This window comes from Anoplopoma fimbria, chromosome 19, assembly GCF_027596085.1.
Source record: "Anoplopoma fimbria isolate UVic2021 breed Golden Eagle Sablefish chromosome 19, Afim_UVic_2022, whole genome shotgun sequence".
Lineage (NCBI taxonomy): Eukaryota > Metazoa > Chordata > Actinopteri > Perciformes > Anoplopomatidae > Anoplopoma > Anoplopoma fimbria.
In genome coordinates, this window is record NC_072467.1 from 27,775,146 (window position 1) to 27,919,324 (window position 144,179).

The 144,179-nt window shown below is 37.8% G+C and overlaps 11 protein-coding genes across 14 annotated transcripts in view; 2 read left to right on the forward strand and 9 right to left on the reverse strand.

Moving 5' to 3' along the window:
- The first annotated feature begins 7,118 nt into the window (after positions 1-7,118).
- On the forward strand, positions 7,119-11,153 carry myod1 (myogenic differentiation 1). The gene is made up of 3 exons (XM_054619872.1): positions 7,119-7,751; positions 10,122-10,197; positions 10,924-11,153. The coding sequence occupies exons 1-3, from the start codon at positions 7,119-7,121 to the stop codon at positions 11,151-11,153; spliced, it is 939 nt and encodes a 312-aa protein (XP_054475847.1).
- A 3,954-nt stretch (positions 11,154-15,107) lies between these two features.
- On the reverse strand, positions 15,108-23,354 carry tnnt3a (troponin T type 3a (skeletal, fast)). The gene is made up of 11 exons (XM_054619888.1): positions 23,335-23,354; positions 19,916-19,926; positions 19,305-19,323; positions 19,125-19,170; positions 18,912-19,028; positions 18,389-18,466; positions 18,069-18,182; positions 16,970-17,082; positions 16,681-16,771; positions 16,197-16,237; positions 15,108-15,361 (listed from the first exon to the last, which is right to left on the reverse strand). The coding sequence occupies exons 1-11, from the start codon at positions 23,352-23,354 to the stop codon at positions 15,325-15,327; spliced, it is 687 nt and encodes a 228-aa protein (XP_054475863.1). The 3' UTR covers positions 15,108-15,324.
- A 10,260-nt stretch (positions 23,355-33,614) lies between these two features.
- lsp1a (lymphocyte specific protein 1 a) lies at positions 33,615-62,170 on the reverse strand. Of its 2 annotated transcripts, none has more exons than XM_054619887.1 (13): positions 61,801-62,170; positions 51,771-51,917; positions 48,693-49,095; positions 48,237-48,376; positions 47,875-48,112; positions 46,505-46,642; positions 44,339-44,382; positions 43,745-43,826; positions 42,004-42,141; positions 41,785-41,880; positions 40,417-40,503; positions 40,044-40,153; positions 33,615-34,395 (listed from the first exon to the last, which is right to left on the reverse strand). In XM_054619887.1, the coding sequence occupies exons 1-12, from the start codon at positions 61,857-61,859 to the stop codon at positions 40,088-40,090; spliced, it is 1,638 nt and encodes a 545-aa protein (XP_054475862.1). In that variant the 5' UTR covers positions 61,860-62,170; the 3' UTR covers positions 33,615-34,395; positions 40,044-40,087. The 2 variants fall into 2 exon arrangements, with proteins under 2 accessions (XP_054475862.1, XP_054475861.1); XM_054619886.1 differs by having other exon boundaries at positions 47,875-48,115; positions 61,801-62,169.
- On the forward strand, positions 34,936-38,211 carry prr33 (proline rich 33). Its single transcript, XM_054620520.1, has one exon. The coding sequence runs from the start codon at positions 35,089-35,091 to the stop codon at positions 38,209-38,211; it is 3,123 nt and encodes a 1,040-aa protein (XP_054476495.1). The 5' UTR covers positions 34,936-35,088.
- Positions 62,171-76,928: 14,758 nt separating the features above from the next.
- LOC129108602 (troponin I, fast skeletal muscle-like) lies at positions 76,929-81,469 on the reverse strand. Its single transcript, XM_054620475.1, has 6 exons — positions 81,462-81,469; positions 80,328-80,364; positions 79,716-79,844; positions 78,801-78,890; positions 77,994-78,167; positions 76,929-77,006 (listed from the first exon to the last, which is right to left on the reverse strand). Exons 1-6 carry the CDS (start codon positions 81,467-81,469, stop codon positions 76,929-76,931), a joined length of 516 nt encoding a protein of 171 aa, XP_054476450.1.
- A 3,094-nt stretch (positions 81,470-84,563) lies between these two features.
- Positions 84,564-89,414, reverse strand: LOC129108604 (troponin I, fast skeletal muscle-like). The gene is made up of 6 exons (XM_054620477.1): positions 89,407-89,414; positions 87,508-87,547; positions 87,272-87,400; positions 86,530-86,619; positions 85,469-85,642; positions 84,564-84,638 (listed from the first exon to the last, which is right to left on the reverse strand). The coding sequence occupies exons 1-6, from the start codon at positions 89,412-89,414 to the stop codon at positions 84,564-84,566; spliced, it is 516 nt and encodes a 171-aa protein (XP_054476452.1).
- Positions 89,415-93,189: 3,775 nt separating this feature from the next.
- On the reverse strand, positions 93,190-95,327 carry LOC129108603 (troponin I, fast skeletal muscle-like). Its single transcript, XM_054620476.1, has 6 exons — positions 95,320-95,327; positions 95,187-95,226; positions 94,223-94,351; positions 94,040-94,129; positions 93,344-93,517; positions 93,190-93,267 (listed from the first exon to the last, which is right to left on the reverse strand). The coding sequence occupies exons 1-6, from the start codon at positions 95,325-95,327 to the stop codon at positions 93,190-93,192; spliced, it is 519 nt and encodes a 172-aa protein (XP_054476451.1).
- A 4,700-nt stretch (positions 95,328-100,027) lies between these two features.
- On the reverse strand, positions 100,028-113,221 carry LOC129108601 (troponin I, fast skeletal muscle-like). Of its 3 annotated transcripts, none has more exons than XM_054620473.1 (8): positions 113,132-113,221; positions 112,828-112,915; positions 106,014-106,047; positions 104,721-104,757; positions 103,608-103,736; positions 102,404-102,493; positions 101,951-102,124; positions 100,028-100,525 (listed from the first exon to the last, which is right to left on the reverse strand). In XM_054620473.1, the coding sequence occupies exons 3-8, from the start codon at positions 106,019-106,021 to the stop codon at positions 100,448-100,450; spliced, it is 516 nt and encodes a 171-aa protein (XP_054476448.1). In that variant the 5' UTR covers positions 106,022-106,047; positions 112,828-112,915; positions 113,132-113,221; the 3' UTR covers positions 100,028-100,447. The 3 variants fall into 3 exon arrangements, with proteins under 3 accessions (XP_054476448.1, XP_054476447.1, XP_054476449.1); XM_054620472.1 differs by having other exon boundaries at positions 113,028-113,210; XM_054620474.1 differs by lacking the exons at positions 112,828-112,915; positions 113,132-113,221 and adding an exon at positions 107,286-107,516.
- A 2,674-nt stretch (positions 113,222-115,895) lies between these two features.
- LOC129108600 (troponin I, fast skeletal muscle-like) lies at positions 115,896-124,154 on the reverse strand. Its single transcript, XM_054620471.1, has 7 exons — positions 124,108-124,154; positions 119,064-119,099; positions 118,739-118,775; positions 118,505-118,633; positions 118,104-118,193; positions 117,423-117,599; positions 115,896-117,010 (listed from the first exon to the last, which is right to left on the reverse strand). The coding sequence occupies exons 2-7, from the start codon at positions 119,072-119,074 to the stop codon at positions 116,930-116,932; spliced, it is 525 nt and encodes a 174-aa protein (XP_054476446.1). The 5' UTR covers positions 119,075-119,099; positions 124,108-124,154; the 3' UTR covers positions 115,896-116,929.
- A 2,405-nt stretch (positions 124,155-126,559) lies between these two features.
- Positions 126,560-129,752, reverse strand: LOC129108599 (troponin I, fast skeletal muscle-like). The gene is made up of 6 exons (XM_054620469.1): positions 129,721-129,752; positions 129,278-129,314; positions 128,964-129,092; positions 127,920-128,009; positions 127,623-127,799; positions 126,560-126,807 (listed from the first exon to the last, which is right to left on the reverse strand). The coding sequence occupies exons 1-6, from the start codon at positions 129,726-129,728 to the stop codon at positions 126,712-126,714; spliced, it is 537 nt and encodes a 178-aa protein (XP_054476444.1). The 5' UTR covers positions 129,729-129,752; the 3' UTR covers positions 126,560-126,711.
- Positions 129,753-135,328: 5,576 nt separating this feature from the next.
- LOC129108191 (uncharacterized) overlaps positions 135,329-144,179 on the reverse strand; it is a 9,524-nt gene continuing 673 nt past the window's right edge. The window contains exons 3-4 of the mRNA XM_054619894.1: positions 142,158-142,342; positions 135,329-141,111 (exon numbers count right to left, since the gene is read on the reverse strand). Coding sequence (XP_054475869.1) covers positions 140,536-141,111; positions 142,158-142,342 — 761 coding nt within the window. The 3' untranslated portion in view covers positions 135,329-140,535. The remainder of the gene's footprint in view (positions 141,112-142,157; positions 142,343-144,179) is intronic.

The window sequence follows — 144,179 nt, forward strand, 5'->3', positions numbered from 1 at the left end:
CTGCTGTGGGCCGGGCAGTACCGGCTGGAGGCTCTGGTAGGTCTGCTCTGTGCATGGACACCTGTAGTCCATGGTACTTAGCTATTCTAATAAATACCAGGTACTTGGACTGTACTTTTCTGCTACTTTCTACTTCTCCTCCACCACATCTAAGATAAATACTTTACTTTTTACTGACATCTCAGAGGTCAATAAATTTACTGTACTTGAGATTTAAATAATTTGCTTTTTGTGTGACACATCTCAGAGGTACTTTACTTTTTACTGACTATCTAAGAGATAAATACTTTACTTTTTACTGACATCTCAGAGATAAATACTTTACTTTTTACTGCCATCTAAGAGATAAATACTTTACTTTTTACTGTACTTCATCTCAGAGATAAATATTGTACTTTTTACTGTACTCATCTAAGAGATAAATATTGTACTTTTTACTGACATCTCAGAGGTAAGAATGTACTTTTTACTGTACTACATCTAAGAGGGAAATACTTTACTTTTTACTGTACTACATCTCAGAGGTAAATATTGTACTATTTACTGTGTTACATTTGTCTGACAGCTTTAGTTAACTAAGGCCTTTACTTGTAGTGGAGTATCTTTAGAAGTAAATATTGTACATTTTACTGTACTAAATCTCAGAAGTAAATAACAGTTTTTTTTACTGTACTTTATCTCAGTTTTAAATTTGTACTTTTTACTGTACTACACCTCAGAGGTAAATATTGTTCTCTACTCCACTTCATCCTTCCAGATCACAGTTTTTCTTCCCTTACTGTCGCAAAAAGTATATAAAATAGTTAAAAACATCTACAGCAGTAAAATGCAAAAAACACAGTAATGCAAAGTTTATTAGAATTTAATAGGAATTTCTTAAAAGGCTCATAATACAAAAAGATAGAAAACTATTTTTTTATTCAAATGAATGTAATTTAGTATCCAACTGTTGTTTTACATTTCTAGTTTTTACTTACAAATAAACTTTCTTATTGAAATGTTGGGCCTTCATAACTCATCATGATGAGGAGTTTATAAGACAGTTTACTGTGATAGTCACTGACTGATGTCATCGGCTGTTGTTTTCTCTCCTGCAGGCCCGTGTGTTTGAGCGCGACGATGCCGCTCTGCCCCGCGTCGCTTCCTTCTTCCACCAGGAGGCGCTGAAGCAGCGGCAGGAGGCCGAGGCCATGCTGGGCTACCTGGCTGAGAGAGGAGGCAACTACTGCGGCAAAGACATACAGGTGAACTTCACTGCAGTAAAAGTGTTAATACCACACTGTAAGGATACTCTGTTAAAGTAAAAGTACATACAGCACAAAGTCAAATTACTGTGTTAAAGTAAAAGTACTTAAACAACACAGTAAGAATACTTTGTTACAGTAAAAGTAGTAATACAACACAGTAAAAAAAGTACTATAACTACACAATAAAAATACTCTGTACTGTAAAATTTACAAAAAGTACTTGTTATGCATCAAAAGTACACAGAATTATGCAGAATGTCCCTTTTTTGTAGTGTTTAATTATTGTCTACAGCTATATTTCATACATTGTAATATAAACATGTTTGTGTGCAAAATCTGAAACTGAAAAGTAATCTGAGATAAATGTAGTAGAGTAAAAACTGTGTAGTACTTCAGTAACTGTACTGAGTTACAGTGAGAGGTCAGAGGTCAAGAGCAATTCTTGCCCAAAGGCACTTCAGCATAGTGGGGGGAGGAGGGCTGTGGATTTAAAGAGTTGATTTAAAACTTAATTTACGATCTGAACTTTATCTGTGAGTTGAGAAGCTTCGGTTTGTTACAGAGTTCTCGTTTTACTCCCCAAAAAACATCCCGTCAGCACGATTTATTCTTCCTCCTGATCCGTCCTTCATCTTGTCAGAGTCGGCTGTTCTTCCTCCGAACGGCAGAGATCTCGTCTTCATTCAGGGGAAGGCGTTTAGAGACGGGACGGGGGGGAGTTACGACCCCACGAGGCTGGAGGAGGGAGGGAGGGGAGGTTAAACCCTGGAGACCTGAAACCCTGACTCTGGTCTAAAGCTGCTCAGGGTGTTCATTCCCCCCCCTCCCTTGAGTTCCGGAAAATTGGCGAGATTAATGCCGCGGCAGAGGGACAGTGGTGCTGATGGCGTTTCCAGATGGCCGAGCGGTATCGGGGCGGCAGCGGCGTTGGCGCGTCGCAGCGTGGCCTCCGAGTTTATGACTCGTGGAAAATCGTCCCCCCCCCCCCTCCTCATAGTCCAGTCAGCAGCAGTTTGGGACACCTCGTTATCCGTCTCTCTCTTAAAGTGGCGTGAACGTCAACGACACGACGACCGCCTCATGCTACATTTAAGTTCTATTAAAATAAAGTCTTATTTAAAGCCAAAACTTCTTTAGTTGTGAAACTTCCTCTGGTCACTGAGGTCGGCCGACTCAAGTATTTAGCTGGTTTAGGCAACAAAACCAACAGTTAGGTTTAGACAACAAAACCAACAGTTAGGTTTAGACAACAGAACCAACAGTTAGGTTTAGGTTAGGTTTAGGCAACAAAACCAACAGTTAGGTTTAGGCAACAAAACCAACAGTTAGGTTTAGACAACAAAACCAACAGTTAGGTTTAGGCAACAAAACCAACAGTTAGGTTTATAAACCAACAGTTAGGTTTAGGCAACAAAACCAACAAACCAACAGTTAGGTTTAGGCAACAAAACCAACAGTTAGGTTTAGACAACAAAACCAACAGTTAGGTTTAGACAACAAAACCAACAGTTAGGTTTAGGCAACAAAACCAACAGTTAGGTTTAGGCAACAAAACCAACAGTTAGGTTTAGACAACAAAACCAACAGTTAGGTTTAGACAACAAAACCAACAGTTAGGTTTAGGCAACAAAACCAACAGTTAGGTTTAGGCAACAAAACCAACAGTTAGGTTTAGGCAACAAAACCAACAGTTAGGTTTAGACAACAAAACCAACAGTTAGGTTTAGGCAACAAACCAACAGTTAGGTTTAGGCAACAAACCAACAGTTAGGTTTAGGTTTAGAACAAAACCAACAGTTAGGTTTAGACAAACCCAACAGTTAGGTTTAAACAACTAAACCAACAGTTAGGTTTAGACAAAACCAACAGTTAGGTTTAGGCGACAAAACCAACAGTTAGGTTTAGGCGACAGAACCAACAGTTTTCACCTGTCGCCATGATACTTTGCTGTTGACTCATACGAGATGTTTTGTTTTTCCAGAACCCGGCCTGTGAGGCCGTCTGCTCGGTGTTGCCGGCTCTGGAGCTGATGCTGCTCCAGCTGAAGGAGGAAGTCGGCGTCATGGTCGAGCTGAGCGAGCTCGCCCGTAACCACGGAGACCCACACACCGCCAGCGTGGTGAAGAGCCGCTTCCTGGCGCCGCGGGTGGAACGCCTCAAACTGCTGGGAGACCTGCTGACCAGCGCCCGGCAGGTGGGCTGCACCGCCGACCGGACGGGGGGGTTCGGGGAGTTCATCCTGAACGAGCTGCAGGAGGAGCTGACCAGATGATCGGTTGGATATAGAGAAAGGAAGTCTCCATTGATCAGAGATGATTGATTCCAAATAATATTATATATTTTTTTACGGCGAAAAAGGTTAAATTTCCTCTGTGAATGATAAAAATCAGATTTTCTCCAAAGGACAATGTGACATTTTGAGATTCAATTCAGAGCTGTCTGATTTACATTACATTTAAAGTTCTCAGAGAAATATTTTAATCTTTATTTTCTCTATAAATCACCTTAAAAAACACATATAATCCCGTTAGCTAACCCTATCCCTAGCCTAGCTTAGCACAAAGAATGAACGCTGGGCTAAAACGCTAGCTTAAACTCAACTTTAAACAACTCCAAAACTGTCTGATTTACATTATATAGAACATTTCTCGTCGAGTGCGGCTTCCTTAAAGAAACACTGCCGTACCCGTTAGCTAAACTAGCTCACGAGACTTTCATGTTGTATGTTTTGTCGTGTTTATGTTCCTTCTCTGTGATTTGATAAACACTTTTTAAAGAACAGGAAAATGATTTAAACCAATTGAGAAAGAGAAATACATTATCCAGGACTTGTTTAGCCTAGCTTAGCATAAAGACTGAAAGCTATGGGTAACTGCTAGTTTAGCACCATCAAAAGTGAATAAAAGAAGGGTGAGTGTGATGGAGAAACACTTAAAATAACAGGAAAGTAATTTAAACATATTGAGAAAGACGTTATTCATGACGTCTTTAGCCTAGCTTAGCACAAAGAATGAAAGCTGGTGGAAACTGCTAGCCTGCTCCAATTAGAGGAAAATAAAACCTTCACCAAATTGATTTGGTGAAGTACCCGTATGTGCCGTTCTGGTATTTTTAAGACATTTGTCAGAGGAATTTAAACTTGTTTTCAGTACAAATCTGAGCAGGTGATCAATGCAAATATTAAACTTTTTTATTGACACATTTTGAATGATACCAAAAAATTGTTGATGTTTGATAACCAGCTCTGTATAGATCTACAGAAAGTAACATTTGTAATCAGTCGTATTTATACATGTTTTACTGGTGCACTGCTACTCTTTGTCTGTTTGTGAACTTGTGTATTTCAACATAAACAAATATCTTTCTATTGTATTATTTGTTCACCATGTATTCAGTGTTTCATCATATATTCTTGTGTTGTGACTTTTATCGTTCAGATGCTGTGAAGGAGAACTCCATGTGTTAAATGAAAGTTTGTTTGATTCTATAAAACACAAGTTTTTTTTTCTTCTGCACAATAATTTTTTTTTATTTATAACAATTTATAGCAATTTGCATTTTTGTCACTCAAGTTTTATTGAAAAAATTGGGTTTGTCAAACATTATAAGGACGAACTTTAATACAAACACCATGTTAGATAAAGATACATAAAATATGTTATTTAAATAAAATAAATACATTTCAGCACATAAACATAACCCACGTAATCATTTAATGCTAAATACCGTGTCCTATATATCGCAACTATAAAGGATGTTGACTATAAATCAGAAAGGGATTTTAATTAAAAAATATATTTTTAGTGCCCTTTAAAGTCTGAAAGTCGTCAAGAAATCTGATCAATAAAGATCAAATTTTACAATTTAAAGTTACAATTTTTTTCTGCATCACACTGTTTCATGTTTAAAAAATAACTATACATATATATATGTATATATATCAAAATCAGTGAATTTAAAGGGTCATTCTGCATTTTCTAACTTTTTTTTCCTGACTTAACTAAAGGTTAATGTACATATACAGCACAGATTAGTTTAACTTGTGTTTAGAAACAATACACTTGTTCAAACAAACCTTTACTAGCAGCTTAAAACATGAACAGCGTGTATTAAGTTGTTGTCAGGGGTTCAGATCCCGTTTTAAAGACCCGTCAGTCATTGTTGTCCGGAGTGATAGTGATAATCCTCTGAGTGGAGGGTTTGAATATTTCCTCAAACACTTGAAGCATCCACAGAGTCCAGAGTCTGACCATCTGTCTCATGTGACCAAAGTGTTGGACTGGCTGCAGGACTGGAGCTCTGCAGCGCCCCCCAGCTGCAGAACCAGAGTACTGCAGCGACCAGAAACCTTTATTATAATCAATAATCTGCATTCTTAATGTTTCTGGATGGAGTTGGTGCAGTGATAAGGAGGATAAATGGTTTTTGACTCAGTAAAGACATGAAATTTGACTCATTTTGGATGTGACACGTCTTTGATTAGTTTTACTTCTATAAAAATGAGAAAAAGTAGATATATCATTCTCCTTTTGTCCTGTTTTTTTTTTACTTTTCTTTTAAAAATTACAAAACAGCCAGCAGAAACGAGTTAAAAAGCTCTGATGGGATAGGATCTGTTTGATTGGAACCTCACATTTACATTGTATTCATTAATGAATAGGAACAACTTTTAACTTTAAATAATTATATTGTTTTTTTTGCCCAAACTTTATTACTTTTCTAATATTCTAAGTGCTGAAATGAAATTCAGCCAGACTTTAAAACTTCCCTTTTAAATGTTTTTGATTTAGAAACTTCCACTTTTTTTATACATTTCTTTGTTACTTTCTTTACTTTTAATAGAATAAATGAGAGATTTCGATTTCTTACACATCAGAATGGCTTTTCTTTGAACTGTATTTCAACATATGATCTTTTTATATCATGCCTTTACTTTATTTAAACACATTTCTTTCCCTTTACATCATTATTTAACGTTCTTTAACTTATTTCCCATTCATTGGGTCTTTTCCAATAGATTAGGCCTCTGATGACATTTTTAATTTCTCTTTAATTCTTTGTTCACTCCATCACTTCAAGTTGCTTTATATTAAATACAACATCTCTCAAGGAATAAACTGTGTATTCCTTCACATTAAGTAAAGTGCATAAGAACACAATGAACACCAGATAAACATGTAATCCAGTCTGAAGCCTTCCTCTCTATCCCTCCCACATGTGAGTGCAGCAGTATATTACCCTGCTGTTACTGCTCTGTTAGGGGTAATTGTACACTAATTACCGTGCAGTTGTAAACCCCTCCTGCTGCCTGCTGATTGGTCGGACCTCAGGGTGCTGACCCCGCCCCCCCAGGGTGTCCCAGGTATAAGAGGCTCCAGGTCGGACAGCTGAGAGGACAGAGCAGAGCAGACAGGACTCTACATTCCCAGAAACATAACAGACCCAAAGCTCCTCATCCTCTCCTCCTCAGACCCAAAGCTCCTCATCCTCTCCTCCTCAGACCCAAAGCTCCTCATCCTCTCCTCCTCAGACCCAAAGCTCCTCATCCTCCTCCTCAGACCCAAAGCTCCTCATCCTCCTCCTCAGACCCAAAGCTCCTCATCCTCTCCTCCTCAGACCCAAAGCTCCTCATCCTCTCCTCCCCAAAGCTCCTCATCCCCAAAGCTCTCCTCCTCCTCAGACCCAAAGCTCCTCATCCTCTCCTCCTCAGACCCAAAGCTCCTCATCCTCTCCTCCTCAGACCCAAAGCTCCTCATCCTCTCCTCCTCAGACCCAAAGCTCCTCATCCTCCTCCTCAGACCCAAAGCTCCTCCTCCTCTCCTCCTCCTCCTCCTCTCTGGATTGTTCCTCCTCTGTGTTTTGATCCTCACCATGGAGCTGTCGGATATCTCTTTCCCCATCCCCGCCGCCGACGACTTCTACGACGACCCCTGCTTCAACACCAGCGACATGCACTTCTTCGAGGACCTGGACCCTCGGCTGGTCCACGTGGGCCTCCTGAAGCCGGACGAGTGCTCCTCCTCCTCCCCTTCCTCCCCGTCCTCCCCTTCCTCCTCCTCCACCTCCTCCTCCTCCCTGCTGCACCTCCATCACCGAGCAGAGGCTGTGGAGGACGAGGAGCACGTCCGGGCCCCCAGTGGACACCACCAGGCCGGTCGCTGCCTGCTGTGGGCCTGCAAAGCCTGCAAGAGGAAGACCACCAACGCGGACCGGAGGAAGGCGGCCACGATGCGTGAGCGCCGGCGGCTCGGGAAGGTCAACGACGCCTTCGAGACCCTGAAGCGGTGCACGTCGGCCAACCCCAACCAGAGGCTGCCCAAGGTGGAGATCCTGCGCAACGCCATCAGCTACATCGAGTCCCTGCAGTCTCTGCTGCGAGGAGGAGGAGGAGGAGGAGGAGGAGGAGGAGGAGGAGGGCAGGACGACGGCTTCTACCCGGTGCTGGAGCACTACAGCGGGGACTCCGACGCCTCCAGCCCGAGATCCAACTGCTCCGACGGCATGGTGAGTCCAGGGACCGGGGAGGACCGGAGGAGGACCGGAGGAGGACCGGAGGGTTAAAGCTCTCCATGCGTAAAGACGCACCGAGGAGAGGAGAGCTGTGGTTCAGGGTTATTCAGTGTGTTGGAGTCATTCTTTACGTTTTGATTGAACTATTGCACTCATGGAAATCCACTTTACATGTCCATAAACCTGGAACCAAACCTGGAACCTGGAGCCTCGTCTCCATGCGTCTTTACGCACCGAGGACAGGCCAGCTTTGGGTCCAGGTTTATGGTTCCAGGTTTATTCAGTGTGTTGGAGTCATTCTTTACGTTTTCATTGAACTATTGCACTCATGGAAATCCACTTTACATGTTCATAAACCTGGAACCCTTTGAACCCAACACACTGAATAAACCTGGAACCAAACCTGGAACCTGGAGCCTCTCCTCCGTGCGTAAAGACGCACTGGAGGAGAGGCTCCAGGTTTCAGGTTTGGTTCCAGGTTTATTCAGTGTGTTGGAGTCATTCTTTACGTTTTGATTGAACTATGATTTGATTTTTAAATGATTTGTTTAACAACAAGAATAACCTGATTAAAAAAAAACTAAAAATCTACCTAAAACATGAACACAACCAGAAAAAAAGAGTGGAGACGAGGAGAGGAGAGCTTATGGTTCCAGGTTTTATTCAGTGTGTTGGGTTCAAAGGGTTCCAGGTTTATGGACATGTGAAGTGGAGTTCCATGAGTGTAACTGTCGTGTGGGTTCATAGTTCAATCAAAATGTAAAGAATGACTCCAACACACTGAATAAACCTGGAACCAAAGCCGCACTGGAGACGAGGTTTCAGGTTTATGGTTCCAGGTTTGGTATGAACATGTAAAGTGGATTTCCATGAGTTCAATAGTTCAATCAAAACGTAAAATAATAACCTGGAACCATAATAACCTGAACCCAAAGCTCTCCTCTCCTCGTCTCTCTCCACTCTTTTTTTCTGGTTGTGTTCATGTTTTAGGTAGATTTTTAGGTTTTTTTAATCAGGTTATTCTTGTTGTTAAACAACTCATTTAAATGAGAACATTACTTTCATGATTATTAAATATTAACTGGCATGTTGTTTCGTGGTTCAGACGTCTCCAGCGCGTCTTTACGCACCGAGGAGAGGAGATTATTATTATTATTATTATTATTATTATTATTATTATTATTATTATTATTATTATTATCATTATTATTATTATTACACTCATGGAACTCCATTATTATTATTATTATTATTATTATTATTATTATTATTATTATTATTTATTATTATTATTATTATTATTATTATTATTATTATTCAGTGTGTTTGTTGGGTTCAAAGAAAATAGAATAAAATAAAAATCACAAGAAACCAAAGTGATTTCCATCTGTAGTAACAACAGTAATATAACCTACAAACCTCACAAACAAGATGAAGAAAAGCAATCACGTTTTTTGATTGAACTCATGGAACTCCACTTTACATGTTACATTTACATGTACATTACATTACACTACATTACATTACATTACATTACATTGTTCTATTCTATGTTCTGCTCTGTCTTTATGTAGTTGTATAGTATAGTATGTGTATTTATTGTCTGTGTCTGTGTAGTTGAGCTGCTGCAACACTTGAATTTCCCCCATGGGGATCAATAAAGGAATATAATAATAATAATAATAATAATAATAATAATAATAATAATAATAATTCATGTTTTAGGCAGATTTGATTGAAATGGATCCTGTTCTCCTCTTGTTTTGGTGGTCTGCATGTCGCCTGAACTGCTTTAAAATCCAATTTAAGAAAATCTGTAATTTAGTGTCAGAAGGAAAAATACAACCAAGTAGTTTAAATGCAAAGTTGAGTTTGTTTCCCTCAGTGCAGCCTTTACGTTTCTACTGAGACACGACAGCTCAGATCTCATTCATTCTGGTTTAAATAAGCAGTGGGCTGATTTATATAAATATAATTTATTAAATATACAAAGATGTACAAAGTCGCTGCATAATTTCCACTTCGTTTTTAATTATTTGATTCTGATTTTCTTTGTTTCTCAGTAATTCATAAACATAAAGAGAATAATCCTAAAACACTTTATATTAAAGGCTTCACCTCCATAAAGACAACAACTCACCAGTAATGTGTTGTGAATATTTAAACACTAATCTGCCTTTTCTACAGTTATTCTAAATTGTTTTCTGACTTTCTGTTTTTTTGAAACATTTCACTTCTTTCTCCACTTTCTCCTCTAACATTTAGTCTCTTTAGTTCAACATAAAGAACCCGGTTTTATGTGAATGGTTCCATAAGTTGTTCAACTCATTTCTTAATTCATTTCTCTTGTTTTTTTCTCTGCAGACGGATTTTAACCCGACCTGTCAATCAAACAGGAGAGGAAGTTATGACAGCTCTTATTTCTCTGAGACCCCAAACGGTAAGAAACCTAAAGGCACTTATAACAATATATTATAGGATGTTTAGAAATATTATCTTACGTGTGGTTATATTATAATATGTTTAATTATATTAGATTATAATAATGACAATAACGTTACCATCTAACATCTAAATGAGGCTTCTAATCAAAAGACAGACAGGACCAGTAATAAACCAGCAGCCTGATGAATAAAACAATAAAGAAAAGTCCAGAAAAACTGATGTTAAAAAAATGAATCTTAAATAAATAAATCTAATGTATGTATGTGTTTTACTGGCAAAACAATGTAGAAATTCAAAGATTTACTGAAAATAAAACGAGAAAAACATTAGTTTAATCTGAATTGAATTCATGTTGAATTTAACATAATTTAAAGTGTAACATGATGTAACATGAATACTTGACTTTCATTTGGACTTTTTTACTGAAATATTGTGTTAGATTAATCCAGAAACAGCTAGTTGTTTTTATTATTGTTATTTATTATTTACAGTAAAATAGGAATCAAACATAAAAAGTGGAAAATAATATTATTAATGATATTATGTTATACTTTGATGATTAAACTAATTTAAGATTCAGCTAATTAAACACCAACCGACAGATGAGACGTTCATGGTGTTTTTTAATCAGGTTATTGTTGTTGTTAAACAGATCATTTGAATGAGAACATTACTGTCATGATTATTAAATATGAACTGTGATGTTGTTAATGTGGTTCAGGCGGTCTGAAGAGTAACCGGAGCTCGGTGGTCTCCAGCCTGGACTGCCTGTCCAGCATCGTGGAGCGGATCTCCACCGACAACAGCAGCCTGCTGCCGGCCACCGACGGCCCCGGAGCCCCGCAGACCGACCCCAACACCACAGGCCCCGAGCCAGCGGCCCCGGGGCCCCTCCAGACCCCCTCCTCCACCGCCAACCAGGACCCCAACCTGATCTACCAAGTCCTATAGGCCCTCACAGCCGGGACGTCACCACCAAAACAAACAAGCAGTGGAAACATTTCACTTCATTTCATTTCATTTGAAAGCTACTGAACTGTTTTTAAGGAGGTTTTATCATTTAAAAACTAATGATCCATTCACACTTTATTTTTATTTGCTGTACCTGAAAAGTATGGAAGCTCATTCCTGGCAGGAAAATAATAATAATAATAATAATAATAATAATAATGTCAAAATATTACAAAAATATCTTAAATTGCTAATCTTCCACAGTCTTCATCAGTGGATGGAGTTTGATATTTTATATCAGATTTTATAGATTTTATAGTTACTGAACAAATTCCAGGAGCTGATGAAGATCGTGAGATACGGTCGAAATATCTGGAAATGGGCCTCAAGGTTAGAACAAAAACTTTATTTTGAAATATTAATCAGTCTTAATTCAACAGCTGTTAAATATGAAATGTTGAGAGTGAAAAAATATCAGTGTTTCAGCGACAAATAATCATTGTTCTTAATGATAATTAGATCAAATTAGAATTAAATGATACTAATTTATAATGTCGTTAATTTAACTTGTTACATTTTGAAAGATAAGATAAAAAGGGGGAATATAGAAAACGTGTCCAGTCAAAGTTGAGTTCATCATTCCAAAGTTTCCGTACATCAGATTTATTTTCCTGGCAGGAATGATCTTCCATAGTTCAACATATTTAAACCCCCATTCTAGTTCCTGCTGTTAAAATAAGAACATTTTATATTTACATTAAAAACCACTTGAATGCTGGGAATTGTAGTTTTTTTTCCAAACAAGTTTACTGATGAATACAAATCAGTTCAGTTCCTGCTGTTATTTTTTATTTAGTTTTAAGTTATGAGAAAACATTTTAAAGGCTCAGCTCGAGTCATTCATTTGGATTTTTCTTCCTTTCTGTAAAAGTCTATTTGATGAAGGACGGAGGCCAAAAAACTAAAAACATCCATTTACATTCCTCCACTTTCGTCCATCTGAAGTCATAAAAAAGCCCCAGCTGTTCATTTCCTTCAGGACAAAAAAACCACAAAACATCAGCAATAATCCTGTGATATTTAAGAAAGATGTCGTGCAAAAACTGCAGATTTCTGTAGAAAAACTGCAGGAATAAAATCTGTGGGAGTATTTTTTTATTCAGACCTCCTTCCTGTCGAAGTCAAACATTTATTTCATTCACTGCAGCGGAGGACCACTTTTCTGTTTCTGTACATATTATGTAAATAAGAGCTGATTTGTTCCAACTGAAAGTATTAATTATGTATTTAATGTTTCTGTCTGTATGTGCTTTTGTTTGTTGTGAAAATGTTAAACTTTATATTTATACATCTGAAAACTGAGTGACAGTCTAATGACAAATAAATGAACCTGCTTATTTATACAAAAAAAACCACGACTCTGCTTTTTAATTTCTTTGACAATTTTTTAATTTATGACTAATTATTTGCGATTTAGGCCTCGAGGATTTTTTTTTATTCAGGGAAATTAAAGTAATTTTTTTGTGTGAAGCTACAAAGGAAACATTCAAATATAAAGTATATTTAAGATATTTAATTTCTTAATATAACTTAATAAACATTTAACTTTTAACTGAAACTTTCTTTTTGACTTTACAACTCAGAAATATTCCTTGAACTGCTTTTAAATTTTTTCTTCAACCAGCCTTAAAAAGAACAACTCTACTTTTAATATTTATTCATAATTTAATTGTATTTTTTCATTAAAAGGTTATAAAGTTTATATATATATATATATTAAAGGTATATAACACTAAAGGTTATATACCTTTAATACAGCTTCAAAATTTTAAAATATTTGAGTTTTGTATCCATCATCAGAAAAGGTTTTAATTTAGAGTAAAGTGATGAATTTAAATAATAATTGTCACATTATATCATTAAAATACAATTAGCTTTTTGACATTTTTCTCGCTGTTTATTGAAGGAGCTGCTGAATAAACAGAGAAGATACTCAAAGAGCTGCAGCGCCACAATGTGGTCAAATGAAGAACCGCAGGTGTTTCTGCATCAATCAATCTTTCACTCTCACTGTATGTTACATTTATTTTAATCCACATATAAACTCTGTCAAAACACGTCAAATGTTTTATAGGAACTGATTCTTTAAATCCTTCCTAGAATCTTTTTGTTGGATCGCAAAGATGAGCGGTTGAACATTTATTTAACATGCTAAGATCATTTATCATCTTCCATTGGAATCCTTTATAATGAAATCGTATATCGGAACATTGTTTTTCACAATTTTCTCATCAAAATTGTATTCATTTGCAATGATAATCTTATAAATATGATCCTTTTGACTCGACTACATTTATCTGACAGCTGTAGTTACTTTACAGATTTAGAATATTAAAACAAAACATAATCAATTAATGAATGATGATTTATTATCATTATTATAGATTAAACTATTAGCTGTATATAAAGTCATTAAAATGGCCTGAAATATTAAAGTGATAAACACTTTAAGGCATCAATTATTATAATAAAATAATATCCCTACAGGTACTTTAAGTATATATTTGTTGTGCTGATACTTATAGTTATTCTGGTTTAATGTTTCCTCACTGGAGAATAACGCCGTTGATAGAAACTTGGATCATTTGTTTTCATTTAAAAGTTGCACTATATTTAAATGGAAACTCTGATAATGTGACAGTCAGTGAAAAACAGCCGTTCCTGTTGTTTCTCTTACTTTGACATGACAAAATGTCTGCCGGAGAAAAAGGAGAACTGAAGCTGTTCTGGAGAACCACGATGGAACAAAGCCGGTTCTTTGGCCTCCTTAGTCGTGGATTTGTGCCTCTTCTGAGTTGTTTTAGTCTTATGATGGTATTGTTTCTTTATGCGGTCATTTTCAATCTTCTTCTAGTTTCTTTGTGTCATTTTGTTGTCGTTTAAAGTCTCTTTGTAGTCGTTTAAAGTCTCTTAGTAGCCGTTTGGCCCTTTGACATAGTAGTTGTGAGTCTTTTTGTGTCACTTTGAAGATGTTTTGCATCTTTCTTTAGTTGTTTTCGGTGTCTTTGTGGCTCCTCATAGTCATCTTATGTTTCTTTGTGGTCATTAAGAGTCTCTTCCTGGTTGGAAGAGACTCTAACCAGGAAGAGACTCAATGACAATGTACGTCTCTTTGTGGTTGTTTCAGTCTCTGTAGTCATTTTGTGTCTCTTTGTGGATATTCTGCCCTTTCTTAGTCGTTGTGAATCTATTTGTGTCACTTTTAAGCTGTTTTGAATCTCGTTCTAGTTGTTTTTGAGTCTTTGTGTCTCTACGTAGGCGTTTTATGTTTCTTTGTGCTCATTTTGAGTCTCTTCCTGGTTGGTCTTGAGATTCCATCAAAACCTTCTTTCTAAATTGTCTTAAGTCTTTCTCAAATCGGTTCCCAACTAAAATCATCACATCAACCAAACTGATGTGAAAACCAGCTCAATGTTCAGATGTTTGCATCCCTCTGACGCTCTGCTGGGCTTTATAGACTTTCACCTGAACAGGCGTTCACAGTCAGCAATCACACACCTGTTTCCTGTTGTCACAATCAAGCCTCTAAATAATGCATCTAATAAAGAATAATGATGAAATCTTATTAATGAGTCCATGAAGTTTAATGACCAAAATCTGATGGAAACTTTTCAGTTGAGTTGCTTTTATGTGTCTGTATGTTTTAAAACTGAAAATAAGAATAAAAAGCCGTTAAAACATTCCTTTACTTTTACTGTTGAGAGCATTTGTGGTATTTATTAAATGCAGAGCCTCCATTTATCCTGCAGCCAAGTTCAATTCAACTCTGCAGTTAGAAAACAGTGTTGAACAAACGACTGTCTGAAAAATACTAAACTTTATTGATTTCTGAATGACAACAGCTCTACAGACATGGCTTGAAGTGTCACACTTTATTTACAAAAATTCCGAGAACCAAACAGCTGAGGGCGAGGAAGCGTGATGGCCAAACAAGTTTTTCTTTAATTCCTATTTGAACAGCAGCTAAAGGCTCCTGGTTGCATCTATGAGGACGTGGGTTGGAGTCCACCTCAGCGTTACGGGCTTCTTCTGAGCTACGACCTTCGCCGCCTCAAGAGTTGTTTCATCAGGCGTGTGTCCGACACGATCGCAGTTTGCTTTCTGAGACGATCTACTTTCTGCGGCGGGCGGCGGCTCCCTTCTTGCTGCTGTAATACGGAAAAAACAAAATATAGAAAACTTGTCAGAAATCTGGGGTGCTCTTAACAATTTTTACATGTTTGTTAAACAGCAAACAGTTGTCGGCTGTGCAGGCGGATATTTTGCACACAGTTGTTTAGCATGTATGCTAGCAAGTTGTCCAAAATCCTTTCAGAAAGTATACTTTTACATATAAATAATAAATCCACCAGAGATAATCATGATTTAGTTTGCGGGGTCAAAAACAAGCAATTTTACATCTCTTAGTAAGTGATGCAAAATTGACATTTTTGGCCGCGGCACACCTAAAGTTGGAAAATTGTCAATAAGCTACATAAATATAAAACATGTGCCCTTCAAAGTGGATCCGTCGACGTAATGTCGGATGCCAAGCCTGGAATAGTAAAATGAAGTCAAGAGAGAGTGAAGTTTAATGAAAAATTAAGTTAAATGGATAATTAAGGGTCAATAAAGGGAAACTGTCAGAGAGAAAAATAAATCTATATGCTGATGATGCACCGTTTTACTATAACACATTAACTATTCAAAACAAACGTTGTCACCGTCATTGATGCCAGTAACAAACATAATCCTGCTACCTACAGCAGAGATAACATCAACGGGGCTCATGTTAGCTCACATGTCCGACACCGTTTGCTAACGGAATGCTAACTGATCAAGAACGCAGCTACAGCACTGTGACTCCCTCTTGTTCCCATATATTTAGTTTTCTGAAGCTGTTGTCTCCTCTCTCAGCCAGCGGGGGGCGCTCTGGTTCTTATTGACCTTCATGCCAACATGCAGCGAGCCTGAAAAACATCTCTGCTGCTCATCTCTACTTACAATTTACTGAGCTCCTCCACTCTCTTACGCAGGGTTGTAACCTGGAGGGAAACAAAGAGCACATCGAGGGTTCAAACATGGAAGGTTCGCTCAGCTGGACGCTCAGCATCATCATCATCATCATCATCATCATCAACAACAACAACAACAACAACAACAACAACAACAAATAGCTGGTACGGTCTGAGAAAAGTGTGGATTTATGTTTTTTTGTGTGCATTGATGTGTATAAAATACTATAAGTTTTTTTGCATCGTTAGAAAATTGTTCCTTTAAGAAAAACAAGATTGCTGTACTAACATAGACTGCATTAAACAATAACCTGCAATGAAAATATTCTTAAAAATAGTGAAATATCGAAACCTGAATTGAAATGTATCATTTGCAGCATTAACTCATCGATAAGATTTTTTGTTTTACTAAATATATATAATGAGGAAGTTAAAAGTGCAAGACAAAAAAAAGCAGTTACTAATAACCTCACCTCGTATTTCTGCCTCTTCAGTCTTTCCATGTGGTCGAACTTCTCAGACTCCAGCTGGGTCATCCATTCATGCAGCTCGTTGATCTTATCCCTGCAGGAAACACAAGAACGTAAGATGAAAAAAAACACACAAAGTCTTTTAAGTTCAAAGAAAGTTCGTTTCGGCGCCTGGTGCTGCTCTAAAATGATGTTTTTACAAACTTTATATCACCCCGATGAGAATGAAACTTAAATACTGAGTGTATTTGACTCAGTATGAGTGTTTGGAGTCAAAGTGTTTCAGTCGTACTTCAGCTTGTCTTCGTTCAGATGGTCGATGTTGAGTTGCTTGCGTCTGGCGGCCAGGATCTTCTTCTTCTTCTCTCTCTCAGTCTCTTTCTTTCCTCCTCTCTTCTGGTCGGCCTGTTCACAGTTATTGTACACGTTAACGGCAGTACTTTATCTTAAGGAAAGTACTGAAAGTATTTAAGTAAAATATAGACATACTTGGATTTGAGTATTTCCATTTTATGCTACATTATACTTCACTACATTTATTTGACACTTTTTTACATACACGCTTACATGACATGATGCAGTATTAATAGTATACAAAGTATTTTACATTGGTTTGTGTATTTACTTGTGATAAAAACTGAAGAATAATATTGCATTCTATATAATTAATTAGCTTATTCTGCATAATGAGTACTTTCACGTTTGATACTTCAGCTAAATTTAGTTGATAATACTTGAATTCAGGACTTTTGCTTGCAATAGAGTATTTAAAAATGGTATTTCAACTTTTACTTAAGTAAAGGACCTGTTAGTAAGTAGTAATACCACAATTTAAAAATACAGTAACAAGTAAAAGTCTTTTACATTCCAAACCTTACTTAAATAAAAGTATGTAAGTATTATGGGCAAAATGTACTTTTTACATTTTATACTATTGTAAATATGCAGCCGAATGAGGTTGAGTTAGTTTTCCTCATTTTTTTATACTGTCTAGGATCATTATATATGTTTTAATATTCTAATCTGAAAGTAACTAAAGCTGTCAGATATATGTAATGCAGTAAAAAGTACAATATTTTGCTCAGCAATATTGGAATGAAAGTATAAAGTAAGATAAGTATGGAAGCCCTAAACGGACATGATTCAACGTGAGAAAACAAGCTTTGTCGGATAACAAATATAACCATATAACTAACTTGTGATCTTAAGAAAATGGAAAAAAGGGCTTTTATTTTGAAATAATGTCTGTTTTGAGCTTCCGTACTTGACGCTAAAATACTCAAGTACTTTGTAAATGTACTTAGTGACTGTACACCACTGCTGTCAGATAAGAAGTTACTACTCCTACTACTAGCAGGCAGTATTGCTACAGTATCACTGTGTGTACTGACTCTCTGCAGGTGGCTGCTGTAGTTGGAGCCCATGCTGGTCAGAGCCGACTTCTTCTTTGCATCCTCATCTGCCTTCTTCTTGATGTCACTCTCCTCCCTGATCCGCCTCTCTTCCTGTTTCACACAAAATAAAACAACAAAAACAAGTCAGAGTGAGACCTCCGAGTCCGACTCCACCTTTCCATCACCCTCCAGGAACAAAGGACACATTTAAGATCAAGTCATGGAGGAACTTTGAATGTGCTAATGCATACGAAAAAATAATAGAAATAAGCCTTGAGGGTTTAATGGTTGAAGGAGGATAAAGAGAGATCACTGACCTCACGTCTGGCCTGACGCTCCTTCTCCTTCTCAGCACGGACTCTCTGCTGCTCAGCTCTCTCAGCACGACGCTTCTCCTGCAGGACGGAAGCAAAACAAAATGTGTTAATATAATTCTATTTAGTTATGTTGTTTGGAGAAAAATTAGGACTTTTTTTATTATTTAAGTTACAGACGTGAATAATAATAAGTCAACATTGACTTTTGGGGTCACCAACAGTTAGGTTTAGGCAACAAAACCACGTAATAACATCTCGTGGATGCATTTAATCTGTGTTTAAAGCATGAATAAGGCTCCTGATTGCCTTTACCATTAGCATCATTTTTGTCCTAAGCGACATAAAAAAACCTGACGTTTGTCAGGAAACCAGAAGATTGCATTTCAAGACTATTTCACCAGCTGCCATGATACTGGGCTGAAATACGTTTCCCTCGAAACATAATGGACAATGCAGTTCTGTTATTCTGGGATGTCATTCTCAGGACAGCAGGCTGTATTAATGGCTCTTGCTGAAGACTCACAATCCTGTCCTTGAGGCCGATCAGCTCCTCCTCCTCCTTCTTCCTGCACTCAAAGTGAGCATCGATCAGGCCCTGGAGCTCGACCAGGTCCTTGTTCTGACGTTTCTTCTGGATGTCCTGTGTTTCACAAGTACAGAAAACAAAACCTTCAGCCAAACAGAAACAATCAACGCGGACAGAAATCCTTCACGCCGTCACTTCAGGTCCACTTACATCAAAGTCCACTTTCTCACCATCTGGGATTTTAGGAGCGCTGGGCCTAAAGGAGGGGAAGTTTTGACCTTAAATGCACTGATTTTAATATCATTTTAATGCTTTTTTTTCTTTTCAGCCAAACGTCTCGGACGGAAATGTCTGCAGAAATCATTTGAAGTGCACAAGAAGGAAACTTACTTGAACTTTGGCTTCTCCTCTGAAGGTTAGGAAATGAAGAGGGGACAAGTACATGTCATGGGGTTAGAAACGAAGCCGATTATTTCACTTTCTCTCAGGCATTACATGGATTAAACTGCATGGGTTTTTTTTACTCTACATGACAGATTAAGGTTTTAAAAAATGGAAATTGCAGCCTCTGTGTTTAAACTAGGGTTAGAACGACAGGTAAACACTGTAAGAGCAAACAAATGAAAACTTCACATATCAGAAAAAAACATTATGAAGCTTTCTGGATATCAAAGAACCATCTCGCTGTGAGTGAAGTTACGGTAACACAGTGCTTAATTAATACAAAAATTAGCACCAGATTCCATATAAAGCTTCATTTGTCTAAATACGTTGTGACATTTATGTACCGTACAATATGTGTCATGTTTTTATTTGGCTTGACCCCAAAACCATTTTACACAAGCAAGACAAAGACATCCCCTCCCCCAACGTTTCATTCTCATCTCAACGGCCAGATTCTGGCGGCTCCATGCCATGCAGAAGACGAGTGGCATAGCAAAGAGAGTAACAGCTGGGTCGCTGCGCAGTAAAGCACGTGTTAGCATCTCATATTCTTTCACCCTTTTCTCCACTAGCAGCTTTTATCTCAAAAACTTTTTGAGGCTTTTTAAAATTGTTTTTGTTGTTCAGAATTTCAAACTCCTACTGCCAATTGGGCAGCGCTCCTGAATTTCTTTGACAGACATTTTGTGAACAGCAGGCGTTCCCCCGAGGTACAGACGTCAGACCTGGACACTGTGGTCCTCCCAAAACCAGAATGACAGATTTCAGATTCAACAGAAGTTTTGTTTTTTTTGCAAATCAACATACCTTCCTCTTCCAAGGTCTCTGCATGCAGCAAGCATCCAAAATGAAAAAGCAGAAGACAAAAAGCATTAACAAGAGCTCTTAGAGCAGCAAATCAGTTTAACACAGAGAAATTACAAAATGTAATAACTGTAAATTCTCAAATAATAGCCGGTATTAAGAGACCAGCGTCAACAAATAACAGCTTTAAAAGGAAGTTGTCTATAATTTGCATTATGTAAATTTTCATGGAGCTCTTTCCATCTGTAGAACAACAGTCACGTAATATTACCACAGTTGCTTTTTCATGTTCGCTTAACAGTGATTAAAAATTAAACTGGAAACAACTGGGAAACAACTGGGAAACATAGGGAGGCTAAAACATGTCAAAATATACGTATAAAGAAGGGAAGGTTTTAGTTTAAAATAAAGGTCTTGCTGCAGTTAAATAAAAGGCCAATATTTGAGAATTTACAAAACATATATTTTTAACGTTTTGTTGAAGCCACAGTTTCACTTTCAAACAGCTTCTACAAAGTAGAATTTCTTTAACATTCGTACCTGAATTCACATGCTTTTTCAGAAATTTCAATGTAAAACTGGAAAGTCGGAGTAGACATGTAGGATGCAGTCATCATCAACGGCATCAAATCACAGCCTATAGGTGTCAAGCTTTGAGTTTGGCATTAAACCATAGATTTAAATGTGATCAAATCGTTTCTTTTTAATGCCATTTTTCAACAAACAAAGTGGGAATACAACACAACTTTCCACTAGCATGTGAGCTTAATATAAGATGGTGTGACAGTAGTAAATTTAGAAAAGGTTGAAATCTGAGACACCATCTTATAAGAAGCAGCTTAAGACATAGTATGTATTTAATCTGATGTTAAACTTCATTAGAATTCTAAAATGATGATTAAAGCAACCATGTACGCTAAATAAAAGTACTTAGTAGAAGTGTGGTTAGACTGATAAAAGAGGCCAATATTTGTCCTTTTTAAGAATTTAAGCCCTCAAATATACCCGGTGTTTGCGAACAAATGTAAAATTTACAAAAAATGTCTTTTCTTTCTAGATGCAACAGACAGATGCAGTTGTAGACGCTAATTCAACTACAAATGAATACGCCGACAACATATTGAATGAATGAATTAATGAATTTTCACATTTTGTGAACAGGAAGCTCGTGGAAAAAAAGCTAATGGAACATAAGCTAATGGAACAAGATGGAACATAAGCTAATGGAACATAAGCTAATGGACCAAGAGCTAGTGGAACAATAGCTAACGGTACTAAAGGTACATACGCTAACGTAGATATGGAGCAGGACATTGGCTCTTTTTATCAGCCTAAAACACTAGCTTTAGTGCAAAAAATATGGACTTTCAAATATTAGTCATACACTAATTGTAAAATGCTTTGGGTGTGGTCATCTCGACACAATGTTCATATCGATATAAGACGTCGTTACATCCCAAATTGGGCCCTTTTGAGCACTGCCTAGACGGGCTGTCTATGACTTTGTCAAGAGGTGAAAGCAAGGTAGCGTTAGCATTAGCAGACATGGTGAACATGTGTGCGGAGTGAGGATTAGTGGGGTCTGTCTGTCTGGCTGGCTGCAGCCTTTGGAGCGCACCTGTCGCCTGGGAAAGGATGATAGAATACCCCCTTCCCCAATTCCATACCACATACCTTCATACTCAGGCTCAGGCTCTGGTTCTGGTTCTACCACTGGTTCTGGTTCTGGCTCTGGCTGTGGTTCTGCCTCTGGCTCTGGCTCAGGGGCCGCCTCAGGGGCCACCTCTACTTCCTCTACTACCTCCTCTTGTACAGCTACACCACATGCAGCAAGTCACCAGGGGAGAGGAAGGGCGGTGAAAGGGTTAATAGAAGCCATGAGAGAAAAGGAAGGTAAACAGGGAGATAGGTGGAGGTGGTTTGGAAAGGGAGTGAGTAGATGAAAAAGAGGGGGAGATATGAGGAGGTTCATGGCGTGGCAGTTTTTGGGGAAAACTGCCACCGGATGGCGCTAAAGCATGTGAGACAGCAAGCAGTTACAGGAGGGAAAAAGGTCAGTCAATGATGGAGGAAATGTGATTCCTGAACACAACCCGGTTTGATCGAAGGCAACAAGAGACAAATCCTACCCTGATGCAATCGACTTTTCATTTATCTCAGTTAGTGTTAACCAGCATGCCACATTAAGGTTCGAGTGAAAAGTAGGCTACGAAAAACACACGTTTCTTTACAAAAAAAATGGCCGATTTATTAGTATCATCGACATTAGATTTACGTCTTACCATCGTATTCTTCACGTCCGTCCGAGAAAGAAAGGAACAGAAGAACATTATCAAAAGATCCCATTTGTACCCATTTTTTGACATAATGTAGATTCAAAAATGTGGGTACACTGGGGATCCATGCTAAGCAAACACAACACAGTCCTCCTGAGATGATCAGAGCTTCAAAGAGGCTTTTCCAACGTCACAAATGTCCTTTTAATCCGAGACGCTGGTCAGCTCAGGAGGACTGTACATTTGCAGATGGTCATGCAGAGCTGCAGGACTCATTGTCCAAACAGGTCAGTGCAGTTTTTTTATCTTTTATTTTATCAATTCTGATCCGTTTTTACACTGTCCTGATGGCCAGCATTGGTGCCTGCAACCATGCAACAGCGGAGAAGATAATATCTGAGCAGATTTGCTTTAAAAAAAGGAGAGAGAGCATTGGTGCACAACTTGAATCTGGAGGGAGTCAAGCCAAACCTGTAAAACATACGGATTTGTCCAGTGCAAATACTTCTCTACAGGGAATGGAACATCAGTTAGGCAAGATTCATTTAGCATGGAACTCCGGACTGTACCTGAAACCTAATTTGTGGGGGATTTTTAAATATCTTTTTTCTTTTAAAACAAGAGTAAAATGATGCTACTTACCCTCGGTGTGATCACTGCAAGAGAGAAGGCAAAGAAATTCTGATTAAAATCAAATATTAGCGTAAGAATTCATGCTTGACAATGTGCAAAGTAGTTTGACAAAATAATCTTTAACCCAAGGTCCTGCTTTTTAGCTATTTTCCCAGAGTTTTCAACCGCAAGGAGATGCCATTGAAATATCTCTGTGGACCTTGAGCTGTCAAACTACTTGCCAAGAGGTGAACATTGGTGAATGTAAATGTGAATGGACTTACACTTCCTCGGTGTCGGACATGGTGACAGTGGACTTTGCAACCTGGAGGCCAAAAGAGAAGAGAGGAAACTTAAAGTGAGCGAGCAGCCCTGCTGTATTTATAGCTCGGGATTAAGTTGCAGATGTCTTAAATATCTGCTGCCAACCCCACCCTGCTGCCCTGCACATATTTTAACCCCCCACCCAAACCCCCCCAAAAAAACCTATAAAAATTCTTTATTAATATCCAAAATGTTTTTGTTCCTCATCATTTAGAGGATGTTGTATTGGAAAACCCTTAAAAAGTTGTCAAATCCCAAAAATCGGTTTATAATTAGCGTTAAAGCTTTGAGGCTGAAACTGGAGCCTCAGTCCTGAATCTGCTTCTCTGACGATAAGTGAGAAGGAGCCAAACATAGATTTATGCCAACGGTCTGTTTTCAACTGCTGATGTAAGAGTTTAATGTTAAATTGGAGTTGGGGGGGGGGGGGGGGGCGTGGTAAAGGTCGACATCCCATCACTCTGCATCAAAGGCGTTAAATACTTTTTTTATCTTTAGAAACACTATTCTGGCAAATTCTGACCTATCTATTATCCTTCTGTTGTCAAAATGCAGACTGGTATCTGATCATTGATCCACACAGATGACCTGAATGTCTTCATTATTTAATCTATCAGCGATTAGATATCGGATTAGTTGCTCCTTTAGTCAAATTAGTTTGAGGCCACCATGAATGCGTCCCGACATCACAACTATTTCCAACTGACAGCTGCGCGGTTTCCCCAGATCTGGTTTCAACTGGGGGTGGGGGGGACCCGAAAGATTGGGTTCCTTCCCCTGGACCACGACCCATAATTCCACCTTCATCTCCTTATCTGGCCGTCTCGCTCTCTCACATGGTTCCTTCAATCATGTTCCTTGAGGCTCCCTGCTGACTGGGGCCACTTTTGCTCTGGAATTAAAATAAACCCTGAAAGGCAGCCCTGAAAGGTTAAAGGGTAAATGCTGAAGGCCTTCTCGCATTTGCTCTTTTGGATCTCCTAAATTCCAAATTTGTGTTTCCACCGCGATGCAATATTGGAAGTTTTTTGGCTCCTGTTCAAGATGTTAAAGTGTTTATCCTCCAGCTATGTGCGGCTTAAATGTACACGCATGCCACGCCTAATTTACAGCTTCATCAATGGACACTGCAACAATGTTAAATGCATCAGCCAGCAAAGCACAACACAGTGACCCTCCAAATTTAAATGTCAGAGATAACAACACCATTCACCGCCGCACGATATTGCATAACTCATTTAGTATCGTCTTCTGTCTCCTGAAGCGGAAAGCTGCTTCAAAGGCTTTAAGCCATCTGTAAATCCTTCAGGTATGAACCTCTGCTGGGTCACTGGACTCGGACCAAAACCGGCACGGAAACAACAACAGAAGCCAACCTAAGATAAAAGCGGATGTCCAGCAATAAAGTCACAACTTTTTAAGCCCAATGAATTTCTTTTAATTTTAACAATTTTACAAGTTTAAAATCTCCCAAAAAATAATAAAAGGTCTCATTTTGGAGATACAAAAATACTACAAAGTGTAAAAAAAAGCACACGCTTCTCAAGCACACTATTGCAATCAAACACCAAACAGGATTTCATCGCCGCTGAAGCATCAAACTCTCTGGGTTTTAGAGGAAAGGCCCGTTCCATTCACCTCCTGACCTCGGCAGCAGCCTTTACTACTAATTGCGGTGATTTTAACACATATGGACTCAGCTGTCCTCAGCTTGGGTGGACATTTTTAAGGGGGGGACATTGCACTTGAGCTTCTTCTTCCAACACACACTCACTCACTCACTCACTCACTCACTCACTCTCTTACCTCAGAAAAGCTGAAAGAAGTGAGCTCCCTGCTGGCCTAGACTGGCTGTAAGGTTCTGCAAACTTACCGCGCTGATTATGTCCTTCTGTTATAGTGACACACGATCCGCTCGGCCTCCCCATTGGATGGAGAGACGTCCTGGAGGCGAGGCCGGGCAGGGTCGGCGACTCTAGGGGCCCCCCTCCTCCCACCGCTGGCACTCAATAAGGAGATGGAAGGGTCGAATGCTAAGGTGGGAGGCTCAAGTTGGGAGAAGAGGTGGGGGGCAGCCAAGATGCCCCTAAGGTTGCTATTCTGGGGGCAGCTGCATTTTAAGGCAAGCAAATTTCATGTGGGAGCGAGAGGCCGACGTCAGGGCAGCGAGGCAGGTGGTGATCCTGAACGTCTCACAGAAGTCTGAGGACACATAAACATTATGTACAGTCAAAGGAGGGCAAGCACCTGAGGAATGTGTCCATCCAAGATGTAAATGCGTCATGTTGATCCATCTGATAAACGTGTTTTCTTTGACTCCCTGGTTTTCCAAGAATTGATCAGAAGTGCAGAAGTGTCCGCCCACCCCTAAGAAATAACTGGATGTTCTTCAGACAGTTTTACTCCACCTAGGTGTTAAAAACAAAGCAAAAACAACATTAAATGACAACTGGGATTCAACACAACCGTTCACCACCCAGATTAGGACAAATTAAATGAAAAAATACGCTCCAGTGAGTTGAAATCAAACTCTTAAATAAGAATATTTGGTATAAATGTGTGCTGTATGTGTTTGACACCTTGACTCTCCACACATTTTATTCTCTAATAGTAAAAATATTAACGTATCCTTGTCTTTTAGTCATTTAACATGTGAAATCTTTGCTAATGAATGTTTGCAGCTAATTTTTGTCCTTAAAAATGCCCCAGTTAAGATTGTATTTAACTGGATTGAACTCTGATAGAAAAGTTTCAATCTGTAATCAAGCACCTATCTGATAGAGGATCAGTTAGATCTGTTACTAATGTCTTCTAGTTTAGCTGTAAGTCTAAACAAGCTGCAGGATGAATCACCCCCCATCAACTCCTCGTCTTGATTTACAATCTGGAGGGTTGGTCTTGAACGTCTCAGGGATCCTGAATGATCCTCTGATTTTCCAGCAGGGGGCGCTGCAATGACAGAGTAAAAAACAGAGTGTCAAATGTGTTCAAACACAAACAGACAAAGAGCTCCTGTTGGATTGAGTTGTTGCTGATTTAAAGCTACCCTCCAGAGACAAACTCCTGAAACAGTTACATACTGCACTGCATGTACTCGCTCAAACTGCACAAGGAGTTCCCCACAAAGGAATCTACAATATTTTCAAGGACCTCAAGGATCCTTACACCTCATCAAGCACAGTTGGAGCCCAATTAAGGACAGACCTGTTCCAGACCTGCCATTAGAAACCCCACGGACGACCCCTTAAATCCTCTTGAGGACACCTGGAACTCACACAAGGCCTCCTAAAAGCTCTCCAAGCACCCCAGAAACCATCGAAATGACTCTTTGGACCTCCGGAAATACCTGCGAAACCCAATAAAGCACAAGCAATATTCAATGGCCTCATAAAGGACCAATAGGAACCCTCAAAGATCTTTGCAACCCCATAAAGAATCCCTAAATCCTGTTAGAGTAGTGGGACATCTCAAGGACTAGACCTTTAGAACAAAAGGATTATTTGTCAAAGAATCCAGGAACCCCCTCAGTGGATCGATCCAATCAATCCAATCTTTCGTCACATCCATAGAGGTTCATACATGAAACTTGACTCCAACTCATCCTAATAAATTCGGGGCAGTAGGATGCTAAAGACGCCCAGGGAACAACCTGCGGTTCAGTGTCTCGCTAAAGGACACTTCGACATGTGGACCATAGGAATCCGGATCAAATCGCCAACCTTGAGGATAAAGGACGACTCGCTCCACTGAGCCAAACCCCTCCAACCCCTTGAGGTTTCTCTTTGTAGGGTCAAATAAACCCCCTAAAGGACCAAGATGCATAGGAAATATTTTGCGCCCTCAAATCCATTGTTGTCACGTAGTGCAGAAGGTTGTTCAGACGCTTTTTCGATGCAATGGCCTGTTTTTCCAGGCACGTCCACGTCACACAGAGATAAAAATAATTGTAACTTTTCCAAATGCAGCAAGCGCACCACATGTCATCTGACAAGAATCAACCAATTAGTGCCACAGGATTTGCTCCATCCGTTTGTATCCAAGGATGCCAAAACATCCGGTTGTAAGGTCAGCCAAGCTGACAAATGGAGCAGTAAAGCAACTGTGAGGGGTTTATGGTGCTGGAAATCCATTTATCTTTGTTTTGACTGTAGTTTAGACGGTGAGGATTACTACTAAAATACCGCAACTTCCTCATCATCACCACCGCCATCACAGCGTGAAGGTTGTGGTCACTTAGTACCGGCAGGCATGACTGGATCGCAACCTCCCAAGCCCGTTGGATAAAAAAGGATGACGGATGGCTTTTAGATGCAATGTGTAAACGGTCCCTTAGGATGCCCTGGAACTCTCTCAAGGCCTCCTGGATCCACAACATAACAGACCCATGAATGTCTCCTGGAACACCTTCAAGGATTCCTAGACCTTGGATCCCTGGGTGTCATAGACTCACTTCAAATAGGGATGGGTTCTAGTGGATTAAAAGATTTGAGCCTGAAAGCCCCCTTAAAGAACTCTACAACCTCCTGAAGAACCCATAAAGTCCCCTTAAAAGTCCCCTGATCCTTTTCATAAAGAGATGGGTGGAAGAGATTTCAATGAGTTCACAAAATCAAGACGGTGGTTTGATTACAGAGTTGGTTTTGTGAGGATTAAAATATTGCGCATTGAAATTGCAAAAAAAGGAGAGAATAATAGATTTGTAAATCAGGCCAGAAAAACTAAGAGCAGAGCCACTCAAGTTGTAAAAAGTGTTCATTACCTTGCAATAATAAATGATGTATAGAAATTATAGTCTTCTATGCTTAAAATAAAATAATATGTAATCTTTCTGGACCTTGAAGGTTCCATAATTACATTGGTCCCCTGCTGGTAATATTTATGTGCTTTTACTTAAATAGAATGTCAAATGCAGGACTTTTACCTATGATGATGAGTATTTTTACTATGTATAGTTACAGATTTAATGAAAATGGTGTTATATTTTCAATGTGATGTATTTTAATCCACAAAGCCAACTCTAACCTTCCATCCCACAGGACGTGAACACAACACTCAGAGCCCCGTTAGAACCTTTAGAATCAAATCAGTGAAACCTGACATTCAAATAGGACTCAATAAATCCTAAAAATCCCATCCAGTTCCCCTCAAAAGAACCCTCAGATTTCCCCCAAAAATGCCTAGAACCCACTCAAATATTATTGGTACCCCTGAAGGACCCCTAACCACCATCATGAGCCCCTGAACCCCCACCAAACCCCCACCAACCTCAAAAATCAAGATTCAACACAGTCTCACGGTAGTTTGTGAAATAGTCACCAAATGCAAACTATTGGTTTTGTGTTCAGTTTTTATTTTCGAGACGACATCAATTTAAAAATGAAAGTTAGGTTAAAGTAGCAAAACCACTTAGTTAGGTTTAGGAAAAACATCATGGTTGAGCTTAAAATAACTATGTACAGTTAGGATTAGGCAACAAACTATGAACAGTTAGGTTTAGACAACTAAACCAACAGTTAGGTTTAGACAACAAAACCAACAGTTAGGTTTAGACAACAAAACCAACAGTTAGGTTTAGGCAACAAAACCAAACCACAACACAAAGCCGAACACTGGTCTCGTGGTTGAAAGTCCCTCGTTTTCTGGACCCATCCAGCTCCAACCCCCTAACCTGGTGTCTTGGGATATTATAAAGTGAGTCACTTGTTCTGACTGTTTCTTGGTCACGTGGATGCATTTCATTTGTGGGTACACCTTTAATAAGGATTGTAAGTGACTCTCCATTGGCGTTATTTACGTCCTGAGCGACACAAATAAACCAGACAATTGGCTGTAAGATCCACTATTTCTACAGAATGAGAACATCCTCTCTGGACCCCTGGGTGGCCCTGGGACCTCTACTTATAGAGCCCTGAGGTGGTGAACCTAAGGTCCAGTGGCCTGTCCATGCTGCGTCTCGCCTCGACTCTACTGTCACTCCGAGCAGGTCCCAGGGCTCAGGATTTATTTTTGGACTGCCATGGCGTCCGTTCCTTCCATTTGTAGGAAGGGGGGTCGAGTTGGGCTCAACATGAACCTGCCGCTCTGACACTCCGGGCTGGGACAAGCAGGCAGCAGCCGGGCCGGCCGCCCCCGAGCAAGAGTCGCACAGGTAAACACGCCGTTATATCAACCTTTTATTCACCAGATAGAGAGCATGAAAGCTGTTAGCAACGTTAGGGAGGCAGCTGCCGTCGAATGCAGACCCCCCCCCCCCCCTCCCCTCCCCCCGACCTCTGCAGCCAGAGATCTGACATGCATTGGGTAGTCTTTCTGAGCTAAGTGTTAGCCTCGCAATCTTTCTCCTCCCTGTGGCTTCACAACACACTCTGTCATTTATCTGGAATGAGGCATGACATTGTAGCTCTGAGTTGTAATCTTCCTGCTGTGTAATTATGAAGAATAAAGTTTTATATTGAACATCAATCAATGTTCTCTCCTGTTCTGTCAAGGGGAACCTGCCTGGAGTGCTTTGAACACCGCCAACAAGTTTTTACCTGGTAGGTTCCTTCTTTTTCCATCTAAAACTCTGCTTGCTGTGTTTGTGTGTTGTGACGCCTCATAACGTTTTGGGGTGGATTCATTCACTAAACGAGGCCTTTGTGGACCAGCTTGGTTTTTTCTTACACGGCTATTATTACCCTTTCCTCTTTTGAACTTTGCATCCTGAAGGCGCTCCAAATACCGAGCCTACCAGATCCTTAAAAGGAGGGCTGGGCTCTCATGTGTCAGATGGCAGCAGGTTCAGGGAGGAGGTGGGGGGGGTGAGGCTTAAAAACACAACCAGCTCTGGACTAGATTTCACTGAGGTGACACATAATAAACTGAGGATATTAAACAGTTGTTTTCGTACAGACTGCATGCTCAGCTATTACCATAAACGTATCTGAATCCTGACTGCACCGATGTTATTTTTACAGAAAGGACATTTTCAGAGGGGTTAGAGATGAAAACAAAAAACAGAACAGCTCCACCAGATTTCTCTAAATGTTTCTCCTCTCGTGTGATTGGGTATTTCTCAATGTTTCTGACCCATCAAGTGTCGTCGAGGCTGTGATGTCATGAGGTCACATGCTCTGCATTCACTTTCACCCCTCAGCAGATAAATATACACACACATCTATATGAGTGTATTTATGTGGGATGAGACGCGAGAGAGTCCTGACAAAGCAGAACGCCAGCCGTGAAAATAAACCTCACAGAGAATCCATTAAATTCTGATTTATCCAATATTATCTCTTTTTAAAACAAATAAAACAACACTAGCATAAGTAGAATCTAAAGTTTAGGAATTTGAGGCGAAGGATGGAGATACCCTACCAACTACTAGCCAGATGAAATATTCATGAATTATTCCTTTCCTCTAGTGCCGGATTAACAATCTAGATTTGGATGTTCACTGTCCCCAGAGGATTAATCCTAATGTATTGTTTAATCCCTTTTCTCTGGCGCCATCATTAGGACACATTTTCCACTTAAAAAAACCCCAAAAAAAACAAGGCAGATTGCCTTTAAATTCTCGAATCATATTTCAGCTCCCCAGATGATGGACCATTATGATTTTAATTCAATTTTCCTCTAGCCCCACCATGAAAAAACATACATACATTTGGATGTTAATGGTTAATTTTCCATTTAAATAATTTTTTTCTATTGCCCCTTTATCAAGATCTAGATTGGGATGTTCATGGTCTGCAGAGGAGGAATACTAATGATTTTGTTAACTTCTCTTTTTTTGGCGCGTTATCATCGGGACACATTTTCCACTCTAACACAAAATATCATAAAAATGTAAAACTTTTAAATTATATTCCAGTTACCCAGAGGATAAACCTTTCTGATTTGAATTACTTTTCCTCTTGCCCCAACATCAAAACCAATATTTGGATGTTCATGGTCCGAGAGGATGAATCCTAATGATTTTGCTGAGCTCCAGTCTTTCCTCGAGCACCATCATCAGGACAAATTTTCCACTTTAAGTTGAGAAATAATAAAAAATTGCAGATTTAAATGACTTTTCCTTCAGCCCCACCAGAAGAATCTAGCTTTGGATGTTCATGGTTTGCAGAAGATGAATCTTAATATTTCTTTGGAAAATTAAACTTTGTAATTATATTCCAGTTACAAACCATTATGATTGAATTACTTTTTCTCTTGCTCCACCATCAGACTTAAACAAACATCAAAATAAAAATGGGAAGATTGCCTTTAAACTTTTTTATCGTATTTCCAGCTCCCCAGAGGATGATTCATTTGATCTTATTGACGTTTCTTTTTGCACCTGCTTAAGTGCAAACTTTAAGTTTTTAGCTCCACTACTGGTGAGGTTCCAAGAATAGATAAATAACCATCATTGTTGTTCCGTTAAATCTTTATATGGGCGTAACTTAGAAATATATAAGTCAGTTGTATTGTATGGAAAAGGAAAACTTTAGTTAAGGTCACAAAATTCAATTTTTTTTACCATTTGTTTGACATGTGTCACCCAAAACTAAACCTTAAACCTTCATTTTTTTATCAATTTTGAGCATGGATCAAAACTCTGGTGTTGCTGCACATGTTGGAACCAAAACCTCAAAGACATTTGTCTACATGAAAACATACCAAACAACACAAGTATTGACCTGAAGGAAGATGCTGCACTCATCAATAAATGTTATCCAACTGCATTAAATGCATAAATATGATGTCAGTTGTTTTATCCTCATCTTACACAGAGCTTGTTTCTGATGCATTGGCTCCATCTGATCCACTTCACAGCACTCTGATTTAATGTTTTCAGGGAAAGTGATGCAGCCTGTAAAAAGCCAGGAGTCTTAATAAAGCGAAGCAGGTGATTGGCTGCGACTCCTCTCTGCCTTCACACTAAAATTAGGCCGAGTGCAAAGCTTCTCAGGATCAGCTGTGAGGCGGTAACATCATCCAGTGAGAGCACGGCTCGATTCTCTTATAAACAAGACTCAAACAAACATGAGTCATCCTCAGAGCACCTGTGGGAGTTTATAGGACAGATGTTTTGTAACTACATTAAACCCTAATAACTGATTTTTGTTGAAGGATTTACGTCTCCTTTGCAGGCAGAGAACATTTCTTATTTTCCTCAGACTCTGAAGTATTAACTTAAAATCTAGGATAATATTATTTAAGATTAGAATTTTCTTAATTTGTATTTATTCTTTGCTTTTACTGCATTTGTTTACTTAAAAACTGCATTTTAATTAATCTTGTTTATATTCTACTTAACTCAGATTTATACATGCTCACTTTTTTTGTAAAACCCTTACGAACTTGTTTTTGTAGAAATAAAGTCTTTATATTAATAGATTTTAGTTGTATGCTGAATTAGTTTCAAAATACAGAAGCAGAGAACATCTGTGCTTGCTGTTATTTTAATGCCATTATCTCATTTCAATTCTCTATAAAACAAATAGCTGATTTCTCAAGATAAATAGTCATCGCAGTTGGATGTGGAGGAAAAGGAAAACAACCCAGAATAAAGTCAATGCAATGATTAAAATGATTAATACTTCTTAATCACTCGACATTTTCAGCTTAAATCAATGGCTGCAGTTCTCCTGAGCTCTGATAAACATTTGAACTAATAAGAGGAAACAACCATTTGTTTTCTTGGGATGACTGGTTGATTAGCTCATGATATCAAGATAACGGCATAACAAATTGTTTTAAGAGATTCTATAATCTCTGTTTCCGTAACAAAGGTTTTTCTTTACTTAGCAACAGAAATCCCGTCATGATCTAAATGTTTTCACTTCTCAACCTGTGAAACTATTAAAAATATTCAAGTAGTGCATGACTAATAAAGATTCTGCTATTCTTAAAGTTTGTACAGCTGCAGAGCTAAAATATAATGTTTATCCTGCGATCACAGACTCATTAAACATTAAGGGTTCATCCTCGGTGGAGCACGAGTGTGATCAGGAAACTTTATTTTGATATTTTTATTGCGTAGTAAAGGAAATTTTGGTCAGATGGTGATGCTACGAAAAAGTTCAGGGGTCGACAAAATAATTAGAAAGCATCCTCTGGGGACCATGAATCTCCACCATTGATTTACTGGAAATCAGACAGTTGTCGAGGTATTTTTCTCTATGCAAAACTTCAGATGTGCAATTATATAATGTGTTGAGGCTGCAGTAGTTTTATAGTTAACACTTATACAAAAACAACAAAGTGGAGGGCAACATTAGAAAATCATGTTAATTTATTTAAGTAAAAGGATTAAAAACATACAATCAGAAATCTCAGTACTTGGATATTAAAAGTTAGAAACGTCTGCAGTAGTACGGAGACAAAGTTGATAAAAACAAACAGGAAATAGTTGGATTGTATGGATCAGGTAATAAATGTTGTTGAAATGTAACAGATACCAAATCAATGTCATCTATTTTTGGCGCCGCAACAAGTGAGCCAAGACATTCAAATCTCAGTTTTCATACTTTCAGTGTCATCATATCATCAGTATTTACTCTGCGGTAACAGTTTTTGACAAAGTATGTCCCTCCTGAAATCAACAGGTCAGATTGTTCTTTAGCCAAAAGTTTAAGTGCAGATCAGATAATATAACAATTATATGTAATTGTTATCCATCAATTACATGATTGGAAAATGTAAACTTTTTTCTATTCGAGAGACATTTAGGTTTCCCTACACACCATAATACAAGTATCAACCAGATATTAAGATTCATCTAAAACACTATAGAAGGGAAGAATACCGAAACATTAAAGCTCAGTCAGATATATACATAATAATAAAAACTGAATATCAGAAAATACAAAGAGGAAATTGAACAAATATAGACATTTGACGATCAAATCTTTTGCGCTTGAGCTGCTGGTTTGTAGTCGTCCAACTGAGAGAGTCAGAAAAAGTGAATTATTTGATATAAATGAGATATTGAGTCTTGCTGCTTCTGACAGACCTGAAGAGACGACACCTTCTTCAGTAGTCATCATGATATAAATCTGAAAAACACACAAAAAGTTTTAGGTTTTAATACTTGAACAAACAGATCATAAAAGGGGTCATCAACTTATGTTTGAGTTTTTTTGCATTTCCTTTTAACACATTATGGGACGTTTCCAAATGGGGGTATCGGTTAAGGACAGATGTTTGATTGGATAGATTAGAGGTGGCAGGATTTTAGAAATGCTGATGATTTCATTGGCTGACATTTTTATTTTGGCTTCTTGTTCATGATGTTTTCACTGCTGAAGAGTCACAATTATAGGAAGTTAAAGCGTCCATTCAATGGAGTCTTTATTATGAATCAGAATTGACCATTTTTATATTTAAAAAAAACCCTCTGGAGATAGAAAAGCAATTATCAACCAACTAAAAGGCTGCAAGACTAGTTTAGTATTGTGCCAGAGGAAAAGTTCACAAAGACATTGTAAAACCTTTTGACACTTAAAACTTTTAAACTGAATATAATACTGAAAAAAAAAGAATGTAACATGCAAATAATATAAATATAAATAATATAAATAAGTACAGGTGCAAAAATCTTGGAAATGAATAACAGGTCGAGAGATTTAGTGTTTAGAGAATTTGGTATGAACTTATATTCTTTATAGGAATGCTTTTGTCATGACTTGCTATGAGGCTCCTTTTTCTGACAGTTGTTGTTTTTTTGTCCACAGGGTGCTGAAGCGCTCATGGCTGTCGCATATGGTGCTCTCGCCCAGCAGGGCCTGCTTTCCCAGCAGTACCCCCCACCCCTGCTGCCAAAGCCTGGAAAGGACAACGTTCGGCTTCAGAAGCTCCTCAAGAGATCTGCCAAGAAAAAGTCCTCCACTCAGGCATTGCAGCCTGCTGCGCTTTTCCGCTCCAACCTGTCGCCCGTGAACGAAGCGAGCCCTGACCTCGAGCACAGCGACCACTCCACTCCGCCCAAGACTCCAGAGGCATCGTTCAGCCTCTACGGCGTCCAGCAGCCTCCACGGTTCACCGTCAGGCCGCTGTATCAACACGTGGCGTCCCCTTACCCGCAGCGTGCAGCGAGGTTCTCGCCTCAGACGGTGGCGTTCCCGTCGTACTCTTACTCGCAGCATGTTACCACGGTTTCCTCATATTCTGCATCGACCCACCTTCCTGGAAATGCACCAGCTCCGGGGCCAGTTGCAGAGTTGGCGGTGCCCAAAATATCTCTGCCAGCCTCTTTTGTTCCTGAGGCAACAGTACCAGCTGCTGAAGTGAAGAAGCCAGCTTTTAGCACGTTTGATGAAACTCATGCTGATGTGAGAGCTGCTGCAGCTGGAGAAACCCCAAAGACAAAAAGTCCAGGTCTGACTCCTTATTCAGCAACAGCTGTGATTCGTCCGCTCACTGTGTTGACCCTGCACGGCAGATCTAAAAGTCCACGTCCAACGTTCAAAGCAACCGAACATTCGAGAGCGCCCAAACCGATGTTTGATGTCCCTAAAATTAGGATGTACACAGCGAGCACATCGTACTACGAGTCGTGCAGGACCCCACCAGTGTACGACACAGTTGGATTAACCGCTATTGGCAGCACAGTACCTCAAAGTAAAACTCCAACAGAAATAAAACTAGATTTGACTCCAGTATCTGAGGTCAGAAGAGGTACGACGCCGACGACTCAGCTTCCTGTACTGGGTACGGATCCCCAGAGGAAAACTCCAACTTCAGAATCTAAAAAAGGCACTACACCAACAGCGGAGATTAATACAATCATAACTCCTACACCTGAAATCAAAATAGCAACCCCAACATCTGAAATCAAAAGAGCAACCCCAACATCTGAAATCAAAAGAGCAACCCCAACATCTGAAATCAAAAGAGCAACCCCAACATCTGAAATCAAAAGAGTTAATCCATCAGCTGAAATCAGAGTTAAAACACCAACTTTTGAGTTTCAAACATTAAGAACTTCAGCAGGACGCCCTCGAACCCCGGCATTCCACACGACTCGGGCTACAACGCCTGTCTTTGAAGTCTCACGGCCCAATCCTCTCTTGTTTGCAGTGTCACCAATCACAGTAGAACCAGAGAGGTCAAGAACGCCCAAAACTGTTCCTACTATTGGCAGTTTGTCTGCTTCCCAAAGTGTCCAGACTATTGAGCCTAAGCCGACTGAAACGATACTGAATGGAGACATTCATTTGGACAAAACTCCTGCTGCAAAACCAATCCAACAAAGTATTACAAAGTCCAAATCAGAGCCTGATCTGACAAGAGGAACCGCTCCAGCTGGCTCTCAAATACCCAAAACTCCAACATCTGAGATGAAAACAGCGGCAGTGACTTCTTACAATCAAAGGCCTAAGACTCCAACATACGAAGCATCTCGACTTATGACTACGTCACCTGGCTATCAGAGACCAAGGACACCAACTTATGGGACATCAACTTCTGGTGTTTCCCCTGTAGCCTTTCAGAGACCTAAAACCCCAACCCGAGTGGCTCCAAAGTCAAAGTCTGGCTACCGTGGATTGACTCCGGCTGAATATACTGCTTATGGCGGAATAAGAACTTACTCTCCAGCATTCGGTATATCTGGTTCTAAGACTCAAACTGAAGAGGAGGTTAAAGCTACAAAAGAAGAATCAGCAGAATGTAAGACAACGAGCCAAGAACAATCTGTGAAGACGCCCGAGGTGTCTAAACCCAAAGAAACCCCCAAAGACATAGACAAACCCCATGTGGGAGATAAAAAGGATGCCATCGTCCCTTCAATCCCTACTATTATTGTTTCACAAGCATCTGACACCTCAGGAACAACTTTAACACAAGAGACGAGCACGGTATCCAGTCAGGTTGCAGCAAAACAAGTAAAAACGGTGATTAAAGAAACACCAAAGGCGAAACCTCCAACAGCAGAGGGGAAAACTCCTGAGAAACAGAAGGCGGAAGTTCAGGAAGTCGGCAAATCAAAGACGAAACCTCCAGAAGTCAAACATCCTCCGCCCAAAAGTGATGTCCAGGATCCTCTAAAGGCAGTAAGAAAGCTTTTAGGCAAAGATAAAGTCCAGACATCTGGAACTGAGACAAAAGCTGCCGTTTCAGATCGAAAAGAGCCGGCAAAACCTGTAGCCGCCATCGAGACTAAAGTCGAAGTATCCAAGCGAAGCACCGCAGCGCCTGCTCTTCCTGTTACGACGTCTGCAGTTAAGTCAACAGGAAGTGAAGACAAAGATAAGAAAGCAGAATCAGCGTCAGCAGTTAAATCCGCACCTGAGAAAAAGGGAGGCGATGAACCCCTCCCGGCCGAGCCCCTTCTTAAGGTCATACAGAAGCCAAAGGGGATGAAATCAAAAGTGAGCGGTTGGGGCCGACTCAAGAAGCACATGGTGGTGGAGCAGGAGGAGCCCAAATTTCCAGAGCTAGGCTCCCAGAAGGAGGCTGATGGGCCCAAGCAGAGCGAGGTGAAAAAGGTCGAGGAGAAGGTCACCGATGGGTCCGGCAGTCAGGACGGGAACCAAACCAAAGACGGTCCCGTAGCAACAAAGATGTGGGAAGCAGTCCTCTTCCAAATGTTTTCCACCAAGGAGAACATCATGCACCAGATCGAGCTGAACAAAAGCGAGGAGGAGAAGTTGGAAGGGCAAAAGGAGTCGAAAGAGATACCTTCCTTTGCACACCGGCTGCCTGTGCTGCTTTTTAGTCCAAAGTTTGACGCCAAAAGGCTCAAAGAGGCGGCGTCGAGGCCGGTGACGAAGATTTCAACTGTTTTTGAAATGGCTCTGATTGGGCGCAAAGGTAAAGAAGAGGAACCAAAAGACTTTAATAGAACAGCGAGGGGGTTCGCCGCTACTTAAACTAATATAATATATATATATATATATATATATATATATATATATATATATATATATATAACGTGCCGAGACGAAAATGTAAAGGAAAATGATACATGTTCAATGTACAGTTGCAGAAATCTTAGTCTCTGTGTTAAACCAATGACGTTTGTGTTGTAGAAAAAGTCGGCTTTGAACTTTATACTTGACAAATGCATTGTGTTGCATTTTGTGTGACCGGTTGTCTGATTGTTAAATGTTTGTATTTGTGGATTAGCTGGACAAAAAAGAAAGAGAGAGACTACAGCTACATTTGTCTTAAAGTCATTCAGACGCCACATTTAAGATTAAAGCGTTTATGTTTTCAGTAAAATCAGAGCTTCTCGTTTCTTTCATCACATGTTCACAATTAAAATACAGATTCAATTATAGATTTTAAAATATTTAGTTTTTGTCAAGAGAATTGTTTGTCAAACGTTAGACTAATTATATGTATTCAGTAGTTCACTCTGTATTTTTTTATTTTATTTTTTTTGGGTAGAAAACGAGAATGTTTTTTGATAGAGGAACATTTTGTTTCACTTTTAATGATCATTCAAATATCCGATTTTATTCAAAATGGTGCTACTCGCCTCAGGTTGGAATCCTCATATGTAGAGTTTAACGTGAGTTTTGAAATATTCTTTTTAGGTTTTAGATGGTTATCGTTTTTGGATTAAAGTCAAAGTGAAACAACAATTTGAGAGAATCGTAATTTGACCTTCCTGTTCAAACAAGATGTGCCTTGGACATAATACCACAGATTAAGAAATGTGTGCCTCTTTTGATGATGAAAAACAATCTTTTGGATTTCTGACATAAAATCTAACGCCCACTGGATGTGATTAATCAAAACCTTCCGTCATTCACCCTTTAACTACTTGCTTCAACACACAGTAGCTTTCTTAATAATGAGCAATAAATTGCGATTTTCAACATTTTGCATGTCGAGTTGCACAAGGATCAATTTTACAACCATTAAATGCAGCACATTGCATTGTGGGACTGTTAGCAGAAAGTACAGTTAAATGCTAAACGCCCAAATAATATAATAAATACATATAAACAAATAAAATGGGGGACAGTAAATTAAGTGCAGGATACAAGTGTCCCTAAAACTTCTCCAAATTTAAAAATAGTGCAAATGAATAATTTGCAGCTATCAAAATGTCTGATTTCATTGAGACTTGAGGAGCCGACTGACTTAAAGCTAATGTAAGTTTTTAGAGAAGGATGAAGAAGAGCAGCCTCCGCTGTGATGGAGGTCAGAGGGATAGTGAACTGTGGGGTCAAAGGTCAAGAGAGATTTTAGATGACTGTGAAGCAGTGCAGGGAAAAAATACAAAGTTTATTATTTTAATTAAACATTTCTTTTCTAATGTTTCTAATGTGTGTGATGGAGTTAATTGAGGTAAAAATAAAGCAGAGTTTTCCTCGTTTGATTTTATCTGTGTTTCTAATCTTTGAACACTAAAGCAAGAGTGACGTTGTGTTTTTATTCATATGAACTTTCAGGATTTGTGGAACGCTTTTGAGTTTAATTAGAAAAACATGTCAGATTAATGAAAAGATAAAAATTTGGGATTTCTTTTTTTTATGTTTTAGTTTATTCTCTTTTCATCATTAGTTTAATGATAAAAAGATTAATTATGACTCTTCATTTATTAAACTGCTCTAGTACGTTTAATGATATGAAACATGAAGCCCTCCAGTGTTTTTCAAACCAAACCAGAGGAATAAAGCTAAAGTTTAAGTGTTGATATGGTTTCATTCATATAACCAGTTTTCATGTGTTGGGAAGCTGAAACACCTACCAGAGTTAGCGAACTCTCCGTTCTCTCCGTCCACGGGGATCTTCTCATTTTTTCTCATATTTTCCGTGACCAGTCACCACAAATCTATACTGTTTACCAGCTGCTGAGCTCTAAAGGGAGATAAGACACAATGTTTAAGTTCACTGAAATGTTTTTAATCATGTATTTACAAAAAACTAATAAAAAAATGAACATAAATAAAAAACTAAAGCAGCTATTATTTTGTGATTAGAAACTGTATTTAGATTACTGATTTATAAAATAATAACATACTGTGAAGTGTGTGGGACAATAAAGGTAACATTGGCATAAAAAAAGGGAATGAAAATGAAATACATTTGAACAATAACAGTTAAAGTGTGTCTTCGCTCACCTTGGCCTTTTGTCCAGGCTGACCTGTCGAGTCTCCAATAACCTCCCACATGTTCTTTTTCTGCATCACATCTCCGGACCTCACATCCTGATGGATGAATCAATAATCGTTACAAACATGGCAACATTTTGTGTTTAGAAGATGCAACAATTTTTTTTTTTTTTAAAGTCATACTTTTGTATAATATTTTTTTCCACTTTTTTTTCCTATCTGATGTCGGTGTCTTTGTGTTAGTTCAAGGCTGGAGTTAGGACGGTTAGCTTAGCTTAGCCTAGCTTAGCATAAATATTTGAAGCAGGGGGAAACAGTTAGCTTTGCTCTGCTTCATTGTATAGAGGACTAAGGCTGTCATAATAACAAATACATAAATGAAAAATAAAAGTAAGCAATGCAGAAATAAAAGCCTAAATTATTAATTTGAAATTAAACAAATATGCACAGATCAAAAAAATGAATTTGTTTATTTGACAAAAACTATTTTCAATTTTTTTCATTTTAAATTATTTCCCAATTTTTTTTTTCTTTTTACATGCATTTCCCTTTTTTGAATTTCCTTATTTATTCAAATTACCTGCACATTTATTTGATAGTATAAGCTTTTATTTATTTTTGTGTATTTTAATTTATGTAATTTTGAGTCTTTTATTTATTATAATGTTAGCTTTAGTCCAATCGTGCTTGACCAGAGACCAAAACCTGAGTTCACAGAGGTACTGGGTGGAGGGATACGCTGTTGTTTTTCAAGAAATAGTTCCAGTGTACAGATTAAACATACAAGATGTTCTTCACTAAAAAAGTGTAACCAAGTTTTTCTTTGCCGTCAGAGCTTCATTCTTCTATAAGGTAGTAGTCATAGTAACATGCAAGATATATTAAAAAAAAGATAAATAAAAAGGTTTACAGGATATTTTTCAGACCTAAAAGTAACTTGTACTTTTATTCATTTACCAATGATTTCTCAATGTTTTTCCAATAATTGAAAACAACTGCACTTAAGTCTGTTTCTGGTCCACTTAATAGAATAAATAAAATATTTAACAAATAAGAGAAATAAGAGAAATCCTTCAAAGTGAAAGCAGGGGAAGACTTTTGTGTCATGTCTCTCCACAAGAGGGAAACCTCACATCACAGATTTTTAAGCCGTACTTGAACATATCACATCACATTATAGTCAGTCAGTGGTGGAAGATCAGATCCTTTACTAAAGTAAAAGTATCAATACAACAACGTAAGCATATTAAAGTAAAAGTACTGCATTCATTATCCTACTTATATATTAGCATCAACGTTTACTTTAAGTATCAGCAGTAAAAGTACTCTTTGTACGACTTTATACACATTGATGTTCACGTTGTGTTTGTGACTTACTGCTGGTTTTCCGGGCACCTGTCTGCCACCATCAGACGAACCCTTCACCCACTGGGTGATGCGGTTGGCCACGCCCACATTCAAACCTTCAGCGTCCTGATTGAGAAGAGTTGAGGTTAAAACTATGGAAGCCCATAACCGCCAGTAATATAAATAAACAAGATGTAATATATATTTTTTTGCTTTAACATAATGCCTTAATATGGTATACATTCTTACCTTGCAGGTGGCTCCCTTGGTGGGACTCTGGCTCCAGGCTTCTCCGGCCTCAAACAGGTTTTTCTTGGAGATGACGACCTCAGGTGAGCTGGGCAGGTCAGTCAGCGATGCCTTCACTGCCCTGACTTCCTGGGAATTCTGCAACACAACAACAATAAACAACCGAGGGTAAGTGTACAGTAAAGTTATCATGTGAAGACTCGTTATTTTTTGTCTTTAGTTATACCATGTAAATGAAAAATGCTCACTTCTGATTGGACAGAGTGTAACTACATTATCACATATGATAAATAAATAAATGTTAAAAAATGTAAAATAAATATTTTCAGGTTTAAGGTTCTCTGTGTTCTCTCTCAGTTTCGTTCCCAATGTGGCAGTTTGACGTAAACTTAATGCAAAATCATATTTCATTAAAATTTTGGTACCATTTCTGCACTTTCAAATATGAAAGTGAAACTGTCCTTTTGCATTATCAATTCTGCCATACAATACAATACAACACTAATAGAAAAGTGAAATCTCAGTTTCATTAAAAAGAAGCTTTGACCTTCCGTACTTTAAAAAGTGCCATATGAGTGAATATGTCAAAAAATGTCTTAATATCTCAAAGTAATGACTTAATATCTCATAATAATTACTCAATACCTCAACTTTATGAGTTATTATCTCAAGATAATGAGTTAATATCTCAATTAATTATAATATAAAGAGCATACTATGAGTATATTATTCCTTAATTTGTGTCCTTTATTACACTTTGTGTAAAACCTGTTTTTGTGTTTTTAAAGCTCTCCTTAAATAAAGGAGTCTTTGTGTTAACCTCCGGGTTGTTGACTCAGCGGTTCGTCACCCTGAGGCGAGGAGTGGAAACAGGGAACGGAAAGGTAAAATTAAAGAGCGTCGGGTTTTCCCGTCGTATATCTCCGTCTGAGATAACAACAGGGCGCTGTGATGTCATCGACCAGATGCTGCCAGAGACATGTGACCTCCACACAAAAAAAGGTCGGAGCTGCTCTTTAACCGTCAGCTGGTTTCAAACAATGAGAGTCCAAAAGATCACGAGTGTGCAGAAAAACCCAGAGGGTTCAGAGGAAATCAATCTAAATCCCTCTTCACATCCAGATTGATATCAGTCCATTGAATATAAGGCTACACCTAGCAGCCTGTTAGCTTAGCTTAGCATAAAGAAGGGAGTCTCTAAAGCTTAAAGTTAACGAGTCAAATCTGGTTTATTCAAAGTTTTGAAACTACAATTTACAGGGGTTTAAAAAGGCCAGACCATTTCTTCCTTTCTTCTGTAAAGTGAAGTCAAAGCTTCATGTCTTTAAACCTGCATTCTCTCTCCTGTCCAGCAGGGGGCGACTCCTCTGGTTGTATAGAAGTCTATGAGAAAATGACTCTACTTCTCTCTTGATTTATTCCCTCAGTAAACATTGTAAACATGAGTTTATGGTCTCAATCTCTAGTTTCAAGTCTTCTTCAATACAGCATGATGTTCATTTAGTAAATGATGCTCCATTTAGAGTCAAACAGACCATAAAGCAGGGGATGCTTTAGGGCGGGGCTACACACTGATGGACAGTTATATACAACGATCTGGGAGTTTTCTCTTTCACTGTGTGTTTTCTCTTTTACTATTTTGTGTGTGTGTGTGTGTGTATGTGTATGTGTGTGTGTGTGTGTGTGTGTGTGTGTGTGTGTGTGTGTGTGTGTGTGTGTGTGTGTGTGTTAGTGAGCTGACCTCCACAGCGTGTGCGTACTGCTCCAGCTTGTCGTCGATCTTTGGCAGCAGGACGAGAGTCTGCGTCTTCTTGAAGCTGTTACTGTATTAATCAAGACAACAGGAAATACAAACTGTTAGAACAGATTCAGGGTCAGATCAGTGACTGTTTTAAGTCAACACCTTTGATGAAAAACAGAGACGCCACTGATCTCACATGTTTGGAAGTTTTAAAAATGTTTGAATTAAAATAAACATTTGAATTAAATTAAAATTAAACTAAAACTAAAACTAAAACTTAAATTAAATTAAAATTAAATTGCTCTTCCTCATCTCATTTCTCATCTCTTTAAATTAAAATTAAAATTAAAATTAATTTAAATTGCTCTTTCCCATCTCATTTCATAAATTAAATTTAAATTAAAACGCTGCTTCAGCTGCCTCCTCTAAACACATTTCAAAATAAAAGCATCAGTCCTGCTGAGAGCTGCAGACTTCCTGGAGCCTCCAAACCTCAACAACCACCAGAGAAAACGTTCAGAAGAGCATCATGAATCAGAGAGAGGAGGATGAGGAGAGGAGGAGGAGAGGAGGTGTATTGATGAAGATATTCACCTCTTCTTCAGGGAGCGGTTCAGAGACTCGGTTCTCTCTGAGATCTGAAAAAGAAGAAGAAGTTTATTTTCAGAAGTTTGTTAATTACAGTTCAGACGCAACGACTCGGTCCAACACAAACAGAGCCGAGTCTGCTGGCCTCCATCAAACTGGAGTCACTGCAGAAGCAGAGCATGATGGGAAACAGAGCAACACAACGTTGTGTGTTTTTACTGCTTTCTCAGATTGTTGTCAGCTGTTTGAAATAAATCAAGTTGTAGGTTTTTAATTTTTGTGTTGTTGTGACGTTTCATCTCAAAACTTCAGGATTTAAATCTGAAATAGTAGTTAGCACTAATTGAATTTAGAAAATGGTTGGAATATAACTTTTTGGGCCCTAAACTCAGTGGAAGAAATTTATATTCACTCAAGTACTGTAATTAAAACTGTTTTAAAGTATTTTTAGGTACTTTTAATGGTTAATTTAAAAGGTATATTATACTTCTACTCCACTTTATTATTTTACAGATTAAGACTTTTTACGGACTAAACATCTGATTATTTTATGAAATATAATTTATAGGTTATGGATTAAACGACTAACAAATTAGCTTCATCTTGACCAACTATAAGAATAAAATATTGCTTCCTCATTAATGCATCTACATTATTATCTATATTATAATAATAATTAAAAATACAAATATTATTAATAATAATAATAATAATAATAATGTGAATAATAATATTATTACTACTACTACTAATACTAATACTTATAATAATAAAATCATAATAATCACAACATAATAATAATAAAACTTATAATAATAATAATACTTATAATAATAATACTAATATCATAATAATAATAATAATAATAGTCACAACAACAATAATAATAATAATAATAATAATAATAATAATAATAATAATAATAATAATAATAATAATAATAATAATAATAATAAAAATAAACTGAACATTGTGTGACGTCCAAAAACAACAAATTGGCTAGATTGAATCACAGATACAATTTAGAGTCCAGTGTCTGTTTCTCATGTGGATGACTAAAACCAATGGTCCACAATTAAAACCAAAAAGTGCAGAACACAAATGCAGCGTCATGCGCATTAACATTTTCATCAAACATCACCGATTATCAAATATCCAAATACAGAGAACCTAAAGAGAAAAGTTTTGTTTTCTTTAAATCTTGCATGAAAAGCATCTTTCAGGACTTTAAAGATTAATTATTGTAAATTTCACAAGATAATAAAATACAATCGTTCATCTGTGAAGTAGGATGCAAGAGTCCAGCTGCAGCACGGCCAGATGTGGGGAGGTCACTGTCCACCAATCATCAGTGAGTTCACAACATGCTTTTCAAACACACACACACACACACACACACACACACACACACACACACACACACACACACACACACACACACACACACACACACACACATGCAACTTACGAGCTGAGCCTGAACCCATCAGCTGTGAAGATAACACACAGTTACGTAGTTTTAAAAAGTTAATCAGTAATCTGTGTTAGTTAATGATATCTAATGGATTAACCACCCGAAGGACAGTTCACACAAAAACACCAAAAAATCAAACCAGATTCTCTCTGTGATATGAAGTCATCAGCTTAAATAGTCATTACAGAGAGCCAAAGTCATGATGTCACTTCCTGTCTGTCCTCTGCTCTCCACTAGCCTATATATTTATATATACACACAAATGTCTGCTGGTGTGTTTCAATTGTGTTGCGTTTTCTAGAAAAAAAACCTTGCAATGTAAAAGTTTCCCACAATAATCAGAAATAAGAGAGTTTCTCAAATCAAACATTTACTAACTTTGAGCACCAAAAACAAACACTACCGAGGTCAAATCGTTCTGAACTTCAGGTGAAATCACTGCAAAAAGGAAAAAGTTTTAGTGTGTTTTTGGCTGAAGTCTAAGTTCAAAAATGTTCTAACAAGCTTAACGCACTCTAACTAACTGTTAAATTGCCTGAATGAGATTTCTGTTTGCATAATTTGATCAAGTTCCCAGAAACCTTTCTCTACTAGATGTTAAGACTTTTGAAGGATTGCCCGTTCAAACATCTCACATAAATGTAGTTGTGAACGCTGTGTTGTAAATAACAGTCCGTTGCTCCTCAGGTGATATTTACCTTGTGAGTGGGAGTTATGGGGCTGAAGGGAGTGAAAGCTTCGTCTCCGTCCACGCTGGAGGTACTGAGGCTCTTCATCCTCTCTGCTGCCTCCATCCTCCTCCTCTCCATGTCCTCCTTCATGCGCCTCCTCTCCTCCTGGGAGTCACATCACAAACACAAAAAACACAGATAAGTTAAATGTCAACGTTTTTTGGAGTAACGTGCGACACGTAGAGCCGGTAAAGTATTATGTCTAGTGACAGTAACGTGTTCATAATAATGAAAACAACAATCAGGAAAGGATGGATGGGAGCGAAGGTGGACCGGTCAAACAAACACAGACTTTCACCCAGCAGACCGTTGTTCATGTCCCCGAGTGAAACAAAAGTAAAAGTTGACTTAACGCTTTTTGCAGAAAAGTTCTTACGCTTGTTATGTAAAAGTTACATCAGAAAATTCTCTTAGTGCGGTTGCCATTTATTTGAGCTAGTTATATAGTTGTTATATTACATTGATATGTAGCATTGTTGCGTTGCTACGTTGTTATGTTGCTACGTCATTATTGTAACACGAAGCATGATGTTTTTCTAACCTTAACTTAGTAGTTTTGTTGCCTAAACATAACCAATACTTTCACTTGTTAACCACATCACATTTTCCGTTCTTGAAAGCGTGATATGATTCTGATATAAACCTTATTTTTTGGAGACCAATGTGTATGTTAAGTGTGAAAACTAAAGTAAACGTTGACTTCACGCTTTTTCGTAAAGTTGTTATGCTCAGGTAGACGCGTTGTTACTGTCGTTTAATTACAATGTAGCTTTGTCACATTTTTGGGGGTTGGACACGGAGCAGCATTTTCATCCTATTTTGTTAATGTTTTTCAGCCCACCTGATTAATAGAAGCACAAATATTCTCTTTCTTTTAGCTCTGTCTATGCTCACCAGCTGGTCTCCTGCTTTGTCTGCTTTTTGTAAAAACAAAAAACAAACTATGAGCCAAAAGAGGCTAAAAAGCTCTGTTCTCCTGTCGAGTTGTAGATAATTCTCATTAACGTTTTTCATGTTTTGTAATTTGATCAGTTGTTAATGTAAAAATATTGGTCGCCCCCCATCATTAACGGGCCACTGTGGCTCTAAAACGTTACTTTCATTAGTTCAGCAGCCAATTAGATTTTTATACAGAACATATGACTCCAGATAACATTTTTAATCTGCTAAATTTCACTCAAAATACTCTTAGCCATGAGTAGTGTAGGGTTTATGGGAAATGGGGTTCCTTAAAGGCCATTAAAAAACTGAAATATTGAATAAACAACAACATTGTATTACTATTGATCTGATGGTGAAATATCCAATATGTTAAGCCTTTAATGAGACCTGCTCACCTCCTCTTTGGCGAGCCGTTGATGCTCCTCCTCCTCCCTCCGACGCTCCTCCTCCGCCCGGGCTTGACGCCTCTCCTCCCTCTTCCTCTTCAGCTCCTCCAGCTCCTGCTCGGCCTCCACCTGTCGGTGTCTCAGCTGCTCCAGCTCCTTGCTCTCCTTCTGCTGGAGGCTCTGACGGATCTTCTCCAGACGCTGCTCCGTCTCCAGGATGGTGTCCGCCTCCTCCGGCTCCACCGCTCTGCTGAAAACAACAAGGAGGTTTTTAGATGTTAAGATCTCTGCTAATCAAATACTTACCGTCTTACTTAATGTTAATATGAACAGATAAATGGTTATCCATGTCCATAAAACAAGCTACACACCTGGTGGACCTTTTTGACTTGTTCTTGTATGACATCACTTCCTCTCTGGTTGCGTCTCCATTGGCGTTGCTTTGTTTCGGCTCTTGGGAAACGAAAACCTTGGACGTGTAGGAGATTTTAACCTCTTTTCTTTTCTCCACCTGAAGAGTTCAACAGTAAAGACCTGGTTTTAAATGCTTTCAGACTTGACTCTGACTTGTCTTTGACTCGTCTCAAAGGCCAAAGGACTTGAAACTTCACCTAAAACTTGACCTGGAATTACTTAAAACTTTAGTCTCACTAATCTCTAATAATTTGACACTTGACTTGGACCTGTTTCAAATGACTAACTTGGACTTGGAAACATATTCTGTAATGTAATGTACGTAATATTCTTTTGAATGACTTGAGATTCAAACGTGTCTGGAATGAACTCAATCTTTAAAACATCACAGTTGTTCGGGGAGGAACTCTTACCTCTGTAATCGGCCTTTGAATCTCCTCCTTCCTCCTGTTCTTCACCTCCTCTCTCTTCCTCTTGTCCTCCTCTTCCTCCCTCTCTTCCTCCCTCCTCACCCTCTCAGCTCTTATCGCCTCCTCCTCACGCTCCTTCCTCCTCTCCATCTCCACCCCGGCTCCGTCTTCTCTCAGGTGCTCCTGTCTCTGGAGTCGACCGGAGGACGTGACGGAGGCCTTGACGGTCTTCACGGTGACGGCTTTGTTTACCGTGTCCTCCTCTTCGTCCTCGTCCTCCTCGCCTCCCTGGCTGAGCTCCTGCAGTCGCTGCTGCCTCCGTCTCTCTCGGCGCTGAGTCCAGTCGCTGAAGCCCTCGTCCTCCTCCAGAGCCAGAGAGCTGCTCGGCTTCAGCTCGCAGTCGAACCTGAGGACCAGACGGGAGATGAGCAGAAGGTCAAGGTTTCAAAGTAACAAAAACAAGCTGAGCCAGACTTAATGAGGAATCACCAGGCGATGAGTGAATGAGTGAAGACAAAGCTTCCTGTCTTAAAGCTGCATTCTCTCTCCTGTCCACCAGGGGGCGACTCCTCTGGTTGTATAGAAGTCTATGAGAAAATGACTCTACTTCTCTCTTGATTTATTCCCTCAGTAAACATTGTAAACATGAGTTTATGGTCTCAATCTCTAGTTTCAAGTCTTCTTCAATACAGCATGATGTTCATTTAGTAAATGATGCTCCATTTAGAGTCAAACAGACCATAAAGCAGGGGATGCTTTAGGGCGGGGCTACACACTGATTGACAGGTCCACACCAGAGACGTATACGGCGTCTCTACGTCACTCCTCCTCAGTCCATATATGGTCACTTCCTCTTCACTGGTTGCAAAAAAGCCAAGATGGCGACGGTGAAAATCGCCAAACTCGAGGCTTCAACAAACCGATAGGTGACGTCACAATGACCACGTCCACTTCTTAGTTACAGTCTATGATTTGAACCCAAAACACCATCTTTTCCTAATCCAACCCATTTTGGACCAGAGGCTGATTTCCTTTCTGGAACATTTGAACGCATCACGTTTTAACCTGCAGCTCCTCTGTGGCGGTTCAGCACCGATCCAAGTTGATCTGGTCTAAAGGATGTGTGGAGAAACACTCTGAAGCTTCTGCAGGGAAAACACGGCAACACACAGTATAATCCAAAACTAATTAATATAACGTTTGACCTTTAATTAAGTGTTAAATATTAATCAAGTGTTTTTTAAGTGAACTTGGACAGATTCTCAGCAATTAGCGCAGCATCTCCCGCTGAGTGAAAGTAATGAAAAGTGTGTTTTGTGTTTCCAGGAGCTGGCAGAAAGGAATTCACCCAGCATTCCCCAGATGATTAAGACGGCCCCCTGTGCATTATGGGAGTCTCTCGGCAACTAATCAGCCTTAAAGAGCTGCGACGTCTCCGTGTCTGTGACACCGGGACGGATTCCTGAACCGGAGCGAGTGAGTCGAGGAATCACCTCTGCCTCCCCGTTTCACCTCATTATTCTCCGTTACCGCCGTCACATTCTCTGCTGAAGGATTTCTGTCATCGAGGTCAAAGCAAAAATATGTGCTTCATTTTGGTGCTAACACTGAGAAAATAATAGAACTAGATCTACTATATGTTATTTATTTTGATATTTTAGCTTGAAACAAAGTGTTTCACGTTTTCATTTTTGTCTTTTTCTCGAGCATTTGTGGAGAAAAGGTTGCAACTGAAGCACTAATTGTTATTTCCACATTTCTGTTTGTGTACAAGTTCAACAAATACGATACCCAACGAGCCAATCAGTGAGCTTTAAGGCCCTTTTGGACATGGCCAGGCTAGCTGTTTTCCCCTGCTTCCGGTCTTTATGCTAAGCTAGGCTAATGTTGTCCAAAGTCCAGCTCTGTACTAATGTTTGTAGTTTCAAGTGTTAAAGCTAAATGTACAGATGTAGTTGTTTTACATCTGTGTTTGTGATATATCTTATGGAAAGTTACTACTCATTTTGCAGTTTTCTAAAAAAAAGTCCAGCAACAATTCCACTTGTTACATACAGAATACAGTCTTTTCAAGATAAACAACAACCAAGTTAGGTTTAGACAACTTCAACTAACATCCATGGGTTCAAACTCTTGATCTCTGTGGATTCAGGTGCAGTAAAAGTTACATCACTTCTGCGTCGTGTACAGAAAAGCTTTCAATTACAGGCTTCAGCTGAGTCGCCTCACAGCCGAGTCACCGCGACCAGAAAGCCTGTGATGTGACGGAGGAGAGGGTGTCATTAAGTTTAAAGTCGGCTACAAGCTTTGACACGACGGCAGACGCTCCGTAGTAAACATTCCTCTGCGGTTGTGTAATGAGAAAGCAGCTGTGTGTTCGTCTTCACATCAGGAGGGACCAGGTTCGTTTGCAGCTTCTCCCAGTGGAAACATTGGTTTTTAAAGGAAACCTGTGTGAGCTTCGAGTTTCACATCTGGGAAACGTGACGACAAACGCTTTGAGGACTGGCAGAAAGGATAACAGTCACACAGTTAGAGCGCTTCTACAGGAAGTCGTTGGACGTGAGGCGATTGAGTGAATGATGCTGTGCACTTAATAACTTCCTGAGTTCACATGATTTCATCAACAAGGAATCCAACGACTTCTTTACTAATCGTTTGGTCGACCGTCGTTGCGAACCCTCCAGTTCAGCATTTCACCGTCGCAATCTTGGTTACTATGCAACCGATGAAAGTGACCATATATGGAGTGAGGAGGAGTGACGTAGAGACGCCGTATACGTCTCTGGTGTCGACCTGTCAATCAGTGTGTAGCCCCGCCCTAAAGCATCCCCTGCTTTATGGTCTGTTTGACTCTAAATGGAGCATCATTTACTAAATGAACATCATGCTGTATTGAAGAAGACTTGAAACTAGAGATTGAGACCATAAACTCATGTTTACAATGTTTACTGAGGGAATAAATCAAGAGAGAAGTAGAGTCATTTTCTCATAGACTTCTATACAACCAGAGGAGTCGCCCCCTGGTGGACAGCAGAGAGAATGCAGCTTTAAGAAACTTCCCCATCGATCTTTACGTACATGCTGTCCTCTGCCGGCGTCCCGTCCTCCGGTGACGACTCTCCGGGCAGCGAGCCGCCGTTAGACCAGCTCGGCGCCTCCCGAGCTCTCCGGCGTCGCTCCCTCTCCACCTCCTCGGCGTCCTCCACACTCCTCTGAGCCGTCAGCCTGCAGACGAGGGAGGAAACGGTTCAGTTAGAAAAATAATCTCTAATCCAGGTCCGCCCTCAAGTAAAACTCAAATTTACTTCTCTTACTTTTTTTCCATATTTCTGAGCAAAACATTGGATGTTTTACATTTTTTGTGAGAGCAGATTTTGCATTTTACTCCAGAGGAATATGAATGTTTGTTGCTACTCTATCATACATCACATACAGTAGAGTACATAAACAATGTGACATAAGAACAGAAAACATCACTTATGCAACTACAAAATAAGTCGACAACACATGAATAGCAGTCTCCTGTCTGACTCATCCATCCACCATAATGTTCACATGGGTGGGTTAAACTAAAATTGATCTTGAGGAGGAAGGACGAGATTGATCTTTGCCGTACAGACTAAATGGCGGGAAATTATGTTTGGAAATATGTTTGGTGTTCTTGCTTTAAAAGTAAATTATCAACATATTAGAATATAAATAATAATTTCTTCATAGAATTTAATTCATGTATTGGCAAAAAAAAAACTAGTTTACTGTAAAATGTGAGCTCAGAAAACAGACAAATATAAATTCCACACAAAACATGAAGTTGTCAGAAACTTTAAAAAAAGATTTATCTCGGCTCAATTACACAATCCCCAAAATCTCATCCCTTCATTTCAGAATGTGACTTGTAATGAGTTCTTTCCCACTGAGGGTTGGGGGGAAACTACAAAAGCTTTAAATGGGAAACATTTATCACGAACCACACGCGACACACGGACTCGTTGTTGAGGACTTTATCAACAAAGAGTCAGTGAAGAGGAGATCCGGCCTGAACAACATCTGCTGAATGTTTATCTGCAGCAAACGCAGCGTCAAACAACAGGATTTATTACAAACATTGTTCATCCTTATTCATGCAGAAACAATGTACCAAACATGAACACTCACACACGATGAAAGAATCTTCAACGACGGCTTTAATGGGAACACTTCATCAGCTGTAGATGTTGAAACAGTTTCACGTTCACTTTAAAACAGGTTATCGTATGTTGTATATGTAAAATCTGCATTATGAGTTGTGACTTAAAGAAATAAAAAGAGGATTCATTGTTCTGTTATGACTTTTGGTTTGGTTTTAACATTTTTTAGACATCTCAGTTACAGATGACTGTTAAACAGTGTCAACCACAATGTTTTTAAGAGTTGATCCCTGTTTAGCTTGGAGAGGAAGCTGCGTGATTACATTTCTAAACTACATATGTGACTTTAAATCTGGGTTTCTAAATAGATATAGAAGTAAAGAGATTCAACTGGTTGAATGGTTTGTTAAGAAAAAACTGCACAGGGTGATTTAATAAATATTTAGCAACTCAGGATTGTGTTTTAATGACATGTATGTTTAATTCTCAGACATGATGTGATGCTGTCAGCAAATAGAAGAATCAGGTAAAGTAGAAGAAATAACCAGAAGTCACTTTATGCTCAAACAGAACTAGTTTGTGAGACGTGATATCTTACGTAAAAGTTACTCCTCATATTTCATGCGTTTACCTACGAAACTCCAGCAACACGTGTTTTCAAAATAAAAACTGTCTCCACAGGAAACTACTGAGTTAGGCGTAGAAACATTTTGGTTTGAGTTAAAGTAACTGCCGAAGTTATGTAAAAAATAAATCAGCACTGACTTCTACTTTTATAAGGGGAACCAACAGCTGTCTCCAGGAGGAAAAACTGCTTTTTGTTATATTCATTTTTGAGTTTTAGCAACTAATTCTGTGGGAGAACAGCCTGTTTAATGACATGTTTGTTTCATTTCTGACAGCAGCTTTTAGATGTGTAGAAAAATCACATAAAGTAGAACAAGTAACTGGAAGTCTCTTCTGTTCCAGCAGAACTAGTTTGTAGGACGTGTTGCTTGACCATGTTGAAAACAACATGTTATGAAAAGTTGCTTCTCATTTTTCATGCGTTTACCGGTGAAAACTCGAGCAACACGTCTCTATTTCTACTTGTTACGTGCAAAATAAGCTTCAGTCTTCACAGGAAACTGCTCAGTTAAGTTTAGTGGAGACACTTTCAGGACTAACGGCTCAATAAGATCCATCTGGCTGCTCAGGTGTCCGGTTACTGGACTCACATTTGGCTTCTGGGTCACCAACAGATCTCTAATGGATCCATCTGTTCCTCCACTTTCTCTAACGGGGGGGAGGGATGAAGGTCGGACATACGCTGACCTCTGACCCTGAAGCTTTCTCATCACCAGATTCATAAGTGACAAAACCCATCATCTCCTCGACGATCTCCATCGCTGTTAACAGCTTTTATCACGTTAGACTTTTGCCGTTTTCTTCCTTTGATCTCTGTTATATTTCAAAGTAAATATTCTGAACCAAACATGACAAGTTGCAGAAATAAAAACAAAGTAAAATCCAGGTTTAGTTTCTGCAGTGAAGGAAGAGTACGACTGACATGACTAATCTCAAAGAAATCATTAAACATCTCTTAGAGGTACAGATATGAACAGCACAGGGTTGTGTTGCTGATCAGATGGAACCTTTGTCAGCATCACTTCCTCCTCCGCGAGTCTCCGTCCTTCCTGTCGGCGGACGGAGGGACGAGAGAGAGGAAACGAATGACGGGACGGAGGTGGAGAGGCCGGAGAACAGCTGGATGAGGGTCAGAAACGCAATGATGGAGGATCGGAGGAGCAGAGAGGCCGTAATAGAGACAGCTGACTTTCAAAATAAGAGCGTCTTGTCAAGTATCCAGACCTCTACTTACCATGAAGAACTTTTATCTGGTTGTGAAACCATCTCAGTGTAATCTTGATCCTTATAGTAGCTTTATGAAAAGTACATGGTACGAGTACAAAGAAATGTACTGAAAGCATCAGAAGTGAAAGTACTGATGAAAAATGGCTCCTTTATTATAGTTTTTAGTTTTTATCACTAACGAGCATTCGCGTGATGTCATCACTTTAAGACGCTGTTCATCCTTGCAATGCTTTTGAATAATAAATGGGTTTATTAGTTCAGTTCTTCAAGCTCATCTCTTCGTTTAATTGGACAGAATTATTCAAGATTCAAGTAAGTAAAATAACTTAAAAATAAATGATATGTTTTTATGTGAAATGACAACAATGAAAATGGAAGACAGGGTCTAATACTTGGACCGCGTGAAGAGTTTGCGTTGGCGGGTCTGAGTTTGGAGGCAGGACTATGAGGTCAGCGAGGTTGTGGAGGTGTTTTCTATTGTAATATACAGAATACGTATCAGTCAGTGTTCCTATGTGAGACAGGGAGCGTACGCTGGTCGTTTGGCTTGGAGCCAGCAGAATGTTTGACCTCTGGTTCCGTTTCCTTTCTGTAATCAGCGCTCGGCCCAACAAACATCTAATTCAGACTAAATGATTAAACAAAGTACCAGGATGTGTTTTAACATCTCTCTCTCTCTCTCTCTCTCTCCCTCTAATTATCAGAAAACCATGAAAGATAATAACAACAACATGCACAAACCACTTTCACTTCCTTAGCTGGAGCCGAACAGGTTTTATGTGTTGGTTTTTATGTAAACTGACACCAGAGACAAGCCTGAACACGCTGCCTCCACCAACGTTTCTCCACATTGAAGACTGACAAAGTGCCCTTGAGCCCTGGAGGTCAGTGTGATTGACATGAGGGTTCAAACCGTCGCCTGAGTTGAGGAGTCAGCGTGAGGCTGCAGACAGTGCTGGTAAACGTTTAGATGTAATGTAAAAAGGCACTTCTTTTGTTTGCTTTAATGGGGTTTCTGGGAAAGAAGGCATTTATTGTTGCGTCTCATGAACCCTGTTTCCATTTGTGTATTTTTATAAAGTATAGCATTAAGAAAGTTTTTATAAAACTTCCTCAATTGCCTTAAAAAAAGTTTTTCCACTCGCTTGAGTTGTTTTTGTCGATAAAGAGTTGATGCACTAAATGGAAACTTATATCTAGTTTCTTAATTAATGCATAAATTGTTTAGTCTGTGAAACGTCAGAGCGGTGAAAACATGGCAGTAACAATGAATCAGGGCCAGCGGAGGCATCTTCATTAGGCACAAGGTGCTAAACACAAAAATATTAAATTCACCATCAAAGAAAAACCTAAAGTCCTGATAATGAAGAGGCTGGAACCAGAGAACATCTGGCATGTCTGATTTCTGTTAGCAGTTTGCCTGCTTGCAGTCATTGTGCTAAGCTAGGATAGCGCTCTTCTCATCAGACTTTCAGAAACTCATGAATGGTATCCCAAAGAGTCGCCCTGTTCCTTTAAGTAAGAAACAGTCTTCTTGTGTTTTGGAGACACTGCTGGTTGCTAACAGATCTTGCGACCACAAAGCTTTTAATAAATCAGTTCTGTGACCACCGACATCAGAAGCAAACTCCAGAAACACGACACACAAACCAGATAAAACGCTGCACCACCTGCCAACACACCACGTATCGTTGGCCTCCGTCTGTCTGCACTCAGGCTTTAGGCTTCATTGTCCGAGGACGTCTCGGCAGAACGAGAGTGAAAGAGGGATTCGCTGTCGGGAGGAGGAAAGGGTAAAAGTATTAGCTGCTCTTTTGTGACTGAACATGCTGTCAGCAGACGGATGAGTCGGCTGAATGACACAATAATAACACAATAATGACACAATAATAAGACGGCTTGCTTTCAGCCGGGGGACAGACGAGGACGGTGGGAAGACGTTTGTGAGATGAAGTCACCGTTGTGTTGAGACAAGTCGGGGCAACGATTCAGAGAACTGAATCACCTCACAGAATAACGACAAAAAGACGACAGTTCCCAGAAAATAAACCAGCGGAGGAGTGAGAGCAGCTCTGAGTCAAACTGGTCTCAGTCTGTAGTAAACACGTCTCACAGCTTCTGTGGCTTCAACTGATGCATTAAAAATAAGACATTTTTATCATGCAGGTCAAGCTTTGTTCATACTGAAATATCTCCATCACAATTTGATTTATTGCCATTGATTTACATTTAGACACTCATGGTTACAAGATGACGAACCCGACTGATTTTGTTCTTGTCTGACTAAATTTCTGACACCAGGAGTTTTTCTGTTTTGCCTTAAGCTAAACATCTCAACTATTTGATTTATTGCCATTGATTTACAGTCAGACAGTCATGGTTCCCAGATGAGGAAATACTACATCCTCTGATTTATTCCTATCGCGTCACCATCGGAGTGATCGTTTTGTTTCCAAGCAAATTGTATCAACTATTTGATAGATTGCCAATACAGTTTATACAGACATTCATGGTTCCCAGATGAGGAACATTTTTAAAGTTTTACTGTTTTGCTTTTAGGCGAAATATCTATTTGATTACTTGTCATTAAATAACATTAAGACATTCATGGTTCACAGAGGATGGACCCTACTGATTTTGTTTGATGTATTCTTGATAATTGATTCAAGGATACTACAAGTCTTTTTATTTTATACCAGGTGTCTGCAGAACTCTGAGACAGAAAGAACTCAAAGTGTCTCCAGTCGTATTTCAGACACGTTAGTCACATCATGTGTTTTTCATTTTCAGCGACAGCAGAGGAAACATTTCATAACTTCAAGGGAAAAAAGTGATGTAATAATGATGATCAATCAGGATATTGCTACATCACAGCACAAAGCTGAACACAGCGATGTCATAAAGCAGCCACACCAGAAGTCCAACGAACCTCCAGAGACATCAGTCAGACGGTCACCTCCCTGTTATGACTGTGAGTCTGGGTGTCTGTCCCCCCAATGCAGAGCATGGAACCTCTGCAGCTCTTCTCCTACAGATCTGGGAACAGGTCTGGGAACCCTGCAGGTTTGTTTGACTTTAACTTTAAAAAAGGACAGGAAGAGATGTGCAGTTATTTCCCAACGCGTCATGATGGCCTGACAGACGTGAATGACCTCATCCCAAAAGGGAAGACAAACAAATCTGGGTTTGGAAAAAATGCAGCGAGGGCATCTTTCTCTGTGAAGTCTAAAAGAAAACTAACTTTTTATAAAAGGTTGAACCCAAAGCTTTATTTTCTCTTAAGATGTCAGAAAAATGACAAGCAGCAAAAACAAGAGAGCGAAGGTGAAGAGGTGAATGTCCTGAACGCTTCTCTGGATTGTTGGAAAGTATTCAAGTTCATGCCGAGTGCAGAAATGTGTGATATAGTTCCCACATTAGTAATAATGCTCTTTAATTAATACCTTATTGACAATTTTTTTATTTTAGATTGTAGCCTGTAGTACTTCCTAAGCTCTATAGAAAAAATGTTTCTATCAATGGCTTAAAAATGAGTATCAGTGCAAAAAAAGGTCAAAAAAAAGATTTTTTACTAACTCATTTCTGAAGGTGCCTTTGCAGCTTTAGCCAAGTGTCTTGTATCTTTTCGTGGGTTCATGGAAAGTCAAACATTTTTGCTAAACAGATTATTTCAAGAATAAATCAAGAGAGAAGTAGAGTCATTTTCTCATAGACTTCTATACAACCAGAGGAGTCGCCCCCTGGTGGACACTAGAGAGAATGCAGCTCTAACACTTGAAGCATTGAACCGGAGGTTGCCGCCTGTTTGCTCTTCAGGTTTTTCGGAGGAAACGTAAAGTTTTAGAAACATATCTCCTTCAAACATCTCCGGGTAACGAGTATAACTTATTGGTGATGATTATTGAGAAATCAATTGATGAGAAGATGAACAGAACCAGAGGGGAGTTTCTGTTTACATCATCATCTGCTGGAAACAGATAGGACTCATGGAAACAGGAAGCCCCACTCTGTTTACTTTCCATCTGTCCTTCTACCACAGACACCCAGCTGTGGGGGGGGGGCCCGATCACTCATCAACTAACTCCACCCCCCTCCACCCCAAAAACATTCCTCGGCCTCTTATCTCCCCGTATCGTAAACACGGTGGACCCCCCCCATGTGTGGGGGGAGTCAGGGGTCAGAGGTCACAGCGGTCAGTTTGTGCCTCCTGGATGACATCACCCACAGAGAGCTGATTAAAAACAGCCGTGATGTCTGTCGACCTCGACCCGCCGCCATGAACGCCACCATCTGATAACACGTTTGAGATACTGTGAAGATGACGATATTCAGGAAAATACCTCCACACTGCAAATAAAGCAGTATGAGGGTGGTAGAAGTACTCCTTTACTGCAGCAAACGTACCAATACAACACTGTGAGGAAAACGTCCTGCACTCAAAACGTTACTGATGTAAAAGTATGTTGGTTTTTCAGCAAACGTTATTTATCTCTGAGATGTAGTAGAGGAGAAGTACCTTGACTATGTAGTTATGCAGTATTTTGGTAAATGTACTTGTTATCATCCAACCACTGAAAATACAGCAACAACGCTGGAGCTGTTTCCAACGTTCAGCATCAACCGACATCAAAACCGGTTACGTGACTTGGCCACATGCCCCAAAAAACATACTCAAAACAAAGGCAGGTGGTGCAACAAGAGCGATGTTATTGTTGTGGTAATAAAACTAGTCGTTAAATGAACACAGAGACAAACCAACGGACTGATGGTGCAAACGGAGCATGAGGCATGAAAGTTGTTTTTGGTCTGAAAAGTTACTAAATATACATGTAGTGGTGCAGGAGTATAAAGTGAAATTAATACTCAAGTACATTGTACAAGTATTTTAGTTATTGTGGATTTTTAATATACTTGTTCTGATCTTGTTTTTTACTTATGTCTCTTGTTTGCACTTTCCTCTTTGCTGCTGTAAATCCTGTAAATGTCTCCGCTGCGGGACTAATAAAGGATTATCTTATCTTATCTTAAATACCTTAAAATATTTTTAGCAATAGGCCTTAAAAAGTGGACAAAACATAACATTTTTCCACCAGATTATCTTTAAATTAACCAGAAAGCCATAAGTAAAAAGGTCCAAAACAACCAATAAATACAGATATAAAATATACATTCTCACTTTTAAAACCAAGCAGACAAGAAGTCCTTAAAAGAGGTGATGTTGATCTAAACCTATCAAATTTGGTTATTTTAATTGGCTCTTATAAAAACATTTAATAAGCATCTGGAAACCAACAGGAAACACCTGCAGCAGCGCCGGGATCAAACTGAACTCCTCTGAAAGGACAGAACTCAGAATGAATGGTCTGATGTGGGTGATGGATGTTCAGACGCGTCATGTTTTCGGAGTGATGTCATCCTCCAGACCGACGCCATCTGCTGAGTTTACTGAATCACAGCCGTTATCTGCTCCACAACCCTCAGACCTCACCGTGACTCAGAGCTCACTCTGATTACAACACTTCACAAACTCTAAACTGAGAAGTTCTTCTTCAGAAAAACGGAAAGTTACACCGGTTCAAAGAATCGCCCCGAATGCAACTTTGTCTCCAAACTAAACTTCAGACTTGAAGTAACAACTTCAATAAACAAGATGTTTATAAATTCATTTTTCAAAATAAGACTTATCCAAAAACAATCGACCCAAAACTAACAAATGATCATGGATTAAACTCCTTTTTATTTCTTTGTCATCTGATCGTCCCATAAATGTCAGAAAGCAGCTGATGGAAACTTATCTTTACTTTTACAGGAATCCTTTAAGATCTGAAGAGCTTAACAAATGGAAATGTTGACTTACTGTCAAGTTTATTAACTTTAAGAAGTGTTGTTGTCTAAACCTAACCGAGTTGTTTCCTTTGAAGACAGAATTTTTTGTGTAAAACGAGCAGAAATTGACACGTGTTGCTGGACTTTAGTAGGAAAACAGAGAATGTATATAAGAAGTGGACGTAGTCATGGTGACGTCACTCATTGGTTTGTGGACGGATGTTTGAAGCCTCGAGTTCGACGATTTTGCCGTCGCCATGTTGTCGTTTTTCGCAACCAATGAATGCAAGTTACCCTCTTTGGAAATCAGCCGTAAACCATCATTTACTAAATGAACATCATGCTGTATTGAAGAAGACTTGAAACTAGAGATTGAGACCATAAACTCATGTTTACAATGTTTACTGAGGGAATAAATCAAGAGAGAAGTAGAGTCATTTTCTCATAGACTTCTATACAACCAGAGGAGTCGCCCCCTGGTGGACAGCAGAGAGAATGCAGCTTTAAGACAGAGTAACTTTTTGTAAGATATGAAACAAACCATTTTGATTTGTTGGGAAAAGAAAAAAAAGTCCTGACAATACGACAAACATGTTCTTGTTCGATATGTTGGTTTACGTCGACCAATCGGAGCACAGTAACCGTGGAAACGGAGAAGAGAAAGAGGACTGATATTGAAGCTTTTATCAACTGAGAACAATCCTCCCGTTCCTGTCTTATATCTTCACAAACCACTGGAACCTGACACAGGAAGAAAAACAACAACAGAAAAAGGCAGGACGTGTCGACACCCGAAAAACTGACTCAGGTGACCTTTCACCTCTGACACAGGTCACCGACACCACTTCCCCTCTCTGTGAGACAACCCTCGGGCGTCCAGCTCGCCTCAAACCTCTCATACATTAGAAAACAATCAAGAAAATGGATTATTAATAGAGTTCTTTTGTTCTGATTATTTCATGTGAGTGGAGGTAAGTCCATTCAAATCCCCCCAAAACCCTGCGTGACCCAAAACACTCCCAGTAATCCCACTGCTCCCATTAGGACGACCCACACACACACACACACACACACACACACACACACACACACACACACACACACACACACACACACACTCCTCTTTATCCTGCTATGAAGACATGACATGCTTTGCTTTTCTTCCAGATCTCAGGAGAGAATTAGTTTCTCCTCTCAGATAAAAACATAATAAAATAAAGGTATTTGAGCTGAATCAGTGTGAGGAGGTTAAATATTAACTTCTGTGTTTGTGAAGAGCAGAGAGCAGATCGATCACGTACCTCATCAGGTTCTGTAAACCCTGTTTGCTGGAGTTTCTCTTCAGCAGAGCGTTGGACATGTTTGCTTCTTTTCTTCTTCTTCTTCTTCTACTTCTTTTAACTCTTCTTCTTATTCTTCTCTTCCTTCTGGTAGAAACAAAATAGATCAGCTTCTTCTTCTTCTTCTTCTGTTACGTTTCCAAGTAGACACTGAACGCAGCTTTCTGTCCTGCAGCCGCACCGAAGCCCAGAGCTCCAACTGATGAGAGAGTGTGTGTGTTTCACTGTTAAAGACTCTGGTTCACACACACACACACACTCACACTCACACACACACACACACACACACACACACACACACACACACACACACACACACACTTCTCCCCTGCAATGCTGGTTGGGAATGTCAGCGGTGCTCAGAGTGACTCCCTCCTCTTTTGGAGGCTGGGTTTTTAGTCATTACACCACCACCACCCCTCCACACACACACACACACACACACACACACACACACACACACACACACACACACACACACACACACACACACTCCCTCCCTCTGTCCTACATGTGGCTTTCATTGAGGAGCTCAGAGGCCCGACATCTCTCTCGGTTTCTTTCTTTGCTGCCTCTCTCTGTTCTGGTGGGTCATGTGGTCGTCTTCCCCGAGGGGGAGTGAAAGACGATACACACACACACACACACACACACACACACACACACACACACACACACACACACACACACACACACACACACACACACACACACACACACACACACACACACACACACACACACACACACACACACAATCTCCCTCTCATTGCCAAAACAACAGATTATCAGAAAACAAATATTTGTTATTTCACTCCAATCACTAAAAGAAAAAGTATTAATAAAAGTTATTAAATTAGGACCATTTCCGTCAACTGGTTTGGAGAAATTAAACTGTGTTTGGTCAGCGCTTTATGCACAACAACAGAAGTCGAGGTTGTGAATGGACACAAAACAAGTCGCCTTAGTGATTTAACAATTAACCACAAAAATAATGGAGACAAGTCTTCTATTTTAGATTTAGCTATTTTTAGCCGGAAATTTTTATTAGTTTAAGTCCATTAAAACTTCTGAGAAAACGTTTAGTATTAAGTTTAGTCAAAATGTTTCTTAAATGTTTAGTTGAATGGTTAAAACAAACTAACTTGCGTTCTTCGTTAACGATACTTTTCTAACCAAGTTATTCACAATCTATTCCTAAACCTAACTTAGTTTTTTCTTGTGATGACGGAAGTTTATTTTGAAAAGACTGAATTCATGTAATGAGCTTGTTTTATGAGGGAACATCTATTTTGTCATAGTTTTAGTTCCTGTCTCAGTTCTGTCCGTTTTAATTGTTCTTTTATGGCAGCTAGAGAGTTTACAAGTACTTTGATTCTCTTAAAACACATAAAACCAGTCATTACAAAGTCATTCTGTTCAGCAAAATGTTGCTCAAATTCACAGAACTTTATTTATCTAAAGTCTCCAAACATAACAAATATAATATTTATTTATTATAAAATAGTACAAAACATTTCTTGAATATTTGTATTTGATGGGAATGGACAGCCATTAAAACAGAGTAGTTTATTTTTAAGCAAATTACATAAAAACTAGTAAAATTCCTGATTTTTTACTGAATGTTTTGAGTCTTAAATAATAAAATCTTCTTTAATCTCTACTTGTTGACATCCAGCTCGGCTGAAACCGGTTTTTTTCTTCTGCCTCACAAACAAACGTCTGATCTTCGTCTCGTCTCCCTGAAGCTCTCGAACACACTCACATAATCAAACACACCTCTGTTGCCACAGTAACACACTCATCACCATTCACCCCCGGAGTGTTGGTAAGCCTTGCTCGGTGGCACGTCAGACAAAAGGGCATTCTGGGAAAGTGAATTCATGGCTTGGACGACCCCCCCGTCCCTTAACGCTCATAAAACAGAGTGCGGTTTCCAGCAAACACTGGCTGACCTGAACACAACCTCGACACTCAGACGCTCTAAAACAAACAGAACTCAGAACACACTCAGAGGTTTCCATCACATCTTCAGACATGTGCAATAAATGGTTGTCTAAGAAAAAACTCTGATATCCAGTGATTTGATGAAGGGAAACACAGCTCTGCTGCTTTCAGGTGGAAACTGTGAATAAAGAAAACACGAACAAGACTGTTGGTTTGGACCAAACAAACATTGTGGAGTTGTCACTTTGGGTTATGAGTAATTGTGACGTAATTTCGCTCTATTTTCACTAATTTTACAAACCAAATAATCAATCCATTAATAAATAAGATAATCAGCAGATTAATCCATATAAAAATAATCATAAGTTAATAGATCAAAATGAGCTCTAGCTCAACTACAACAGTAGAATCCTGCTTTTACATAAATGAATGAGTGACAATAATCTAATGATAGAATATAAACTAATATATAATAGTACAACAGTCACAGTTTGAATACTTTAACTACATTTTACTACTGGCATCATTTTACTGAAGGAATATTTTTCTCTGCATCAGAGTATTCTGACCATGTGGTATTAGTACTTTTTCCATAACAGAGTAATTGAACTGTGTGGTAGTAGTACTTTTATTGTAACAGTATTTTTTGCTACATGGTATTAGTACTTTCACTGTAACTAAGTTGTAAACTTGTGAAAATATAGTCACAGTGTTCTGAGAATAAAGTCGTAACTTTATGAGAATTAAGTCTTAATTTTCCAAGAATAAAGTTATGTTATTAGAATAAAGTCATAATTTTATTATTAGAATAAAGTCTTAATTCAATGGAAAAAATACTGAAATAACTAAATTGTTTATTTAACACGTTAAATGTTATTTTAAATATTAAAACTTTATTCTTTTTCTGTTTAATTAGTATCCCTCATAAAATAATAATTAAAAAAGACAAGTTTATTCTTGAAACATTTCTTCCTATGACGCTATTGGAAGAGTACATAAAGATTATCAATCAGCTGATACTACAGAAACCTCTCTAACATCACAGACTGTTTTATCTCCTCCACCTTCCCTGCTGTAAAACAAACGCCTCCATCCATCAGCAGAGAAACAAACATTCTCCGTCTGTCGTTTGGTTTCCTTCTTATCTGCTGAGGTCAGGTATCGCTGCTGAACACTCGGCCTCCATCAGCCTCCATCAGCCTCCATCAGCCTCCATCAGCCCTCTGCTCTCTGATCTAAGAGGTTTATTCCAGTTTATCACAGCTGTGTTTGCAGAGTTAAGCTCACAGCTTGTTTGTGCAGAAAGACTTTTACTACACGCTGAAATCTGAGAGCAGAAATATTTCATAAGGAGAGATAATCTTTATTGTTGTGATCAGATGAGGTGTTTTGTAATTTTTATTGAATCACAATAAAACTCTCTGTGTTAAACAAACGTTTGTTCGACGTGTTGTTGGTGGAAAGTAACTAAGTACATTTATTAAAGTACGATACTTGAATAGTTCTATTTTCTGCTACTTTATACTCCGATTCTACTACATTTCAGAGGGACATTCACAGCCGTAGCTACTTATTACTAATAAGATTAATATTTATTTATCAAGAAAACTGTCTAGTTTGTTTCAGTTTCACCCCAAAATAAATTCTCCCACTAAACGTCTCACATGGTTTTATGTTAATAACTGTTTGAGGCCCAAAGAGGTTAAATTATTTCACAAAAAAAGCCAAGATTAGAGAAATAGTTACTGTACCAGAACTTAGTTTTCTCTTCTTCTTTCTCATGTGGTCATCTTTGGTATTTAAGTGATATTTAACAATTAACACTTTTGTACTTTTACTTGAGTAAGATTTTAAATGCAGGACATTTAATTGTAATTTCAGCCTCCTTTAAAAAGGTAAAAGTTAAAGTTAAAAGAGCGAGTTGGCCTTTAGTACAGTAAAGTATTATCATCTTGATCAATTAGTGCATATAGTGGAAGAGTATGGAATCTGTAAAATAATAAGAAAATACCTGTGGAAATATAAAGGAAAATAACAAAAATAAATGAACAAATAAATGGGAAATATGAATTATATATTCATATTCTTGTATTTGTCTTTCAATTTTCACATTATCTACTTATTACTTTACAGAGTACTTATTTTTTAATGTAATGTATATGACTCCATAGGGATTGTTGAATTGTCTGTTTATGATGAATTAATAATCTAAATAAACCGTCACACAGGAGGTTTCACATTCTTTAGATGATCCAACGTTTTAACTGAGATTCTTATTTTGAGGTTTTATAACGTCAATTTAAGTGTCCAAAACTAAAGTTATGAGTTATATAATGAGTAATTCAAGAAGTTTTGTATATTATTTTATACACAAAACTCATATTTAGTATCTTTAATTCCAGAGTCTCAGCTTCAGAGTTTCTCCAGTTTTCAGGGATTAAAAGTAAGAAAGAAAAAGTCTGTTTTGCTTGTTTGGCAAAAAGAGGATTAAAGCTGCAGGTCATCTGGAACAAAGGAGCAGCTCAGTGCTGCAGATCTCCTCCACCTCCTCCACCACCTCCACCTCCTCCTCCTCCTCCTCCTCCTCCTCCTCCTCCTCCTCCTCGAGAGTTGACCTGATACCCAGAATGAGTTCGATGCCAGAGCGGCTCTCAGCACCTCCCACTCAGCGGACAGAGATCTCCTCTCCGGACACGACGGATGAGTTCACCCGCCGGAATTCAGTCACAAGGTACCGGAGGACGGGAATCAAACCATCAGCAGGAGCTTCGGAAGAGATATCAGAAAGATTTCACATCTTAAGGTCTAAAGCTGAGAGGAAGAAGGCCCTCGTGCAAGATCTAATCAGAAGTTTTCATCTAGTGCATATACGATCTGTAAAATTCTGTAAAGCTACTAGGAGCTTCATCATGTTTGAGCTGACAGTCGAGTGGGGAAAAAGGAGGTTTTTAAAGAAAGCAGGGTGGAGTGTCTGTAGAGGTCAAAGGTCAAGAGGCTTTCCAGGCCAGAGGCTGTGGAGCAGACAGATGTGGAGGAAGTATTCATACGTTTAACTTCAGTGAAGAAATACTGTGTTAGAAGTAAAAGTCCTGCTATTTATTTAATTCAGTAAAAGGGCAAAAGTTTCAGCTTTGAAAGTAAAAGTTCTCATAATGCAGAAAAACATAAATTGATACTATTGGATTATAATTATTGATCATAGACTGAAGAAGCAGGCATGGTTGTTATGACGTCACCACTTGCGGTTTTGAAGCCTCGAGTTCGGCATTTTGGTGGTGGCCATCTTGGTTTATTGCAACCAGAATAAGAACAACTGAACGCTGAAGCAGACACTTTTAGGCAACCAAAATATAACTTCCATGAAGTTTGTAAGAAGAAAACACGGACAACTCCATTACCGGACCACGTCTCTGGTGTGGACCTGTCAATCAGTGTGTAGCCCCGCCCTAAAGCATCCCCTGCTTTATGGTCTGTTTGACTCTAAATGGAGCATCATTTACTAAATGAACATCATGCTGTATTGAAGAAGACTTGAAACTAGAGATTGAGACCATAAACTCATGTTTACAATGTTTACTGAGGGAATAAATTAAGTCATTTTCTCATAGACTTCTATACAACCAGAGGAGTCGCCCCCTTTGCAGCTTTAAGACATGAAGCTTTGCTGTTACAGATACTAATATATATATATATTAATGTGTTTGTCACTTTAATGCTGCAGGAACACACACGTGGAGCAGAAACAGAGTCTCATTGTTCAGCCGAGTTTCTGAGGATTCAGTTTCACCTCAAAAGATTAAATCACAGAAGAAGAAGCTGACGAGTGAAAAGAGAGATGTGTGCACTGTAAACACAACCACGTCGACTCACTATGATATTCTGCTTTTTGTCCTTATGGGGCTTTTCTTCAACAACATGATCACTTTGTGGTTTTCTGCCGGAGGCGGTAAATAAACACCGGTAGCCACGGCAACACAGATCTGCTGACATCAGACGCACGATGAAACCTTTTAGGAGAAAACTCATAAATACTGAAGAAGAATTAAAAGTGGAAGAAGTACTCACATATTTTACTTTGATTAAAGTAGTAATACTACAGTGTTGGAATATTACTCATCATCACGTACTCAACAATATAGTATATGTTATTGTATCATAGTTATTGATGTATTAATGTGTTCATCACTTTAAATCTGGAGATCATTATAAGTACTTTATATACTGCTGGTAGTTTAATATATAATTATACATTATCATTTATTAGTTATTATATTTTGTTTTAATAAAAACATCACAGAGGAAGCATCTGTTGACATCTTCATGCAGCACTTTATCTTATTTGTAAAAGTAAGGTTTTCTGTTTTTATTAATTTTTTAATGTAAAGCACTTTCAGATACAACGTCTGTATGAAATTTGCTTCATAAATAAATATTTTTATTATTATTTATATTTCTATTATTCTTATTATCTGAATAATCTGAAGCTGTCAGATAAATGTAGTGCAGTAAAAGTACAACATTTCAAAGTATACATTCTGCATGAACTAAAAAAAAAAATACTTATACAAGTACCTCTTTATGATACTTAAGCACAGTACTTGAAATGAATGAACTTAAAATAAATAAATAGAGTAATAAGTTAGTTTCCATCGCTGGTGAGGATCAAACACACTGAAAATTATTTTACACATTTTACAAATGTTTGCTGATCTATTTATTAATTGGGACACATCAGAGTGATTTACTGACCTTATGAATATCTGCAGGAGGAGAAGAAGAAGAAGAAGAAGAAGAAGAAGAAGAAGAAGAAGAAGAAGAAGAAGAAGAAGAAGAAGAAGAAGAAGAAGAAGAAGAAGAAGAAGAAGAAGAAGAAACCTCTGGACACTCAGATCAGCTGGATGTCAGACGTGAAGCTGAATCAGCAGAATCCAGTTCAGTCCAGACTAAACCTCTTCATGTGGATCTGGTTTAGAGTTTGGACTCCGGCAGACTCACCTGAGCTCTGATTGGTAGTTTATTGAACTCAGGTGTTCACCTGACAGAATCACACCTGAGTCAAGACTCAAGATTCAGAGAGATGATTCATCTGTTCCTGGTTCATAACGTTCATCAGACTGATGTCATTCTGAATATCCAATGTTTAAATCCTCTAAACAAGAGTGTGTATTACTGGTAAAGAAAGTATTCTTTATTTATCTATTTATTTATCTATTTATTTATTTATTTATTTATTTATTTATTTATTTATTAATTTATTTATCTATTTATTTGCTAAGCTGTAAGATATCAGATGATATAAATCTATCTGTGATCAGAACATGAACACTGTGGTATAAAAACACAATATCAAGACAGAACATATTCACTGTACGATAACAAAATCACAACAACAACAACATTAAAGCAGCACAACAAAATCCAGACATGATGGGGTTGATTTTACTCATGATGTCATCTTGGATTTAAAATCAGAGAAGGCTGATCTCAGCTCATCGTCTTTGTTGTCCTTTAATGATTTAAACGCCGTGATATGAACTCTTTAAATGTGGGAGGAGCCAAATCATTGATCCCGTGGTGTCACAGACTGTTACGTGCTCTCTCATTGGTACAAATACCTTCATCAAAAAGGAATTATTAAAAAGTATTTAGCAGAAATAATATTTGTCTAGAAACATTTAATTCCTAAACTTTAAAATTCAATTTGAATATGAAACACTAATGGTGTAATTCTGCTGTTTGATTCTCACTTTTACATTAAAGAATGTCAGATTCTGATCAGAGATGTTTTTCCATGTGTGAATCCAATTTTTTGCAGCGTTCAAGTTTACTGTGAGATATCTTTTTTATAAAGGAGACAATTTTTCAACTTTTTTTCCCGTTTATTTCATGTTATTTACTTTATTTATATGTTGTTTTTATCGGTTTATTCAAGGCTGTTCTCACACACTGTTTGTAGCCAATACGATAAAAAGTAATGCATTTTGATTCAAATACAACCTAAAAAATCAGTTTGTATGTAATCCATCTAATCGTGAGACAAAAAGTCAACATTGATTCATTTGTTAAGTAACTCCCAGATTTAAGTAACGTTGCTTCTTGAATAAAGATAGAAAATAATCCAGTTACATAATACATCCAGTATGTTTTGGTACTTTAATTAGAAGGTCTGTTTGGATACCGGGGAGGTGAAGTCATTCCTGTGGTTCTCCCTCACACCTCTCAGTGACGTCTGAACTATCATTAGTGTTCGATGCTGCAGACGGAGCTGAAGGAGGAAACTTCAAATTAGAAAGAAGAGAAAGAGTTTCTGTCGTCAGCTGGAGAGAAACGTGTTGGTTTGTTTAGTGAAAGTGGAACACAGGACAAGTAAAAACAGAATATCTAAGGAAGTATATGTGCAGTCTGCAGCTCCATACACACACACACACATATATGTATATATATATATATATATATATATATATATACATATATACACATGTATACTTTAATAATATTATATATACATATTTAGAAACAACTCAGAAGTCTCTTGCACACGTGAATGAAACCAAAATAATACGACAGACTCTAAATATCGAATTAAAGGTTCAGAATGTGATTATAAAAACTAATAACATTCAAAAATGTCTGAAAATGGCTCTTGTTATTGTTTTAAATCAACTTTAAATAAAAATGTTAAGATCTGTGATCAGATAAAACTTTATCACCATACAGAAGGTGTTTAAAACATTCTACCTGTCGAATAAATATTCTACTTGGTTTCAGTGTGGAACTCTGTGACCTCCTGTCTGTGTCTTTATTCATATTTGGTGTCACATTCACTCTCAAACTATGGATTTGTTCTTCAGTTTACTTTACAAATGTTCTTCTCCTCATGTTCTCAGACTTTAGTTCTCCTGATGAAACCTTGAACACCAACACAAACATTTCTATGATAAAGTTCCAGAGCCCCTGAAGTAACCACGCACCAGGAGAGCAGTAAAACCAGAGCGCTGTGTGTGCTTCTCGGGTGATTATGAGCTCCGGACAGGCCGTCTGGACGGAGGGAGGGATGCAGCGCTGACGATCCCACCTTCAGGTGGAGGAATGTGGCCTCATTAAAGCAGCCGAGAGGAGGAACGGTGCATTCCTGCAGAGTGAGGTAAAGCAGGAAGAGACGCAGCAGATACAACAGGACATGTACCTTTAACATGATTCAAACATAAACTACAGAGGTCAAACTGAAGAAAACAACTTCTTAAAAAGACGTTTTAAACCAAAAGTAACAAAGACGGATAAAATAAAATGTAGTAAAATCATCTTCACTGAAACAGTATCCATGTTTCTCTAAAGCCTCCTGCAGACCTCACAACCTTCTTCATCGTTCTCCTCCTGGAATCATCTTCATCAGTCGGACCACCACTGATGATGCAACCCTTTCTAACGAGCAAAAAAAAGAAGATATTTCAATTTGTCCAAAAAACTTGCAAAACTGACACTTTACTTTGTGTTTACTGCTCATGAGCGGATATTACAGCCTGGTCTCCCAAAGATGGAGTTCCCATTCATAAAAAACTGTATTGACAGTTATGTTTCAAGGTTTTTTCTTCTGGATTATGTTTGTTTTTGACGTGTTACAACTACATTTAATCAATAACTTATGTTGGGAGGAGGTCGGATGGATTGACGGGTCAAACATGGGACTTCCACCCATGAGACAGATGTTAGTGTCCCATGTGAAAGTATTAGTTCACCTCTTTGATATAATTGGAGACTTAAGCATTTGTTTTGGAGATCAAGATACTTTTTCAGCTCCTTTGATTCAACGTTCTGTTCTGTATGGAGTCAACATCATCCACAGACCCGCAAAAATAATTAAAGGTGAATCCTTTGATAAAGTGTAAAAACAGTCACGACAATATGACTTTCATCCAGATTACAGATTCCTCTCCCAGCTGGTGTTTTGTTGAATCAAAGGTGTCGTTAGTGGTTGAGGATCTGAATTATTTAACAGGTAACTGGATCGGCAGGCAGCAACACAAAGATCACTGTTCTGTGATCCAGGTATGAAACATTTTGTTATCAAATAACTATCAAAAAAAGGATTATGCACGAACTCTGTCAGCGTTCTCGATCTAAAAGCAGGAAACTTAAGAAACGTTGATAAAAGTTCAACACAATTAGCATTCATTACTGAATTTGTTTTCAGGTTACTTGTGCTTTTTCTAATTAAGATGCAGCATTCAATCTATGTTTTCATTATTCACTCACTTCCATTTTTATTTGAGACTTTTGTCCACAGACGACCACACGCTCAACTTCAGAAAGTATTCCAGTTTAGAAAAACTGTTCAAATCTATTTTTTGGCTCAGGACCTCCTCACAGGTTCATCTATCAGTGTCTTCTAGGTTTGTAGTTTCAAGGATGTTCTTGTCTCTACAGCTGCATTGCTCTTTGAACCCTTACAGGTTGTGTTGCGTTCAAGAGCCTTCCAGGTTCCCGGTAACGACACCATCTCTCTGCAGAGGAGCGTGGGCGTCTTGGTGGAATGCAGAAATCAAAAAGAAATAAATCATCCATGCAGATTTGACAACCAGCGTGCAGAGAGGCTGAGGAGCTGAAAGTGAAACCATGTGGAGACAAACGAGGGGGTGGTGGTGGTGGTGGGGGGGGGTAATGAGATTCTGAGCAGGTACTTAACGTTATGGTACTCCTTGAACTTTTACGGGGACCTCCGGCCGGCTGGACATAATGACCCTAAACGACTTTACAGCCTGCTCGGTTGTGAGGATGTTCTCGGGTTACAGTCATGAGGCCTGCAGAGAGACAGAGAGATGAATATCTGAGTCAGCAGAGTGAAGGGATGGAAAATATGAACGGATAAAAGCTAAATATAAAGACGTGGATGAAAGAGAGAGAGGGCCGAGAGGAGCTCTGGACCATGGGAGTGAATACAAGTAGAGAAGAAGAAGAAAGATTGAACCAAGACGTCCTAATCCAGAATGAATATTTAAGCAAGAACTGATCACCTCAAACTATCCACAAAATAAATTAAATAAAGGGCAGCTTCAACATTTTTATCCGCTGTTTCTCTTCAACGTGATTTGTTTGATTTTACAACAAGTTACTCATCATTTTTTGTGTGTTTATATTCTACAAAATCTCCAGCAAATGTACGTGTAAAAGTACAACATTTCCTCATTCTGTTACATAAATACAGTATTTTCAAAATAAACTTCTGACTTCACAGGAAACTCAGTGAGGTTTAGGCAACAAAAATACTTAGTTTGTTTTTTCTACAAAAGTCCAGCAACACGTGTCGATTTCCTCTCGAAAAGGTTAAAATAACTAATAACGATTTAGTCGTCTTTATACGTTCTTATTCATGATAACGTGGATAACAAAATAATTCATTTTGTGGGATATCTATGAATTATGCCGTTTAATTATCGTAGTTATATCTACTTATGCTGATGACACCAGCCTGTCCTCTTATGTGACCAAGAAGTGCTTCACATTAACTTCACCTGTTTCTACACAAGTTAAGCCCCGCCCCCATTGATGCTTCTCCGTCAGGCTGTCAGAGCGACTGTTACCGTGGAGCCCACACTGTCACTAACTCACTAAAAAGTGTTTTGAGAGATAAATAAACAAAGAGTTTACAAAATAAGTTTAAAGGATGAATCAGGATGAAAACAGGTTGAAAAGATAAATATAGAAGCTGAAGAGTAAAAGTGAAAGACGATAAAATGAAGGAACAACCCTGTTCCTCTTTGTTCACTGTTACATTCATTAAAAAGCAAAAAGCACAACAATAACATGGAACACATAGCAAAATTCATATACAAAAATATCACAAAGTAGCATAAAACAATAGAAACCAATGTCTAATCTATAATTTACATCACTTGGTTTACAGACAATCCTCTGAAATCAACCTGAGCTTCTGTTCAGAGAAAAACAGATCAAACACGCCCCCTAGTGGTGGTCAACTAACAGGACCACCTCAAACAGCTGATCTGAGGTCTGTTCCAGGAGGAACCAGAGGATTCAGACTGGTATTTACATCTCCTGTGTTCAGAACATTTTTGTCTTTTTGCTCTGAAAAGCTCCAAACTGTGGTGTGAAATATTCAGTTACTTTCTTTATTTAGTTTATTTCTACATCATCCAGCATCTTAAAAAAACTAAAACAAGTATCAGTTTTCAGTGAAGCGTACTGGTCTGACCTTTGACCCCTGAGATACCTTATGTCGGTGTCAGTAGCTCTCTCTGCTTGTAGTATTCACAGCAGTACAAGTACTCAGGTCTTTTACTGCAGTAAAAGTACTAATACCACACTGTGAAAATACTCCACCACAAGTAAAAGTCCTGCATTTAAAACTTTATTTGAATAAGAATGTATGTAAATGTAGTTAAAGTACTGATTGGAAAACTTCATCCTTCAGTTCATCACAAACATTCAACATCAACACATCGGAGAAGAAACTAAAGCTGTCAGACAAATGTAGCAAAAAGTACAATATGTACCTGTGAGATGTAGCGAGGTTGAAGAGAGAGAGACACATTCAGAATACTTGTACTTGTGTACTTGTTTTGGCCCAGATGCCATAAAAATATAGACAACTGATTTATTTTAATGTACAATTAAGATAATGAGATTATAGTAAGAACAAGAATAATGAATAATAATTACTGTAGACATTTTGGGCGTGTATACTCCAACAAATCCAACACATGTATGAGATAGTGTATCCAAGTATTCATATAGATGTATGTGTATATAGATGATAAAAAAATAATTATAAACATGTCTTAAAAAAGGTCCAAAAAAGGAGATAAATGTATTTCCACATGGTTTTTATTAAGACTGCTACGTAATACTATTATAAATATATATATTTATAAATACCATAAGAAGTCCAGCTGAACTACAGACGTTTCAAACTAAATTTAAACCTCAGACTGAGGACCGACTCCAGCTGAATAGTAATGGGGTGAGAAGCAGCGCTTTTTTAAAGGGGAGTCTTGGTGAAGTCACATGATCCAAATATAACTCTGAGGCGTCCCCACACACACACACACACACACACACACACACACACACACACACACACACACACACACACACACACACACACACACACACACAGAGCCACGGGGTTAAAGTTAGAAACTGAGGAAACCTTAGAGGCTCCAGGACCTCGGGGCCCCGGCAACCCGGAGGCAGAGATCTGACTACCGTACAAGGAGTATGACAGCATCTGTGTGTGTGTGTGTGTGTGTGTGTGTGTGTGTGTGTGTGTGTGTGTGTGTGTGTGTGTGTGTGTGTGTGTGTGTGTGTGTGTGTGTGTGTGGTCACTAAATGGTTACAAACTGGAGTTCAGACTCGTTATCCAAACTCACCTCGTTATAATTAAGCTTCATAAATTATGATACAAATCCTCAGAAGATCAGAACACTACGGTGAGTCATGTGACACCTGTATAGCACACAACAGACGTAAAAAACTGTACAACGTACAATGAAGAAACACAATAATTGAAGGTTTGAAATAAACTTGATGTTTTCCTATAAAGTCCTGATGTTATTGATCTGTACTGATCTGCTGAGGCTGAATGAACCTGATCCAGATGTGTTGATGTTGAATGTTTGTGATGAACTGAAGGATGAAGTGTTTCCTTTATGTGTTGATAAAATCCTCCTTCTTCTTCAGATAAATAAACTCTTCTTGGATCATCGTTTGAATTCAGGACTTTAACTTCTACTGGAGAGTTTTTACGATGTGTTATCAGTACTTTTACTGCAGCACAGGTTCTGAATACGTCTTCTACCTCTGAGTGTGATGAGAGTGCAGACTAATGAAGGAGCTCTACGTTTTGTTTTCATATTGTTTCTCTGGCTGCTGCTGTCAGGATGTGAATTGAAGAGTCATAAGGGGCTTTATGAAAGTCATCAAATCTAACTGCAACGCTGATTTCATTGGCTAAATTATACATATCATAGTGAATCTTGTACAAGGATCATGGTTCATCAACTCCTGCACAAAAGAATATACTAAATAAAATATATTATAGAATAGCAATAGTATTCTGAACTGTTCTGAGTGATTGACAGAGTGATGGAGGATGTGTCTGTAGAGCATCTGATGATAAACACTCAAACACATCACACTTAAATATACTGAAAGCATTTCCTCATGTAACTTTCACACCCAAAAAATATTAATGATTAACTTTTTTGAAATGAATGTCTGCATTATAATTGCTATGATCCCACCCTTGTTCATATTTGAGGCATTATGTTTATATATTTGTTTATATAACATTTATTATACATACATATATTACATATATGCAATATGCACAGCAATTTCCGTCAAGATGACAAAAATAATAATCATTTTATCTCTGAACTTCCATTTCTCTTCATATCGTGTCCATTTTTTGATTTTCGAACTGTACGGAAGTCAAATGGTGCTGAACGTTCTACTGCAACTTTTTAAACACATTTATTCATTTTTCACAGAACTGATGGCTATATTAATCATAGAATAAAAATATAAAAATATAGAATATTATTTTATTTGTTAAATAATTAATTATTCAAATTTAGATTTTTTTCCTGTGGAAAATATTTGTAAATGATATGGAAAATATTTTTTATTATATATAATATTTTGTGGATTTTAGTATAACAAAAACAGCAATTCTTGTTGAAGGCTTTGTGTTAATAATGTAAATTATTATAATATTATTTTACATCAGGACAAATTATAGAGACTTTATCTTTGGTGTCAGATAAAACATTCGGTTGTTGAAGAACATGTTTCTCAAATCAAAAGACACAAATAAAGACACCAGAAGGTTTTTCCGTCCACAGTTGACTTTATTGATTCTCTTCAATATGATTCAGTTGAGTGTGAGTGTTTCCCTGAATGTGTGGAGATTAAGACTTGGTGTTGAGTGTTGGTGTGAACCTCCTCCTTCCTCCACCTCCATCCAGACAAACAAATAAAAAACGAAATCCTCAAACGCAGAGCGACTCCTCTCAGACCTGCTAACCTGCTGCTTTCAGCCCCGTCTGGTTCAAACCAACACAATAAGTAAGACAACGTGGAGTTCATAAAAACAGAAAAGAAAAAACAGCAGCGATGCGTCTTTAGGAAGTCTCGAACATCTTCTTCCTGTCGGCCTTGTCCTCGATGTTCTTACGCCAGTCGCCAGCGGCTTCTGTCGGCTGCAGAAGAACAAACATGTTATTAAAAGTTGTTTCAGTCACAATCAGGTTTGTGTTCAAGTATTTTTTAAAGGTGTTTTATGTCTTAAAGAGGAAATAAAGATAGAAAGCAAGAACTGGAAAAGTCAAGGAAAAAAGGGATGTTATGGATTTGGACTATTTTCATTCCAACTTCTGTTTTGTGTCATTTCTCACAAAATAAGAAAATGTTTGTCTTATTTCGTCTCACTTGCATTTTTTTGCAAAAAATAAAACGTTTTTTCATAACTTTATAAACTCAAATATGTTCGAGTTTTTCATGTAAATTTACAATTTTAATACCTTTATTCAGATTTTTTTATTTCGTCTTGCTTGCAATTTTTGCAAAAAAAACACCATTTTCTTGCAAAAAGAAAAATATATTTTTATACATTTTTTTCAGAGTTATTATGTAACTTTGCTACTGTTTGAAATGTATCTGGTTCTGAGTCTGCAGTCACGTAGAATATATTAACACAATGTTAGAATATGCAGGTTTAACCTTCTAACATAACTGTATGTCTTTATATTTGCCAATACAGATAAATATTTATCCAATATTTATATTACCGTCAATAAAACAATGCATATTAGGCCACATGTTTAACTTAAATCTAGTAAAGCCGAATCACAAGTAATATTTTTTCTGAACACAATATTGTATTGAACTGGTCTTTCTGTAAGTAAAAACTCCAGCATATTTTTTTCTAATAGCACATATCAATTTCTGACTTTGGATATATATATATATATATATATATATATATATATATATATATATATATATATATATATATACTTAAACTGCATTTTCCTGATTATACTTTTACTGAAATGTCATTTTCAAGGTAACATAGTACTATTTTTGTACTTTTCGTCAAATAAAGGATGAGAACACTTCTTCCTCAGAGGGCTGAATGAGGAATAAATTGATTTACATATATATTTTTTAAAGTACAGTAGACTCACCTCCTCCTTGACCTCCTTCTTGACCTGCTTCAGGTTGGCCCTCAGGTCCATGTTGACCGTGTGCTTGGAGCCCAGCAGAGCCTTCAGCATGGTGTCGGCAGACATACGTACTTTCTTCAGAGCGGGTTTCTTCACTCCTTTCAGGTCCACCACTTTGATCCTCAGGTCTTCAATCTGAGAGAAGGAAAACAAAGTCAGACGGGTTTGTTGTTGACGCTCTTTGGGTCGGATGTTGGAGTGAGATATAGAATAAACCAGCTAATAGAAGGCCGTGAAATAAATATCTTTGAATCGGTTTACATAACAAATGATCCGTCACGATAACTTAAACAAGCCATGTTTTTATAAAAGCCATACACAGAGAGAAAAGACTAAAATAGATCATACAGGATGTTTTTATGGTAATATTACAAGTAAAGCAGAATCAGTAATGTCTTTGATATCACTTCTTAAAACCAATTTTTACTCCTTTATTTTATTATATATATCATTTTATTTTACAATTTTTTTTTTTATTTTACAATTTTTTTTTTAACTAGAGTATTTTATTTTACTAAATTATTTTAATTGATTTATAGTATTTTTTATTTATTCAAATAAAGTTTTTTTTTTAACTAGAGTCTTTTATTTTACTAAATTATTTTAAAAAAAATTATAATTTTTTTTATTTATTCAAATAAAGTTTTTTTTTAACTAGAGTCTTTTATTTTACTAAATCATTTTAATTGATTTATAGTATTTTTTTATTTAAATAAAGTTTTTTTTAAAAGGTCATAGTTGTCGTTGATGGCGTCAGAGAGCGTTTACCTCTATGTTGGCCTTCTGCACTTTGGACACGATGTCGTATCTCTCCTCATCGATCTTGTCGATGATAGCGTGAAGCTTCTTGCAGTATTCCTGTCGATACAAGCAAACACACACACAGTACTCATGTTACATACATGTACACACACCTGTACACCTGTAGTTTTATGTATATTTTATACATATTAAATATATTATAATTAGAGGAGAGCTTACGTGTGTCAAATATCCATTTATATCTGAACATTAAGTGTTATTTCCCTTGAAATATAAACTATGTTTAAAGTTTATACCATTGATTTCAATGGTGGAATGAAGTACTATGTGTAAGCACAATTTTGAGGTTCTTGTATTTGAAGCACTTTACTTTACTATTTTCTGCTACTTTCTACTTCTCTTCTACTACATCTCAGAGGTACATAATGTACTTTTTACTGTACTATCTCAGAGGTAAATATGTACTTTTTACTGTACTACATCTCAGAGGTAAATATTGTACTTTTTACTGTACCACATTTATCCGACAGCTTTAGTTACTTAACAATGTAAAAATATAGTTTAAAATGATGTTGCATTAAATTAAATAAAAACAGTATATAACGTAGTACAAATAGCTCAACCATGACATCTTTAGAAAACTGCTTCCATAAATGTATCAGTAATAATATTTCAAGAATATTCCAAGATATATAGAATATAAATAAGACCCTGAGAGGGTTCCTTCTGCATCATAAGTACTTTCACTTTTGCTCCTTTAAGTATAATTAGATGCCTATACGTCTTAACGTTAAGCAACATTTTGAATACATGACTTTTACTTCTATTATTTCGTCATTGACTGTTTTTCCAAGATGGCCGCTCTATAAACAACACTCGTTCTTTGGTTCTGAGGGTGTTTTTTGTCGGTGCTGCTCTCACCATCAGGGCGTTCTGGTCTCCGCTCAGCACCGCGGGGGGGCAGTTTTCAGACATGTAGGCCTCCTTTGCCGCCTTGTCCTCCTTTTCCTCCTGTTCCAGCCATTTCTGAGCAATGGACAGGATCAGACTCTGCAGGACAAAAAAAACAAGGATTAACACCAAACTAATCCACTGCTTAAAAAAGAGAAATGTCTTTTAAGATTTACATCTCCAATACATATTAACCATGTAAAATACTGTATCGTCAGCGTAATGACCAATTATTTGACAATTAATGACCATTTAATCAAATTTAACCCCATAAAATGGCAACATTTTTCACAATTTCAGTCATTCAAATATACATATTTGCTCTTAGTCAAAAAAAAGAATTCCTCTAAATAGAATGAGAGTATTTATCTTTTTTCCATCCTTTTTAAATAATAGTTTTTTAAAACGATAATTCAGAAAGGTGGTATTCTAGTGTTGAGTTTAGGACCGTTTATGGGATTTGCTTGCATTGTGAAGCTTAATAATTGAAAGCTAAAATTACAAAGCTAAGCTAACACATTCAACTTTAACCGTGAATGTAAGAAAGGCTCCAATAACTAAACACACAGATTCTTAATTTACCTTCAGGTGATGCCTGCGGCTGGAATTCATCTTTTTACTGTTTGGGAGGAAGTCATATCATCATCATCATCATCATCATCATCATCATCATCATCATCATCTTCTTCAATCATACTTTTCTTAGAACAAGTGAACGTTTCCATCTTGATGATGAAATAATTTGATATTTTTCAAATGCATATTTTTGCTTGTTTAAGGGGAGGCACAATGTGAATAGGGTTAAAGAAATATTTAACAAATAGATGAAACTTCCCAAGTTGTTTACTCACATTGCATAACAAGATTTGGTTACATTTATGAAAGATAAGTGTGAACATTGGATAAATCCAGGTTCAAAATTCTTGTTTGATTTTGTTGACATATTAAAGTCAAAGGTTTTTATATTTTGGATATCTCTTTGTTTCACTCCATAAATCTGAAAATACTGTCAACAAATCAGTTTTCTGCATGTTTTTTGTAATAAATGTTGTATAAATCAGGTTATGAATGACATATGAACAAACCCCTCTGTAGAAACCTTCAGAATATAGAGAGGAATGAAGCTGTAAAGTTTGGTGTATGTAAGAGCTACTGAAGGGGAGATTTCTGGATCAGAGTCTGAGAAAAAACTCATTTAGAGAAAACGTCCTTTAAAGATATGTTTAGTTAAATTACATACATGTTGAAGACGCTACAGGTGAATAGGGTAAAAAAATAACTAATAGATATCAACATGAAACTTCACCAGTTGATTACTGACATTAAGATGATTAGTTTTTGTATTACAAGTTTTCTGAAATGTTATGTTTGAATATGTAAATGAGGCATTATCTAATGGTAACTTTTGGTGAATTTAGGAAAAATCAAGTAGAAAAATAAATATTTTCTTTCCACCAGTCAGAAAGAAGAAGTTTTATGGAAGAAAAATTTAACTAAATCTTTCCCCACTTAAAAAAGTTGAATGGATTGTGAGTCAGAATCTTGAAATAAGGCAGATTCCTGTTGATAAATTGCTAAAACAAAACATCAAACTTTGTACTTATATGGCTTTTTTTTTTACAGCTATTTCCAGAAAACAGGCTGTGCTTGTAAACTGGGATGTTTTTTGCACTAAACCTGGTGGATCTGATCTGAGAGCATGTTGTTCAGACTTACTCAGACATCTTGGCGTTTTTTTTGCGGCTCACAACCTGCATGAAGACACAAACGAGAAGACAGTGAGTGGAGGAAACATTTGGGTCTTTTTGACCTCTGCTGACCGCCGTAGCCTCTCAGATCAGGATGTCAGTGTGAGGTTCTCTGAGCTCAGCATGTTCTGCAGCTCCGATGGATGTCGGGAATATTTGTGCCGTAACGTGATCCGAGGCCACAGCTGAAGAGCAGCGACGTCGACTGAACTAAACTGGGACGGTCGGGATCCGATGTCCCGTCTGGACAGTTTACGACCCGATTGGGTGAACAGTTAATTTAAAGAAATTCTTCGGTGGAATATCATCAACTTAAGTTCATATCCGACACCTTTAAATTACTTTGAATGTTTAACTACTTTCTCCAAATCATGTGGAATGATCTTTTAACAGTCAATGGAGATCCCATTTAAAATTCAGCTTTTTTACAGAGACTTATCAGTACTTTTACCACCTTTAATAGTTGTTCAATTTCCAGTTTTCTGAGTGTCTTTTAAAATAAATTTGACACTAGACATAAAATAAATAACGTCCAATAAACTTTACAACCACCAATCAATCATGCAGACATAAATAAACGTATTAACCAGGATTAATAATCTGTATTAAAGAGTGATTAATGGAAAATGAATGTCCAGTTGTTGTCACAAAATACAACCAATAAGCTTTAACATGTAACACGTCCAATGTTAAAAAAGGCAAAAAATTACATACAAAATACATTTCTGATTCAAACAAATATATTTGCTCTTACTCAAAAAGATTGTGTCTCATATTTGCCTCAGTCCAAACCCTTTTTAAAGCATCACATTTTAACAATAACTCAATCAGCATAATGACAAGATGGTATTCAAGCTGTCTGAGTGCCACAGTTTTAAGACTTTGTGGGATCGCTGTGACTTTCTAACAGCGAGCTGGAAACAGCTTCAGGATCATAAAACACAGTGCAGCTGAACAGGTCCCATAAATTTAGATCTGTCTGGAAAAAGGTCAAATGTTGGCAGCAAAAGCATGTAGAAAGCTAGTTTAGGATGTCAGGAAGGGTCAAAGGTGGAGAAAACGAACAGCTACAATCACAACCTCTTAAACGAGGGTTTTTTTTGATGAGAGGCTGTTCTGATTAAATTAAAAGATGCTGCTCTCAGAGAAGCTCAGAAAACATGAGACATGAAATAAAAAGAAAATGCTCACCTATCGAGAAGAGGAAGAAGGAGAGGACCGCGACACACTTGTGGATGAAAACAGGACACACTGCCAAACTCATACAGTGAAAAATGCAATAGGGTTTATAAGGTGGGTTGCGATGCCTCAGCAAAACGCTCAGATCCTCTTTATGGAAATGGATTCCCGGGCAGACCAATCGGCCGGCGAGCTCCTGAAATACACCAGACCCAGCCCAGCTCCTCAAACGCCCCCCCACCCCAACCCTGTGAGTCCACTTCAAGCTTCAAGATGCAGATTCACACAAAGGAGGGGGGGCGGCACCATTTAACCCGCAGGGTTCTTGGAACTAGAAACAGATAGATCCTTTTAAGGGCCAGCGTGTAGCATTAAACAGGATCTAATAGAAGAAATATTATTAAAATAATCAGTGATTTTGTTGCAGTGACATGTTTCTACAGAAGCCCAGAAAGGACAAACTGAACACTGGATCTAGAGAGAAAAGAGGGGTATTACGTTGGTTGCTATCTCACCACTAGATGTCACTAAATCTTACACACTGCTCCTTTAAATGGCTTGAATTCTGTTTTCTAAAAGATTTCCATCATCTTGATCCATTGACAATGTTTTTAACAACCCATTGGCCAGAACAAAATGTTGACATTGCAGGGTTTTGCAAAATCACGGATACTTTGAATCTCAACGTTTCGGAACCAGAAAAATATGTTTCAACTCAACATTTGAATCGCTTGCGTCCCTTTTTCCGTTACAAAACTGAATTCTTAATAATTACATTTAAGTTTAGGCAACAAAACGACTTGGTTCTGTTTAGTAAAAGATCATGTTTTGGGTTGAATAAGAACGTTACTTTTGGTTTCCCATGGGACTCAAACAGTTGTCTCCTTAGTGAAGGTCCTGTGTAAAGACACGTTATCTGTGAGAAAATACGTTCCTTTGAAACGTAATTGATGATGACGTTAAAGGGATTGTTCAACATGTTTCGGGAGTAAGATGTTCAGATGGATCTCATGTCGGTGTGTTGAGTATTGAGTTGGAGACATGATGTGGTTAGCCTAGCTTAGCATAAAGACTGGAAGCAGGGGGAAACAGCTAGCCCGGCTCTTTCCTAACACCGATTCTTGTGTGAGATTGTAAAAAAGAATTTTGCACATGCAACTTCCTCTAAAACCAAGAAACTTTTGTTTTATCAGTTCTGTTAGGTTTTAAACAAACAAAATACAACATGACAGTTAATCAGCTTTATCCTTGCTACCGGTCTTTATGCTAAGCTAAGCTATGCCAATCCAAGATAAACACACGTGAAATATGAAATCCATTCTCTCATCCCACAAGAAAGTAAATAAACATAATTCCTATAATGTTTCTTCAAAGAAAAACTAATTCTTAGAGATTTTTTTGAAAAGATTAGTTTGTTAACCAGATGGAGATATTTGCTGTGAAAAATATTTTATATTTACATATTCAGATAAATATCTAAAAAAAGCCTCTTGTGTAACAGACTGACGACTCCTGGCGTTATATTTTGAAAAAGACCTTCATTTTATCCAAGTAAAGCTAAAAGTCAAATTTTTGCAACTTGTGAATCGCCAAAATCCAAGTTCACTGTTTGTGGAAAAAAACAAAATGAAGAATGATTCTTAATAAATGTAACAGACAAATTAATTATTATTTCCAAACATTTATTTCTACATTTTGAAATGATGTTTTAACTGCGTACATTTTGACGTTACTTTGTTTCAGCTGAGTTCCTCGGTATCACAAAAACAAACACAAATAACAACAACAAAAAAGTGTCTTAGCTGTCGTCCCTTCGTGGAACAGAGACACTTTCAGTCACTTGGACGGAGACGTCTCCTCCGCCGGCGTCTTTGCCACTTCAGGAGGGTGTTTAGGAAGTCTCGAACATCTTCTTCCTGTCGGCCTTATCCTCAATGTTCTTACGCCAGTCTCCCGCCTCTGTCGACTGTAGACACGAAATACATCAACAACGTTATCAGGAGATCTGCCCTTTTATGTATTAACCCATTTCTATAAAGTCACTCCTTTAGGTTTAAGGTGTTCTGTGTTTTTACCTAACTTAGATACAAAAAAAGAAAAACAATGGTGAAATACTCAGGAAAAGATCGTGAAATACTTAGTTCGGTTTAGGAAAAGGAGGTGAAATATACTTAGTTTAAGGAAAATATCGTGAAAAACGTAGGTTTAGAAAAAGATTGTTAAATACTTAGTCGGGTTATATCTTAGTAGAATATACATCTCAATGAGTTCTTTACTGCACTCCGTCCTCTTTCTCGTTTACAGTCAGCTTTGTGCTGAACACAAACCAACTAGCCAACAGTTTGCAGAGATGTTTGCCCAAAAGAAAAGCTCACATTTCTAGTCAGAAGGACAAACACAGCTATTTTAAAACATTATAAAGGTCTTAAAATACTCTTCTTCATTAGCCATGTAAACAGCTTAGAAGGAATATTGTCTTTTTCGGAATAAGGGCAAAAGCCGGAATATTTTGTGCATGTAAAGGTATTCATTGATGTATCAGTATTAATAATCTAATAATGTCACAGGAGACATTATACTGCAAAATGAGCCCTCTTACTTTTAACATCTACTCGTTATGGAGTACTTCTACATTGTGGTATTGACTACTTCTTCCTTTACTGAGCAAACCTGGAACAAACTGAATCATGAGAAACTCATTCTAAAGAATAAAGATATCAATCAAGCTGCAGGATTCTTACTTCAATCCTGAAACATTAATATCAGTTGACACATGACTCCTCTGTGATTCCTCACCTCCTCCTTGACCTCCTTCTTGACCTGCTTCAGGTTGGCCCTCAGGTCCATGGTCACCTTGTGTTTCCCTCCCAGCAGAGCCTGCAGCATGGCGTCGGCTGACATACGGACCTTCTTCAGGGCCGGCTTCTTCACTCCGGCCAACTCCACCACCTTCAGCTTCAGATCGTCGATCTGGAGGCAGAAAGAACGTCACAATGTGTTGGACCGGATGTTGAGGAATGTGTGATACAACTTTACAGATAATGAAGGATTTACTGTCTTTAAACTCTGATTATGTTGCTGCTTCTTTACAATCACAGCCTGAAAACTACAAGAGTTGTTTTCAACGAGTACAGAGACGTCACTAGGAGCAATAAAAAGTAGTAAAAACATGCTAACGTGCTAAAACTACAACTACTATAACTTTACAAGTCAAACATGTTGGACTAAAGCTGAAACAGACTAATGGAAAACCAACCAGGACCTGGTGCGCATGGATTAGTTAAAGGGCAGCAATATATGAGGTTTACTATTAACCTTGTTTGTATTTTGAGCACTGCGCATATTTTGGATTTTGGGGAACTTCTGCAACTGGTTTCCACTCCAAACTGGTCAAATACAAACGTTGGTCAAAACCACATGGGTTTTGACTGTTGTTTTTTCTGATGCCACATGGGGTTTCTGTCAACACCACTTATATAAATAGACCATCATTTACTAAATGAACATCATGCTGTATTGAAGAAGACTTGAAACTAGAGATTGAGACCATAAACTCATGTTTACAATGTTTACTGAGGGAATAAATCAAGAGAGAAGTAGAGTCATTTTCTCATAGACTTCTATACAACCAGAGGAGTCGCCCCCTGGTGGACAGGAGAGAGAATGCAGTTTTAAGACATGAAGCTTTGACTTTACTTTTCAGAAACAGAGGATGCCGCTTGTCACTGACGAGAATTTATAAAACTTATAAAGATATTTAGATTCAAGAAAATTCCCCAGGTTGACTGAAAAATTCCATCTCCAGTCTGGACGCTGGGCTGAGCTGAGCTGAGGACTTCAGCTCTTCAGTGTCTCACCTCAGTGTCGCTCTTGTGGACTTTGGACTCGGCGTCGTACCTCGCCTCGTCAATCTTGTCGATCATCTGGTGGAGCTTCTTACAGAGTTCCTGTTGAGTCACAAAACAAATGACTTCAGTTTGTCATTTAAAGATTTTACATACAAAACACACACAATTGTCTTATAAAATATGATACTTTGTTATATTTTGCACTGGAAGAAGAAATACTCTGATTCTTTACTTTAGTAGAATTAGTAAAACCACTGTCTAAAATGACTGCATTACAAAATAAAAGTGCAGCATTTAAAATGTTACTGAAGTGAAAGTATTTTAAGCCAAGTAAACAAAGATTAAGGTAGTGGAACGAGAATTTTAATGTTGCAAATGTGTGATACTTTGTACTCTAATTTGAGATAGACTGTTTACTACTGGTACTGCATCATATTATATGTTTTTATATGTAAAAAGTAAATAAGGTAAGTTTCAAATACATGTAGTGCAGTAAAAAGAACAATATTTCCCTTTGTGGTAGTAGAACTTTTACCGTGACATAGAATTCTAACAATGTGATTTTAGTACTTTTTCTTTAACAGAGTATCTGTAAGGTGTGGTATTAGTACTTTAACTGTGACTCAGTATTCCTACAGTGATGTATTAGTACTTTAACTGTGACTCAGTATTCCTACAGTGATGTATTAGTACTTTAACTGTGACTCAGTATTCCTACAGTGATGTATTAGTACTTTTACTGAGTATTCACCATGAGGATGGCCTGGTCTCCGCTCAGGTCGGGGTCGGGGCAGTTCTCGGACATATACGTCTCCTTGGCCACTATGAGGTCCTTCTTCTCCTGCACGATCCAGCCGGCGGCGATCTGCAGCATCAAACTCTAACGGGGGTGAAAAGAAGATCATGTACATTAAAAGTACAACATGTACCTCCACCGATACTTCAACAAAGACGTCATCGAGAAGGAAGAGAAGGTTTCATTCTCACCTTCAGATGATGCCGACGGCTGGACGTCATTTTCTTTCCGCTGTGACACAAGAGATCAAACATCAAATATGAGGGTACTGACAGGAGTTGGTTAGCATTAGCTTAGCATAAAGACTGGGAATGGGTGTAAACAAAGATTGGAGATTTTATTCGAGTTGCCAAAAAAATTACCTGAATTTTCTTCCATTGTCTTTAATTGGACATTTCTATTAAAGGTTAGGAGGAAACATTTTTTTAAAAGAAGCAAAAATCTTTTATTTTATTTGTATTTGTTTTCTCCTTCTCGCTTTTGTTCTTTATTTAAAAATTCACTTTTTATTAAATTATTTAACTTTTATTTTCATGTGTTCTTTTATTTTTTCTAAATCAATAATCTGTTGTTGGCTTTGTAATTGTGTCCAAATGGTAAATAAAGGAGAAAAAGATGCTAAAATTAAGAGTTTATGCATTTCACTTATTTTACTACTTCTGTTACTAAAGCTCCACTATTACTATTTTTTCTTCACATAATAAAATAATCATCAGAAAATCCTAAATCCTCATAAACAGTTTAACTTACTTGAGGAGAGAAAACTAACTTTAACCATCTGAAAGTTTGAAACAGATTTTAAAATGTATTAATAAATACACTGGGACATAAAAGGGTTCATGTTTCTCCTCACAGCTGCTGCTATCTGAAGCCTGTTCAGAGACATTCAGACATTCTGACCAACATGGAGACGGAGACGACAGCTATAAGAACAAATGTTACCATGATGATGATGATGATGATTAATCCTAATGAAGATTTAAATAGTTCTGATTGTTTGTTTGTTTGAATCATCTTTCTTTTGTGTAGTTCCTGTTTTCTGGTATTTCTTAAACTGATACGTTGAATGTATTCGTCTTTATGAAACCATGAAAATACAAAGATTTGAAGTCCAGGATTTTTTGCAGATATGTTTATGTATTTTTTATCAATATGTGAGTATATTAAGTCTAAGTGATATGTAACAAAAACTTTCAGCAAATTAATGGAAAGAAAAAATAATTTTAATTTGTTTCCTAATTACTAGTTAAAAGGAAAATGTGTTTAATTGTGCACATGCATCAAAAATTGCATATTTCTCTACAAACAGCAAACAATTCAATGAATTAGAAAAATTATGTAAAACAATAAATAATAAATGTATATTTCTTTAGGTTAAAATTAAGAGTTTCTGTCTAGAAACCTTTGAAGAAACCAACAACTGAATTTGAATTAAATCAGAACTTTGTCTCCACTTTCCCAACATTTACATTTTGAGACTAACTAATAGATCATAAATTCATCTTTGAAGATCTTGATATTAATCACCGTGCTGAACCAGAGACGCCATGTTGTGAAACTCTATCTGGTGTTTAAATCCAAGAGATTATCAGGAATTTACAGACCCGTAAAACAAATCCTGCAACTGTTTAAAGTAGAACAATAAAATAAATTGTGATGTTGGTGAGATTTTCAAATCAAATCTAATTAAAGACAAATTCAACTGAACATCATCTGTCTTGGTGGTAAATCTGGTTCTTTTTTAATAAGACGATAACGAAACCAAAGACATTAAAAAAGGAGATGGAGGAGAAGGAGAAGATGATTAGGAAGAAGGAGGAGGAGGAGGAGGAGGAAGAAGCAGAAGAAGAAGGAGGAAAAGGAGGAGGAGGACAGGAGAAGATGAGAAACAAGGAAGAGGAGAAGAAAGAGAAGTACAAGAAGAAGAAGAAGAAGAAGATTAGGAATAGGGGGAGAAGAAGAAATACATTTAGAGATGGAGGAGAAGGAGAAGATGATTAGGAAGATAGGAGGAAAAGAAGAAGAAGGAGGAAGAAGATGAGGAGGAGGAGAAGAAGAAGCAGAAGAAGCAGAAGGAGAAGTGTACTCACTCAGACATGTTTGTGGTTTGGTGTGTTCAGCCTGTTCAGAGACAGAGACAGTGAATCATGAGTCGACAGGTTACATGAAGCCGAACACGTTATTGATCAGCGACCCTTTGACCTCCAGCAGGAAAGGCGATACGCTCCTCATGGAGGAGAACCGGCTGCCGGAGCTCACAAACTGGCTAATTTTGGACCCAAGGGGGCGGTTACTGAGGCTCTCTGGAGACCTTTCTGCCTGGAATTTAACTTCTGAACTGGGCACCAAATGCCACCAGCAGAGGAACCAACATGTGGCGCCGAGCACGCGGTGATAGCCGTTAACACCGACGCCGCTAATTCCAACATCCTGCAGGCATGTGACACCGAGGTGCGTCCAGAAAACACTTCAGAGAGATTTAAAGAATCTGAAAACATGAAACATTCTGGACAACTTCTAGAAGAAGCTTTGAGGTCAGTTTCATGAAACTAAGTAGAAACTTTTCTTGACAAGATTCAGTTTAAGATTTTAAAATCTGGTTTTCTTCATTCTTATTTTCATACTTACATCAAACAATGAGTCACAACAAGAACAGCCAAACAGAATCATTAACCAAGATTCAGTAAAATCAAAAATCCTCATCACAAAGAATAAAATTCTTCTTATTTATAACAAACACAACAACGCCCTACCACATATTTCTTTATAGAAATGAATCTAATATATAAAAACAACAACGCCCTACCACATCATTTTCTTACAACTTCATCTAATAACAAAACTAGGCAGCGCTTTTTTTTTATGTGAGTCATAATTTAGAGAATTTAGCTGGGAAGAAAAGCAGTGTTCAATTAGCTTAATCATTTTTAGATAAACATCAACTGTACATGCAAACACAAGCAAACAATTCAACATATAGAGTTTTCAATTATGAAAAGATGAATATTTGTGTAGGTTTAAATGAAGCTTTTCCTTCGAGGTTACTGTAATGTCTCAATACATTTTTGAAGTAACAGGAAAAGTAAAAAGATTTTATGAATTTAACATCCAAGCTGGCAGAACTTTAACACTCGCTCTCTATTATTATTATTTTTAAAAATCAAACCTCACAGATTCCACCAACACCATGCAGGTCTAAAGAACATCATGAGATCAAACCCCGAAGAGCCAGAACAAAATGTTTCACAACACACTTTAACCTGAACGTCCCAAAGCTATTCAGTGAACCTCAAAAGGTCAGAGGTCACACCTGCAGCCGCACCTTTAAAAACCTTTAAAGTCCCACCTGTTGATAGAAACCCTCAGCTCTCTGTCTGTGCTGCTGCAGAGACTCTCACCTAGTGAACGGGACGACCAGGAGGAAGACGGAGTGGAAGAAGAAGAAGAAGAAGAGGAAGAAGAAGAAGGGGGGGGAGACGCTGCTAAGTCCCTAACAGTACAGATTAAACCTGGTATATAGGGTGTGAAGTGCTGGCTCAGCAGGAACACAGCCCTCTTTATGGTAGCAGAGCCACTTCAGACCAATGGCTCTGCAGGCTCCAGAAATACCTCCACAACTCTCCCAAGGAACATCGTAAATTTCTTCCTCGCCTGAGAGGACGATGAACGGACGCTCTCAGGTTTCCTCCCACAGGGGGAGCGCCGCCACCAGGCATTGTTACACGTTTAATACCCACCATGCACTTAGAAAGGGGGAGAAATATTGACTAATATATATACCAATGAAACTCCCCCACTTGATTACTTAAATGAAGATCTCGTTAAATAATTAGAATTATTTTCTTATCTAATTATGATGACATATAAGAGTCAGTGATTTAATTAGAAGGAATATCAGATATCTCTTTTTATCACTCCATAAATCAGAAGATACCACCAACAGCCATAGAACTATTGAATTTCTCGCCATGTTTTTAGTAATAAATGTTGTATAAATCAGACTATGAATGATATCTGAACAAACCCCTCTGTAGAAACCTTCAGAATATAGATATGAATGAAGCTGTACAGTTTGGTGTATGTAAGAGCTACTGAAGGGGAGATTTATGGATCAGAGTGGAAGAAAAATAGAACAGATTTTGTATCTGTTTTTTATCTTAAGTTCAAGTTAATACGAACAGTTTTCTTCTAAAGTTTCTGTTTTTCAGGAAATTCCCTATTATTGTATTAAACGACCGGAACATTAAAGATATTAGTTTGTTTTTATCTGCTGAAATCTCAGAACAAGTTCAGATTTAGAGGATTTTGTCCCTTTTATTGGTGGTACGATACACCGGTGTTAACAATTACCCTGGTATATAAGATTAAAATATTGATTTCATGTTAATAGTACACATATGATGATATTCTGTCGAGAATCCAGCATCTCTTAAACAATTGTATATACAGTTATGGTTACGGACTCTCTGTTAGGTGCAAATCATTTGCCAAAGAAGAGACGAAACGCAGAAAGATGAATATGACTGATAGTGTAATTATTATTATTGTAGTTACTAAAGATATCGTTATAATATCATTATTATGAATTATGCTGTCAACGATAATCAAAATCATAAACAAGCAAAAACTTTTAAAATGTGCATCCAGTCAGATATTGAAAAAAAGATAATAAATATTATCCTAGAAATATGATATTATGATTTGGTAGTTTGGGAAACATAAACCAAAACAGATATTAAGCTTCTTCAGTCGACCAACATGGGAACTATTTTAATGTTATTTTCATTTTTGAGCTATAATTGATGTCAAACAGGTCGCTGAATGTTTTTGACACTATTAAGAGAAATTAACTCAATAAAAACTAAAACTAAAACGATAAAGTGAAATATTAGACTTGACTGTTTTGTTTCACATCATTTATTGTGTTGATAAATAAATAAATCTGTGATGATGAGTCAAAAACCTTAAAAGTAAAACCCCGAAAGAAGAATATTAAATAATCACGGTGGAAACAAGAGTGAGATGTTGAGACAGTAAATCTTCTACACATTGTTTTGACATTGTTTTGTGATTTGCTTCCTGAAATATTGTCTTTTGGTTCAATTAGAATCTTTGACATTTAACTTTTTTCCCACCTTAAACGCCAACCAAACCATAATTCTAAATTTTGGTGGAGATCAGAATTGATGAGTTTTGTGGAAACATGCAACGTAAAAGTAAAGTTATGAGTTTTAATATTAACTACAAGATGAATAATGTTTGTGTTTTTATGTTCCAATGAGATGTGGAAGTTTTTAAAGCAGCTTTCATGGTGACATGAAGAGTTCAGGAGACCAAAGTTCATGCAAATATTTCATTAAAAGTAAAGAGTAAAGTAAAGAGTAAAGTACTCACCGTTTGTAGAACTTCATGATGCTGCAGCTTCGTTTGTGACGGACAAGAAGAAGTTTGATTTTGATAAAAAATATTTACTAAGAGACGATCCAGATGACAGAAAGAGAGAGAGGCTCTCTGCTGACATCTGGTGGCTCGTCCTGAACACAACACTAAATGTTTATTTCTTTAAATGAAAATGACTTTTTGATGCTCCAGAATTCAATTCTCTATTTCTGTCTTCATCTCTGTGACTTTAAGAAACAGATCACTCACACCTATCTGGTTTAGTTGAAGTAAGAATATATAAAGTGATTTTTAAATAAACTCTCCTTTAGTGAAGTTAAATAAATTAAATATAAGCCTCTATACTTCCAGACATCGTCTGTTAAAGAATTTGCATTTGACATCATTGCCTTATTCCAAAAAACAATTTAATGGCACGAGTTTTTCCAGTTCCAGAAAAAAGGTGAGAATCAACAGCGAGGAAGTGAAAGTCTTTAGGAAGTCTCGAACATCTTCTTCCTGTCGGCTTTGTCCTCGATGTTCTTACGCCAGTCGCCGACCGCCTCGCCGGCCTGGAGGACGGACAGATTGATCAAAGTCATGCAGGAGTCCACATTTACAAAACACATTAAAGTAACCGAGACTCACCTCCTCCTTGACCTCCTTCTTGACCTGCTTCAGGTTGGCCCTCAGGTCCATGGTCACCTTGTGTTTCCCTCCCAGCAGAGCCTGCAGCATGGAGTCGGCTGACATGCGGACCTTCTTCAGGGCCGGCTTCTTCACTCCGGCCAACTCCACCACCTTCAGCTTCAGATCGTCGATCTGGAGGCACGGACGAGGCAGAACACACACTGAAGTACTCGAGTACTACTTTGACGAGAGGAGTAACGGATCATAAGGCGCACGGTTCGGATCGGATCACGGATCAGAGTCACGGATCGGATCAGCACAAAAGAAAAAAGGGAGCAAATATAACTTTCAGATCCCTGAAAAAGTTGTTTTGCTCAGTTCAGGTTCGAGTTCAAGATCTGTGAGATCAGTACGGATCACAGGTCGACAACGGACCGTTACGTGATTTCATACTTCATATTTGCACTATATTTATTTAAATACTTTAGTTACTTTTGCAGGGTCAGATTATTAAAACAGAATATAATCAACTGATAAATAATGTATTGTTATAGATTTAACTACCAGCAGAATATAAAGTCATTAAAACGACCTTTAGCAGCTCCAAAAACGTAATTTAAATATATATTATTCTGCAAAATGAGTAAAAACACTTTTGTACCAAACTAGAATGATGCGTTAAAGGTTTACACTCTAACGGAGACGCGTCTCTACCTCTTTGTCGGCCTTTTCCACTTTGCCACCGGCGTCGTATCTCTCCTCATCGACCTTGTCGAGGGCCTGGTGCAGCTTTTTGCAGATTTCCTGTTGATATGAAAAGAGAGAACGAGCTCATCTCTGCTGCTGCCCTCTGACGCTCACAGTGGAGTCCGTATGCTTCAGCTTGTAGTTTCTTACCATCAGAGACGCCTGGTCTCCGCTCAGGTCGGGGATGGCACATTTCTCCGCCATGTAAGCTTCTTTGGCGGCGATGTTCTCGGTGGCTTCCTGCTCCAGCCAGGCAGCAGCGATCGACAGGATCAAACTCTGGAGGACGAACAGGGACGGGTTAGTGAACCGGACAAACGGGAACAGACTCAGGGGCCCAAAGAGTCAGGGGCCCAAAGACTCAGGGGCCCAAAGAGTCAGGGGCCCAAAGAGTCAGGGGCCCCATAGGCCTTCACATGAAAAATGTCACTCAAAGAAATACGTACCAACCAGGAAGAGACTCAAAACATACACAAAGAATCACAAAACTACAACAAAGAGACACAAAACTACAACAAAGAGACACAAAACTACAACAAAGAGACACAAAACTACAACAAAGAGACACAAAACTACAACAAAGAGACATGTTCCAACCAGGAAGAGACTACAAACACCCACAGAATCTTAAAACAAATAGAAAAGAGGTAAAAAGTAAACTCAGAGACACAAAACGACAAGAAAAGGAGCAAAACAACCGCAAAGAGACAAAATAATTACTAATAAAAGACAAAATGAACACAAAGAGACATAGGGAACAAAGAAATAAACATAAAGGCAACATAAAACAATAAAAAAAGAGACGAAATGAACACAAAGAGACAGAAAATAACGACAAACATGTACAAAATAACCACAAAGAGACACGAACCAAACAGGAAGAGACTCTAAATCACCACAAAGAAACATCAAACAACCACAAAGTCACTCATAAAAAGACACAAAATGACAACACAAAGGAGAAAACAGACAGAGAGTCTGGGACTTTATAGTTAAAGTCTTAATTAACATGTGACTAACACATCCAGCAGACGCAGAGCAACAATAAAGTTAATGTTCAGTTAATAAATATTACTTATTTTATTTTGATAATAAAGACATTTTGTAATCTTACCTTGACATGATGCCTGCGGCTCGATGTCATCTTCTTTCCCCTTTAATCAATAAAAACATGAAAGTATTAATAACATCAATAATTCTGACATTTGTGTCTTTAGATTAAGAATTAAGAATAAACTCATACTCACTCAGACATCTTGACTTCTTTTTAGTTTCAGACTCTGAAGTGAAAGAATTAAAACACAATAATATTAGTAACCTTGTGACGTATTTGAATAAAATACAATATTATTATATTATACAAATCAGGAAATATCAAAGACTCAAGACTTTAAATCTGCTATAAAACTTCAATAATACTTGAATATAAATTGAACTAACATAACTTTAATCTCATTATCAGGTGAATTATTTAATTGTTTGTCTGTCGGTCTTAAAAACACAAACTTTATTATCAAACTCTCTATTTTCAATTTATTATTATTTTAAAATTACTTCACTTGTAAATATTTTCAAAAAAATGTAATCTTAAAACATTTTATCTGAAACATTCAAATTACAATATTCAGTTTTTTTTGGTTTATTTGATTGTTTTTGTTTTAATATGTAAAATGTAATTCCTTAATTCATTGTACAGTTTATACAGTTTCTAACCTTCTTTTTCACTGTAAAATAACTATAAACTTAATGTTAAATAATAATAGTTAATATATTTTATAAGCAAAACAAAACATAACAGAAGAAAATCATGTCGTGATTACAAACCGTCAAAAACTAAAATAAATCTACAATCGGCTTTATTATAATAAATTCAGTGTTGGTTTCAGTGTTGTTCAGTGGGGGCCCCTCTGCAGCTTCCAGGGGACCCGGGTCCCATTTCTGAGTCGGGGTCAGAGCTAATACTGTCTCTGGGTTCAAAGGTCAACGGTGACATTCATGATGATGTGTTTATGAGCAGTAACAGGAGAGTTAAGTGCCGACTAATTCTTAATCATTTAAAAACCAAACTCGTAACATTGATGGGAAGCAGATTTTAAGGCTTTTCCTGCTCTCATTGCTTTGATTTGTGGAAGTTTTTATGACGATTATTCTCATTAACTATTATTGTAGTTGTAGTTTTTGTCTCTCATTAACTCTGCGGCTGCAGAATGAGATGATTTAAAGTTTTCTTCAGCCTGAGAACTGAAATGTGCTTCAGTTTTTTGAGGATCAGCAGTAATTTGATATTTTTCACAGAGAAGACCACCTGGAAGACTTTTGGACAAATGCAAAAGGTTTTGGAGAAGTTTTTTTAAAAGCATTCACTGCTTCTTCAGGCGGAGATAACGGAGTTCAGAAAGTATTTAACGGAGAGAATAGTAAGAAATGTAACATTTAGATAAAGAACTTAACTTAGGACATTTAGGCAAACTTTAAATTTAGGCCGTAGAAATTTTACTTTAAACTTAAAAACTTGAAAACCCTTTTTTTTCCTCTGCACATGGAAACCATTTTCTTTTTAGTTTTTGAGAACTCAAGAGAAGATCTGCTCCCATCACACAATGATGATCATTACATTTTTAGTACTTTAGTTGTACAAAAATGTCTCCAAAAAACATGTTTTTTCAAACTAAAACAACCCTTCATATAGAATTAAAAACAAAATATGTAAAAACATGATTATCACTAAAACAGAAAACGAACAACCCTCTGATAAACTGATAAAGTAAATTATTCTGGTAGAAGATGTTTTTTTCACCTTCAAAGTCTCTCACCTTCACAGTGACGATGATGAGGAGGATGGCAGAGACTGGCGGGAGCACTGGGAGCACTGGGAGCACTGGGAGGCAGTGAGGGAGTCGCAGATTAAAAAGTGAAACTCTGTGGGGGTATATATGCGCCTGGACGGGGATTTGGAGGTTCCTCTTCTCTTTTATGGCCACGAGGAACTCACGAGCTCCTGAAATACCTTCATTCTTTGACCGCTCGCCTCATAAATCCACCATCAGCTCCGCCAGAGGACGGGGAAGAGAAAATAGTTTTATATCTTCACACCTTCTGTCTCCTCGTGAGGACGGATTATGTTTAAGATGGACGCAAATAGACAATTCTTTAAACTAGAACATATTTGGACAAAATACCTGATAACAAAAACCTTCTACAGTATTTCTGTTTTTAAGGATTTGTGGCCTGAATTCACTTTTATAAGTCAAGTTACATCTTAAAGTAATGCAAAGGCACTCTATTAACTTTTATTATATTGATTATTTTATATCTCATTTGAATTATTTTAGTTTTTCTCATGTGTAGCTCTTTTTGCTTAATGTTGATTGTTTTTAAATTGTTTTTATGCATTATCTGTCTGCCAGTTTTGTTCACCATTTGTCTTATAGTGTGTAACTTTGTTTTGACAAGTTCTGTATTAATAAAGTATGTTATTATTATTAACGTTGTGATTATTATGAATGAACAAATTGATTTTAGAAAAATGTTGATGATATACTAACCAGAGGAAAACAAAGCCTTTTACGGTTATGATTTTACATATTGTTTGAGTCAGCACATTTACAGTGCTGTTGATTAAAGTGTCCCTTTCAAAAAACAACAACAAGGTTTATAAAAGTCTTGAAAGAAGTCTCTGAATGAGTCGACTAAAGTCATGTGACTAAACGTCCTCACTAGAACGCTAGTCCTCCGTTAGCTTAGCGGTGGAGGCGAGAAGTCATGTGACTTTGGAGGAGCTAGCTTTTTACTTCACATTTACACGATTATCTTAAAGAACAAAACTTGTAAGAATCATAATCGATTGTTTGACAGATTATTTTTATGCAAATAAACACGCTTAATGTTGAGGAACAGATCATGGTTTGTAACGTATCTTGGGTTATGTATGTAGCTGAAGTACATTATGTTACAAACATAATTAAAACGTTAATATAAGTCAATGTTTCACACGGGACCCAAACAGAGGTCTCCTGGGTGAAAGTCCTCTGTTTGATCCAGTAAAAAGTAGATTAGAATTTGTACTTAACATTTCACCACAGTGTACTTATGACATGATGTTTTGTAGATGTGACGACTTTATTATTTAACCACAAAAACAAAATGTGATTTCACACGATAAACATACATTTAGTCATAAAAGATAAATTAGGAGATAGAAACTTTGCAGACTCACCTTCTCTGCTGCTGCTGAGGTTCAGATCCGACAAAACAACTGAAAACACAACAGAGACAAAACATAAAACTAAACAGTTAATACAAAGATCAATAACTTTACCTTAATACTTTACATAACAACATTTACTGGAGAAATCTGTTAAAGGAGACAATTATTCAAAAATAAAAAGGGATGATGCTCACCTTCTATTGGAGACTGAGTCCATCTCTGATCAATACTGTCCTTCAGGAAATATATATATATATATATACATATACATAACTGAGATAGTTAATTACATTAAAATGCTAACTAATTAGGAACATTTTTCCTATGAAACTTTCAAAAAAGTGTTTTTATCTTCCGAGACAGAAAAACACAAAAATTGAAAATAAATTAAAAAACAAACAGTGTTATTTCGAGGCCTCCATAAGCATAAAACTGTTTTGTTTTTTTATGTAAAATAGTCCAATCTTTTTTTTTTTTTTTTAAGAATTTGCCTGGAGGAGTTTAAAAGTCTTCCTCAGTCTTGAGATGAAAACGCTGAAGACAGAAGGTGTGAAACAGGAAGTCGTCTACTGACACCTTGTGGACGATATAGGCAACGACACCTTGACTCTAAGTTTACAAACACAATAACATAATGTACTAAATGTAATTATAATGTATCCGTAAGAAGATAGAAGTGTTTATTAATGTATTTTAAACAATGAGACAATTTAGTAAAAAACAGCTCTAATAATATGAAATATGTTTTCATGAGAGACGTTATAACTGCTGACAGATGCTGAATTAAAACATATATCTTCTTACAAATACATTAGTGTTTTATAAAACATTAATTAAATGTTTATCTGCTGCTTATTAATGCTACATGAAGGGGCTTAAAGGTAAATATTACAGAAGTCTGAAGTTAGACTGAGGAAAGGTTTGTAACGTTGAGTGACTTTGAAGCTCTAAAAAATGTATTTAAAAAACTATAACGATTATTAATAAATATACCAGGTGGTTCAAAAAACATACAGTAAACATTGTTGATTTTTAAACAAACATCCTAGTTTCTAATTACAGAAAAGTTATATTTTATAGGATATTATTACATCATATTTATGGTTTATTACCAAATCAAATTTCAAAATAAAGCGTAATTTACTTAATACAAAATATCTATATATGTACATTAAAGATACATATTCACTGAGCATATCTGTTTTAGCTTTTACTAAACTAAAAGTTCATTTACTTACTTTTTCTAGAGCTTCAACAGTCTGCCATGGCCTTCTTCATTTGTATGTGATAACAAGTGTTCATGGGGTTGAAAGCTCTGGAAAGGCCAGTAAGTGAACATTGAGTTCAGAACAGTATATCAGAGGTATAGATTTTTGGTTGAGTTTATTTAAAACGTGAAATTTTTACATTTCAAGTCAGCTAAAAAAAAGAAGATGAAAACTATTTTCCTGAATCTGTGAAGCGACTTAAACAAAGTCGAGTCAGAATTCACTTTTCACAGCTCCCTGAACACCCGGACAGAAAAGTAAATATGAATATTGTGTCTCAGACAAAAAACAGTTCACAACCTCGTCAAAATATTATTACAAATAAGTTCACATTAATCAGCCGAAGTTCAATCTCAGTGGCTATTTTTTAATTCTTATTAAATTAATTAATTAAAAAGGTTAATTTCAAATTAGTAACTATCATTTTGTCACAGCTAATATTAACTTATTAACTCACAGTGATTGTCTTTATGGCTGCTAAATAAAAAACACAACAAGCATTAGGTGTTGCTTTAACAAAAACAATAATGAAACTCGCTAAATGTTGATTTATTTTGATCAAGCTGTGTTTCGTCTGCAGCGTCACTGAGTCAAAGACAGAATTCCTCACGATGACGAGCAGACGTAAGAAGCAACACACATTTATTACCAAAAACAAAATGAAGCAGGAAGTTGTCAAAAGTGAACCGGATGAAACAGAGACGAGGAGAGAGAGAGACGAGAAACTAAAGGAGCCATTTCTCACCTAAACCACTCGCTTTACAAATGTACAATAACAGGCCGAGCTGAAACTCACAGTTTTAATGAAACCAAAAAAAAAGCTCTTTCAATTCAATTAAAAATTCCATAAATTCCATAAAAAGTGCTAACGACCCGACTACAGCAGCGGAGGTGAAGTGTTTAGGAAGTCTCGAACATCTTCTTCCTGTCGGCCTTGTCCTCGATGTTCTTACGCCAGTCGCCAGCGGCTTCTGTCGGCTGCAGAAGAACAAACATGTTATTAAAAGTTGTTTCAGTCACAATCAGGTTTGTGTTCAAGTATTTTTTAAAGGTGTTTTATGTCTTAAAGAGGAAATAAAGATAGAAAGCAAGAACTGGAAAAGTCAAGGAAAAAAGGGATGTTATGGATTTGGACTATTTTCATTCCAACTTCTGTTTTGTGTCATTTCTCACAAAATAAGAAAATGTTTGTCTTATTTCGTCTCACTTGCATTTTTTTGCAAAAAATAAAACATTTTTTCATAACTTTATAAACTCAAATATGTTCGAGTTTTTCATGTAAATTTACAATTTTAATACCTTTATTCTGGGTTTTTTTATTTAGTCTTGCAATTTTTGCAAAAAAAACCCATTTTCTTGCAAAAAGAAAAAAATATTTTTATTTTTTTTTTCACAATTTATAATCTCAGATATGTTGGAGTTTTTTGGCTAAATTTACAACTTTAATACTTAATATTTGTTTTTTAATGGAATATTACCCCCCATCCCCCGGCTCCATTACTCGTTTTTTGTTTTTTCCAGTCGCCTCTGTACTCGTCGAGACACAAACAGTCCAAAAGTCAACCAGCGTCCAAAGTTCAGGGCCTCGACGTTTAGCTTTAAAGTAGATGTTTTATTTCCCGATGGCCAAACTTACTTGTCCAAAAATAGAAAATGTAAACTATTAATGAATAAATAAAATCAACAGAGAATCGGACAATGGCAACAACAAAAATTACAAAAATCGAAATGTTATCCTTTAAATGGTTTTTAGTCATCTAAAGTGATTATTTGCATAAAAACACAAATTTAAATGATTAGGAAACACATGATTGTATTTTATTTAAATATTTGCTTGGATTAAAAAACATTTTTGTGGGGCATTAGAAGGTTTATGATTTATAATAAGATGTTTAGAGATAGTGTTCTGAAGTTAAACAGCTCATAATTCATCTCTAATATCTATTTTATATTAATGTGAAAACATCTTCAAACTACTGGATTTATTCAAGTTTATCGTCAAAAACTACATTTTACAAGATTACATTCAAACACATCATTATAACGTTTGTTTACGCCCAATACACATTCCTACTGGTTCGAGCTTGAACGCACCATAATGCTAACCGGCTGTTAACAGCTAAGTTGTTAACGGTTAACAATAAAAAACTAACGTTAGCTCTCCTCTTGACGATTTTATCACACTTGTTGCTCACATTGTAACATTTTCAGGTATCGGTGACTAAAGAGCTTTGATGCAGATCTCCTGATCGCATATTTTTACTGAATTTCGACCCCTAAGATCAGAAACAACTGCATGAGGCATTCCGCTTTCAAACACAGAGTTTAGTTGCCCCAGGAAAGCGTTAATGTCCATCCCTGACGGATTGTCAAAACGTTTACCTGCCTTCTGTAGAGACTCACCTCCTCCTTGACCTCCTTCTTGACCTGCTTCAGGTTGGCCCTCAGGTCCATGTTGACCGTGTGCTTGGAGCCCAGCAGAGCCTTCAGCATGGCGTCGGCGGACATACGCACTCTCTTCAGAGCGGGTTTCTTCACTCCGGCCAGGTCCACCACTTTGATCCTCAGGTCTTCAATCTGAGAGCGACCAAGGACAAGTCTGGTGAAACCTACATCTTTCTCTTGGTCATTATATCTCATGAGAGAAGTCTCGAAACCAGCAGCGAATGCATCTACTATCTAGTATCCTGATGTCTCTCATAGCGCCATCAAAAAAAATATATACAATATAATTTGCATAAAGTTTAAGTAGAGCTACGATTATGCAAATTGAGCTACGTCGAGCTACTACGCAAACTCTGTAGCTGTCTAACATAAGCTAATTGACACATGTTCAGTTGGCAGCAGGAAGTGTACCTCTTTGTTAGCTTTGCCCACTTTGGACTCCAGGTCGTACCGCTCTTCATCCGCTCTGTCGATGATGGCTGCCAGCTTTTTGCAGGTTTCCTGAAGACACGAACACACGTGATGTTTGCTTACTGATCACAAACCTTTAACTGACAGATGTAAGGCTTCATTCTGCTGTTAAATGAGACTGAAATATCTCATTGGAACAGTCATTCATGATACCCAGAGGATGAATCCTACTAACTTTGGCATTCTTCTGACTTTTCCTCTAGCGCCACCATGAAGTTCACATTCCTGGCTAGGAGTAAAATATCTCGACTACCACAGTAATTCTTGAATTGCCAAGAAATGTGGTTCATAATTCATGTTCCACTGAGGATGAACTGTTCAAACTTTGGTGATCCTCCATCCAACATTTTAATGTGTCCAATACTTCGGTTTATGACCAAATAACTGCAGAACTTAAGACATTCATCAGCCTCAGCACTTTCTGTTTAGCGCTAATCAGCTAATGACAGCTTGCTAACATGCTACGCTACATGGTTTACGTAACACCTTTAACATCAGCATGCTGATGTTAACATATATGTACAGCCTCACAAAGCTGCTTCCATGACTGTACAGTCTTAGTTTGTGACAGTCAAATAAAAGTAAACATCATCAGCATAGAGTTAGAGACAAATAAAAGGTTACAACACAAAGTAGGACAAAATGTTAAGTATTTAATCTGCTAAACCAAACTCTTCCGACGAATTATTAAGGTTTAATGTTTCAAATCAATGTTTTTCTTCCAGGTCACATACTCAATGAATGTTTCCCTGAGTCAATATATTGATCTCCTGCAGCTTAGCCTACTTATGTCATACTGCTCAATACGCCCTAGGACTTACAGGAAATACATTTTCTTGACTTTAGAGATTGATATCTCAACAATGGCTGAAAATGTTACCGTTCAAACTGCATTTGAAACACCTCCCTCTGTTCTTTTGCAGTGTGAACATTGAAGATGGACTTTACAAATCTCAATCAAAGACACACAAGCCCTGGGAACATGACCACCACCACCATTTTGGATGTGCATTGGCTCATGGTTTTGGATAATTAGGCTAAATAACTCTCGTTTTCATAGTTCCAGTCAGGTAAACTGATGGGATTCTGATGGAGGAATGATGAAGCGTTTTTTCTCCAGCACACAACTTGACTCGTCTCTCACCATGAGGGCGGCCTGGTCTCCGCTCAAACTGGGTGCCGGACTATTCTCAGAGATGTAGACCACCTTGGCGTCGGCGATGTCCTTTGTCTCCTGTGCTATCATTTTCGCCGCGATCTGAAGCATCACACTCTGCAGGACACATCGAGTAAAAGACAACAGAAGAATCAAAACTATTTCAACTTGAGGATTTCTTTCATGTGAACACTGTCGGGATAACATTTTCAATTAGATTTCACATGAAAAGCGATGTTTTTTTTATATGTTAACATTGAAAGTATGTGTTTCACCCATCAAAAACATGGATTGAATTGTCATGTTGGTTTTCACATGTGACTTACAACAACAACAAAAACCACAAAGCAAAAAGAGTTATAAATAAAACAATAAACAACTTATTCATTCGCATTTTATTTAGTATATATATATATATATATATATATATATATATATATAATATTTAATTTATAAATATAAATAGATAATAATAGATAATTTATAAATATATATATATATATATATATATATATATAATATAAACGTTTTTCTGTAAGTGGAAGAAACTGATCTTTTCCCTCTATGGGTTTGACTGTTTCCACCAGCAGGTGGCGTCTCAGAGCTTTAAACTGCCTCAGCTGCGACACTGAAGAGGATTAAAATAGAAACCAACATGTCGGCTCAATCTGAAGTCAAATACACTGATGAAGCTTCAACTTTATGATCACTTTTGATGCATCAATAGATATACAACAATAATATCATATTTCTATTCTATTTTGTATTTCTACTCTACGGTATTTCTACTTTCACTACATAAAAAATACTTCTTCCACAGCTGGCTGTTGATTTACTGCAACAACACTTCACAGTTAAGATTACTGATCAATAAGCTTTTCTTTAATAACCAAATAACTTCCAGAAATCTCACAATCAAATGATTAAGGGTGTTTTGAAAATGACTGATCTCTAGTTCCTGGGATTTCTTCTGTCGAAACACTTTCTGTGAATCAGGTCATCAAAACCTTTTCATGACATGTTAACCAATCAGCAGCTTTGTTATCAATATCTGAATACCTGTCAATCAATCGAGCTGATGGATAAAACAGACCGTCCTACCTTCAGATGATGCTTGCGGCTGGAACTCATCTTCTTGCTGTAAAGATCAAAAAACAACTTTGTGATTATTTTTAACAGAAAACCGTCTTTTATCTCTCGATACGTTCAGTTAAATAACGGCGACATCATCAACAGATCAAAGGGAGAGAAGTCTGATCTTAATAGTTTAACTGTTTTATGACTTAAGAACAGGTAAATAAAAAGGTTTAATCAGGATCATTTTGTGTTTGTTGTTGTAATACTGGTTTCAACCACAAGAGGCTGCAGCGCACCATCACTCCATGTCCCTTCTTTATTTTACATAACTTTCAAACATACAATTTATGTATATGTTGTGTTTGAAAAATTAAAACACACCTGGAAGAAAACATGAATTATTTTAGTCCTTTTTAGAACATGAGGTGGTTGTGCCTCTTGTGGCTGAAATCAGTATTACAAAAACAAACACCTTTTTGTTTTCTACCTGTTTACAGAGGGATGGTTTTTTATTGGCCTTAAAAAATAAATATTATTAGATTTTTTTTTCTCAAATTTGCCTCTCAGGGCTTCCATAGATAACATTTAATAAAGTATTTGATAAACAACATTTGTTTTTTCCTCTGAACTTTCACAATGTGTTTGATAAAAGTGTTTAAATGTTCATTGTTAGTGGAGGTGGTGTTTACTTCAGTTTATTAAACAAATTAATATTCTACATCTTTCCATCCTTCTCTCTCTTCTTTCCTCCCTTCATCCCTTCTTTCTTTTTACGTTAGTTTTATTCATACAGGCATATGTCACAAATAACTAATTATGCCTTTAAGGGAGTTATATTCTGTAGAGCGATATTCTTTCTCCTTTCTTCATTGTCTCTTTCCTCCCTCTCTCCACCTTTCTCCCTTATTACTTTCCTTCTTCCTACATCCTTGATTCCTCTGTCCTCCCTTTCCATCCTTTTTCTTTCTTCCCTCATTCCTTGGTTCTTTAATGTCCTTTCTTTCCTTCTTTTGTCTCTCTTCCATCTTTCTTTCCTCATTCAGTCCTCCATTCTTCCCGTTTTCCTTTCCTTTCTGTCTTTCTTTTTCTGATCCAGCCTAATAATCAACACGTTTTCCCCCCAATCCACAAACTCTTACTCTTCACAACAAGTACTTCCTTTTACTTTGGATACTCAAGTATATTTTACATCTAATACTTCTGAATTTAAAAACAATTATGAATGAAGAAATTTTACTTACAATCAAATATTTTAACACTGTGGCTCATTTTTTCTACAAAATATACACAAATAATCACTAATCAATAATCACTTACTCAGACATGGTGGCGGTTTTCTTCTCTTCTTGACCTGTTTGACAAATAGAAGAAGAAGAACTGGTTGAGATTAAACGATGTTATCATCCGTTGCTCTGCTTAAATATCAGAGAGCTCCTCTGGATGAAACGTGATCCATTAACACCGTTGATGAGCAGCTGAGTGGTGACAGAGCTAAGTTTGGAGTTTGGAGTTTGGGTTCAAATGTCGGCGCTGACGCCTGTGATAAGCTCCTTTACAGGTGTTCAAAACCCAATGTCCCCCGGGAGTTAACACTTCAACTCCTTTCAGGGAGAAGGAAATGTGCTGCGGCAGCGTGTCTGCTGCCAACGATCCGTCAATACACAAACGCTCACACACACTCAAACACAAACACTGCAAAAAGAAATCAGGCTCAGATTTCAGGAGTTCTTTTTTTAACTATAAATAATTCAAGGTTTTAGTTTTCCATCGCATTAAGTCAGAATCAACAAAGAGCGACAAAAACAAGCTGAAACATCAGAACATGTTTAGTAAGAATTCAAAAAAAGACTTGAATTGGAATTTATTTGCAGTAAACAAACATTTAATAAGAATCCTCTCATATCAAAACAATATCATTTATCCAGATTAAAAACTCCAGAAACTTTAAAAACATCCAAAACTGTCCGAGTCAAAAGCCTTAAAACCACAACAACTATAAATAACAACAAAATCAACTTTATTCTAACAAGTCATTTTTTATTTTTTAGTGAACCTCATCCCAGAGGTCACATTTTAAACCAGTTAACAGTAAAAAAATATATATAGAAAAGTCATGAAACTGAACTGTGGAAAATCTGAAAGCAGATCTTCTGAAAAGAACATCTTGATGGCAAAATTTGGCTCCAAACGAGCTCTTTTGCAGCATAATGTCTTAAAACAATAACACTCTTTTCTCCAAACCAAAAGATCAACCAAAGTATCCAAATGGAAATAATACGTATGTCCCAATCAAAAAGCATAAAGTTACTTGAATCAGCCAAATACATCAGAAACCAGACCGAACGATTATTAATCTACAAATATAAAAGCCAGAAGCAAACAAATCAGCTGAAATCTCAAACCGTCCTGCAGTCTTTAAGCCATCTCCTTCACCCTGGACCACATGGTCCTCCACTTACTAACAAACCTCAGAAGTCAGAACTTCATCACCAACAGGACCCCCACCCAAAAGAAAACACTGACTGCCTCCACTCAGCTGCTTTGTATCCGTCTCTTCACAAGAGAGGAAGTTGGAGAAACTGGTCTCACCTAAGACAGAGAGGCGAGGAGTAGGAAGGTGACAGTGTGAGGAATCCGTCCCGGGTGGTTATATACACGAGGGCTCCGACATGGATATGGAGCTCCTGTTTATGGAAATGCAAGATCCTCAGACCAATCGGCCAGCAAGCTCCTGAAATATCACAATCCCCTGCCAACGTCGAATCAACAAGGCATCGGCGAGGAGGAGCCTCGGGTCATTTTAGGACTCCACTCGGTGCCCCTGGGACGCTATAAAAAGGGAGGAAAAGGGCTATAAAACAGCCAGTCCAAGACATCCAACCAGATGAAGGTGGGGCTTTGAGAAATCACATCACATGGAGGTGCTCCAGTTATGAAGAGCATTTAAAGGAGCTGTCCTTTAAGCTCCTTTAATTACCCCCCCTTATGTCCCACAGCAAATAAAATATTTGTTCTTTTCCAGTTGGCTTCCACTTCACGAGTTATGGATAATTTTAAGGGGAAATCTGTTGATTCTCTGTTGTTACATTATTTTAAATGGTCAAACATGATCTGGGTATCATTTTTAGAGTGTTGACGTTGACTTTTTTGCATGAAAACAGATAAAAACCTGGGAGATCTCTCTCTTCTGTTTCTCTCCATGAGGTTTCTTACATTGTTTACCCCTGTTAAAGTGTTTTTTGGAGAGTTTCTCCTTCTCCAATGGGAGGGTCCAAGGACAGAGGATGTCTTATGCTGTACAGATGGTAAAGCACTCTAGAGGCATATTTGAGTTTCGTGAAATTGGAATATACGAATAAAATTTTGGTGAAACTTGAGACGAAACAACCCTAAAAGTATTTTTTAAAAGGTCAACAAGCCACAAACAAAACGCCAGCTTTGCATCGTTACCATTCATTTGCATCCTGAACAGTCCTTTTTTATTCAGTCCTTAGTGGACTTAACTAAAGTGATGTTTGTGACCTGAGTCAACCTCCTGCAGGACTCAGTCTGTCAGACCTCAGCGTGTGTTTACAGCAGAAACACAAACATCTCATCACTAACTACATTTCTCATAAAGACTCGTCCTTTAAAGTTGTCGAGAGGTCGAATCCCGGCGTCTCCCCGCCCTCGCCTCCCTTTACCCGTCTCAGCTGTGGCGGTCTGATCCTCCATCTCCACAGCTGCCAGCGAGCTAACGAGCTAACGAGGAGCTTTAACCCCGTCAAACAGAGTTCAAATTGTTTGATATATACACAACAAAAACCCTCTTAAGACTTAATGTGCACCAAACAAAAATGGAAGTTAAGCAATTTAAGAGATCCTGACTTTAGTTACTTTTAGATAGATAAATATGATTGAAGTACTTTAAGGGGTGTTTGGTCCCTGGAGAAGAGCTAAATAACAACAAAGACATCTTCAGATAACCATGAATGCCAGATTTCATATAAGATATACAGACGTTATATTTTTACAGAGAACGACCTGAATCTGGAAGACGTTTTCACGATTATCCAAACGTAAAAGCAAAGTTCCAGGAATCCTTTACCTCTCGGATCGACAGTGTTTTTCCAAAGTTCCTACTTCATAACTTCAGAGACGTTTTTAAGAAGCCATGCAGCAGGTAAAAACTTCAAAATCAAAATAAGCTCTGAGTTCAGGATCAGGGTCAAACGAGAGAAACCACCTGTGAAACTTTGATATCACTTTTAACTATTGCCCAAAATAGAAAGTGCTTAGCAAGCTCACATTTCTGCCGTCTATAAATATCACGTAATCGCCCGACTGGCCTGGTTAGCTTTTCATCTTGGATTGTGGACCTGCCCCCTGAGAAAGGCTTCCAGACCATTCTCTGGCTGCATGATGCCCTCTCATATTAACACTTGTGCTATTAAAAAATATGTGGGCATGAATTCAGGTAGGCAGGATGGCTTTCCATGTGGATAACGTTACATCGTGACCCACTCTTAAAAAACATTCTGACTTAATTGCCAAAGATGCTGTACATATAGAGCAAAAACAAAACATTTTAGGGATCAGAGGGTTTAAAGACGGACCTTTTTTGTTAAAACTATTGGGTCAAGGGTTAGGTAAAGATTGTTGTCATTGTTTACGACCAGTGATTGGCTGGATTTCCATGATGTTTAGGAAAGATGTTCATGAGGTCCCCTGAGGATAATTCTTCCCGACTTTGGTGATCCCTGTTTTGTCCTCTAGCGCCATCAGCTGGTCAACATATGAATGTGTCCAATACTTTGGTTTTTGTTGGGTACCAACTAGGAATTGCTAGCAATTAGGGGGTAGGGCAATGGCCCCTTTTTGGGGCCTCTTAATTTATATATTAATGCATCAATAATTATAATCCAATAATATATATATATATATATATATATATATATATATATATATATATATATATATATATATATATGATTCTGGAATTTCTGCATAATGATTAACTATGGTACTTTAAGTATATTTTGAGGTTACTACTTTTGTACTTCTACTTAAGTAAACATTTGAATGCTAAACTTCTTTTGTAACAAAGTAGTCATCAGTTCTATTGACAGCAGCCAGCAGAGGGAAATCTCCATCTGCTCCCCGAAGGCTTCCTCCCTCAGAGCGTCATTTAACGTCCTCCCTCAGAGCGTCATTTAACGTCCTCCCTCAGAGCGTCATTTAACGTCCTCCCTCAGAGCGTCATTCAACGTCCTCCCTCAGAGCGTCATTCAACGTCCTCCCTCAGAGCGTCATTTAACGTCCTCCCTCAGAACGTCATTCAACGTCCTCCCTCAGAGCGTCATTTAACGTCCTCCCTCAGAGCGTCATTCAACGTCCTCCCTCAGAGCGTCATTCAACGTCCTCCCTCAGAGCGTCATTCAACGTCCTCCCTCAGAGCGTCATTCAACGTCCTCCCTCAGAACGTCATTTAACGTCCTCACTTTGGAGTGTCACTTGACATCCTTTCCTGGAGCGTCAATTTATGTGTTTTGACAAATCACAGATTAGAAAAAAACAGATGATAATAAATTGATAAAGGAGGTTATACCTTAAGGGAGGGCAGCATGCCCCCCCACCACCACTACTTGCCTGTCCTGGAGGTGTAGCTGTTGAAGCATTTTAATCAGAATTTCAATGATGGATTATTTCCAAAGAAGAGAGAAAACAAATCAAACTGAGGTTTGGTAATGGTATATTTCAACCAATTCCTCTTCCGGGTCAGGTCCAGGTTGGATTCTGGTGGAAATCATGCAGGTTCACCAGAAACTCCTTCAGCTCAGACTCCAGAGGGGCCTCCAGCAGAGACCAGTCCACCGTGGACAGACCCAGATCCAGCAGAGACCAGTCCACCGTGGACAGACCCAGATCCAGCAGAGACCAGTCCACCGTGGACAGACCCAGATCCAGCAGAGACCAGTCCACCGTGGACAGACCCAGATCCAGCAGAGACCAGTCCACCGTGGACAGACCCAGATCCGGCTTCACAGCAGTCTTCAGCCTGCAGTCGGAGCTCAGGAGGAGGAGGAGAGCTCAGCTCCCGGCAGCAGCAGTGTCTCCTCCTCCTCCAGGAGCAGAGCTTCTCCTCTCTGGGAGTCAACACCGACACCACGCAGATGGAGACCCAGGACGTATTGCTGGACCTGCTGGAGGGAAGGGAGGCTCTGGAGAACCAGAACCAGGACTGACGGGGCAGTGTGTCAGAACCTGCTGCAGTAAAATGAGAGGTTTTCTAAAAGGACTTGTGTCTGTACTTTCGTAGGAAAAAGCAAGAAAATGAAGAGTAACATTACCCTAAGATACAAATCCTTGTATGAGGATATGTTGCCGATTGTTATTCAGCACAGAATGCGGTTTTCATGCAACTGATACTTTACTGATACTACTTCCTATTTAAGTGAATAAGTCAATGGCAGAGAAGTTAGCCATCAACATAATGGAATAGAACTGTCTGCATTCACAACAGAGTAATTGATCTCTGGTGATCACCTCGGACCAGTTAAAGGTGTCAGTAAAGAGCTATAAATCTAGCCTTTAGCGGGTAAGACCATAGGAGTGAGTGCTGATGGGGGGGGAATGTGGTGACAGATCTGAGTGAGGTGCAGACAGCAGAGATGATGGAGGTGTAGTCATGCTGGGAATGTAATGGTGGAGATTGCTGGGGGTCATGGTTCTGTCAGAGAGACGGGAAGGTGTTTCCTACTCGAGCCTCAGGAATGTTCTGAACGGAAGGTCCGAGAAGCGTGTGGCCTTTCCTCACTATGTGGCAGCATTAATAACTATATGCTTATGTTTACATGGGGTTTGATTCATAATACTGAAGCTAGTAGTAGTAGTAGTAGTAGTAGTAGTAGTAGTAGTAGTAGTGTGTTTGGATGCGTCCACCATCTGGTGGTGTTTGTAGCGTGGACCAAGTGTCCCTGATGCCGGGATGGTTTAAAGATGGATGTACTGCCTGTCAATAAAGTTTTTCTAATATCAAAATACATTTAAATCTCATTACAGCTCGTTGTCTAATCTTTATCACTGATGTTTTTACTTAATACATTTTGTAGAGTGATGAGAAATACTACAACATTCATGACAACTGTCCAGTTATTCGACCATCACCTGTAGAGCAGCTGCCAGTGGTGGAAGGTAACGACGTTCTTTTACTCAAGTACTGTCATTTAGTACATGTTTGAGGTACTTGTACTTGCTACTTTATACTTCTACTCCGTCAACATCGCAGAGGCAAATATATAGATTCAGAATATCAAGACATATCAAAAGAAATTACAAATGATTATGAATAAAGAAAATAATCAACTAATATATTTTCAAATATTTCAGTCATCTGAAAAGTAACTAAAGCTGTCAGACAATGTCGTGGAATTAAAAAGTACAATATTTCCCTCTGAGATGAAGTGGAGGACCACATATAAATACTAGTAGGTAGATTTATCATGTTTTGTAACAGCCTCACAGCTGTTATTATTTCAGAGCTGTGTGAGTGATCATCATCTGGAATTTGTATTCTGTCTGTTTTGACTGCGATATGTTTATTGTAAAGGATCATTTGTTCATCATACAGTCAGGACAGAGGGTGAGCTGTGATAAACAAACAGAAATGGTCAACCATGAATATCTTCTAAATGCATTAATAATAATAAATGTCAAGAATGTTAATACACAAAGTTTAAATTGTCTGTTGAGAGCCAAATGTACTGTGGAAAATCAGTAAAGTTAAGTGGTTTTTCACCTAGTCACATTCTGTGGAGCTCTCAGCAGCATCTAGTGGCCATTTGAAGCACTGCAGCTGAACACAATTTACTTCAGAAAGTAACTGATGGCTGCTGCTTGGTTTATATTTTAGCTTCAACAAATTGAATTATGCAAAGCACAATTTTTTAATTCCGAAAATTTGGAGACAGTAAAGCCGATTAATAGAAATATATGAGCTGCAACACTATTCGACACCCGTGTCCTCATAATCCCCCTGTGAGCAGACGAACACGACACCTCGGGTGAACCAGAAAGTTCTCCCAGCAGGTGCTGTCAGAGTCTCCCAGCATGTATCTGGATTCAGTTTCCATCTTCAAAAGAAGAGACTCACCTCCTCTTTAACCTCCCTCTTCTCCTTCTTTCTCTTCGGACTGCTGTTCATGTCAGTGCTGCCGGGACGCGACGACAGGCGCTGTGTTCTGAAATGTAAACACAGTTGTTGCTCTAGAGCATGAACTGGTTACGTCGCTTAAACTGATGAAATGCTGTGTTTTAAACTGAAACCAGTTGAAGATTTGTTGCATGTTTCACCAACACAAAAGCAGAGGAACCCTCAATGCAACAGGAATCACAGAAAACCATTCTGTTAGACTGTTGGATACGTAAAAGTCGCAGACAACACAAGTATTTCTCACATTTGACTGTAATTAAGTGTCATCCAGTAGCTTTAATGCAATGCTTTAACGCTGAAGCCTGTTGCAACATGTGGTTTAATTTAGCAGTGCTAAAGGATGTGACATTGAGAGCAGCTGATTTCACTGATTAACAACCTTCGTCTAGAGAGGAAGAACTAATCAGTGAAAGCAGCTGCTGCAGTGTTTGATTGGAACAGAAACCTGCAGGCCGGACTGAGACTGCATTTCCCACCACAAGTGAAACGCGGCTCAATAATGTGAAATTAATGTTAACTATTCTCAAATATTGAATAATATGCTTGAGTCTGATCGAGCTCAGAGGTCTGGAGACATTTTGACAAAGGCAAATCTTTTAAATAAAAGTACATTTTGATATTTACTAAATAAAACTGTCAGCGGCCTCTGTTCAAGCTCAAGTTATTTATTACAGAACAGTTATGGAGAAGCAGTTGTTGGCAATAAAAATCATAGAGCTCTGGCTCCGACCGCAGTATGCCCACTGTGTGCCAACATTGTGTCAACAGTGTTCCCAAAGTATGCCCACTATATGCCCACTATATGCCCACTGTATGTCCACTAAGTGCCCACTGTTTGCACACTGCACACTGAGACGCTATGAACACACAGACAGACGGACGGAGAGACGGACGGACAGACAGACATTCCTTTCTTTATAGTTATATCAGATTGGTCAGCGATCTATTCTGTCGTTGAGGACACGTTGAGCTGTCGGCTGTTTCTTACCTTTACGTCCTGATGACAGTGTTCATTCATATTTGGGGCTCTGAGCAGAACAGATACGATACCAGGTCACCTCCTGTCTGAACAGGAGAAGATGTTGTACCACTAATCAGGAGAGGTCTTCCACAGTTTCACTCTATTCCAATGTTAATAACACAGCGGCTTTTCATAAGACACCATCGTTGCGGCTCCCCTGACTCCAGATGGCTCTCGTACTCTGTCATTCATTTCTAATTCTGTCTGATATCATTCTGAGAGACGAGGCAGCTGTTATCTGAGGATATGATACAGCTGTCAGCAGAGGTCAAATATAACCGGCATTAGCAGTGACATGCCATTCAGAAGACATTGTTGAGGCTGACAAGGGTTTCTTGTTTAGAGAGATGAATGAGACCAGTTAAACAAGCCATACAGATTATTGGGGGTCTACTTTTGATGTGGGACTATTTGCTCAGTAGAAATACAGAAAAAAGCACATATTTTCACAGGTTGGAGATGGTGGCGACACCTCATAATTAACACATTTTTATATTTAAAGTGTTTGGTTTCCTACAGACATGTCATTTTATTCTGTTACAGCTCATCAAAGCGCAGCATTGGTATTCATGGAACCAGTAACAACTGCAACGTCCCCCCAAACCCACAGGAGCAGCTAACACTGAACCCAACAGCCTCTCAGCATTATGCTGGTTCTGTGATTGCACTGGCTGTCAAACCACAGGAATGGTTTTATGGACCAATTAGGAAGGAGAGAAAACTATTTCCCTTGTGATTAAAGGAGATTAATCTTTGAATGAACCTACCTCTGCAGCAAACCACACCAGGTCACATTTAAGTTCATCTGCAAGAACAAAACAGAACAAGTTATTAACGTTAAAAGAAACATGACTTTAACATCCACAAATAAAGCCAATAGATTCAATAACTCACCTCATCCGGTCCGACTGGAAGGCAGGAACTTTTCCATTTCAGTTTAAACCAATAATATAATATTAAAGACCTTTGACTCAAATTAGGAAATAAAATTAAGGATTCAGTTCTTAAAATCAACTGGCAAATTATTCATCACTACAAAAGTTAACTCTTAGTCTAACCAATGGAAAACATATAATTATTTATGGAGTTCTGTGGTTGTAAAACATCAAAAACACTTAAAATAATCTTAAAATATTGAATCTGTTTTCCTTTTCGGGTGAGTTTTTGTTTAACGTTTGTAAAGTTTCTACGTTTGCATTGAGATTGGCAGCAAAACTATTTCTGCCTTTAGCCGTCTGTTGTTCATGTTAACATTTACAGTTAACGTTAGCTAATCGTTAGCTCTACAGTTCAAGTAAACCTTTCAAAAATTCCAAATTATTAGTAACGTTTTAAATTCTGTGACTTCAGTGTTCATACATTTTGAAAATACTTTTAAAGCTGAATCATAAAATGTCTCACAGCTTTAACTGAGCAGACAGTTCTAGATTAATTAAAGATCTAAATTTACAGCAGTTGGACATGAACTTTTGTTCGCTAACTGAGAGTGAGCTTCAGGCAGCGTCTCAGTGCTTCTGCGTTATTTACACTTATTTAAATTGGAATATATATTTTAGAAATGTGGCGCAAAATTGGCCTCTTTCTATTCAAATTAGCCTCATTGCAAAAACAGTCAAATTCACAAGGATCAGCGCTATTAGCCAGACAAAGTAAGAGTGAAACGATTAGCGTGTTCAGAGTTGGTGGTGACTGACAGACTTATTAAACTCGTTAAATTCCTTGACTTAAGTTTTGCAACCTGTAGCACTTAGTCTGAACATTTCATTTTCTTTTTTTGTCACCGTTGTTCTGCCTTCAAAGCCAACATTTATGCTTTGCCATATTTATAATTGCAATCAGACATAAAGGGCAAAATGTACTCAACTGCAAAACTTTGCAGGCTGTAATATCGTCAAGATCTTTAGTGAATCGGACTTTTGAGACGGAGCAGATGGCGGATGGAGGTTTGTTTTGTCGTCCCTGATACAAATTCAACACGACTATGAGCAAGATTAACATGAAGCTTTCTTATTTAATGTGACAGCAAAAAGATGAGAAAGGTACATCACACTTCTGTTTGAACAGTTTAGAAAAGATGACATGATGTTAGTTCAGACTGAAGGCTGAATTATACTTCTGCTACGGAGGAGTCGCTCATTAATTCATCCGTCACTGCCATGCTAACGTGAAACGCTTTGGGCTAACGTTAACTCAAGAATGGGCGCAGACAAACTTTACGGAACAAAGCGACCTAATAATGACCCGATATTTTAAATTACAAGTTTACATGATCAGCTGCAAATGTGATACTAGTTTTTTTTATTTTATCTTTTAACGCAGAAGAGATATATTTGTAAGACATTCGCCAAACAAGTGCGCATGATGTCTTTTCTGTTGTAAAAGCGATGTTTGGATGCAGAAGCATGAGTCAGCCTTCACAGTACAAAAACAGGTTTGATTCACCACTCATGTACTAATACTGGCAGCAGTACACAAGGTACAAATACATCACAGTACAGTGGCAATACATGCAAAAGCAGAAAGGCAGCTTAGACTCAACTGAAGAGTTTTGTTCCAAGGTAAGATATCCAAAAACTACCTAAAACAAACCGAATCTACAGCAGATTTATTACAGATTTTAACAAAGTGAAAACTGTGTAACTGAACTTGTGCTTTGAATAAAACAATTGTACTTTTAATAGCCTAAATTAAAAGTAAAAGGTTGAAAATAATTATTTGTTTGCACAGTCATCACTTTTCAAATCCTGCAAACCAACTGAGATTATCGTTCATCACTTACTGCACCATACTAGAAGCTTAGAAACACTATCATCTTTCTTAAGATGTGAACTTTTAGATGACAAATTATCCAACTTTATCTGATAAACCCTCACATCTTATCTGTTCAATAATAATAAACAATATGGTTTACAGTGGATATGCAGTATTTTGGAATAAAACTCTTCCATTACAAAGACATTAGACCTGAATTCTGTCCCGAAAAGCACTCGTTTAAGCCCAAAACCCCACGAAGGATCACATTTAACTATCAAACATCTTCTTCCTATCAGACTTGTCTTCAATGTTCTTACGCCAGTCTCCCACATCGCGTAGCTGCTTGTCCTGTGAACACAAATTATATTTTTAATTTAAGTAAAAAGACAAGATACAGAGAAAGAAGCAGCAAGTGTATAGAGACGTATCATGTTATGTTTAATGTTACGCACCAATAACCGATCCAAATTCCTTGTATGTATAACATACTTGTAATACATACTTCTTTTAAGGAATATACACCAAACTTGGTGCGCGCTAAAGCGTTATCATAACTGATGGCCAAACATACAAAAATACAAGTCGTAATAAACCAGATTAATCCTTAAACCATTGCTGCTAGTCAGACAGAATATCCACTAGTTCAATCTAAAGTAAAGGAGGCAGCCAATAAGAAACCAAGACAACAAACTGACTCGGTGGAATATCGATGGTCGTTGTTTTCAGACAAACATTTAGATGAAGCAGGCAGTAGACTCACCTCCTCCTTGACCTCCTTCTTGACCTGCTTCAGGTTGGCCCTCAGGTCCATGTTGACCGTGTGCTTGGAGCCCAGCAGAGCCTTCAGCATGGCGTCGGCGGACATACGTACTTTCTTCAGACGGGGTCTCTTGAACTTTCCTCTCATGTCCACGATCTTTATGTTGAGGTCTCTGACCTTTAGGGGGATTCAGGACACAAGTATAGACTTTATTATGGGTCAAATGATCGTATATTATTATGCTCATTACAGTTTTTCTCCTGATGAAACACAAGGTTAAAGAACATTCAGGTTTTTATAGAACAGGACTTTGAAATGATGGAAAGTTACATTTGAAACACAATATTCAACAAAAACCTTCAAACAAGGTTTCTGCACACGATCCTGTATGAGAACAACAATAAATATATATATGTATATATATATACATATATATATTTTAATAAATACACCTTTTTTTAAAGCTTACTTGTTCCATGTACATGATAGTTATTTTCATGTTTTAACTTTGTTCAGCTTTTTGTCTTTGTTTTCGGCCATATGTCTGTTTATATCTTCCTGTAAATTGTTCTGTATGTAGTTACAATGAGAGAAACTTTTCTTTACGAATACTTGGCCAATAAATTTGATTCTGATAGCTTAAGAAAAACAAACTAAAACAAACTAATAACAGTGTCTCACCTCATTCAGGACCAGGTTGAGTTTGAACTCGATGCCGTATCGCTCCTCCTCACTGATGTCAATCTGCTCGTGGAGTTTCTGGCAAAGATCCTGAAGAGAAAACTGTGTTTTAGTTGTTTTTCCAAATTTTGGTATACTTAAATACATTAATCTAACAAACCAGAGATCTGATCAAAAATCTTCAAAAGGTTGTGAAGGGAATTCCTTTATTTAAAAAATGTAATCAAATAAAAAATATGTTCATTTTTGATCAAAAATAAACTATAAGATTCTGTCATGTGACACTGAGGAAGTTTGAATATCTTTGTTAAAACAGTTATCATTGAAGGAAATAAACATTTAAACCACAGTGCATCACATAACGCTGACAGCAGTCTGTCCCGGTTCTGGTTCTGTCTCACCTCCAGCTCGTCTTTGGTGTACGGCAGATCCAGAGCAGGACATTTATCGGCCAGGAACTTCTCCCTCTCCCCGACCTTCACCGTCGCCTCGGCCTCCAGCATGTTGGTGGCCACCAGCAGCATACATCCCTGTGGATGACACCGACAAGCAACTTTTAGACATTTCCAGATACAATTTCAAAAACAGCCTCTCAGACCTTCTCGGTCAAGAATAAAAACACAGTGATTTCTTACTTTCAGAGTGTGCTTACGCCTCGCAGACAGTCTTTTCCTGCAGGTGAAAACACGAGACGTGAATACGACATTCGGGTCATTGTGTTATAAATAATCAATAATCAAAAACACAATGTCAGGTGATCAGAAACATGTACCAGAGTTGTCTTGTTCAACTGAGTTTTGCAGTAAATGAGAAAATAGTCCATAAAAAATATACAAAAGTGTAGTATTTTATCCTTCAAAAAGTTCTGCACTTAAATCTATTATCGAGTATATGAGACGACCCACCATCTAACAAACAGAACGATAAACATATTGATAAATATATAAACGGTTTACTCACTCGCAGGCCATCTTTGCAGCAGGAACTGGATGTTATCTGATTAAAAGAAAACAACACGTAAAACACAGCATTAAAATGACAATTGTACATTTTGATATGTGATAAAAAAACAAGACAATAACACTTCGGATAACACAAAAATACACAAAACATATAAACAAATCTTAGAAAAGCATACATATCCACCAACACAGAGAAACAAAATGTCAAAAAACATGCTGTATTGAAGAAGACTTGAAACTAGAGATTGAGACCATAAACTCATGTTTACAATGTTTACTGAGGGAATAAATCAAGAGAGAAGTAGAGTCATTTTCTCATAGACTTCTATACAACCAGAGGAGTCGCCCCCTGGTGGACAGCAGAGAGAATGCAGCTTTAAGACATGAAGCTTTGGCTGTGTTTCTGTCTTACAACTTTAACCCTTTCAGTGTGTTTTCACTTCATAAAATATTACAACATCTAAGTTGCCTAAAAATGTATAATTCAGCATTCCAATTAACTCCACCCTCTCTTGTCACGTCTAGTTGCAAAAAACCAAGATGGCGACGACCAGAAACCAAGATGGTGGCTTCAGAACATTAAACAACAAACCAATGGGTGACGTCACGATGACCACATCCACCTTTTATATATAGTGTATTTGAGCGACAGCCAATCAGCCAACAGATTCCTGTGACATATTGACTTGTGTTACAAAGAATATCTTCCCACATGAAACATATGAACGTGTCTCCTGGCAGCAGAAAAATGTAATTATTGTGGCGAGCTGCTGCCTGGTGTTTAGGACAACGATGATCTGTAATTTATTCAGATAACCTGAAGGGTGCTTTGTTTTCTGTTCACTGTAAATGTCTGTTAATGTCCACTGTTACTGTATAAATAACTGTATAAATGACTAAATACAGTACTTCATGTCTGAGGTCACATCTGCTCTTTCCTGCTGTAGAGCCTCACCTGTCTCACGTTTCGTGTTTCAAGTTAATCCTATCTGAACACTTCAAAGTTCATTCCAGGACATTTAGTGGAACTGAGCTTTGTAACCGAGGCCGCGTCAATGCCTTAAAGGAATGGACCGCTATTTTTAGCAGCAGGGCTCTGGGGCTCGTGGTCCAGACACCTGTGGCACGGTGCAAAATATCTCAACTATTGGACGGATTGGCATGAAATTTAGTTTCGGACATCTATGATCCCCATAGGACGATAAATGAGGACCATGGTGATCCTCTGGATGTTCTTCTAGCGCCCCCGACGTGTTAAATGAAAACCACCGCCTCACCTCATGGTAGGATGAAGCTCTAAAAATGGATCATTGTAATTCACTGTATTTGGGGCTCAGCCAAAAGTTCATTTACCGTATCAAATACAACGACATACAACTCCTATCCTTCCAACCTGGCAGCAACCTCCGGTCCTGCGAGTGAACTCGCTTCAACACATCAGTTCAAAAAACCAATGGGTGACGTTACGATGACTACCTCCACCTCTTAGATACAGTCTATGCTTCCAACGTTAAACTGGCAAAAGGTTTTCCTTTTAATTTCAAAGCCCTAATTTTATAGTCCTTGTTTAAACCTCAACCTCCTTCCTACACTGACTTTCTAACTCTTTATACTACGTCACCTGACTTCCCTGCTCGTCTTAGCTCACAAATAAGAGGGTAACCGTGCACAACAAGTCCTCCAACCAAAACAACCAAGCTGGTTTCAAACCTTCCAAAACTTAGATACAGCTGGTTTCAAACCCCCACCACAGATTATTTATTTAATTTTACTGTTCTATTGATTTCAGCGCTCCAGAGAAAATGCCTTTCACCACCATTGTACTGACGAAATCTCAGACAGCCGAGAAGAAAGGTCTCAAAAAAAACAAGTCAAGCACAACCAAAACTATCATTAAGTATTAAAAACGGGTACCTGGACCCTTTTTTTCAGTAAAAGTACCAATACAACAATGTAAAAATACTCAGTTGTAAATGAAAGTCCTGGCATTCAAAGTACATTGAAGTAAAATGTCCATTGGTCAGCTAGTTTAGTCCGATGGTTTCCATACAAGGGTCATGAGATGATTAATGGGAGAGAAATACTGATATTATTATGTTTCTCTAATCCTACTTTTTTGGTGGAATACTGCAAAATCTTTGTTCTCTGAGCCTCAAACAGTTTTTGGAATGAAACCATCGCCGTGGTTACGCTCGTCTTGTCTTTTCAATGCGACTTTTGTGATCAGATGAGTCGGATCAGAACTCGTCTGTTTGTCCACACGGTGAGCTGCCAGGCTGGATGGTAATTGATTACCTTTAGTGGTAAAAGCGTCTGTGATCAGTGGAAAACTTCATTCACTATTTACTCTTCACAATAAATCCTCGTTACTTTAGCCGTTTATTTTTCCTCCCTGCAGATTTAGTTGACTTGTAAACTAAAGAGTAGCCATCTTCAAAGCTACGCTATTTAGGTGATAAACATATTTTATATTATATTATCTGTGTTTTATTCTTGCAGCTACTTTTCAGACTTGTTTTATTGAAGAATAGCTGCTAAAGAACTACGCTAAATTGGTGATAAACATTTTTCACAATAAAAATCCCTTGTCATTTTTTCCTGCCTACTCTTCCTCCCTATTAATTGACTTGCTTTATTGAAAAATAGCAGTTAACAAAGCTTCACTTATTGTGTTATCTTCACAATAAAAGTCCCTGTTACGTGTTATTTTAAAAGCTTTTATTTTGAAGCAGCAGGATCAAGGAAATGTTGTGTTTTCATCAGCAGATATTGGAGACATACGTTTGATAAATTGTCCTGATTGTGTCCACATGCTGTCCTCAGCTCACTGAGATCTGAACTCTTTGTTCCCACTTCTATCTGCATTAAAATAAACCTCTCATCTGGGTAAGCGGACCCTTAAAGAACCAGGTTTCGAGGACTGTGAGGCCTCTTCTCGAGGTGCTCGGAGGCCAGATAGAGTTTGGCTGAGCTGCTTGTGACGGAGCAGTGGATTAAGACTCCTATTCCTGGAGCCTCAGCTGTCTCAGCTAACATCTTCATTATGGAGAAAAAATAATAATAAATGACAGCAGGCTCGTCTTAAAAGACGTCGGTCAACCGGCATCCCGAAACACATAGCTGGCCCGGGAACAAATGGCCGTGAACCAATAGCAGGCGGCGGACACTGGAAACTATCGGGACAAAACAACGTGTTGCTGTGGAGATGGAATAATATCTGCAGGGTTAAATTTGGGGCCTGTTTTTTTTTTTTGTTCTCAAGAGTGTGAGAGTGTGTGATGTGTGGGATTGTCTCTGGAGGACGGCTGGCGGTAACTCAACACCACGGAACATCCCTCGGACGGACAAGACGTTAGAGCTTATTGCAAAAATAACTCGCTGTTGGGCTGACCTCCGATACACAAACAGCTCATCTGCTTCACACAGACGGAAATACAGACAAGAGGCCACAATGGCATTTAAACCCCAAAGCATAAAGGAGTGCGTTAAAGAGACAAACACATCTGAAAGACGAGTTCACGGAAATGACAGAATCCAAAATAAAAACTCTTTTGTAGGAATCTTGATTTTAAAAGACGTAAAAAGAAATATTCACTGTAGCTTAAACATATTTTATATGTAACTTTAATGTAGTTAGGGTTGGGCTAATTTTTTACAACTTAACATACTGTCATGTGGTTTAAATTTTAAGAATGTATAATGTTTTTTATTGTTTGAATCTTGTTTTTAAAAGTCATCAAATAACATCTTACAGCTGCCTTAACATAAACATATATAGGTATATAACTTTAATGTTGTAAAGGTAGGGCTATTTTAACAACTTAAAATACTGTCATATAGTTTGATTTTATAATTGTTTTTGTTTGAATCTTGTTTTTAAAAGACAAAATAAAACTTTACTGTTGCATAAACATATTTCAAAATAACTTAAATGTTGTAAAGGTATGGCTAATTTTGACAACCTAAATTATTGTCATGTAATTTAAATGATAGTATTTGTTCATTGTTTGAATCTTGTTTTTAAAAGACATTAGATAAAACGTTTGAGAAAACACATACATATGTAAATATAGATATATAACTAATGTTGTAAAGGTAGGGCTAACTTTAACAACTTAAAATACTGTCACGTAGTTAAATATAAGTCTTTATGTGTATGTATATGTATAGTTAATATATTTAGTGCAGTAAAAAGCAAAATACTTGTCTCTGAGATGTATGAGAATATAAGTATAATGAATAGAATGGAAAAACTACAAGTACCTCAAACTGTATGCAGTTAAATCAACAGCTGATGTTAAACCCGGTTTCCCTCCAAAGACTGAAAACTTTAGATACAGACAATGTGTAATAAATTCTATTTGACATAAAGCTTTAACGTCTGAATGCTCACGAAGAAAAACAGGCTAAATTTGGAGCGCGAGGATTAAAGAGAGGAGTAAAGTGAAGACTGAAGTCAGCAGCCGCTGCAGATTAGAGCAGGTTTTCCTGCGAACGCCTCGGCGCTGACAGGAGGATAAACACCGACGGATCCATTTCACGTTCGGGCCTTGTAGTGGTGTCGCCTTTCAGCGAGGCCACATCACCAGGCCGTAAATCACCGGCCTGCCAACGGGGTTCTGAACACGTACAAAACAAACTACTACTGAAAAAAACAAACAATCGGGACACAAGAATAACAGTTCTAACAAAAGAAACCAAAAACTGTCCACATTTTTTCCAATATCTCAAAATAAAAAGTACATTAAAGTCATCTCATGCCATTTAAACATCAATTATGGCTGCAAATTGCTAAAACACTTCAATTCATAATAAATTCCCCCAAAAACATCAAACAATCTGCATTTTCCCGTTGCTATTGAACGTCACACCTTGATAAAAGAACAGCCAAAGAAATCAAAGACTTCCACGTGAACGCAAACCTCTTTTGTCACGGACAAAACTAGATTTGGACAAACAAGACATGAATTCCTCCCAACCGTGCCGACCAGATGAAACCTTTAACGCCTGCTGTTCTAAACACACGGAGAAGGAGTCCTTACTTTAACCAGGAGGAGTGTTCAGCTCGTTAGAGACGCAGACCCAGTCCAGACCACATCGAGTGTTAGGAAGGTATATATTGCAATCTGTGATAGCCCTCTAAATCCTCCACTTTCTCTTTATGGAAGCGGATTACTGGTCAAACCAATGGGCTGGCAAGGTCATGAAATACAGTACAGTGTCATCTGCCCCCTTTGCTCTGCTCGCCTCATTATAAATAACCCGCCCTTTAAAATTGTTATCTGTATTATCTTGTTTCATCCTTCTGACAGAGAGAAGGCAGGAAAGTGATTAAACCACAGAGGCATTTTGCAATCAACAGCGAATAACTTTATATATTAGGAATACATTAAAGCTGCTGCCACAGAGCTCAACTCTGTCCAGTCAGAGGACCAATCTACATGTCTGAATGATGCTTTTATTTTGTAGAAAGTCTCTTTACTAATAGATGTTATTTAGTTTAGAACATGGAGAACAAAACAGTTCAATGGTTCCACTGAAAGAGACAAAGAACCTCTGAGCAACAGTTGAGTAAGAAGAGAAGAAATCATCAGTCATTGGTAAAAGAAACTTAGATTTAAACAGGAACATCTTCCTGTTTCATTGTCAAGACTTTCACAATAAAAGCAGCCGAATACAAGCTGGAATTAACAATTCAATTCAAACTTCACAATATAAATAGAAAGTTAGTCTAAGGTTAGCACTGTTGGAATATCAGCTGAACTAATCAAAGTTTAAACCTCCTCAATCAGAGAGACGAACTCAATATTTAGAGGTCAAAATTAAACTAATTAGACATCAAGTTCAACAGTTTTACTGTCATGAAACAGGAAAGTTGATTCATTTAATTCTTATTATGTTGGGGACAAAACTTTATCACATTTGACATCAATTTGTTTGAATTTCTTTAAAAACTGATGATAACAGTTTAGATTTATTATTTTCTATACTGATATAAAACAATCTTTTAACAGTATGAGAAATTAAATTAATGTTAGTCCATGTATTTAAATAAAAATAGCTTCCAAACTGCTACATTTCCGGTCTTATAGCAACCCTTTTCATTATATTTGGATTACGGATTATGACTTTAAAAGAAAGTTGAACTCACAGTGTTTCTGTTGTTGCAGCCCGGCGACTCTGAAAGAGACAAAAACCAGACGGCATATACATCTATACGGTTAATGTGTTTGATAAAGGTGAAAAACCAACGTATTAATGTATTTCATAATGATGAAATACGACCTCCTAACATGCCACATCCACGTAATAGCAACCACAGAAAAAATGTAGCGTTAGCTTTAGGCGACATAACTACTTAGTTAGGTTTAGCTGTCAAAAGGTCAACTATGTTTGTTACATAACTTCTTACGTAGCCCACATATTCTAGAATAACTCAATGAAATAAAGCATTGAGACAGAAGGTGAAAGTCAACCAAAACAACATGTTCATTGAATAATTTAAAAAAAGATTTTCTTACCTCCGATCTGTTTCTCTTTATGATCCAGTTTGTTTGGTAGTAAAAGTCGCCGTTAGGAAGATAAATATACTTCACAGAGTTCCTTTCAGGGGACGAATGTTTTTCTGACATTAATTGGGGTCATATATCTCACCTTAACGATGTGTTGAAGATGACACCATTAGAAGATTTGCGCGTCATAAAACAGCAACAACCGAGAAACTTTAACTCAGAGTTGGATTATGTTCGCCGCCTTTAAATACTACCTTAAACTCATTCAATTACATCCACCTGTTATATCGATCACCATCCTCAACACTCACAGATTTATATTAGAGATGGGAAGGCATTAAGATTCACTATATACATACTCAGTGTTTTTAATATATAATAATTATTACATTTGTAAAATTTAAGCAGTAGATCTATTTGAATATCAATTAAATTCACAAAATAAGTTTAAATAAGTGCCATCGAAGGGCAGTGAAGCATCATCCATGAAACCTCCACCCATTTATTGGTAATATATCTAACATTGTTGAATAATTATTCTTGAAAGTATCAACATGACACTTAAAAGTTATAGCCTAGTTATGGTGAAACAAAAAATAAACTTCCAACGATGACAGTCCCTTAATGATGCTGATGTCAGAGGAGCACTCCGCCTCCAAATTGTTAGCTAACTTTTTTTTTAAATACTTGTGTTTTATGCTAAAGAATTAACTTGGATATTTTAGGTAGTCTTAATATGGGATGTAATATATCAATCATGATTAAATTAACAGTAATTGTATGAAGTAACTGAGAAACCTGCTTCATCTGTTTCCTTAAAGGTGCTCAATACGAAATTCAGAGAATATCAATTGCCTCCATACGGCTCTCAACATGGCGACAGTGAAGCCAGCACTTAGAGCTAACGGTGCTCAAAGTGCTCATTTTTGACATAATCTTGTCTAATTTCGGGTTTTAGAACAAATAAGCACAACTTAAAGGAATCCTTCAGTTTGTTTATTCAGCCAAACAGGTAGTTTGTTTTAATATATATATATATTTGTGCTATCTAAACGGCGTGCTGAGTAAACCAGGCAATAAAAAAACAGGGACTAAAGATACAGCAGCTCTGTCACGAGCAGATATGTCGCTGATTTAAGCCTCGGTCTCAAACATCTTCTTCCTCCCGTCCATGCCAGCTTTGTCTTCAATGTTTTTACGCCAGTCACCGACGTCACGCAGTTCCTTATCCTGAAACACCAAAGACCAAAAATCAGAGGCGGACCAGGAGGTTTTTATCAAAGTTTCTCCTTAAAACTAAGAGTTTCAGATAACGGTCTGATTAAATATATAAACGTTTTTAAAATCTGGTATATAATATCCAAACAGTAACTGTTAGGGAAGGTTGGTTGAATAAAGGCCATGCATGGAGTAAAGAAGGTTAAGGAGGACTTTCTCAGAAGATAATTAATTCAGAAAAATGACCTCTACAGTCTGTAGAGCCTTCTGTGGAGATGTTTTTGAGATTTAGGGTATAATAAATCTCTTAAAGAAAGACCACATCAAGAGTGTTTGAAGTGTTTGAAGTGCACTTGGATTGAGCAGACCAAAGATTTAAACATCAGATCATTAGTTTTCTAATTTATCACATCATTGGAGGAAGATGGAAGTGAAAGAATTCATCTAATCTAGATGGTTCAAATGTTAGATAAAACAAGACAGAGGTATAAACTCTGCCTCTACTGGAGCGCAGCTTTCTATAGAAAACTGTTTCCATCCAAATTTAGCACAAATTGAACCACATTTTCGGCTGTGGTTAAATTGGTTGACGGAGATAAACAGCTGCAGTAGCTTATTCTCCAGCCGACGAGATAAAGTGATTAAAAAGAGCTCCAGTTAAATCTCAAAATATGTAAAACCATTAGACCATGATGGAAATATGACATTTCCGTTTCATGCATTCATTTGACAAAATTCCAAATCGTCCATGTCTGCTAGCTCGTAATAATAACAGGAACTTCTGTCGCTTCCACACAGGTTTATAAAACGAGTCTCCACTTCCTCACCTCCTCCTTGACCTCCTTCTTGACCTGCTTCAGGTTGGCCCTCAGCTCCATGTTGACCGTGTGTTTGGAGCCCAGCAGAGCCTTCAGCATGGCGTCGGCCGACATACGAACTTTCCTCAGGACGGGTTTCTTGAATTTACCCATCAGGTCCTGGACTTTGATTTTTAGGTCGTCAATCTGTAAGGTGGAAAATTAGAGACATTTTTTAAGATTTTACGACAATTTACGCAATTATCAAATATAGATTATGGTCATTTTTGCCTTATTCAAATATTTACATAATTTCATGTAATCTACCTCCTTGTCGGATTTGTTGACTTTCATATCCAGGTCGTATCGCTCCTCGTCGATCACGTCGATCTTGTGGTGGATCTCCCGGCACAGCTCCTAAACAAAAATACTGTCACGATACCAAAGTGACAACTGTGGACCACAAACATTACCGAATTATCTCAAATAAAGGCCAGATCATTCCATTATGTACATCTTATGACATATTCAATACAACAAAAAAAAAATACTGTAAATTATATTCTGCAATCACGATATAAACCCTGCAACACACCATACTAGGCTCAGAACTGACTGCTTTACCGGCAGCTTAGTATCATGGTTGTCACGAAATACAATCTTTTGGTTTTGTTTAAATGGACATGAACTGTCTGTTTTCTTTCTTGTCGCTGAGGACAAAATGAATGCCAATGCAAAGTCAATTAGGAGCCTTATTCGTGGTGGAGTCGCAATTAAATGAACTAAACCTAATTGTTGGATTTGTTGTCTAAACCTAACTGTTGGTTTTGTTGTCTAAACCTAACTGTTGGTTTTGTTGTCTAAACCTAACTGTTGGTTTTGTTAAACCTAACTGTTGGTTTTGTTGTTGGTTTTGTTGTCTAAACCTAACTGTTGGTTTTGTTGTCTAAACCTAACTGTTGGTTTTGTTGTCTAAACCTAACTGTTGGTTTTGTTGACTAAACCTAACTGTTGGTTTTGTTGTCTAAACCTAACTGTTGGTTTTGTTGTCTAAACCTAACTGTTGGTTTTGTTGTCTAAACCTAACTGTTGGTTTTGTTGCCTAAACCTAACTTTGGTTTAGTTGTCTAAACCTAACTGTTTTTTGTTGTTTTATTGTCTAAACCTAACTGTTGGTTTTGTTGTCTAAACCTAACTGTTGGTTTTGTTGCCTAAACCTAACTTTCGTTTTTTACGGGATGTCGTCCCAAAATAAGAAAAAGTTGTTTCGATGGATATGAAAAAACAAACCAACCTGTACACGAAACCAATAGACTGCATTTTGTGACTCTTTCCCAAACCGCCATAAGTCTCAGAGTTTGTGTTACATACCAGTAGCTCCTGCATGCTCCGGGGCATGGACACGGGAGGGCAGCTCTCAGCCATGTACCTGGTCCTCTCCTCCTCTTGCTCCCTCTCCTCCTCCTCCAGTAAACCTTTGGCGATGGACAGCATCAAACTCTGCCAGACAACATCAACACAACATCAGATATCAGTGAACATCCGTAGTCAACGGCAAGAGGGATCTCTCTGCTTTTGTGGCTTAAAAGTGTGAATGTGGAGAAATTTTGGCAAGTTACTGTTTACTAAAAAAGTGAATTTATTTTATACAACACTGTAGAAAATGACAAATAGAGATATTTTACCTTCAGATGATGCTTGCGACTCGATGACATCTTTTTCCTGAAGGGTTTGAGAAAACATTTGTTAAGAGAGATTTCCATAACAGCGTTTTAGGGCAATTGCAAGTAAAAGAAAAGTTAAATCGTAAATTTCTGAGAAAATAATATTACCCCCATACCCTGGCTTAGTAATTTATTTACTTTACATTTTTACCTACAGTGGCCCTGATACGACCATCGTAGCTTTCTGATTAAAAGAACATGAATTTTATATTCATAATAAAGGCAAATTGCTTCACTTCTACCATCCTGTTTTAAATACAATATATGTTTCTTCTGATTAGATAATATAGATTACTTAATATGTTTGATATAGGTTGGACATTTTGAATTTTAACATCAGTGTTATGTTCCAAAATAAAGAATATACATGAACATATAGATGAATGAGACCCAGAATTACTTACTCCGACATCTTGGCGTTTTTGGTTTCAAAGCCTGCAGAAAAACACAATTTTAAATTTTAAATGGTTTAATTAGTGAAGAAAGTATCTCAAAATCACAAAAAAGCCATTATGTACGAGCTGACACAAACAGATGAGAATAGAAAACAAGGTGAAGACGGGGTAAGGCTCTGGTCGTTCAGAAATAATAACTCCCATTAGAGGAAACTTGACACCAACTGAGAGCATCAGCTGAGGAAAAACCTCCAGTCTAAATCAGGACAAGGATCTGCGCTCCAGTTGTCCCCTCCTGGGCATCCTAGATATGAAAGGTCTGTCTTCAGGAAGATTATAAGGAAACACTTGATACCTCCTCCATTGGTACAAACATCTCTGACTGTGAGTCCGGATATAGAAACTGTGAAGAACAATCCAGAACGACAATAACTGTATCCAAATGTAGAACTAAAGAGAGTCCAATCTTTGCAAAAATGTCTAAAATACATTTCTCCACTAATCTGCTGTCAGATGGATTCAGACTGAAGTCAGATTGTATAGAAGTCTATGAGAAAATGACTCTACTTCTCTCTTGATTTATTCCCTCAGTAAACATTGTAAACATGAGTTTATGGTCTCAATCTCTAGTTTCAAGTCTTCTTCAATACAGCATGATGTTCATTTAGTAAATGATGCTCCATTTAGAGTCAAACAGACCATAAAGCAGGGGATGCTTTAGGGCGGGGCTACACACTGATTGACAGGTCCACACCAGAGACGTATACGGCGTCTCTACGTCACTCCTCCTCAGTCCATATATGGTCACTTCCATTAAGTGGTTACGAAAAAAAACGACATCCGTTTCCAAGATGGCGAAGGCAAAATTGCCAACTCGAGGCTTCAAAACGTCAGTCCACAAACCAATAAGGTGAAGTCATGATGACTATGTCCACTTCGTTTGCAAAGAATCTATGACATACATTTATTTTGTCTTTCTTCATGTTATTATTCCGCTAGTGCATTCTTTTAATATCTCGCTCGGATTTCGTACGCTTAAATGACATCTGCTTTTTCCGTAATCTACCGTCCTCCTGAATCCATGATCCACTTGTTGCAAAAAGTCAAGACGGCCAATACGCAGAACTTGAGGCTTAGAAACGTTAGTCCAAAAAACAATGAGTGACGTCACAACGACGAGGTCCACTTCATATATACAGTCTATGCTGGGACATCCCGAGAATAAACCACATTGGTTAAACTGACTTTCCCCTAAAACGTTTTGTCACAAAAGAAGCATAATTACATTAAAAGATACACTCCCTAAAGTGTTACAAAAGAAACATTGCCTCAAAATCCCCAAATTCCGTGATCAACATTGATGTTCCAAAAGTTCACAATGAGAATTCGAATACAGGAACAACAACATTTTGGGAGATTTGGGGCCAATGGTACAAAATCAGAGTTTGTTTCATCCAAACAAACATTTCACTCAGTTTTAACAAAAGGAACATTTCATGAGTTCCCCTGGACATTTTATAAAAGCCTGATTGTTTTTCATTCATTTAAAGTATGCTATTCTGTCACTATTTTGATTGTATTGTAACAGTTCAAATTTATGTTTTGTCATTTGCACTTTTAAATATTCTGATTTAACTGTCAGACTTGGAATGTAAACAAATACTTCCAGGTGAAATAACTTAGCTTTTAAATCATCAAATTGGGTTTTAAATTCCTTATACTTAATCTTATTTTCTTTATAATTCATATGTAGGTTTTGCTGCTAAGACACAAACACAATGTTGTCAATTTAAAGCAGAGTATCGTCAGCATAAGTAAATCTTTGTAATGTGTTCAAACGGTGACATTTCTTGAGTGCTATAACTATCAATATATGAAATCTCAACTGAACAATAATTTGTCTTCTCATAATTCTCAAGCAAAAAATATAAAATGAACATTTTAATTGTAGCACACTGCAAATTGACCAATAAATCAGTTTACCAAAATACCTTATGAACTTTGCTCTTTTATTGAATATTAAATACCCGTCCAGCCCATTTTGGACTACAGATACAAGAGCCAAGAAATAAGACTTTCTTTAAAGTCTTGTTAAAGTTAAGTGGCATCACCAAACGTTTAGCAGCAAGAGATTCTGGTGGAACAACTGAGTGCTGTGAATATTATGCCCTGAAATGAATAAAGCTCCTGAATACAAAATCTCATCTCCTGTTGGCGTCAATCTTCAGTCAACCTGTGATACATTTTGTCGTTACACAAACTGTGTTCTCATTTGTAGATAAATACATCATTATGGTTTTGTTCCTGCTAAAAATACAAAATAGATCTGAGATGTTTGATTGCAAAATGATTAGAAATGACTTTGAGTCCAAATTCTGCAAAACATATCAATTTGTTCTGTTATACCTTGAGACCAGGAGCTCATGTGTAGATTTGTTACTCAATTTACATTATTAATCATGAGTGTATGTATTTATAAGATTACAAACTGTATACTCCAAAATTAAAAGAAGCTGTCAGATTAATAACTGAGTCTTAGCTAAATGTATTCACACAGTCCGTGATGACACACTGATAAACACTCACTATCGCTTTCCAACTGCAGAGTCCATTTAGACAAACACACCTCATCACCTAACACCTGCAGCATCGACCGCTTCAACCACAGAAATGAACCATATTAACATCCAACAACTCCCATGGACATCCCCACCTCCATCATCGTACAGCAACAGTTCCTAACAAGCTGGTTCGGTTTTTACCAATTTCAGTCAGTAACAGTTTAAACATCCAAAAACAACACATTTGTTTTAACAGGAGCTCAAAGAAAACAACCAAAAACCCTATTTACTGAACTGCGTAACGACAAGACCAACAAGCTCGTCAATGAAGAACATTTGTGCAAAAACATTCAGCAGAGAAGAGTAAAAAGATTCCTCACCTTTTTGGTTTGTAGACGGAAAGAAAACGGAGCGACAGATTTAGGAAGCAGCTCGGTTTTGACACTATAACTTGGTTTATATTGCATTCCCAAAAGGCAAAGGAAACCCCATCTTTCTCTTTAAGGAAGTGGATTTGCTCTCAGACCAATGGGCTCACCAGAACCTGGAATCTTATATCCGACCCCCACCACCCCCTCACATCTCCTCCATATCTGACCATTATAAATAACCTTTTCTTAGATTGTTTCTCTGATTGCATTATTCCCCAACAAACCCCTCAAAAGGAAGCTGCTCATGAGCCTGGAGAAACCAAAGAGAAGTAGAACGAACACCAACGAGGTATGACTTGATAAACAGATTATTATCCTGTAAGAACACTGCCAGGCTCATTGTATAAAACCAGGCTGGGCTCGATGAAGGAAACCAGGGAGCAGAAGTGATGAAAGTCAAGAGGACGGCAGGTGGCAGGTCAGAAAAAAAAAGTCAGCGTAGAGTTTCAAGGCGGTTATTTAATACACACTAAGTGGACGCTATTAAGAAGCTGTGAACAGGATCTTTATGGATGAAGATCACAGAGGGTTTTCTGTGCAGAAATGAAAACAGAAGAGGGCAGAACTGTAAGAATAAAAAAGGTCTTAAATAGAAAAGATTTGATGCTAAAGATCTGTTTATCTGAGGACTTAATCATTTACAAAATAGGAACATTTAGTTTATTTTTGACAACAGCAAGGCCTCTGAAGATTGTTTTGATTCATCGGCTGGATTTACTCGCTGACAGATTATCAATGGATGATTATACGGCAATTAGTAGTGGTAGTAAAAGAGGGGTAGTTATATTTCTTTGCTTGATTTCAAGTTGCACAAATAATCCAAGAAGTTCCCTTCAGTATCAACATACAATATACTCTATAACAAATTGAAAAATTCAACAAATGTGAAAAATAAATAGTATAAGCATATATAAAGAAAGAACATCAATAAATAAAAATACATGGCTTGCACAAGTAAGAAACTTTGTGTTACAATGTTAAAGTGACGCAGTAAAAATCCAAATACAGTTGTCATAAACATCATCATATTGCACTAATGTTTTCTTGACAGGTGCAAAAGCAGGAGAGCATTTGCTCTGGTGTTTCCCTGTGAGAGAGGGTGAATCTAACAGATGGAGGGGTTCAGTCATGGCGGCTGGTGACAGACAAACCGCAGCATGTGAAGCTACGAATAAACAAACCATAAGAGAAAGAACAGGAGACCCTGAAACCACAACCACGACTGTTAGGGTTCATCGTAAAGTCAAAGTTGTTCTATTAAACTGGAAAAAACTTATGTTGGCTTGGTGCTTTTACCAAGAATCTGTTGTTGTTGCACTTTTAAATTGGCAGTTTACGTGTTTAGCTCATTTGTAAGGTGTCTAGAAGATGGATTAATTGGTCCGTGTAATGCAGACTCTAGTTAGGTGTTTGCAATGTATTTCTTTTAATGGCTTTTTGGGGTAACTTTCTTGGGGTTTTGGGATACAGTTTTTGCCCAGGACTAAATCTGCATGTCCTGTCTTAGAGACGTGTTGAGAGGACGCAACCAAAATAGAAAGAATTGACGTCAGCTAATGAAGTGGAAGGCAAATTATAGTGATGACGGACCCAAAGCAGAACTCTACAGCACGCTGATACGACTGGCTTAAGGGTACTGGGCCAAACTGAGGGACAAATCATGATTTCTTCTCAAAAACATCTCAAACTGAGGGCTTGTTTGCCTCATCCACCTTCTAACCATTTAAACTACATCACTAACTCTGAGCATTGCATATTCAAATGGATGCGTTACTTTGTGTGTCCACCATGATAAAGGGATCCTGGTGGACACACTCCTTATACGTCTCTGGTGTGGACCTGTCAATCAGTGTGTAGCCCCGCCCTAAAGCATCCCCTGCTTTATGGTCTGTTTGACTCTAAATGGAGCATCATTTACTAAATGAACATCATGCTGTATTGAAGAAGACTTGAAACTAGAGATTGAGACCATAAACTCATGTTTACAATGTTTACTGAGGGAATAAATCAAGAGAGAAGTAGAGTCATTTTCTCATAGACTTCTATACAACCAGAGGAGTCGCCCCCTGGTGGACAGGAGAGAGAATGCAGCCTTAAGACGCAATAATGTGAAGATTTCGACAATTTTATCTGCCCAGATAATTGTTTTTGTTGCTACTGTTTACATTCCTTATGATGCAAATTCAATAAAATGCACTACAGGAATGTACTACTGTTTTTGTTGGGGTTTGTTGTGTTTGAAATGGACGACAACTGAATTTCGTAAAGACAATAACTGATCCTTGAACCTGCCATGCGAGTCACTATGCCGAATTCTGAAATAATTAAAACCACCAAAGTTTTACATCCTCTAACGTCTCATGACTGACTGCAAAGTTTGTACTCTGGCAGAGCAAAGTTGTATAAAATCCAGCTAATATAACACTTTTCTCTATTTCAGACTCATCCCTGTCAAGATGTTCTGCAGTTCGTCAATAGAGCAACTTCACCTAAACTCTTGCTCACGAGACATTTTTAGTTTTTTTTGTAGTTTTCTCCCTTGTACTTTTACATCTAAGTACTGCACGGCTCATTTGCTTAATCGGCATCAAAACAACTGTTAAGTACATACTTTTCTTTAATATTTCAACAGTACAAATTATATCTGACTCAAGAAACATGACATGAGAAATACATCGCTTCACATTTCTGAATATCATATTCATTGAGAACATTCTGGGCCACTGAGAAATCACCTGAGAGAACGAGTTAGAAAACCTATTCAGATTGATATGATGAGCATTTACAACGAGGGGAAAAACCAAAATGTGCTGATACTTAATCTACTACAGTGTCACCTATGAACATGTCGAGAAATACATCCTCTTCTTCGGTCTCATCACCTGCTTTAGTAAAACACCGGTACAAATATATTACAGCAAGGACCATTTTACACAATTGTCATGTTCATACTTTGTTTGCTCAAAATAAAACATCCAAAAAATATTCAACATTTCACGACATATCAAGAGGAGTTAAAGTCTTACAAAGTGTGCAAATGTCACCGAACGGTCACAAGACAACTCCAAATGAAGGAACCAAACGCTTCCACCCGCACCGCGTCCCTCACTGTGCTGCTGGGGGTCAACGTCACCAAGGTTAGAAATGTCCTGTACAACAGATTTCCACTGAGGCTGCCCAACTAAAACAATATAAAAATCAAATAAATTAAAAAATCTAATTTAAAATTAACATTGCAAAAAAAAGGTTGTCCTTTTTTCAGACAAAATATCAGTGTTTGCATGATCTTAACAGGCAGAAGTTTATCATACACAGGTATCGCTCTGTTCTTAAATAGTCATACAGTGAACAATCCAATAGTCGGCCAGAATCTGTCTGTTTCATTTTTGGCGCTTAAAGTACCTTTAGCTACGACGGTAGACTTCAAAGTTTTCATTGATTTAACCAACACAAACTTTTAGCTAATTAGAATTTAAATTGTAACTCCTAAACTGAACTGTCTTCTCTGCTTAATTGATCCGTTAGCTAACCAGAAGCTATCTTCACTAGCTAACGAATTCAGAGGAAATTGTCTCCATTGAACCACTAGTGTCCAGCGGATAAATCAAAGTGGAATATCTGTCTTGTGCATACTTTAAACTAAAAATACCTTTAATGTTCACGCATCATACTTTGCAATAAAAATACTTTACTTCATTGACAAACTGGAAACTAATTAGATCCAAAATTTTAACTGGATTGTAGCAAACCAGATCATTTTTTGCGTCTTAATTGAACCGTTAGCTAACCAGAACCAAACTAGCTAGCTAACGAATCTACAGCAAAAGTATCTCTCGTGAACTGGTATCGTCCAAGAGAAGGCTGCTCTATGGAACCGTCTGCTAACCAGAACGTAACCTGTGGCTTCAAAACTACAACTTAACTTTCAGCTGCTTAACTGAGCTGTTCACTAGCTTTCAGTTTACAGCAAAAGTATTTCTGTTAAATGAATTTGGCTGGAGAGAATAATCCAATAGTGGGCTAATATCTGTCGGGTTCAAGTTTTGCGCTTCCAATTCTTTTAGCTTTGATGAGAGGTTTCAAAGTTCAAAGTGCAACAAAAGCTTGGTATGAGGGGAACGTTTTCAGTTAAATGGGACACAAACCGTTAGAATTGAACTTTTAACCACTTAACTGGACTGTTAGCAAACCAGAACCCAACTTTTAGCTGATTAAAGCATGTAGACCGACCAGCCTGAACCATCGATAGCTTCCTGTAACTGGTTTTGTTGACACAACTATCCAAACGGATTTAAGATCGGACCCATTTTCAGGCTTCTCAGAGCTTTACATCACAAAGTAGTGAAATCCTTTCCCAGCCTGCCACCAAAAATGGTTCAAATTCTAATTGTAAAGAAAAATGTCATTTCAACCAAGTTTGAGAAGACTATGATCTTCATATCCAGATTAAAGCTGCCAGCTGTCTCACATTTACATGCAACACTCTTAATTCCAAATGAGGCATTTTCCAATTAAGACGGGATATGGCGATATTATCCAAGTTTTTAGGATAAATTCTATTAGAATATAAACAGCGCATTCAGAATATGCGTCTCAATTTGGGGTTTTTCAGCAGTTTGCAACACACTGCCTCTGTCCTGGTTAAAGACAGCTTCAGTGTGTTGTTCACAAACCAACTAGCCAACAGTAAGTAAGCTTTACACCTACTTTTAGGCATTATGAAAAATGTGGATATCAACAGGTTTTTGAGATATGCACAAATATTGCATCGCCAACGTTAACAGAGTATCCAAGGCTGCATGTAATGAAATAATTTTAGCAAAACAAATATGTTTTTATTAGCCATGTAAATAGCTTAGTAGGAATATTTTCTTCTTTTCTGGAATAAGGGGGGAAAATAAAAACATTATGTGGTTCCATCAGAGACATTGCTCTACCTGGTCAAACAAAAAATAACACAGATGAAGAAATGAAGCAGAGTTCGGATAAAATGGTGTTTTTTTAGATTATAATGTTGGCTGGAAGGCAAACAAACAACAAAAAACGTAGTCCTCTGTAGCTAGATATCGGGCAAACATTTACCCTGATTAGTTCTCTCAGTACTTGCTGAATTGTTTGTTGTGTTATGTACTAAATGTTGGTACTAGTGTTGAGACTATTGATTGATTCAGTATTTAGTCAATAGACAGAAAAATAAAGTCTGCAATCTGTAATAATCAATCTTCTAAGTCACCTATTAAAGCATAAATAATAAACATTCTCCAATGCGAGTATTCTACTGTTTTTTTATTGTTAAGGTGAATATTTTGGGGTTTGGACTTTTTTGTGAGTCAAAACGACACCTTTGAATGTCACCTGAAACTAAGGTCTGTTATCAATTTAGTGATAAATAATCAATAGTCTCAGCCCTCGTAAGCACTGTCAAGTTTTTACTTTTCTTTGACTGATTTTATAATATGATTGTGTTACTAAACAAAAGCTGTAGAAAAACATTGTATTCAGAAAAGAAGAAGATATTAAACTGCAGGTCAACACAACAATCAAAAACATGTTTCGGGGAAATCAGATAGCGTGAACCACGTAAACACTTTAATTGAACCATTACCTCTGCTTATTGAAATGAGCATGTAAACATCTCCCTCATATGTGAAATGTCATCCTCCCAAAATAACAACAATTCAAACAAAATTAAAACAAAAAGGCAATAACTTGCATTTTGGACAACCCTGTGAGTAGTGCAAAATCCATCTGTTGCAGTGTAAAATCGGCAGATCGCAGTTTAGTGGCACCGATACAATAATACTGATAATCCACAGAGATGTGCGTCCGCCCGGCTCCACTGCATACGCTGAAGTTCAAATTCACAAAGTCACAGTCTGAGCACCGCCGAAGGGATTTAACCAAACGTACTGTGGCTGAAACGGGGGATACAGTGATCCTCACAGAGGACAGGTCGGGACGTTCCTCCTCCTCAAAGGATGACCTCAAAGAGGAAAAAACACAAAGGTCAAAGCAGGTCAGACTTAAAATGTGCGTCCCAGTGCAAAGTTTCCTCTTGCGATAGAATCAGATTCATCGGTAATGTAATCCAGTCAGTGGTGATAGATCCAATCACACGTACGTCCTCAAATGTACAGAGTATCAGCAACTCCTTTTTACCCCCCCCCACCGACTACAACGGCTAGAACATCCAAACAAACCATGATTACCAGCAAAATATATTTTAAGGAAGAAAAACTCCAAAACACCAAACTGGTGGTCAGTTACTTGCTTGATTGTGAAATCTTTGCAGATTGGATCAAGTTCACACCTGGCATCAGAAATATTTCTAGAAATGCATCTCCTGTGACTCCAGTGTCTCGATTTCACTTAGAAATGTTGTTTTTATCTGTGAGGAAAGTGAAGCTGCTGTTAAAACAGAATGTAGGCTCCACAGAGAAAGGTCAGGCTCTTTGATAACTCACTTTAGGTATAAACTGTTGTTTTGTACCTAATGGAGCGATGTTTTGATGAACAGGTCCCAACTGTGTTTGAAGAAAATCCTATCATAGTTATCTATATCTATAATGGTACGATTGCTTCCACGTGGCTCTCAACATGGCGGCGGGCAGCACAGTCCTGCTTGGCCCTTACTGAGCTAACAGCTAACGTTATTGGAGGTGGCATTGAATTCGATTATGAGTTCAAAGTCTACTCAGTAAAAATGAGTGTTGGACAAAGGTATATAATAAAAGCATCATGATGTGTTCAAGTGTAATCTTGTCAAATTTAGTTTTTTGCAAGAAACTTGAAAAAATATAAAATATATTTGTTTGCAGGAGATTTTTTGAAGTTCTGACTCGTTTCACTTCCTTACACGAGCTCTAAGTAGTTCATAATACATATTTAAAACTACTAATGCCAAGATTTTCTCTAATCAAAGCAAATATTTAAATGTATTTCTATTGGAGAATGCTGGCCAGCCAACTGTTTTTGGTTTAAAATGAAATGTGGCGGGACAGAACAGACCTTGGTGGTCCGCCACGTGGAGGTAAATAATAGGAAACACTGTACACACAGCTAACCAAGACGCATTTTAGTGCCAGGTGTGAACAAGGTCGCGGACTAACCTAATGAGTAATTTCCCACCCTGTGCTGGAATGACATCAATAATCTCCTGAGATCCCCCGTTAAGAAAACTCCCCTGATATAAAAACACCACCACAACGGCATGGCACGGAACTGAAGCAGGACTATATCAACTATACAGCCAACACGGTTACATCTCGATACCAAGGAGCGGTGTATATTACAGTGAAGTCTATTGCGTCTCCTGTTCTGAGAGGGGGGTCACATTTACAGGTTTTGAAGAGGAAATACATCAAATTCATAACTTTCACAACCACTGAACTCAATAATATCCAGTTGACCAGTCGACAGAGGAAAGAACAGCTGCCCCCGTTGTCTTTAGGAAAATATCTAATACCATGGGAGGGTGGATGGAGAGAGAGAGTCTTGAGCAGCAGCCGAGCATGTTGGGAAACGGAGTCAGGTCCACGCCACTTTGCGTGAAATAGCCTGTTTGAAGCACTCGGGGTCGGTGTTGCCTCCGGGCCGCAGCGCCCTCTCCAGGCTCACCAGCACGTTCTGGTGGCACTCCCTGATGTTGACCGGGTACTTGGACCTCAGTAGCTCGTAGGCGGCGATCAGCCTCATGTTCTGTTTCACCATCAGGTACTGGATGATGCACGTCGGCGCCAGGGAGAACCCGTCTCGACAATGCACCAGGACGCGCTTCCTCTTCTCGGTGGAGGCGTCGATGCACTCGTTGATGTCCTCGAAGCAGCGCTGCTTCAGGGCCGGGCCGTCGCCCAGGGCGTCCGGCACGTCTCCGATGTCCACCTTGAGGCGGGACCAGCTGTGGCGGGCGCCGCGGGAGCAGGTGCACGGCACGAGGTTGAGGCTGGGGCCCGGCTCCCCGGCACGCTGCTCATGTCGATGATGCTGTCGATGTTGTTGCGGCACAGAGTGCGCCCGTTGTACGCCGCGTTCAGGTTGCCGACATAGATGTAGTCCGTCACCTTGGAGATGACGGGTTCAGAGTACTGGAAGTGTTCGGGGCCGCTGGGTTTGGGTTCCGGCGTGTCGGGGCCCCTGGCGCCTGCCGGCCCCGTGGCGGCTCTCCTGCTGTAGTTACGCAGCTTCTTGGAGCCCGAGCGGGATGGAGGGTTGGAGTCGGACTCGGAGCTGCTGTTCCACGGCGGAGAGAAGAGAGAGAAGCGGCTGGAGGACTTGCTCTTGTTGAGGATCTCCACCGGGCTGGACAGGCTGGAGCTGGACGCCGTGGTGGAGGCGGAGGCGCAGAACAGAGACGCTCGCTCCAGAGATCCTGTGCTGCTGGCGGCTCCTGCGCTGTGGGCCTGCTCCATCTGCAACACAAACACACATCTGACACGTGCTCCACCGAGTTCCTCGTCTTTACTGGCCTAGGATCCGGTCCTGACCTTTATGTGACCCCAGAAGTCCAGATGTTTAGTCGTCATGTTAATTTGAAAACTTCAGTTTGGCGTTCTACTTTTAAGAGCATCAAGTGATCTCCAGAGTAATTATTATTGGTACAGAAGATGAGGAATCATACAGTAAGAATATCAACTTTGTGTAGGATTAAAATAAATGACCAGGGCATGTATTATCAACATCAGCCCATGTTGCTTTAGCTCTATGCCCACCTAATATTAAGGTTAAATAAGCTTTGAATGTTTGTCATCACCCTTAATCTTTTTTTATTGTGGTTATATAAATGGTGCTCTCAGATTGCTGCACCGCTACTACAGGAGCAGGACTCCCTTTGTGTTCAGCGAGCCAGGACCGCAGTAAAAACGTTGTCCAACACTAACAAATACTGACTGCAGTGGAATATTTTGTTAGATAAAAACATGTTGTGAACTTTTTTAGGGATGTTTTATTATTCTGAAAATTGCTTTGGAGTTTTGGGATATTTGGATCACACGAGTGGGAAACAATCTTGTGCAGCCACCAGTAGAATCTACTTCTACAAATAGTAAATTACTAATAATATTAGTGTAGCCTGATATTTATCTGCAACTAAAGAAATACCAGATTTACACCGGATAAATACAATACCAGTCAAAAGTTTGGACACACCTTCTCATTCAATGGCTTTTCTTTATTTTTATTTTTTTCTACATTGTAGATTAATATTGAAGACATCCAAACTATGAAGGAACACATATGGAATTATGTGGTAAACAAACAAATGCTCAACAAACCAGAATATGTTTTATATTTTAGATTCTTCACAGTAGTTGAAGGAGAAGGTGTGTCCAAACTTTAGACTGGTACTGTATATATCTAAAATAATAATTTCTCTAAACATTATGAGTTTTTCTTGGTCTTACAGAGGACGGTGCAGGACGGTGCAGGACTCTCAGTGGCGGCTGTAGTTGGGACGTACCTGAGCCTTGAGGTTGTTCTTCCACTCCTGCGTCTCCAGCGCTCTGAAGCGTCCGCTGCTGTCGGAGGAGACCGACATGCAGAGGGGCCGGTGAGCTCTGGGGGGGAGCTGGGGGGTGAGGGCCACGGGGATGGGCCTGGCATCGGCGTGCTCACTCCTACTCATCATCAGATTTGGACAGGAGCCTGGGTCACACGGGACGACATTTGAGATCAGAAGCCAGAAAACATCTCACTGGTGGATGAACCAGTGAGGGTTGAGCAGCTGAAATTATGTAAGTTACAAGTTTGACCCGTTCTTTGTTTGGGGAAAAGTAACTAAAGCTGATATTGTGTCATTTACAACAGCTCTTATTGTTGAGGACACTCACTGGAGCTGCCATCACATATTCTTAATGTACATTTAGATAAAAATAGATTAAAAAATGTTTGTGTGACACTAGTCTGCAATTTCAGACCTGAGTAATCTCTTTGCAAGTCTGATAAAATAATTTACTAAGAACATTTTCCATACTTTAAGATGAAAATCAGATGGTAGCTTTACCACCAAAATTATAAACTTTTATTATTATCCTTCATATAGTTTATTATCCTGTCATAAAGTGCCTTTGTGTCTGCGACAACTGTCAGACAAGTACAACCGTTACATTAAGACATTTAACAGCAGAGTGCTCCACAAGAATATGCAAAAATCTAAGTATTTAGTACAACAAAACAGACTTTCTAGAACTCTAATTTGTGTTGTTTAAATAGTTATTTAACAGTGAAATGTAGAAAAGTTCTTTCTTGACTCGGTTAAACGGTAGTTTAACAGTATGAATCTTAACTTAACTAGCAGTAGAAATATGTCTTCATCCAAATAGTTAGACGAGTCTTTGAGTATTTTGGGAATAACTTCATAACAGTGTTGTTAAAAGGTCCCTTTCAGAAAAACTGATGCTATGCTCTGTGACTTTAATGCAATATATGAGAGGCACAAATGTTAATACAGGTGGATATATTTAGACTATATATATATATACTATATATATATATATATATATTGCATACTGTTTATACTACTCATACTGTTATTTTTCTTTTTTTATTATTATTTTTACTGTTTATCTAACACATTGCACTGCACCGTCACTGCTTCTTTTGCACTTCTGGTTAGATGCCAAAACTGCATTTCGTTGTCCTAGTACTTGTACTCTGTGCAATGACAATAAAGTTGAATCTAATCTAATCTAATCTAATAATATAATATAATATAATATAATAGTCTAATCTAATCTAATAATATAATATAATCTTATAATATAATAATATAATAGTCTAATCTAATTAATATAATATACTCTAGTCTAATCATCTAATAATCCAATCTAATATAATGATCTAATAATCTAATATAATCTAATAATATTACTTAATATTATTTAATCTAATAATAATATAATATAATATAATATTATATAATAATATATTATGTAATATTATTTAATCTAATCTAATAATAATATAATAATACAATAATATATTATTTAATCTAATAATAATAATATAATAATCTAATCTAATAATATTTAATAATAATATAATATAATAATAATATAATAATAATATAATATAATAATAATATAATATATAATCTAATATATTAATCTAATATATATAATATAAAAATAATAATATAATATTATTTAATATAATATTTAATCTAATAATAATATAATATAAAAATAATAATATAATAATAATATTATAATCTAATCTAATAATACTAATATAATAATAATAATATAATAATAATATAATAATATAATATATATAATAAAATAATAATATAATAATATAATATAATAATATAATAATATATAATAATAATATAATAATATAATAATAATAATATAATAATAATATAATATAATAATAATAATATAATATAATATAATATAATAAATATAATAATAATAATAATAATATAATATTATAATATAATATAATAATAATAATAATATAATAATAATAATAATAATAA

Coding starts and splice junctions, on each gene's coding strand:
- tnnt3a (XM_054619888.1), bottom strand. CDS start 23,354: ATGTCCGACACCGAGGAAGT. Junction 17,083..18,068: donor ACAGCAGCCACCTGCAGAGA/GTCAGTACACAC, acceptor AACTGTGAACAG/GCCGACCAGAAGAGAGGAGG. Junction 16,238..16,680: donor TGAAGAGGCAGAAATACGAG/GTGAGGTTATTA, acceptor GTTTCCCTCCAG/GTTACAACCCTGCGTAAGAG.
- myod1 (XM_054619872.1), top strand. CDS start 7,119: ATGGAGCTGTCGGATATCTCTTTCCCCATCCCCGCCGCCGACGACTTC. Junction 7,752..10,121: donor CCAACTGCTCCGACGGCATG/GTGAGTCCAGGG, acceptor TTTTCTCTGCAG/ACGGATTTTAACCCGACCTG. Junction 10,198..10,923: donor TTTCTCTGAGACCCCAAACG/GTAAGAAACCTA, acceptor AATGTGGTTCAG/GCGGTCTGAAGAGTAACCGG.
- LOC129108601 (XM_054620473.1), bottom strand. Junction 103,737..104,720: donor GCCGCAAGCATCATCTGAAG/GTAGGACGGTCT, acceptor TGTGTCCTGCAG/AGTGTGATGCTTCAGATCGC. Junction 100,526..101,950: donor AGAAGGAGGTCAAGGAGGAG/GTGAGTCTCTAC, acceptor GTTCTTCTGCAG/CCGACAGAAGCCGCTGGCGA.
- prr33 (XM_054620520.1), top strand. CDS start 35,089: ATGGCTGTCGCATATGGTGCTCTCGCCCAGCAGGGCCTGCTTTCCCAG.
- LOC129108604 (XM_054620477.1), bottom strand. Junction 86,620..87,271: donor GAGACCAGGCCATCCTCATG/GTGAATACTCAG, acceptor GTGACTCAACAG/GAACTCTGTAAGAAGCTCCA. Junction 84,639..85,468: donor AGAAGGAGGTCAAGGAGGAG/GTGAGGAATCAC, acceptor TCGTGTCTACAG/TCGACAGAGGCGGGAGACTG.
- LOC129108602 (XM_054620475.1), bottom strand. Junction 78,891..79,715: donor GAGACCAGAACGCCCTGATG/GTGAGAGCAGCA, acceptor TTGTATCGACAG/GAATACTGCAAGAAGCTTCA. Junction 77,007..77,993: donor AGAAGGAGGTCAAGGAGGAG/GTGAGTCTACTG, acceptor GTTCTTCTGCAG/CCGACAGAAGCCGCTGGCGA.
- LOC129108600 (XM_054620471.1), bottom strand. Junction 117,600..118,103: donor TCAACCTGGTCCTGAATGAG/GTGAGACACTGT, acceptor ATCCCCCTAAAG/GTCAGAGACCTCAACATAAA. Junction 117,011..117,422: donor AGAAGGAGGTCAAGGAGGAG/GTGAGTCTACTG, acceptor TTGTGTTCACAG/GACAAGCAGCTACGCGATGT.
- LOC129108599 (XM_054620469.1), bottom strand. Junction 128,010..128,963: donor GGAGCATGCAGGAGCTACTG/GTATGTAACACA, acceptor ATTTTTGTTTAG/GAGCTGTGCCGGGAGATCCA. Junction 126,808..127,622: donor AGAAGGAGGTCAAGGAGGAG/GTGAGGAAGTGG, acceptor TTGGTGTTTCAG/GATAAGGAACTGCGTGACGT.
- lsp1a (XM_054619886.1), bottom strand. CDS start 61,859: ATGTCCAACGCTCTGCTGAAGAGAAACTCCAGCAAACAGGGTTTACAG. Junction 48,377..48,692: donor TTCAAAGGCCGATTACAGAG/GTAAGAGTTCCT, acceptor TGAACTCTTCAG/GTGGAGAAAAGAAAAGAGGT. Junction 41,881..42,003: donor CCAAGGGAGCCACCTGCAAG/GTAAGAATGTAT, acceptor CTTCTCAATCAG/GACGCTGAAGGTTTGAATGT.
- LOC129108603 (XM_054620476.1), bottom strand. Junction 94,130..94,222: donor GAGACCAGGCGTCTCTGATG/GTAAGAAACTAC, acceptor TCATATCAACAG/GAAATCTGCAAAAAGCTGCA. Junction 93,518..94,039: donor TGGAAAAGGCCGACAAAGAG/GTAGAGACGCGT, acceptor CCGTGCCTCCAG/ATCGACGATCTGAAGCTGAA.